This window comes from Jaculus jaculus, chromosome 11 (genome assembly GCF_020740685.1).
Source record: "Jaculus jaculus isolate mJacJac1 chromosome 11, mJacJac1.mat.Y.cur, whole genome shotgun sequence".
In the NCBI taxonomy this organism is placed as follows: Eukaryota; Metazoa; Chordata; class Mammalia; order Rodentia; family Dipodidae; genus Jaculus; species Jaculus jaculus.
The window spans coordinates 101479943-101624121 of record NC_059112.1 but is presented as its reverse complement, the minus strand read 5'-3'; the positions used below and the strand labels follow the sequence as shown (position 1 = coordinate 101624121).

The following is a 144179-nucleotide window of genomic DNA, read 5'->3' as shown; positions in this document are numbered from 1 at the left end:
ACACACATGCACTCCAAACACATCCACACACACACAAAAGATGGTCAAAACCATCGACCAGAGATACCAAAACCACAGTAACATACCACTTCACCTCCATTAGGATAACCACTATCAACAAGACGGGAATGACAACCGTTGTTTAGGGTATGAAGAAACTGTAACCCTTGTGTGAAGAAACCCCATGACAGCTCTTAAAAATAAATTAAACAGAGCAGCTTCAGAACCAAGCAATTTTTACTTTGAGGTATACATCAAAAAGAATTGAAAGCAGGCTCTTGGAAGTATTTGCATACCTGTGTTCATAGCAGCAGTATTCCCGGTGGCTAAAGTGTGGAAGCAAGCCCCATATCTAACAGACCAATGCATAAGCACAGATGAATTACTCAGTCCTGAGAAGGAGGACATTCAACGCGTGCTACAGCGTGGGTAATCCTGGGACGTTGTGCTATGGGAGACAAGCCAGACACTTTCTGCTCAAGCTTGAATACCTGAGTTCAGATCCCCGGAGCCCATGGAAAAAGCCAGAGCCTCTGTAATCTGTGTCTAGACATCAAGCAATGGGTAGGGGACAAGAGAATGTCCCAGAAGCTCATAGACTAGATTACAGTAGTGAACATCAGAAGATCCTGCCTCAAACAAGCTAACAGCTAGCACTACCATTGGCAAGGTGTTCTCCCACCTCTGCACAGACGCACCTGCCCTGGCTCGTGCACCTGTGCTCACACACATGACTATGCACACACATACACATGCACACACACACACACACCAAAAAATATGTTCTTTAGTGTAGCCAAAAATCATAGAGACAGGGCTGGAGAGATGGCTTAGTGGTTAAGGCACTTGCATGCAAAGCTAAAAGACCCAGGTTCGACTACCCAGTACCCATGTTAGCCAGATGCACAAGGTGGTGCATGTGTCTGGAGTTCATTTTCAGTGGCCAGAGGCCTTGGCACACCCATTCTCTCTATATATGCCTCTTTCCCTCACTTAAATAAAATATTTTTAAAAAATCATAGGCAGGAAGTTGAATAGCCATTATCAGGACCAGGAAGAATGGGGATCCATTGTTTAATGAGAATGGAGTCTCAGTTTGACAAGATGAAGAGTTATAAGGACAGAGCCACAGCATTATGAATGTGTGTAATACCACCGAATTGTGCGCTTAGAAATAATTAAGATGAATTTTATGTTACTGATCTCACCCTGATTAATTTTTTATTACTTATAACAAAGCCTCTGTGCTGAAAAACTAAAACTCACTGCTAAGAGAAAGTAACTTGAATAAATGAAATATATCATATTCATAGATTGGAAGGTTTGGTATTGTAAACATATCAATTCTTTCTAAACTTACCCTTAGGCTTAATGTAAACATCAGTAAAATGTTCAGTTTTGGGGGGGCAGAATTTGGTAAAATGTATATAGAAAAACAAAGGATTTAAAATAGCCAGAATAATTATGGGAAAGCAGTATGATTTTGACAAAAAGACTGATAAGTACACCAGTGGACCACAGCAAAGCACTTTGGACAAGTAATCATTTTTTTTTTAAAAGGTACCAGAGCAAACAGAGAAAGGGAAGTCTTTTCAACAAATGGTGCCAGAAAAACTCACTATACAGAGTGAAAAATTGTCTGACTCAACCACCATTTCAGTTACAAAAATTAAAGAGATATCTCAAAGATTCCATGTAACTGTTAAAACTATAGCACTTCAAGAAAACATAGCATGTATCTTAGCAATCTTGGATTGGCAAATTGTCATTGAAAGGCCAACAATTTTAAATGTCAAAATACACTTCATCAACATAAAATCTCTTCACATCAAGACACCATTAAGGACAGGAGAAAGGTCAGGAGAAAAAATGTATGGCACTTAGGTGACAAAGCATTTGAACCTAGAGCAAATCAAAAAGATAAAATAAAAATAGGCAAGAGAGGATAGAACGATGACTCAGCAGCTAAGGCACTTGCCTGCAAAGACTAAGGACCCAGGTTTGATTCTCCAGTACCAATGTGAAACCAGATGCACAAGGTGGCACATGTGTCTGGAGTTTGTTTGCAGTGGCTAGAGGCCCTGGTGTGACCATTCTCTCTCTCTCTTTCATAAATAAATTTAATAATGTTATAAAAAAAATAGGCAAGAGACTTGAAGATCCCTTTGTGAAGAAAGAAATGGTCAAAGCATGAACAAATATTCAAGATAGTTAGTTGTCAGAAGTATGCAATTTAGAAATCAACAAGTTAACATGACACACCCATTAGAAAGGCTAAAATTACTGTCAACAGCACACATTGGTAAGAGTATAAAGCAAGTGAACTCCGAAATATGGAAAATACTAGCCCAGTTTCTCAAAGTTAAACATAAAGCATTCTTATGGGGCTGAAGAGATGGCTTAGCAGTTAAGGTGTTTGCCTACAAAGCCAAAGGACCCAAGTTCAATTCCCCAGAACCCACATAAGCCAGATGCACAAGGTGGCACATGTGTCTGGAGTTTGTTTGCAGTGGCCAGAGGCCCTGGTGCACCCATTCTCTCTCTGTCTTCCTTTCTCTGCCTCTTTCTCTCAAATAAATAAATAAAAATATTTTTTTTTTCAAAAAGCATTCCTATGACCTGGAAACCTTGAAAAAATAATGAAAACAGTTTTTTTTTGCTTTGTTTTTTTGAGGTAGGGTCTCACTCTAGCTCAGGCTGACCTGGAATTCACTCTGTAGTCTCAGGGTGGCCTCGAACTCATGGTGACCCTCCTACCACTGCCTCCTGAATGCTGGGATTAAAGGCACGCACCACCACGCCCAGCTTAAAAACAGGTTTAAAAAAAAGTTTATATGGGAATGTTCCAGCAGGTTTAGTCATAATATTCTCAGCCTAAGAAATACCCACATGTCTAACATCAGGTAAAAAGTGATGGTATGGGCTGGAGAGATGGCTTAGCGGTTAAGCGCTTGCCTGTGAAGCCTATGGACCCCGGTTCAAGGCTCGGTTCCCCAGGTCCCACGTTAGCCAGATGCACAAGGGGGCGCACGCGTCTGGGGTTCGTTTGCAGAGGCTGGAAGCCCTGGCGCGCCCATTCTCTCTCTCTCCCTCTATCTGTCTTTCTCTCTGTGTCTGTCGCTCTCAAATAAATAAATAAATAAATAAATAAAATGTTAAAAAAAAGTTATGGTATATCTATATTATGGAGTACTATACATTAAAAAAAAGAATGGATATATATAACAATGTGTAAAAACCTCACAAACATTCTTGAGAGAAAGGGTGGGCCCACAGGAGACATGTTTTGTGATTCCATTACATGAGGTTTTCGACAAGCAAAATCAGCGTATAGTGGCGACGGGTGCAACTTGAGTGTGGTAAGCTTGGTTGAGGAAGGACAGGAGCCTTCTTCTGAAGAAAATGCTCTGCTCCCTGCCGAGGGGTGACTGTACAGACAGATGTTTATCACCGAGTTGTGCACTTACGATTTACATACGTGAAAACGCCCATTTTATCTTAATTATAAAAAAGTTCCAGGAGCTGGGTAGATGGCTCGACTGGGAAAGCACTGGTTGTACAAGCCTGTCTTCGTTTGAACCCCAGAACCCAACGTGAGGCTCACAGTCCTATTGTCTTGGGCTTTGGAGCGCTGATGTTACAGGTGTGGCCACTGTGCCCAGCTCAGCTCATGTTTTAGTCCTGTTCCTGCCTATAGCAAGTGAGGAGGGAAGGGACGTATGTCAGGAGAACGAAGAAGTTAGGTCGTGAAACGTAAATGGTATTAATGTTTAACGGGCCCTCTCCTGCAAGCCCAGGGGCCTCACGGTCATCAGTCGCAACCCCGAGATTAAGGTGAACAAAGTTTCAGGCACATTTTTTTTTCAGGTAGATAAAGAGGCTCAGACATACTTTGGAAGTCACTGGGGTGACACAATGGAATTTTAGTCAGCTGTGAAGAAAAATAAAAGTATTAAATCCTCAGGGAACTGGATGGATCTGAAAAAGATTATACTAAGTGAGGTAATCCAGGCCCAGACAGTCAAATGCCACATGTTTTCTCGCATAGGTGGATCCTAGATTCAAATGCTTAGATTCATATGTGAGTTGGAATAAGAGCCGGTAGTAGAGGCCAGGAAGCTACAAAAGGGCTGTGGGGGAAGAAAGGGGAGGGGCGAGGGGAGGGGCATCGTAGATATGCAAATAGAGGGGAGGTAGCCTAAGGGGAAAGGATGGAGAGAGTTAAAGAGAGAGTTTGGGCAGAAGTGTCTCGTGGAGGTGGATAATGTTGTGCCCAGAAGCTATGGGTGGTTACTAAAACAATTTCAGTGTGAGGGGTAGGATACCTTCCAGCCAGTTGTTGGCCAGGGAGGTCCCTAATGCCCCCCAAACATTACACAGGCCATTGCCAAGGCTCTTGGTTAGCCACCAGAAGTAGATGGTAGGTTCCTATTGCTGAAGGCTCCACATGCTTGGACGGCTGGATTAATTAATTCATTAATAAAAATCAAGCTGGAGCCGAGCTTGGAAGCCTCTCCTCGATGACTGGCTGTCAGCATGCTGGCAAGATTCACGCAGCCTGTTGATGGAGAAGAGTCGTCAGTGGCTTTCGTAGACCTTTAGTAGACCTTGCGAGCTCTATGGCTGGCCAGCCAGGGCAAATGCACCAAAGGTACAATGGGGGTGTGACTATCATGAGGGAAACTGACTGTTCTCTGATGGGACTTGAGGCCTGCCCCACCGGAAGTAATTCCCATCTATTACTGAAAACCTAATCAAAAGCCTCTGGCTATGTGTGTCTGTGGGGGGGGGAGGTGGTCATAAGTCTTAAGGGGTACATACTATTATTGTCTGGCTAAATGGATATATTATGGTCACCAAAGTGCCCTCTAAATAATTGTTTATGTCCATGTTACTGCGACTCTCACTTTTGGTTAGAGAATCTTCTTTTTTTTCCAGATGGCAGTGACCACTGGAGTGACTCAAAAGTCACCAACGTGCTGACTAGTGACGGAGAAATGCTCAGCGCTGAGACATACATCTCTGCCACACGGTCCAAATCTCAGAGGCCACGTGGATCAGGTGGCAGGAAGAACGTGAGAGCCAAAGGTAGGGGAGGGGCGCTGGCAATGCTGTCCCCCAGACACGCGGCGTCCTTGATATTCATGGCCTCGCGGGGGCTGATGCTGCCTACACAACACCTGCACAGGAGGGTAAAAATGAGGACCGTAAAGCAAAAGAGCAGCTAGTTGAAAGAAGGATTCAATGGAGGGGAACTTGGGAGGGAGAAAATGGAGGGTTGTGGGAAGGGATTACAATCATGGTGTATCACTTATATTTATGGAAGTTGTCAATAAAATTTTATTTATTTATTTATTTATTTATTTATTTATTTATTTATTTATTTATTTGAGAGCGACAGACACAGAGAGAAAGACAGATAAAGGAAGAGAGAGGGAATGGGCGCGCCAGGGCTTCCAGCCTTTGCAAACAAACTCCAGACGTGCCCCCTTGTGCATCTGGCTAACGTGGGACCTGGGGAACCGAGCCTCGAACTGGGGTCCTTAGGCTTCACAGGCAAGTGCTTAACTGTCAAGCCATCTCTCCAGACCAATAAAATTTTTTTAAAAGCTCCCCTTCCCTATACCCAAGCATGGCTCCCCAGTGCTCCTGTGGACCAGGACATTTGGGACCCTATCTGGGTGTTGCTTTTTCTCCAACATCATCAGATACAAAGGAGAAGGGAACCTTCTCCTAGGAACCAGTGTCTGGCAGACACTGCCTGTGCCTTTTCCCTGGACACTCTTTTTGTTGTCGCTGTTTTTTTAAAAAAATTATTTATGTATTTTGAGAGTGACCAAGAAAGAAAGAGGCAGATAGAGATAGACAGAGAATGGGCGCGCCAGGGCCTCCAGCCACTGCAAATGAACCCCAGACGCGTGCGCCCCCTTGTGCATCTGGCTAATGTGGGTCCTGGGGAGTTGAGCCTTGAACCGGGGTCCTTAGACTTCACAGGCAAGCGCTTAACCACTAAGCCATCTCTCCAGCCTGTTGTCGCTATTTTTGAGGTAGGGTCTCACTCTAGCCCAGGCTGACCTGGATCTCACTTTGTAGTTCTAGGCTGGCCTTAAATTCACAGCTTTGCCTCCCACCTCTGCCTCTTGAGTGCTGGGATTAGATGTATATGCCACTGTGTCCCTGGGCACTCTTAATCCTCACAGCAACTTTTGAAACAGGAGCTGTCATTGCTATGGTTTTACAAACAATCATAGACTTGTCCAAGGATCAGTAACTGGGAAGTAACTTGTGATGTGTGGAAATGGCTATGTTTGTATGGCAACATTCCTCAGCCTTGGAAAGAGTAAACAATTATTGTCAGCTTTATTAAGGCAGCTGTGACATCTCACAAGAGGAGGGAGCGAAGGCATGTTTTGCCTCTTGCCTCGATCTCCCCTCAAGATGAGCATAGGTAAGCACCAGGCTATGTATGGTTGTAACAGAGTATACTCACAAAGTCTTTAAACAATTTTTTAAATAATTTTATTTTTATTTATTTGAGAAAGAGAAAAAGAAATAGGCAGGGAGAGAGAGAGAGAGATAAAGAAAGAGAGAGAGAGATTGAGAGAGAGAGAGAAAGATTGAGAGAGAGAGAGAGAGAGAGAGAGAGAGAATGGGTGCGTCAGGGCCTCCAGCCACTACAAATGAACTCCAGATGTATGTGACCCCCCTTGTGCATCTGGCTAACATTGGTCCTGGGGAATTGAATCTGGGTCCTTTGGCTTTGCAGGCAAACGCCTTAACCTCTAAGCCATCTCTCCAGCCCCAGGCACACATTTTTACCCTTCCTGGGCGCTCTGTACATGAGCACCGTTGTAAAGGCCAGAGAATGGGGAGGGTCCCTGAGTGCCCAGCCCTCACTAGCCTTGTGCCAAGCACTCTTTACTTTTACATGGCTTCTAGCCACTCCACAAGCTGGGTGCTACCATTTGTAATTTATTGACTATATGACCGAGGGCACAAAGCATGTCCATTATCTCAGTAGCCAGCAGGAAAGATTAGTCTCTGGGCTCCCTAGAGAACAGACTGAAGGGAGACAGCAGTGACCAGCCCATCTTGTTGAAGTAACTCAAATGGGGACGAGCTGTGAAAGAACAGCCAACTGCCTTCCTGAAGGAAAGTGGAAGGATATGGGTGAAAGGGACAAGCCTAGAATGATGTCTGAGTTTCTGATCTGAGTAACAGGAGAATGGCTCTTAGGTAGCCCAGACTGGCTTTGAACTCGTGACCTTCCCGCCCCAGCCTCCCCACTGCTAGGACTGATTCCAAGTATGCCATGAGAATCCTCCCCTTCTCTACCTGGCCCTGCTTCTAGAACTTCACACAGTTTATGCTGCTGCACCAGCCAGAAAACACCCTTGGTTTCTGCCTCCTCGAGGTGAACTCTGATGTTCCACCACCACAAAAAACAAAACCCAAAACAAAAACAAAACAAAAACAAACAAGAAACCCGGCTGTGTTTGGGCAGTGCCAGCCCTTTGCTCCTGTTGGAGTGACTGTAGCGCTCTCTGCTTGTCCCTAGCTGTCCCTAACGGAGATGCCACTATGACGCTGGGGTCCCAGCCAGCCAGTCACCCAGCTTGCGGTGGATCGCACCCCTTGTCAGGTGCTCCTAGAAGACTCATCAAGGTGACTTTGTGGGGATTCCCAGGTGGGCGCCATGTGCGTTCTCAAGCCTGCCCAGGTGCGGGCAGGGTGCTGCTCACGGATCTAGGGCTCAGGGTGGAATTATTAGATATCTGGGAAGTGGCAGCTGTTCCCAAGCACCACAGTTCCTGGGAGCTGTTTCCTAATTAGGTCACAGCCTGCAAGGGACACAGCGAGGGGTGTCTGTCTCCTAGCACAGCCATCCTCCCTCCAGGAAGAGCTGTACAGAAAATGTGAAGCTTTAACCTTAAAAAAAAAAAAAGCCTCCCTTGGGGCCCTTGCCTCCATCCCACCTTCGTTCATAGAGCCCATCCACTGTTCCTGGAGCCCAGTTTCCCCCTTGCCTCTGTTCTCCCCTGTTTCTGCCTTTGTTCCTTAACATGGGACAATCCCTTCCTTCAAATCGCTAGAATTTGATAGTCACCCGAGTTCCCAGAATTAAGGGAGACCCCAGGGGCCCACTCCAAGACTGTGTCACTAGAGCTATGGGCACAGCCTGCCTGATCTTCCTGCAGAGAGAGGGGCGGACCCCTCACCACTGCCTTCCCTGAACATCCTCCCTGGCTGCGGGGGGGCCCTGGAAAGAGCCTGGTGTGGAGGAGCCTCGAGCCTAATGCCTTCATGGCAGGTTACCTGGTCCCCACCTGACTCAACACCGGCAATCCCCCAGGGTGCCTTGGGGCCCAGAGCAGAGCTTGATTTTCTCTACCTGAGTCTGATTCATCCAGGAGCCTGAGACATACTCGCTCGCATCGCCCAGGCCCACTGAGCCAAGCTGTAACTGCTGGGGCCTGGGGTCTGCACTCCCAACACACACAGGAGGTTCCTGGCCACTGCTCCCGGATCCAGACCCACTTGAGCTTGTTTCTAGATCCTTCCTTACCCAGAGGCTCCACTGTGAAGATTCTCTCCTTGCTGTGGTTGTGTTTACTCACTGTGTGGGAATGAGGGCAGGGTGCAATCACGCTGTCACCCCGAGCCACACACTGCAGTACAAATGGGGTTTCTCCTGCTGGTTCAAGCCTGGCATGCCTATCACAGGAAACTCCAAATACAATCACCTGCGATCCTAACCGCAGACACCAGTACATGTTCACATTTTCACATCTAGCCCAGTTTTTCTCCCCCTATGCTTGCAATCTGGCATTCTACCAAATGCATGTTTAAAAAGTTTATAATTAATGTACCATAAAATAATATACCCTAAAATGTATCTAATGTGTCTGGATGCTGATATATACACATGAAACCTACTGCTGCAATCAAGGTGATGAAATTCCTATCAGCATGTTTATTTTTAGTGGAGCTTTTATTTTGGGATCATTTTTAGCTTTACACAAAAGTTGCAAAGATAATGTAAAAAAATTCTCATATATGTCTTACTCAGATCCACCTAATATTAATATCTTAATATTAATATTAATATCTTACCTATGCTATGGCACAGGTACTAAAAAAAAAAAATCACAAAATAAGTATTAGTGCCCATGAACTAAAACTGCAGGCATTACTAGAACCTTACCAACTCACTAGGCACGGAGACATACCCGGGCATCTCAGCTGGATGATCACAAGTTCAAGGCCTGCCCTGGACTACTAAGTGAGACTGTGTCTAAAGAAGGAGAGGGGCTGGAGAGATGGCTTAGTGGTTAAACGCTTGCCTGTGAAGCCTAAGGACCCCGGTTCGAGGCTCGGTTCCCCAGGTCCCACGTTAGCCAGATGCACAAGGGGGCGCACGCGTCTGGAGTTCGTTTGCAGAGGCTGGAAGCCCTGGCACGCCCATTCTCTCTCTCTCCCTCTATCTGTCTTTCTCTCTGTGTCTGTCACTCTCAAATAAATAAATAAAAATATTAAAAAAAAAAAGAAGGAGAGGAAGAGGAAGAAGAAGGAGAAACAGGAGAAGGAGAAGAATTCACTAGTTTTTTTTTTTTTTTTTTTGACTAATGCCTGTCTCTGACCTGGGATCCCACTGTACAGTTTTAATGTACTCAGAATTCTACGATGAAAATTATGTCAAAAATTCACTGAAATGATTGCCTAGGTAGAGTTTTGTTTCTTTGTTTTTGAGGCAGAGTCTCAGTCTAGCTCGGGCTGATCTAGGACTCACTCTGTAGCCTCGAGCTGCCCTTGAACCCACGGCAATCCTCCCATCTGGGCCTCTTGAGTGCTTGGATTAAAGGTGTGCGCGCCACCACACCTGGCTTGCCTCATATAATTTTAAGATCACCTCAACATGTTTAAATGCAATTATTCCCAGGTGATGATCTTGTAAGTAGTGGTAGGATGAAAATATTTGGACCTAAATCTTTGTCCACATCTGGCCTCGTTTCCTTCAGACACATTTTTTGAAATAAAGCCAATAGGTCAGAGGTGCTCTGACACACACTTGCTTTTAATCTTCCCAGTAAGGTTTTGCAGCCATTCCAATAATACATCGCTTCAGCAGAGTCCTCGGTGGGAGTTAGAATTAAAGGGTGAATGTTTGATGAGAAACAGGACATTTACATGGCCCCAAAATATCTCCTGATCCATTACTCATTGAACAGCGAGGGAAGAGTGGTGATATTACAAGTGGAGAAACCTGGCAGGCGCCACCTTAATTAAGTGATCAAAGTTAACTACAGCTGGAGACAGCCCCAGCCTCCTCCTGCCCGGCAGAGAGACCACATCAGTCTCTGATCTTCCTGCTGAAGATGTGAGACATGAATGTGGTAATGAGAGAACGTCAGGCCGACCCACACTGAGGGATTTGCTGCACAGTAATTGGCTTGTAGCCTTCAAAAATGTCAAGGTCAGGAAAGGCAGAGCAAGACTGAGGAACATTCTAGAGAAAGGGAGAGTAAAGACCAGGGACCTTGAAAAAAAAGGGGAATTTATAGTTCCGGATTGGAGTCTGGCCTTAAAAAGAAATCTTCATTATTTCTGGCATAAGAACTGTTGCTAAGAAAACTGAAAAGCTTGTGATACAATCTATGTCCATGTTAATCTCCTAGCTGATAAATGCTGGTGATTATGCAGGGGGTGACCTTGGCTTTATCTAACATATACTAAGTAATTAAGAAAAACGTGAAGCCAGTGGGCATCTGTGTATGTATGTATACATATACATATACATATACGCACATTTACACATATATAACTTATTTGTACATGTGCAAGTGTGAATGGGCATGCCAGGGTCTCTTGCCCTGGCATGCCCATACTTGAATTCCAGATACATGTCCCACTGTTGGTATCTGGGTTTACGTGGGTACTGGGAAATCAAAATTAAGTTCAGGCCAGCAGGCTATGCATAAGCCATCTCCCCAGCCTAGCTCACTGCAAACAAACTCCAGGTACAAGTGCCCCTTTGTGCATTTGGCTTTATGTGGGGACTGGGGAATCAAACCTGGGCCAGCAGTCTTTGCAAGCAAATGCCTTTAACCACTGAGCCATCTCCCTAGCCCCCATCTTACATTCTTTAAAAAAAATTGTTTATTTTTATTCATTTGGGAGCAACAGACACACACACACACACACACACACACACACAGAGAGAGAGAGAGAGAGAGAGAGAGAGAGAGAGAGAGAGAGAGAGAGAGAGAGAGAATGGGTGCACCAGGGCCTCCAGCCACTGCAAATGAACTCCAGACCTGTGCACCCTGTTGTGCATCTGGCTAATATGGGTCCTGGGAAATCGAGCCTCGAACCGGGGTTCTTAGGCTTCACAAACAAGCGCTTAACTGCTAAGTCATCTCTCCAGGCCCCATCTTATATTCTTAAATGGTTCAGAAAATAAAAGATATACATTCATAAGTCACATATATGTATATATATAGTGTGCATTTACATAAATATATAATTATATATCTGAATCTTTCAGATAAAGCAAACAAGATCTTTAGCTGGGTTGGATCCAAGGGAATTCCTTGAACTATTTTTACTGATGTCTGGAATTATTTCAAAATTAAGGCTAAAAACAATCACAACTCTCAAGTGTTTGGACTTGATTTTTTTTTTTTAAATCATTTTTCCCTGATGAGAAAAATGAGCCTCTACAGGGTGAATTAACTCACCTGTGGTCACTCAAATGGAAAGCAGCTGAGTTTGGCATTCTGCCAGTATTTGCCCACTTAACAGCTTTCCTGGGCTCCTTATATTGACTGAGGGTGGCTGGAGGAGGGGAAAATATTGAAGTTCAGAAGTGTGTGGTGGTATACGTTTGTAGCGCAGGCACTTGGAAGGTGAGGCAGGATGATCATAAATGTGAGGCCAGCTTGGGCGATGGTGTTGGTAGGGTCAGGGAAGAGGGAGCCCTGGCCTTGGCAGAGCTGGGCATAACGTGGGTCTTTGACAGACACGATCTGATAGTAGCCGAATTATGACGGAAACAAGTGCATACCTTTTGACCCAGTTACTCTAGAACTGAGAATTCTTTGAAAAACAAAAACATCAGTTCCACAGTGCTAAAAACGCTGATGACCTTGAGGTAGAAAGTGGGGCAGAGGCCACTGGAGGCTGGAACGCCAGGGGCAAGGGAGGACAGAGGCCCTGGGCACTTAGATGGACTAGTCTCAGGGAGGGGGGAATCGTCCCCAGGTGTGACCGCACAGCAGAGTGACCCTAGTCAACAATGACTTGCTGCTTTTTTTTTTTTTTTTTTGAGCTAGTATCTCACAGATCTAGGCTGGCTGTGTTATGTAGCTAAGGATGACCTTGACTTTCTTTTTTTTTTAAAAAAAATTTAATTTTTATTTATTTGAGAGCAACAGACAGAGAGAGAAACAGGCAGAGAGAGAGAGAGAGAGAGAATGGGCGCACCAGGGCCTCCAGCCACTGCAAACGAACTCCAGACGTGTGCACCCCCTTGTGCATCTGGCTAACGTGGGCCCTGAGGAATGGAGTCTCGAACTGGGGTCCTTAGGCTTCACAGGCTAAGCCCATCTCTCCAGCCCGACCTTGACTTTCTGATACTTCTGTCTATCATCCACAGGCTGGGGCTATAGGTGTGGTGGTACATGCCTGTTCGTGTGGTGCTGGGGATCAAACTCAGGGCCTTGTGCATGCTAGGCAAGCACTTTGCCAACTGAGTTCCATCCAGGCCCATTTTCTGAATTTTTCAGATTAGCTATGGGGGAAGGAATGAAAATGCTCATCAACCTGATTTATCATTACACACAGTGTACAGCTATTGAAATAACACAGCGCCCCATAAACAAGGCACTAGTGTATCAATTAAAAACGGCCCACCAAACTCCACCTAATTGAATGTGTATAATGTCATTGTTTTATGAGGCCTGAACCTACAGAGCAATCTAAGTAGGTCAGACTACCACCTTCAAAGGCCCACCCCTAGTGATCAACTTCTGCAGGCGAGGCCTTGCCCGCTAACACCCCCTGGCATGCCCACCACCGGAGAACAAACACTCAAAACATAAATCTGCAAAGGACACTTCTGGTCCAAACCACAGCACTCCGTGAGCTTGCAAATAATACAGACTTTGATCCTGGCACTGGCTGAAGTTTACTGAGCCAACATCTCTGGAGCTGGGGTTCTAATGATGTATATTTTAAACTTGTCCCCAGGAATGCTGGTGGGCAAAACCAAGATTTAAAATCACTCTGTGCATTCTGTATTTATCACTTAATATAATATCAAAAACATTTCCCTTCATTATCTGGCACTCATTTCAATCACTTTTATGAACATGCATTATTTATATTAGCCGAATGATTTTTTAAAGAATCTTTTGACATCCAACCTCATAATTCTGGTTTATAACTGTGAGTGGAGATCTGCCTTGAGCCGGGCATGCAGTGGAATTAAGGGGATTAGGGAACTCTAAGGGCATACGTTGGGTTCCCAAAACAGGAAATGAAGCAAGGGGGAATCCCACCTTGGAGACTCTTCCACATTGTGGGGGAATGGTAAGTTGGTGACATGTCACTATTGAAAATGACGAGTAACCTAGTGTTTGACCTGTCGAAGGCGTTGGCAGGGACTGGTCTTCTGTGCATTTACTGCACCTAGGGTAAAGCCAGACGCTCTGACGTGCTCGCTGAGATGCAGTGTGTGAGAACGGGCGGGAGGTGCCCAGCAGTGCCCAGTACATCTCATCACATACAGAAAAACCGTGTGCCTGTGTCTTTAAAACAGATTCGGAGCGTGTATTTGCATAACATCTTTCTGGGGGTTGACAAGAGACTGAAAATATTGATGGCTTGTGGGAAGGTGGACCGACCGGGAGGTCTGTGCCACAAGGAGATTTGATTTTTGACAACATATCTTATAGTATATTACTATTTGAGAATTTTACCACGTGGATGTAATATCTATATAATTAAAACCACACCAGCTACAAGTGAAGCTATGTGAAAACTTAGGTGGGGCTGGAAGGCAGAGACATGGAGCATGTAAAGGGGTGTGGCCCCATATGGAATTTGGGGATGATCACGCTAGGTTTTGACAGCTGCACCTAATTAAGGTGGGTAAGCAAGAGTTATGGGTGGGTCCTCGAGATGTACCTGTCACCAGCCCTTGCTGCAGAGGACAGTTTGCACACTGAGCAGGTGTCCTGTGGAGCCCCTGCTCCGCCACTGGGACTCAGGAGTCTCTGACATACAGGTTTCCTGATCAGCTCCAGTCCTGGAGTCTCCTTCCCAGAACAGATGTCTGGCAGGCAGGCGGCTCAGCTTGCTGTTCCTGGGCCGGACCAACTGCCAAGCCAAGAGCTTTTAGCACTGCCAGGGCCTTCTGGACTCATGTAGCAGTTGCTGAGCCTTGAAGGCCGCACATGGCCAGTCTGTGATGCTTTTGCTCTGGAGTCTTGGACTACACAGGGAGATGGCCAGCTGCAAGACCTGCGGCTGCCGCGTGCTGTGTGGCTTCGAGGGACTTGCAAACTTCTCTGAGCCCTTGTCCCTTCATTGCTAAGAGAACGAATACTTACAGAGCTGGGGGAATGGCTCAGTTCTTTAAAAAAACAAAATACTTGTTGCACAAGCATAAGGACCTGAGTTCAGATCCCCAGCCCACACATACAGAAACCAGGCATGAAAGCCACATGTCTGTAATCCCAGTGCTAAGGAGGCAGAGACATGAAGGCTCCCTGGGGCTTGCTAACTACGTAGTCTCGGTCAGTTGGTGAGCTCCAGGCTCAGTGAGAGACCCTGCCTCAAAAAATAAGGTGGAGAAAGCCGGGCGTGGTGGCGCACGCCTTTAATCCCAGCACTTGGGAGGCAGAGGTAGGAGGATTGCCGTGAGTTCGAGGCCACTCTGAGACTACAGGAGTTCTCTGAGACTAGTGAATTCTAGGTCCGCCTGGGCCAGAGTGAGACCCTACCTTGAAAAACCAAAAAATAAAAAAATAAAAAATAAATACGGTGGAGAATGATGAAGGAAGGCATCTGATACTGACCTCTGGTCTCCACAAGCAAGCACACACGTGAACATGCACTTGTCCCACATACATGAGAACAGGAACATCTGACTACCTCAAGGGGCTGAGAGGGTTAAGCAAGGTCATCTATGGCAAGAGCTCATTACATACCAGCTACTTATTTCATTCACATCCTAGTACGGTCCAAATCCTGAGCCAAGCACTATGGATTAAAAATTTTTTTTAAAAATAGTGAAATGGTTTTTGCTTTTAATTCAGTCTACCAAAAAAAAATGGGTGATATATTTAATAGTTTTTTCTATGTTCCCAGATTTATTATCTGATTTAACTTTTATTAGAACCCCATGCAGTAGTTATGATTATTCATATTTTATAGATGAAGAAATTAAGGTCCAGAGAGGAGCAGAGCTATCTACAGGGGTATTTTTAAAAGAGGCTTAAGACTGATGGGCAGACAAAAGAATTTGCTAGATTTTCTAGTACTATCTAGCAGACTTCTTTCAAGGCTCTTTGAAGCTATTTTCAACATAGTTTAAGATTTTATTTCTGTGTGTTTATGTGACTGCATGCACATGCACCAGGGTCGCTTGCCACTGCAAACAAATGCTTGTCTGGGTTTACCAAGGAGAGACTTGAACTTGGGCCAATAGGTTTTACAAACAAACACCTTTATTTGTTAAGCCATATCCCCAGCCCCACTTGAAGCTATTTTAAAAGAGAGTGGATCTGATATAAAGACACAGGGATCATGCAATTGAATGGGATCCAGATGTTCTCAATGTATTTCTGGCTAGTTAAGTGGGTAGAGTGCTTCCCTAGCGTGCCAGACACTCTGGGTTTGATTCCCAATACTACATAAGTCAGGTATGTGGCACATTTCTGATTCCAGCACTAGGGAGGTACAGATAGGAGGATCAAAAGTACTTGGCTGCTTAATGAGTTTGAGATCAGCTTGGATTACATAACACCATGTCTCCCCCGCCCCAAAAAATGTCTGCTATCCTTGGACCCTGATAAATGTTGTCACCATCAGAAGAATAGCCCAGTAAGATTCTGATGTCACCCAAATAAGGAGAATATGATAGGTCCAATTTTGGCTGTGTGTCTACTTCTAGACCAATCAGCTTTGGCCTGACAGACAGAGTCATGTAGTCTGCTCGTGCTTGGTGATGGAAGGCCATTTGTCAAAAGGGAAGGACAGGGTGGCCGTGTTCATCATAGAGCCTGATACAAAAATGAGAAATTTCAAGAGTATGCTAACAATGATGTCCCAAAAGGACTTTCTAAGGAAGGTGAATTTGAAGCTTTCTGTGCTTCCCTAATCCTTGTTCTGTCTGCATTAAATCTGTAATTTCTTTTTTTAAAATTATTTTTATTTATGTGTGTGTGTGTGTGTGTGTGTGTGTGTGTGTGTGTGTGTGTGTGTGTGTCTAAGAGAGAGGGAGGGAGGGAGGGAGTGCCAAGGCCTCTAGCCACTGCAAACAAACTCCAGATGCATCTACCACCATGTGGCTTACGTGAGTACCGGGGAATCAAACCTAGGTCCTTGGGCTTCACAGACAAGCACCTTAACTGCTAAGCCATCTCTCCAGCCCAAATCTGTAATTTATAGCATACCATATATGTTTAGATAAACAACTGTTACCTTGAAAAGTGATATACGTAGAAAGAAAATTAAACAAGAACCCTGGGCACTCCCCAGTCCTTTTTCATCTGAAAGCACAGTAACCCGGCATTGCCGTGGCAAAGTGTGGCTGGTGCTGTTATGTACTGGCTCCAAGTCTGACAACTCTCACCAGTGACAAGTGTCCAAGTCTGGTGATTCTAACCAGTAACGAGTCTCTGGAGTCCCAGTTCTGCTCCTCCTGTTAGGCTACTCACAGTCTGGGAAAACCTCATCTGATGCTGGCAGCTCTCCTCAGCAGCCACGCCATACATAGTCCTGGCATCTCCATTAGGTCTCTGCTGCAACCCACGGTTCATCCTCATGGCTCCATCGGGCCTCCACACAGGTAATCCAGTAAGTCTGCTTCACATTGCCCATGGCCATTTTCAAAAATCAAACCATGTTGAAAATTCAATGACCCTCTCTTTCCCGCATTTGTTATACTCCATAGTAGCATGTGAGCTACTAACTTGTTAATCCAGGGGGGAAGAAAGCCAACTTTGATGAGCAGGGCACTCCTTCAGCATTCAGGCCCCTCACAAAGAGTCTGCATCTTCCTGTTGTTTCAGTGCAAGTCAGCTGGCCCAACTCTGGACAGAATCCATCAAGCTGCACTTACAGCACTGCAAGGTGTCTCTTAGGTCAAAGTTTCAAATCCTTCTACATTCTTCCCTCAAATCAGTTCCAAATGACAAAAGCCACGGTCAGGTTTCTAGCAGCAATGACCCCACTCCTCTGGTACAAATTTTACTGTTGTAGTCAGGTTCACAATGCTGGCAGAAAACACTCAACCAAGAGCAGCTTTTTGGAGGAAAGAGTTTATTTTGGCTTATAGACTCAAGGGGAAGCCCCATGATGGCAGGGGAAAATGATGGCATGAGCAGAGGGTGGACATCACCTGCTTACCATCATCAGATGGACAACAGCAATAGGAGAGTGTTCTGAACACAGGCAAGGGTAAGCTGGCTATATAAGCCCACCCCTAATAATACATCACCTCCAGGAAGAACAATTTCCGGAATTGCCATCAGCTGGAGACCTAGTATTCTGAACATGAGTTTATGGGGGACACCTGAATCAAACCACCACAGGTGTGTTTTTAGCACACATTCCTTTCAGGGGATTGCCAGCCATAATAACACATGAAAGCAGACCCTCATCACAAGGAAAGCAGCCTCTGTCATCATCTTTTTAAAATTATTTTTATTTATTTGAGAGAGGGAAAGAGGCAGACAGAGAGAGAGAGAGCGAGAGAGGCAGACACACAGAGAGAATGGGCACACCAGGGCCTCCAGCCACTGAAAACAAACTCCAGATGTGCGCACCCCCTTATGCATCTGGCTTATGTGGGTCCTAGGGAATTGAACCAGGGTCCTTTGGCTTTGCAGGCAAACGCCTTAACCGCTAGGCCATCTCTCCAGCTCCTGCATCATCTTTGAATGTGTTCCTGTTAACTTTTCTGCTCTACTCACAGCTTTTTGGTCAGAAGTAGGTGTTATATCCAAACAAGCTCACCAAAGATTTCCTTGTGGATTTTTCCAACAGAAAGTAACAGTTCTTCCCCATCTATCAGGTGCCAGAAACTACAAGATGGTAACCCTAAGCACTCAGAAATCCCATCTCAATATCCCCAGACACATAGGGGAGCAGAGTTAGGGTTTCAATGTATATGTATTTTTGGAGAAGAAGCATTTAGTCCAAAGTATGTAATAAGAATGAGTAACACCAACTGCTATAAGTGAAAAAAAAAAATCCCGTCATATTGTGATAGTTACTGTTCTCACTGCTATGGCCAAATACCTGACAAGATGCCACTTTAAGGGAAGGAGAATTTATTTTGGCTCACGGTTTGAGGGGGTTCAGTCCACCATGGTGGCAAGAGGACGAGGCAGCTGGTCACTCTGCATCTGACGCTGGGCAGCAGAGAGAGGATGGTAGTTGGGCGGATCGGTGAAACCTCAAAGCTTCCTGCCCACCCCCTCCTCCATGACCCCTCAATGAGGCTCAGTTTCCTAAAGGTTCCAGAGCCTTTTAAAATAGCTATGCTGCTACCAGCTGGGAGCCAAGGGCTCACATACAGTAGCATATGGGGGGACATTTCACATCCAACCCATAGCACCTGCCAGCGGCTCCCGGCGCAGTTCCACAGGAGTGTTTCTCATGGTGATGCCAGGCCCACGCTCCTTTTGTCCGTGGCTCAGCCCTCCTCTGCCCATCCAGAGTCCACTCCACTCATCAAGAACTGGGAAAATGCGGTTGAAGCATTGTTGGGGGGAGTGTTTAGGAGGCAGGCCTGGAAGTAGTCTAGCCTGTTTCTTTTTTCTGCCATTCCATTTGTTGGAACTATATATCACATGACCAGACTGAATCTAGAGATGAGAAGGGGTTGTCTACGTACCAGGAATAAGCAAATGGGCTCAATGGAAAAAGGGCTGTAATAAAATAGGTTTGGGGAAAGTTGTGCTTAAAAGGGTTAGACAGGATTTAAGACTGTGGGGCATATGTGGGCCTTTAAGAGCCTTTTGTAGGGGTAGGCCCTGTCCTAAATGCACGTGCATATGTCAGCAGTTCCCATGCACAAGGTGCTGTTCTTTTTTTTTAAATTTATTTTATTTTATTTTATTTGGTTTTTGAAGACCAGGATTTTCTTTTTTTTTTTAATTTTTTTTTATTATTTATTTATTTGAGAGCGACAGACACAGAGAGAAAGATAGATAGAGGGAGAGAGAGAGAGAATGGGCGCGCCAGGGCTTCCAGCCTCTGCAAACGAACTCCAGACGCGTGCGCCCCCTTGTGCATCTGGCTAACGTGGGACCTGGGGAACCGAGCCTTGAACCGGGGTCCTTAGGCTTCACAGGCAAGCGCTTAACCGCTAAGCCATCTCTCCAGCCCAAGGTGCTGTTCTTTATTTCACACACATCATCGCCAACCCTCAAAGCCGTGGTTCTCAGCCAGGCCTGACTTTACCTCCCAGTGGACCCTTGGTGGTGTTTACAGACATACTTGGTCATCCCAGCTGTGGGGAGGGTTACTGCTACTGGCCTCCAGTGGGCGGGGTCCAGGGATGGTTCCAAGCACACAGCAGTGCAGACCACCCCAGTGTGGGATGATCCAGGTGAAAGTGTCCAGAGGGCCGAGGCTGGGAAACCCGGACGTACAGGAACTCCCGCGGGTATGGTGGGCACATCTCACCTTTTCCCATTTTTCAGAGATGGGGCAACGGACACTCAGAGAAGTTATTTAAGTGGGCGGTCCCTGTGAAGTGTTTGTTTACATGCTGTATTTGGGAATCTTTTAACTCAAAATCATCATGCTTCTCCTCCTCCACTCTTTCTCCTCTCCTCCCTTCTTTCCTGTCCCTCTCCTTCCTCCTCCTCTTCATCACGGCACCGCTGCCTTCTGCAGGACTTGGTATTTAACGCAGGATCTCTCATACTAGGCAAGCACTCAGCCACTGAGCTACATCCCCAGCCCCTTTGGTACCTTCTTCATGGTCTTGCTAAGTTGCCGAGGGTGGCCTTGAACTTGGAAGCCTCTTACCTCAGTCTCCTAGGGAGCTGGTACTCTAGGTCTGAACAACCAGGCCTGGCTCTCGTGATACCTGATACTTCTGAATCCATGAGAGGGCACTGGTACCAGCAACGGTAGTAGCCACGGTGGGAAAGATGCAGGTTAACAAAAACACTGATGTCATAGTCCTGCCTTTAGGATCCCGAGTCCCTTTGATGTCCAGGACTTCATTCTGGACTCTAGTCATAAAGACCAATAACAGCTGCCAACCTCTCACTTTGTAACAATGTCCATGGCTGTAGTATTGCCCTTACTGCTGTGGTTTATATGTGTTAAAGATTTGGGCCCCAAGGTGCTTTGGGAAGTGTTAAAGTCAGGTTCGTCTTGCTGGCAGAAATCACCCAACCAAGAGCAGTTTGTGGGAAAAAAGAGGTTTATTTTGGCTTACAGGCTTGAGGGGGAAGCTCCATGATGGCAAAGAAAATGACATGAGCAGAGGGTGGATATCGTCCCCTGGCCAACATCAGCTGGGTCATAGCAACAGGAAAGGGTGCTAAACACTGGCATGGGGAAACAGGCTATAACATCCATAAGCCTGACCCCCAAAATACACCAACTTCAGAAGGCATTAATTTCCAATTGCCATCAGCTGGGGAACCTAGCATCCAGAACACCTAAGTTTATGGGGAACACCTGAATCAAACCACCACAGGGGAGATATGAGAACCTTTAAGAGATAGAGCTTAGTGGGAGGTCTTTTCATCCTTGGGGTGATCCTAATTTGGGGGTGTCTCCCCTAAGAGGACATTGAGGCCACTATGTCTGCATACTCTGTCACAATGAGCACAAATCCACAGCCTCCCTGGCACACAGAAGAGACACATACTTCACACCAGCCCTGTGAAGTGAAGGGAGTGGGAATGCCTGCCTTGAGGAGAATAGCTTTGCTCCCCCATACGACCCACCGTCCCCCTTACATGCTGCCTCATTGCCCAAGAGCATCGGGGCCAACAGACAGACCATGGACTGAAACTTCCACAGCTGTGAGCCAAAATGAACCTTTTCTCTTTGTAAGTTGTTCATCTCAGGTGCTTGTTAGAGTAACAGACTGCCACAGCCACTTTATAAGGCAGAACTCTAATGGGAAGGCAAAAGGCTTTACAAGCGCACAATTCCTGGCGACCTTATTTAAGGAACCGATTTCTCCTTTATTTATTCAGCTTTTGGATCCTGAGACACAGCAGTGACAGGCAGGACTGGAATGAGGGTCAGGACACTTATATTGTGATCCTGACTTGGCAGCAAGTGAAGGCTTTGGCAAATCCCTTCTCCCATTTGGCCAGAACCTTCCCACTGGGAAAATGAGCAGCTAAGACTAGACAAGAAATGCAAATGGTTTCCTCTAGGACAAGATTTCCCTTAACGTAGGGTTTGCGCACCAAAGGGGCAGGAATGAAAGGCTTTCTCCGGCATACAGCTGCTTATGGCGCATCTGCATGATGGCAGATCACGTTGAGCTACGCAGTGAAACGTTACCACATTTGAAATTGTTTTTGTTTTGCTTATAACATGAAGAACAAACCTGAGCTGGGTGTTAGTAGGTCTAATACTTTAGCGTTTGGTGGACACTCAGGATAAGTTAGATGAGTTGCTAAAACAAACGAGCCCCCAAATCTCCTGCTCATGCATTGATTTCTTCCCACAGTCACCCAGGCACTCCAAGCTCCAGCTATCTAGTGGCTACAAGAAATCCTATACCATGCACTATTTCTAGTACCTCTGTTTCCAGCTGGCAGGCAAAAGAATGATTTCCCTGGAGGATTGCTTGAAAGGGATTATGGCATGTCTAGAAGTGGGCGGCATCACTTCCTCTCATGGTCTATTGGCTGGAGGTGCCTCAGGGGCACACAGAGAAGCAAAGGGGTAGGAAGTGAGGTCTGCAGTGATACTAGAAGAGAAAGGACATTGATACTAGGAAAGGACACTTGTCAGTCTTTAGTTCAAAATGCTCAGGAAGCAACGATATCCTTCCGGAATTGTCGTTTCACTAGGTTTTAGAATGGTTGTGTCTATATCCCCTTCTTTTTATAGTGAATAATATTGGCCTTTCTACTCCAGTTGGGAGAGTACCTTTCATCTGTTTATTTTCTATTGTTAACCAAAGCATGAAAGTATCAAATGTAAAATTCCAGAAACAAATAATTTCTAAGTTTTAAGTAACTTATATAGCATCTTGTTATAATTGTTTGTGTGTGTGTGTGTGTGTGTGTGTGTGTGTGTGTGTGTGTATATATATATATATGTAAAATTTTGGGGGTATATACATGTCTGCAAGCCAGAGTTCAACTTCCACCACTCTCTACCTGATTGACTGAATCAGGGTCTCTCTTTTTTTTTTTTTTTTTCTTAGGCTTCACAGGCAAGCGCTTAATTGCTAAGCCATCTCTCTAGCCCTTTTATTTTTTTTTTTAGGTAGGGTCTTATTTTTGTTTATTTATTTGAGAGAGACAGAGAGGGACAGAAAGAGGCAGATAGAGAGAGGGAGAGAGAATGGGCGCGCCAGGGCCTCCAACCACTGCAAACGAACTCCAGACGCATGTGCCCCCTTGTGCATCTGGCTAATGTGGGTCCTGAGGAGTCGAGCCTTGAACCTGGGTCAATAGCTCAGGCTGACCTGGAATTCACTCTGTTTTTGTTTTTCAAGGTAAGGTCTCACTCTAGCCCAGTCTGACCTGGAATTCACTATGTAGTCTCAGGGTGACCTTGAACTCACGGTGATCCTCCTCCTACTTCTGCCTCCCGAGTACTGGGATTAAAGGCGTGTGCCACCACGCCCGGCTGAATCAGGGTCTCTTAACTGAACCCAGAGCTCACAGACTCAGCTAGGCTAGCTAGCCAGCTTACCCCAGACAGCCAACTGTCTCTACTTCCCCGGTGCTGGGGCTGCATGTGCATATCATATCACTATCCCTTCCATTTACACGGGCTTGAGAGTGTGAACTCAGGTTCCCCCGCTTGTGCCTCAAGTGCTTTTATCAACTGAACCATTTCCCTAGTCCATTGTTATAGCTGGTTGTTTGTTTGTTTGTTTGATTAGCTATTGTTAACCTCTCACTGTTCCTGGTTTATAGAACAATGTTTAGTATAGTTCTATAAGAATAGGAGAAAAGACAGAATATTTAGGGTTTGGGGGTTTTAGGTATCCATTGAAGAGCTTGGAATAAGAGTGGTTGACGTGGTAAAAAAGTGTAACAATGACATTCGGGTGAGTGACGTGTAGGAAATGTGGTGCTAAGATAGCGCCAGTGGAATTTTCTTTAACCACTGAAATGTTCTCTTCCTTAATAATATAATTGTCATTAGCTAGATTGGGCTACTGTGCATTTGAAAGGTGAGTAGTGTGAGATGCTGAATTTTAAATTTAATTTTGCTATTTAAAAGAATGCAGATCTTGGGTGATAGCCACAACGGACATTGAATGTCTAACATGTAGTTTAGCAAGGTCCCGGGGTGAGAGGTACTGAGATAGATTATTGATGTCTGCTATAGGAATAAAGGCAGAGGTGATGGTGAGAGTGTCACTTCTTAGGCATCAGTAGAGTAGATTTTCCTGGAAGCTCTTCCTAGTTCTAACACTCTAGAAGTCACCAGTGCCCAGTTAATGATCTGTTAATGTGTAGATATTAGTTTCTGGGTTGTGTTCTTGGTTAACCCTCATACCATTTGCTCCTTTCCTGATGAGCACAGAGAATGTGGACAGGATAGACTAACTGTGGAGTGTTTGCCCAGATCTGCATGCGTTTGCCCCAACACTAATGATTTCAGCCTGGTGAGGTGTGAGCCACCATCTCCTTTTCTCAAAGGGAGACACTGAGAAGACATCTCTTGGAAGGCAGGGGATCATTACTCAAGGAAAAGGAAGGCCCCCCTCTGCTTAATGCATGGCTAAAAGAGACTGGAGATGACCTTTCTTCACGTCACTGCAGAGGTGGGACAGGCTTCCAATGGCCCTGGGCTGTTTGGGAGAGGAGTTTGCAGGTTCTGCTGCAGAAAAAGGAGTTGAGACATGACATGGCGTATGACACAGAAGCTGAATGTCAACACGCCGGCTGAGCTTCCCCAGCTCCCTCCCAGCCCAGCATCATCCCTGTCGGGCACGGAGGGACAGGTCACAGAGCTAACGTTGGCTGGTATTTCAGACAGCTTTATAATCATGCTAGCTTTCAGCTTGCTAGTAACCTTTTGGTCTTCTCATTTTGTGTGTGGGCTTCACATGTGGCTTTTATCTTATAGCCCAGTACCCTAACCATCCCCTTTAGTCTCCTCTGGCCCTGCTCAGATTTACACCTCAGCCCCAGACTAGAGGCTAAAAGCTCCCAATGCCCAGACCTCACCCGAGGCCCTCCACAGTCCCGGGGAGGCGAGAAGTCTCGGCATCTGTGTGTTTACATCTCCCCTTTGCAGGCAAGGCTGTGACCCAGTGTCTGAGGTGCTCTTTCCTGTCCCCACCTCTCTTGCTAAGTCATCCCCCAGATGCTGCATCAAAGCCCTCTCTGTGCTTCATCGAGGTGAGACCCTCATGATATTCCCCCATGCAGCTGTGGTCCGCCCTGGAGCGCAGATCTCAGGTTGTGATCATGCGTTCACATGCACGATAGCTGATTTATCTCCCCCCCCACCGGGTACCTAGCCCCCATGGCGGGCCTCGGTGCTTCCCACCTTCTGGTAGTCAAACCCTGTGCAATCTCTTCCCACACTGCGCCAGGGCTGGTTTCTGTGACAATGGTGATATGGCCCTTTAAAATTAGGCTTTGAAAAGCTGTGGCTTCCCAAGTGGGAGTTCTCTCTTGGATCACTTACTTTGGTGACAGCCAGCTACCCTGTCATGAGGACACTCAAGTAGCATGTGGAAAGATCCACATGGCAAGAGCACCTGCCTAGGCCACGTGAGTGACCTTGGAAGTGGATTCTTCAAGTTTTTCCATGATCAGAGCTTCATGAGAGACCCTTGAGCCAGAAACCACTCGGCCAATCCGCTCCTAAATCCTTCACCTTCAGCAGTGCTTGAGATAATAGATGGTTAATACTGTTGGAGGAATTCCTCACAAAGCAACACATAATTAATGTGCCCCAAGCACCTGGCGCATTGAGTAGAAAACATAATTCTTGCTGCCTACCATGGTATCTCCAAAACAAACACACACACACACACACAATAAATATATATAAATATTTTAAAATTTTTCTTTATTTTATTTATTTATTTGAGAGAGAGACAGAGAGAGAATGGGTGCGCCAGGGCCTCCAGCCACTCAAATGAATTCGACACATGTGCCCCCTTGTGCATTTGGCTTATGTGGGATCTGGGGAATCAAACCTGGGTCCTTAAGCTTTGCAGGCACATGCCTTAACCACTAAGCCATCTCTCCAGCCATATATATATGTGTATATATATACATGTAAAATTTTATACTGTACATATAGGTATGGGTAAGCACTGTAGCAGTTGCCTTCTCACTGCTGGGACGAAACACTTGATCAGCAGCAGACTATGGGAGGAAAGGGTTGTTTTGGTTTATAGTTTTTTTTAAAAAAATTTATTTATTTGAGAGCGGCAGACACAGAGAGAAAGACAGATAGAGGGAGAGAGAGAGAATGGGCGCGCCAGGGCTTCCAGCCTCTGCAAACGAACTCCAGACGTGTGCACCCCCTTGTGCATCTGGCTAACGTGGGACCTGGGGAACCGAGGTCCTTAGGCTTCACAGGCAAGCGCTTAACCGCTAAGCCATCTCTCCAGCCCTGGTTTATAGTTTTGAGGGGAAGTTTCGTCATGATGGAGAAAGCATGGTAGAGTAGTGGGCAGGCGGGAAACTGCATTTTTTCACAACAGATTGGAGATTGTCACAGTTACTTACATGAGTGAGCTCCGAACACCCAGCAGACTGAACTAATAACCCTTAAGGCCCGCCCCCAACGACACGCCTCCTCGACCAAGGCCCCACCTCCCCGGAAGGCCCCACCTGCTGGGGACTAGGTAGGCGGCAGAACCACAAACATGAGGCTGTAGAAGACATTTTACATTTAAAGCACCCCCCCCCACACACACACACACAGAAATGTTTTTTGACTTGGCCGATTCACAAACACTTCTTGAGCACCTACTGTGGTCAGTGGTGAGTGGACAGATGAATGGCAAGTGGGGAAAATATGTGGGGCTTGGTGCAGCTGGAGCAAAGACAGAGAAGCAGGAGACACAGAGGCACGGTGAGGCAGAGGCGACGTGGTCATGAGTGAGGACACTTGAGCTCCTGGGGCTCCTGGTTGGGCTTTAGGAAGATGCCAGAGCCACTGGGATCCTGTGGGAGGCTCTGCCCAGGACCTTCTGCGGATGGCGGGATGGTAAGCACAGCGTGTACCTTCTCAGTGTTGGGATGAAACACCCAAGCAGAGCGGCTTATGGGAGGAGAGGGTTTATTTCAGCCGACAGCTTTGAGGGGAAGCTTCGTCGTGGAGAGAAAGCAGGGCACGGGCAAGGCTGCAGGGTGCCACATCTTGCTCATCAGCAGGAAGGAAGTAGTCCACGTGTGGGCTTGGAGCGGGACTATATCATGTAAAGCCCACCCCAGCAACACGTCCTCCAGCAAGGCTCCACCTCCCAAAGGCCCCCCAACCTTCCCAAAGCGCCACCAGCTGAGGACCAGCTATTAGAGACACAGGAGGCTGTGGGGGACATTTCTTACCATCCACCACCACACAAGTGTCACCAGGCTCTCAGAAGGCCCCGGCCTCTGTCTTCAGAGGTGGCCCCTGTTCCCTTTGTCACGGGCGGTAGGACGGGGTGGTAGAGGAACTGACTTTGCATCTGACATAGGCCATCTATGTAGCTGGCCAAGTTGTCATCAGCAGCTCCGTTTCTGCGCTTGTGAACTGAGTCGAGAAGCAATGAGTGCATAAGGTTCTCGTGCAAATTAAACAGGCTGCGAATGTAAAGTTCAGGGTGTGCACCTGCCACTCAGCAAATGCCACCGTGGCTGTCACATTTCTCCACTGGGGTGAAATGATTTCTGAGTCCCGGCGCCTTTTACCTTCACACTTTTAAAATGAAAAACTTCAAATACAGTGGCATATTAAAGATTTTTTTTATGGTGAGTGCTCAGACTCCCCACCTATAATCTGTCATAAACACAGGGCGGTGTGTTTATCAAATCTCTGAACCCGTAATTCTTTTATACATCCCTTCATCCATCTTCTTTTTGTCACATTTCAAAGTCAATTTCAGATATGAAACACTTCAGAAATTTGACCCCTAAGCCCTTCACTATGCAAATTGTTAACTTGATTCCAATGTTTCTCTGCGGCATTGTTTATGTGTATTGTGTGGGCACACACACGTGTTTGCATGTGAACATGTGTGAGCATGCATGTAGAGGCCACAGGACAACATCAGGTGTCATTCCTTAGGCACTGTCTGCTGTTTTTGAGGCAGGGCCTCTCACTGTCCTGCAACTCGCCAAGTAGCTGACTGTGAACCCTAGGGTGGTGAAGGAACTGACTTTGGCATCTCTTACCAGCCACCTGTCTAGCGTCTAGCTGGACAAGTTGTCATCAGGAGCCCCCTGTCTTTACCTCCTTGGCTTCGGGATCATAAGTGTGCACCACCACGCTGGGCTCTTTGGGTGTTCTGAGGACTGTACTCAGATCCTCTTGCCCGCATAGCAAGTACCTTCCAGACTAAGCCACCACTCCATTCCCCAGGCTTGTAGCACCTGCCTTTATAGTTGTTATGCTCTGGGGACTGAATTTGGGGCCTTGTGCATGCTAAGCAAGTGCTCCATGACTTACTTAGCTGCATCAACCCAAAGCTCTCATTTTTATTTTATGTTATTTTTAGTGCTGGCAGTAGAACCTAGGGCCTTGCACATGCTAGGCAATCACTGTACCACGGAGCTATTTGATCTAAGTATGATGAAATGCACAAATCTTTAGTATCCATCTGTTGAATTTTGACACACACACACACACACACATCTGCACATCTGTGTGATACAAAACCTATGAGGACGTAGGGTGTTATCACCCCTCAGAGAGTTCTCACAGCATCCTCCCAGTCAGCTCCTGGTCCTCTTGGGGGACAGCCATTGTTCTGATTTACCAGTCTAGATGAAATCTCATTGTTCTCAAAGTTCATGTAAGTGGAATCATGCATGACACCTACATAGACACACATACACACTTCCCATGTATATGTACATGCATGCATGTTCACTCACATAGACTACTTTTACATGTATGGTTTATCAACTCAAGCCTAATGTTTTTTTTAAAAATTTATTTATTTATTTATTTGAGAGCGACAGACACAGAGAGAAAGACAGATAGAGGGAGAGAGAGAGAATGGGCGCGCCAGGGCCTCCAGCCTCTGCAAACGAACTCCAGACGCGTGCGCCCCCTTGTGCATCTGGCTAACGTGGGACCTGGGGAACCGAGCCTCGAACCAGGGTCCTTAGGCTTCACAGGCAAGCGCTTAACCACTAAGCCATCTCTCCAGCCCAAGCCTAATGCTTTATGGATCCATGTCAACCATTATTTTTGAGACCATAGCATGTGTAAGTCAGCTCAAACCATCATAACAAACTGCAATTGTCTGGGTGGCTTAAACAGAAGTGTATTTTCTCCGAGTTCTGGAAGCTGGGAGCTTGAGGTGAGGATGTGGCTCTGGCGAGGACCCTCTCTCTTGTTTCCACACTGACACCCTCTCTGTTCTTCCATGGGATGGGTGGGAAGGAGGAAGTACTAGTTCCCAATTCATGTTGCCCCATTATCTCCAAAAGACACCATCTCTCAGTTCTGTCACCCTGGGGCCTGGGGCTTCACTTGTGAATCTGGGGGCCCTAGTCATTGTGTACAATACTGTGGGTTTCTGCTGTCCACATACCCCAAACCCCACTGCCTCTGCAAACCCATTGCCAGGTTTACTGACCCAGCTCTTCTAAGATGAAAGATGCCAGTAAAACAGAAACATTGCTATACCAAGTGATAGCTCATCATAAACTGGGCATTGACTCACAAGCTACAAAAGGTCTCAACTTTGAAAAATATCAGAGTGCTGATTCCATTTGACAGACTAAAAGCCCCTCAAGCGGCAATCTCTTTCCATAATAAAAATGGAAGGGGCCTCATCTTTTTTAACATTCAAGTAGGAAGGGCAGGCTCTGTGGTTTTGATAAGACTTACACACAGGAAGCTTAGGTAATAGATGTTCAGAACAGGGAGTTCATTTTTCTTGCTCCAGACTGTTGTATCGCTGGCCCTAGGAGAACTCCTAGTGTATAGTAGATGATTAATAAGTATTTGTAGACCCAGCGGAGCATCGTGAATGTGCCTTGATGAAGCACTAACTTGTCCACTGAGCCAACTGATCCTGAGTCCCAGCATTCCCCCCGTGAGTCCACGCTGCTCAACTAGTGGGCATGCACTGCTTCCACTGCACGGCCAGTCTCCTCACTCAGTGCCCAGCTCTGCTTGTGAGAGTGACTTGCAGAACCAAAATGAACAAGGTGATGGCAGCTGAGGTGGTCATGTCAGATAAGGTATTAGCTGCCCCTCTTTCTTTCTTTTCTTTTCTTTCTTTCTTTCTTTCTTTCTTTCTTTCTTTCTTCCTTTCTTCCTTCCTTCCCTTTCCTTCCTTCCTTCCTTTCTTCCTTCCTTCCCTTTCCTTCCTTCCCTTTCCTTCCTTCCCTTCCCTTTCCTTCCTTCCTTCCTTCCTTCCTTCCTTCCTTCCTTCCTTCCTTCCTTCCTTCCTTCCTTTCCTTCTTTCTTTCTCCCCCCCCCCTTTCTTTCTCTAGCCCTTTTTTGGTTTGAAAAAAAAAAAAACATACAGCTTAAGCAAAGATGAACAGTTGCTGGCTCAGTCCATGGAGTAGCCAGGCAGACACTATCAAGTTTCAGGCATAGCTGGACCCAAGGGCTCATGGCGGTCCCTTGTCTTTTCTTTCTCTCACCCGTTTCTGGCTCTAGTTTCTGCTCCCTCTCCTCTTTCTTCCATTTTACTGTTCTAGTTTTTCTTCCTCTTCTTTTTCTTCCTGTTCCTCTGGTTTTCCTCTATGATGGCTTCATCCATAGCTCCAAACATGCACCATTCTCCCCGCTATCTCCAGGGGGAAGGGGTCTTTCTTTCCTATGCTTTCAGGCAGGGGCCTGGGGCTGTGTATCTGTGGCATGATCACGTGGCCGTCAGCGGCACCACTGCCTATGGCCAGAACAGTGACTCTATGATGCATGGTGTGTATTTCTGCTTCCACTACGACCATATCCAGGATGAGACCAGCCCATCTGAACAAACTCGACTACAGTGGGGTGAGGGAGGGACCCGACATTCGGAGGAAGGGTGGATGTTGCATGGGTGAGCCAGCCCTGCAGGCAGGCCATTTCCATGGAAACCAAGTCATTCCAGATGGAGGTCCAGCTTGGGAGGGACAGGAAGGAAGACCATTGATCAGCTCCGTAAAGAAAGGAAGGATTAAAAGTCATTAGGACACAGGAAGGTGACTTCTAGGAGACTGAGCTGTGGCATGCACTCCTGAACAGGGCATGGGCCAGCATCTGAGGAGTAAGTGGGTCCACGAAGCTAAGCTCTTAAAGAAGTGTGGTCATTTGGAAGACACGGGGGTGGGGGACTGGGAGATCTCCAGCTCATTTTGGGGGACTGCAGGGAAGGCCCAGCAACTACTCAGGTGGGCTGTAAGCAAAGGAAATCCAAAGTGTTCAGCCAAGGCTGGGGCTTCGTCAGGACTCAGAAGAGGCTGACCACGCGGGATCTGCTTCGATAGAAAGTGGAGCTCTGGAGACGTGAGTAGAAAAAACGGAGGCAACAGGCAGGAATCGTGGGAGGGATCCCAGCGCTCCGAAGGTTTAGGCAAGGAGGATCACCAGCTAGGTGTTAGCCTGGCATACATTATGAGGGTTAGCCTGGGCAACTTAGTGAGGCCTTATCCCAAAGAAAAGGAAACAGACCGGGCGCTGGGGGAGAGGTCAGGTAGTCACAGCAGGGACAGGCCGCGAAGAGCAGGTCACGCGGGCGTCCTGCGCCAGAGGAGCCTTGGCTTCACGATGACCCACGCTTCTTTGCCCCTTACTCATGTCCCACACCTGGGGAACGTGGAAGGAGAAGCAGCAGTATTCCCAGCACAACCATCTCAGGCAGTAATTAACTCTGCGAAACATCTTTACCTCTCAGAAGCCCAAAGGAATCCTGCCACAGGGGGATTTAAACGATTCCCTTAACTTCGCCTTCTTAAACAAAGCCCATTATGAAATTTATCCGCATTGGCTCATATTTATATCTGCTGTAATCCCCGTAGGTATTTGAAACTTTTTCTCCTTTCAGCAGGTTCGATTTCATGACAACAAATGGTGCCAGGGCGGGGGCAAGATGGTTGTTTAATCAGAATGATGCTTGGCAAAATCTACCCCAAAGCAAATAATTATCTCCCGAGCCCTTGAAGACGCTCGGGACGGAGGGATGGGGAGACGAATTTCTGATTTTCAGCTCGCCCAGCTCCGGCGCTCTTTGCCTTTTGGGAAGCCCTTCCTGCCCCGTAGGGTGTGAACAATGGCTCTCCCTGTTGGGAAGATGTTGGAGAACTGTCTACACATCAGAAAGCTTGTTTTCCTGCCTGGTAATTAGAGTCTCTCTGTGGGAGAGCCAGCTCATAAAGACGTTCCCTGAGAGATGCTGCGTGGCGCAGGCCAGCCAGACAGCGCGCACGGGGACCGGGAGGGCCGGAGCCTCTGCTAATTAGACATGACATCACCATTTATCCTCGGCTGACCAATTATGTCGGGAGAGGTAAATAAGGCGGATAGAACTTTCCTTTCATCTATGCGAAGTCTCCACAGGTAGATGCTGGCCCAGAAACCCCTCTGCTGGAGATCTTTCAGGGAACTGGTGACTTTGTTGCTAAAATGACTTGCTTGGCAAGAGGAAAAACAAAATTATCCAAAATGCATAATTAAAGAGATAGACGTACTCCAGTTGCGGGAGACTGACTTTAGAAGAATTTGTTTTCCAGTGTGTGACTCTTGCATGGACAGTGACTTCTGAGCCTGGCAGGGGAGAGCCAGGGCCTGTCTGCTGACAGTCACTCTGCTGCGCTGTGGGAAGGCTCCCCGGGGAGGCCGCCGTGCACACCACCAGTGAGGCACCATGGGAGCCGTCACGCTGGACCATGGTGGGTTCTGGAAGCATTCTGCTTGGGTTTGAATCCCACATCTGGCATTTGTGAGCCACGCGACCTCAGACACGTCCCTTTATGTCCCCATACCTCAGCTTTCTCATCTGTAGATATAATAATGGAAAATAATGGAAAAGAGAGGGCTCTTTTCAGAATCTGATGTGTTCACGTGGGTGACGGATTTAGAAGAGCACATGGCCACTTAGATGAATGCTCCCCCATGTTTTTGCTGCCCCCTCTTTTGCTGATGAGAGACGCTTGATTCTTTTTCTGGGGGGTGAATTTGCATGTGTGACGTGCTGGTGTAGTGTGTGCGTGTGTGCACGTACGCCCATGTGCCCCATTCATGCAGAGGCCAGGGGACAACGTTGGTGTCTTCCCCTATCACTCCTATGCGTATTGCCTTGACCTCTGACCCTGGGGCAGCCTCAGCAGCTCTCGAGTCTCTGCTCCCCACAGCATTGGGCTTTCAGGCATGAACGGGTACACGCTGCTGTTTGTGTGGGTGCTGGGGAACAAAGGCAGGGCGAGTCGGGTCCTCTTAGGACTTCGTGCTTACATGGCCAGCACTCTTAGCTGCTGAGCCATCTCCCCAGCTCCAGTTTGATTCTTTTGAGGGTGAATTAGTAAAAAAAAACAAAATAAAACAAAACCATAACTACTATGTTATCCATCATATCTGCCTCTCTGCTCCCTCCTCACTGTGCCCACACTTAGGCCTTTTATAGGTGTCACCAGTGATGTGTGTGTGTGTGTGTGTTAATGGGATGGAGTTGGCCACCCGGATTGAGCCCTGGGCCTGCTACTCTCAATGACCCTATGACCCTTATGAAAGTAGTGACCTGTGATTTGGTTTCATTTTCTTTTTTGACTTCTGTGTGTGTGTGTGTGTTAGCAGCAGCAGGATGCACGGTTGGTATGATATGTGGTGTATGTGCGCCTCTCTGCAGAAGCAGGCATGCGCATTCAGGCCTACTGATACGTTTCTCAGGAGCAATCTGGGAGGCTCAGCTCACGAGGAGGGACTGGCTGCACCGCTGGGCTCTGTGGAGGAGCATCAAGCGTCAACCACATGTTGCTGATGGTGGTTGGCATGGGTGGCACCTGCTGCAGCCCACTGCAGTAACACGAGGCTGAATGCACTAATGAATAGACCCCTGTAAACCGTATGGGCACAGCATTATATTGCTCTCATTTCACAGAACAATAAGGCAGTGGGGACAGGCTGGAGGGATGGTGGGCAAAGAGCATTTGCTATTTAAGTACGAGGGCCCGAGCTTGATCCCTGGCACCCAGGTCAAACGTTGGGCATGAACACACTTGCCTGTAACCCCAGTCTTGTGGGAGGGGCGGGGCGGAGATGAGAGAATCTCTGGGGCTCATTGTTCAGTGAGTCTGACTGAAAAGGCAGCTCTGGACTCAGCGTGGGGCTCCAGCCCAAGGAGACAATACAGAGAAGAAGACACCAGACAGTCTCTCTGGCCTTCACATGCGCATGCCTGCTTCTGCAGAGAGGCGCACATACACCACATATCATACCAACCGTGCATCCTGCTGCTGCTAACACACACACACACACAGAAGTCAAAAAAGAAAATGAAACCAAATCACAGGTTACTACTTTCATAAGGGTCATAGGGTCATTGAGAGTAGCAGGCCCAGGGCTCAATCCGGGTGGCCAACTCCATCCCATTAACACACACAACACACTCTCTCTCTCTCTCTCTCTCTCTCTCTCTCTCTCTCTCTCTCTCTCATTCTTTCCTTCCTTTTCTCCTTTCATTTTAAAATGTGCATTTCAAAATGTTTGCTGTTTAAAAGAGGCCTCTGAGGCTGGGAAATGGCTTAGCAGTTAAGGTGCTTGCCTGCAAAGCCAAAGGACCTAGGTTCAATTCCTCAGGACCCACATAAGACAGCTGTACAAGGTGGCACATGTGTCTGGAGTTTGTTTGCAGTGGCTGGAGGCCCTGATGTGCCCATTCTCTCCCTCTCCTTCTCTCTACTTTTCTCTCAAATAGCTAAATAAAAATAAAAATTAAAAACGAGAGGCCTCCGGTTGCAAGATGCATTTTGGTTTCAGAAACAAATGTGAACAAAAAACATGCATCTTGGAGTTGTGAGAGTGTCCTTGAGGTGACATTCCAAGCATTGTGGGATTGCTGACTCTCTAGCAGAATTGGAACCAAACGGTTGCATGGTGTGGTCTGTGTTTTTTTGGGGGGGAGGCCTGAGCATTGGGAAGGGGATTCTGGAGGGGCAAAATTGGAGTTGGGGCAGGTCCTGAAACTCCAGCTACTCAGGAGGCTGAGGAAGGAGAGAATTGCAGCTTCAAGGTCATCCTGGGTTGTAGACTGAGTTCAAGGCCAGTGTAGACAACTTAGTGAGATTGTCACCAAATAAAAAGTAAAAAGAAGGTTGGGCACCGAGCTTGGCAGCAGGACACTTTCCTAGCGTGTGTGGCGCTAGTTTCAACCCCCAGCCCTATAAAAAACAAAACAAAACAAAACAATATGAAAAAGACCGGCTCTGTAGGAAGAAGACAACATTTGGATGGACCAGTGGGTGGAGGCTGCACTACGCCAGGAAAACAGTGTCTTGCTGTGCTCAGTCCTGCGCCTTGCGTCGCCAGGCCTCTCTCTGTCTGCTGTTCCCTTTGCCTGGAACTCCCTTCTCTGCCTCACTCACCTGGCCAGCCTCACCTTGATTTTCTGGGGTCAAGTTCAGGTACTATCAATTTCTGAAGCTCCAGCCTGGTGACAGGATGAGAAAAGTGTCTGCTTGACGAAGTTGTGGAACAGTAAGACACAGAGGCACGGAACGTGTGTTCTCTCTGAAGACTATGGGGATGACATTCATTGAGTACTGACTACATGCCTGGCCCTATTACCTTGACAGGTACTGCTTCCTTCACCTCCTACAGACACCCCTGTACCCCATGTTACAGAAGAGGGAAGTGAAGGTTTGGAAAGTTTAAATGGCCCAAGGGTCTGGAGCCCAGAAACTGATCGAGGAGCCCCTGCTGTTTACTGCTTGGAGTGAAGGGAGGTGAGGCACTCAAGAGAGAGAGGCCTGGGATTCTTCTTTAAGGTGTTTAGTGGGGGACACCATCACATGTCAAGAGAGAGGAAAATAAGGGCTAAGAGATGGCTTAATGGTTAAGGCATTTGTTTCCAAAGCCAAAGGACCCAGGTTTGATTCCCCAGGACCCATGTAAGCCAGATGCACAAGGGGCACATGCATCTGGAGTTCGTTTGCAGTGGCTGAAGGCCCTAATGCACCCATTCTCTCTCTGTCTTTCTTCTCTCTATCTCTCTCTCCCTCTGCTTGCAAATAAATGAATAAAAATTTAAGAGAGAGAGAGAAATAAAAAAACAAGAGAGGGAGTGCTTTGGGAAGGGAGGTGAGTGGCACTTTGGAAATGGCATGTGTGTTACACTTACCGCGTGGTTGGCCGAAGTTCATGTTGACCTAGATGAAATGGTTCACATGGGGACAGTCATCCCTGTAGTCAAGATGCCAGATGCGTGCTCGCGGCGAGGAAGCAGCTTCTTGCGCCTTGAAGAAGGCACTCAGGGCTGCCCAGGGCACTGGGACATCAACATTTAAGTTGTTCCCTGTAGTCAGAGAAGCTCTGTTCACTGGTTCCCAGAGCATGCACTGGCTCAGAGGCCATCTTTCGGGTCAGTGAATAATGCATGGGGAAGTTCCTGGTGAGGGAGGGTCACTGAGTGACTTCCTCTGAACAGGGAGTCAGCAAGTCCTGGGGTGGGGAATGGGCAGGTGAGCGAAGCGTAGTGATGTGTAAGATGCCGTCCCCATCCTTGGCTCACAGTTCTCGCCCAACAGCAGACACAACCATTTCTCTCTAATTGCTTTTTTAGGAAACTGGTGGCAGCCAAAATATGTGGCTTAAGGGTCTGAGGTCCTAGTTTGCTAGTTTTTAAAAGAGAACATTCAGAGCATCTTTTAAAGGCTCTGAGATTAAAAAACAAAAAACATTTATTCTCTCTGTGACGTCTAAAAGAATGGCTTGGGGCTGGAGAGATGGCGGTTAAGGCACTTGCCTGTAAAGACCCAGGACCCACGTTCGACTCTGCAGATCCCATAAACTAGAAAAACAAAGGTGAGGCAAGTGCAAGGCTGCTCATGCCCACTAGGTGGTACAAGTGTCTGGAATTTGATGGCAGTGGCTGAGGCCCTGGTGTGCCAATTCTCTCTCTCTCATAAATACATACATACATGCATACATAAAAAATAAAAATTGGACAGCTTTGGGAGACCAAGGACTAGATGTGTTGGTAACAGATGTGGTCCTGGATTTTTTTCCTCTTTCAATGTTCAGATACAACCTCATAGTCTGTGTGGAGGTTAGGACATAGGGAAGGCAGATGTTGCCAGTTCTGTACAGGCGGTGAAGTGTGCCTAAAGCCAGAGTCCACCTGCTTTCCACGGAGAACCACCTGCTTTTCAGTGGAGCACAGATGGGGCACCCCTAGGAGACGCCCATGCAGTCTCTCAGACAACGGCTGCCTTGTCTGACTCGTGTCTTCCTTCACACGCGGTGCCAGCACCCTTCCCAGCTGCCTTGCTCTGGCTTGCAAAGGGACAGAAGTTTTCCCACCATCATGGCTGCTCTCCCAAACCCATTTTTTTGTTCTTCGATGGTCTTGGTTCTCTCAATGGTTTCCTACGTCCATCGTTACCTTCACTCATTCAGCTGCTTCCTCTTTTCTCACCCTCCTGAACACATTCCTTCCAAGGAGGGGCTCCGTCCATGTGCTTGTAAGGTCCCTGGTACAACGTCTCCAGCTGTTCCCTTCGCTTTCTCCCTATTCAGTATTTCAGCACCTGCCTTGGGACTCATGTCCTCGGTGACGAGTGTGCTCATAGATGACCGTGGTCTTCAGCCCTTGTCCTGTGAGGTTTTACTACCATCTGTGAGGAATGCTGAGGTGCATCCCTGGCATCTTTGATTCTGGTTGATGGGACCCAAGGGAAAGTGTGTTAGGGGTCCTGGGAGAGAACGACCCCTTAGGTGGAAAGGGGACTTGTGAGGTTCAGCACACCTGACCACTCATCTTGCTGTCTCTGAACATGGCTCTATAAGGACGTGGGGCTCACAACTGGGCAGATATCTTGTGGATGGAGACATACCTTAGGAATATTACACGTAGAGCTGCTGAAACATTCCAGAACCACCAGTGTTGTCTACAAGAAAAGTTATACTTGTGTTGACAACATCAGAGAGAAGCATTCTGTGCTCTTATTGACTGACTGGGGAAGCTGAGGTACAGGGAGCCCAGAGCTGGCCAGGACCAGGGTGGGTGGGGGGTGGTGGTGAGGTACAGGGAGCCCAAAGCTGGCCAGGATCAGGGTGGCTTCACACCCTGTTGTGTAGCCTGAGCCCCAGGAGCCCTGGCACAGCGCACGTGACAAAACTCGGGCCAATGCTGGTGTTCCTTGCTCTTTCCCAGGCTGGACAAAGTCCTTTTACTTTGTATTAAGTAATTTTATCAGATACAATTTATGTACAATAAGTCACTCAGCTGAACTTATTTAAAATGTACACTCTAAAAAGCTGTGGCAAATCAAACACCTATAAATCAGCTACACAGAATGATCTAGAATACTTCTATCACCCTAATCTCTCCCTTTCCCCTTCTAAGGTCATCTTTCTCTCTTACTCTGTTTCCAAGCAACCATGCATTGATTTCCAATCTCCATAAATTTGTATTTTCTAGACTTTCATATAAATGGAACTGACTTAGATATGTCTGACTTTGGCTCAGCATGATGTTGATACATAATGTTATTATATGTAGAATATACCATGTTTACTTATTTATTCAGTTACTGGTGGTAGGCATTTGGATTATTTCAGGTTTGGGAGTTTTATTAAAAATTGAGTTGGGGCTGGAGAGATGGTTTAGTTTGTAGTGCTTGTTGTCCAAACAGGATCTGAGTTCAATCCCCGGTACCCACATACAAAGGGGGAGACAGAAGGATCCCTGGGGCTTGCTAGTTTAGCCTACTTGACAAACTCTAGACCAATGAGATATCTCCTCTCAAAAATGGTGGACAGCTACTAAGAATGACACCCGAGGATGTCCTCTGGCCTTCACATGTGTGTACACATGTATACACACACACACACACACACACACACACACACACACACACACACACACGCACAAACTAGTTACCAAAACAAACGAACCATAAATAACCAATGTATAAGATTTGTGTGAGCATGTTTTTATTTTTTTCTTGGGTAAACTAGAAGGATAGAATTAACTGGGCTACTGAGTATCTTCACCAGGAATATATAGGAGTTTAGGTTGGACCTAGTTCTTTGCAACACTTGGCATTTCAATCTTTTCCTTTTAGTCATTCTAGCAAATGCCAGTGCCACATATTTTGGAGTTCTGGGGATTAAACTCGGAGCCTTGTGCCTGCCAGTCAGGGCCTGTAACACCGAGTTATTTCCCTGGCTCACCTGGCTTTTCACTTGCATTTCCACGTTGGTTGTGATGTTATCCTTCATGCGCTTTCACACACACACACACGCACACACACACACGTTTGTATGTTGCACCTTACACACAGGGTGTTGCCAGGCAGAGGAAGGAGGTCACAGGGTCAGGCCTTTGAGGGTCATACCTCACACCCTTTCCTCTCAGCTTCTACCCACTGGGAGGTGGACAGTTGCTGTGACATCACCATGACGCTCTGCCTCCGAACTATCTGAAAGCACCAGCTGAAGTTAATCTTCTCTCTTTTGAAGTTGTTTTAGGTATTGTGGTCACAGTGATGGAAAGTGCTCTCTCTTTCTCTCTCTCTCTCTCTCTCTCTCTCTCTCTCTCACACACACACACACACACACACAGTTACTATAATGGAATAAATGAACCTGTCCAACCCCACAGTTGCCCCTTTCCCCCTTGTGGTAAGAACACTATAAACTACTTATTTAGCAAAGAATCATCAACACAACACACTGCCATCAACCACAGTCCTCACATTTTACATTAGATTCTGACCTGTCCATTCTATATATTTGTAACACGGTATCCCTTGATATCCCCATTTTCATATATTTTACCTTTTCATGTTTAGATTTCACATATGAGATCACATGGTATTTTTTCTGTGCATTCCCACTGAGGTGATAGTAAGATTTCATTCCTGTAAAGACTGAACAATATTTCATGATAACTTTGTCTTTATCCATCTGTCCACAGACACCTGGGTTGTCACAGCATCATGAAAGCATTGGCACTGCCATGTTCATGGCACAATTCCTCTCTGGTTTTTCTATTTTTTTTTTTTTTTTTTTTTTGGTGCCCGCAGGAGGCCTGGTCATTTCTGCTCAGCAGGCAATGTGAGTTTTCAGATTTCTCCTCAGTCCTCTTAAGATTTCCACCCATCTCCTCTGTAATGTCAGCACAAGGCTTGCTGAGGCCTCACCCCAAGGCTCTGCTCCTGGGTCTCTTGAGAACTGTTGACCTCCTTAGTCCTGCGAGTTGCCTTGCTGGGCAGCACCCTAACTGGAGACCTCACTTTCTCCTGAGTTTCCTGCCTGGGACCTTCAGGCTGGGCTCAGCCACCTGCTTTGGTGATTGTACCATATCATCTCTGGGCAGGCCACCTGGTTCAGAAGTCCCTGGAGTCAAGGGATATTTATGTCATTTCCCCAGTTTCCTCACTGGACGGAGGGAATCAAACACTAACATGCTGCTAGTCATTCACCGACTTATTAACATTTAACTCTGAGGGCAGACCGACCTAGTGCTACAGGCTGAACATCTCTATTCTGAAAATGCAAAATCCAAAATATTTTAGCATTGCAAGTGTCCAAGTTTGGAACTTTGGATTAGGGCTGCTATTCTAAAAGAGCACAAGGAAACAAATGAAATCTCAAACACCTGTGGTCCCCAACATTTCAGGTAAGGGGTATTCAACCTGTACCACATGGCTTAGAATGTGGGATCCCTTTGAAACTTCCTCGAGACACTGTGGGTTCATGTTGCTGGCATCTGAAGGCCATTGGGGAGTCCGCAGCTGACACCCAGTGTTCTTCCAGCAGCCAAGCTCTATCCTCAAACACAGCCCCAGGCACCGGGAATAGAGCAGTGGATGGCAGAGAGTTCCCAGTGTCCTGGAGCTTGCATGGTGGCAGATCACCTTTAATAACCAATCACTAAGCAAGCACAATTATTAGCATGCTCCAAAGAAACAGGGATGGCTGGAGAGATGGCTTAGCAGTTAAGTGCTTGCCTGTGAAGCCTAAGGACCCTACTTCGAGGCTGAATTTTCCAGGGTCCATGTAGGCTAGATGCACAAGGTGGCACATGCATCTAAAGTTTGTTTGCAGTGGCTGGAGGCCCTGGTGCGCCCATTTTTCTCTCTCTTTCTGTCGCTCTCAAACACACACACACACACATACACGGTATACCAATGGCACAAAGTGGTGTTTTATGGACATAAAAATTTTGCCTGTCAAATACTATCTGTTGTATGTGCAACCAAACTGGTAAGGTTATCTGAGTAAGACATCCCTGGTGTAATTACAGAAAGCTTTTAATAGAACCTACCTTGATGATATATTTTTAACTATTCCTTTTTTTTTCCTCCCCAGCCCAGTATAGTATTGTCCTTAATTTTGTGACTGCAGAGCTATGTGAGGTGCCGCTTAGGTAATTAAGTACAAAGAGTTCAAGTAAATGCAAATGACACATCTCCTCCTTTCCTCTGAAGACTGCTAGCAAACGAGCTATCACGTTCAAGTACGTCGTGTGTGCGTTTCTATCACGTTCAAATGCATTGTATGTGTGTTTCTATCATGTTCAAGTGTGTCGTGTGTGTTTCTATCATGTTCAAGTGTGTCGTGTGTGTTTCTATCATGTTCAAGTGTGTCGTGTGTGTCTCTATCACGATCAACTGCGTCGTGTGTGCATTTCTGTCACGTTCAAGTGCGTCGTGTGTGCGTTTCTATCACGTTCAAATGCGTTGTATGTGTGTTTCTATCATGTTCAAGTGTGTCATGTGTGTCTCTATCATGTTCAAATGTGTCGTGTGTCTCTATCACGTTCAAGTGCGTCGTGTGTGCGTTTCTGTCACGTTCAACTGCGTCGTGTGTGCGTTTCTATCACGTGCAACTGTATCGTGTGTACATTTCTATCACGCTCAACTGTGTTGTGTGTACATTTCTAACAGCTGCAGACAAGTAGATGTCTCTTACAGGGAGGTAAGGTCCTGTGCATTCATTCAGGTTTACAATGAGTGGTGCCTTGGAACTCCCTGACAACCACATAATGCTTAAAACCCAAGGATGAAATGTTCTGTTTGCTAGTTACATAGTTGACTGGCTTCCCACAACTGCCCCTATTCATCCCCAACCTTAAAAAAAGCATGATTAAAAATTCAAGATAAACTTATTTTGTTAAAAGTAAATGCAGTTAGATGATCAGCACTCTATCCTCAGTCACAAACTCACTCTTGTGACTTGACAACCCTAGACTATTTTAAAGAACTTTTAGTATTTTTTCTAGTATAATGAAATACATGAGGTTGGGTGCTTTATAAAGAATAGAGGGGCTGGGGAAATGGCTTAGTGGTTAAGGCATTTGCCTACAAAGCCAAAGGACCCAGGTTTGATTCCCTAGGACCCAAGTAAGCCAGATGCACAAGGGGGCGCATGCATCTGAAGTTCGTTTGCAGCAGCTGGAAGCCCTGGCATGCCCATTCTCTCTCTCTCTCCCTGCCTATTTCTCTCTTTCTCAAATAAAGAAAAAATTTAAAAAAAAGGAAAAGAAAAGATTATTTATCTTACAGTTCTGGGGCTCCAAGGGCACCTGTGATGCAGGTGTTCTCTGAGCGTTTTTTGAAGGTTTCATGGATGGCATCATGATGGCCAGAGTTCACCTTATGAGACAGAACGGCAGAGGGAGGCTGGGGTCTGTAAGGAGAATGCGATTCCCTTCTTTCCAAGTGCACATCCTCATGGACCTACGGGCCTCCCACGAGACGACCGCCTGCTCACATCAGCACGCTGGGGACCAAGCTTGATGGAGCAGCTACTGCCTGAGACACAGCTGTGTCCTGTGACCCGTTATGGTTCTTGCTACTTCTAAATCTCTTCCAGCAAAAATACTGTGCCCAGACCACTGGCTCCCGATACAGACTTCACTATGCCAGGTCTGGAAGAGTGAGGAAAAGGGCTCCGGGGCCTTGTAGACATCTCTACAGCTCACAGGATGGTCACTTGGCTGGTGCTGGGTGCTTGCCCAAGACAGCTGGCCAGAGGGGCTGAACACTGTGCTGTGTGGCTGCAGCTGAGCCAGTACTAGGTGGCTGTCAGCTTTGACGAACAACTGCTCACATCCCCTCTGATGAACTGGCCGTCTTGACCTCGTGACCCTGACCTCTCTGAGACAAAGCACTTGAAAATATATTCACAGCTGTATCACTTGTGCTCAGTATAAAACACTTGTTTTCTTTTAGTCCCAATCTTTTTTCATGTTATGGGAAAAGGAACGAGGCAGTGGACTGATGATGGGACAGTCACTCACCTATATAGCAGCACTTCCTACCTTCACCGTGAGTCTCCCACCACAGTGGGAAAATTGGGGCTGGGGCTGGGGAGATGGCTCAGTTGGGAAAGTGCTTGCTCTGTGAGCATGAGGACCTGAGTTTGATCCTTAGTACCCTGGCATGATGTGGGGTGTGGTGGTGAATGCCTGTCATCTCAGAGCTGGGAGGGGGAAGATCCCTAGGACTCACTGGCTAGCTCCAGGCCAATGAGAAACCCTGTCTCCAGGGGAAGATGGACAGAATTCCTGAAGGCGACACCTGAGGTTGTCCTCTGGCCTCCCTGTGCACCCACACACATGCACATGCATATACATGTGTATCATTAATGAAAGAAAAACGATCTGGCAACGTCATTGCTTTCCTCAGCATACTGTTGGGGGTATTTTGAATCACTTCTTTTATTTGTAAGGAATTTTAAGATAGCGACGGACTTAGCTTCATTTCCACGGAGTTCTCATATCCTTCCCCAAAGCCAAAGGTCACAACAGAGAGCATGACCCAGAGAGCGTCTTTAGCCCATGACCCCCCTCCTCACCTCCCCCGCTAGACTTCCCCATTGCGGAGTTGAGGCCACCCGCGTGTTTGGGTCCAAATGCCACAGCCTGCTATGACTCAAACAAGTGACTAGTTAGTCATGTCCCTTATTGAGTTCATCTTCTGACCTGTTCACATCCGTGCATGTGGCAAGGAGAAATGAACAGGAAAGAAGAACACGGCAAACAGTACAAGAGCCTTCTGGTTCTGAAAAACTTTAGTTTTCTCCGTCAACCTGACAGTGAGCTCCAGTGTCACCAGTGTGCAGTAGAATTCGCTTCTTGTGTCTTCTGTACTTTAGAAACTTACACATCCAATTATCTGTCTAGTTAATTTTTCATGGTTTTTCTATGTTGCCTAAAACTTTTTTTAGTAAGATTTTTTTTTTTTTTAATCTTATGGGGGCTGTAACTAGTTGGTTTGGGATTCCTGGATGCTACTGCTCAGTACCGTTAAGCACTGCTCCAGAAGGATCAGGACCTGGTCACGCGTTCACCAGGACAACGGCTGACGTGGCGGGCAGTCCGTGGTGGTCGGAGCTGCTAAAAAGGTAAGGCAGAATGGACGCCATGATGAAAACAAAGTGACATGAAATAAGCCACGCTCTCATCAAGGACATGCACTGGGCACTGGCGGCACCTGTGCCAATGAAGGCAGCGTACGTTTGCCCTCCAAAGTGCTTGCTTTGCCTCTCTTGAGAAGTTCACATTGGTCCCACTTTTCCCACCAAAGCAGATGCAGTTAAGAGGCTTGTAAGTGGGGTGGCACTATGGCTTCATAATAACTCCCATCCCGGCCTGAGGCAGCAGAGTGTGCACGGGGACAGACATGTGAGCTGTGCACTGACTTCACAGGATGCTGTCTCACTTTGGTCTTTTGCGTGAGACTGTAATGAACAACCTATGTATGTACCAAGGTGATTTTTGTCACCAAGGAAGGTAATCTCAAGTTCTGATGTGGATCGCCTGCATTCTATGCTAGCCTTAACCGCAATAGGGGCTTCAGAACTCACTGTAAATAGTGGCTACTCAGCTTCTTGCTAAAACCAGCCTATGTGGCCCTGGGAAAGAAAGGAAGGGAGCAAGCTTTGCCTAGCATACTGGGAGTCATGGCTACAATTTAACAAAATCAGATGCAGTTTGCTCAAGCATTACTAAAGGTCACACTTGGGTGTCAAGTTGGGATTGAGATGAATAGCTGGACATTGATCATACCCTGTCAGAAACAATGGACTTGAGCTGAAAACTACCATTCAGATAATTTGCTCAAGCATTATGCTGAGCCTCACATCATAATAATTAAAATAGATATTCACTGCCTCCCTCTCTGACCTTTAGAAAGGCAGTTCTTTCTTGAACGTAGTTTAGGACAGGACCCAGCATTTTGATCTATTCACAAACCTGCCTGTTCTACTTGTGTGCTTCAGCAAGGGGCTGCACACAGCTGCTGCTTTTGGCCAAATGAGAAGTCGTGGATGTGAAAACTGGGCGGATCACGTGCAGAATCAGTTTTCTTTCATCAGCTCCAAGAGATCGTCCCCAATTCCGTTCTCACTCAGCTCATCTAAGCCGTAGTACCGGTGAACGATGTTCTCAGCAGTGACCACCACAACACGGAGCCCATGGCTGTCTCTGCCCAGCTGACACCCGATGGCGGACGACACCACCATATCCAGGTTCTGGTAAGTGCCTCCGGCATTCCTGTGGTAGTGGCCTGAGAACACAGCTCTGATACCTGCGGGGAAGGGAAAAATGCATCAGGAGCCAGGCCGAGGATTTCCATCCTGTGAGCAGTGGTCACAAAAAATACACAGCATTGTGTGCAATAAGTCAAGCAGCATTTGTGGCATGTGGAATCTCTGCGGTGATGGTTCATGTACACAGTGGATCATCAAAGGGCTGGTTATAAGTACCACAACACAGAGCTAGGGATCAATATGTGAACTGGCTGCTTAACAACCATCATTAAAAATTAAATTGTATAAATTCTCTATTAAATTACAGCTAATTTTTCACACTCAATCAACTGGCAATCAAATAATATTTTTGGAAACTGCATCTATTCTAAACATATAAAATAAAAAAAATCATTATCCCCCCAGAATATACTATTTTTATTATTATTAAATACCAACTACTTGCATAGGATTTACACTGTATTAGGTACATGTATTGAACATGCTCTGTAATCTTGATTTGGCCACTACAAATATACACATATACATACATAAATACGTACATACATACATGTTGATGTGTGTGTATGTGGATATGTGTGTTCATGTGTATGAACATGGGTCCATCACAGCTTTTAGCTTTTTATGTGGTCCTGGAGATCCAGGTTCAGGCACGTTTTAGTCCAGTGAGCTATCTCTCCAGGTCACAGATGTATTTTTTTATTTATGGTATTGAGGATTGGGCCTGGTATGTGCTAGGCAAGCACTCTACCACTGAATAACACACTTGATCCATAATCATAATTTTCTATATATATGTATATATATATATATATATATATATATATATATATATATATATATATATATATGGTCTATCATATGGATGCCTATAAAGGCCTCAAAATGTTTTCTTTGTTTTCCTTGTTCTCTTCTCAATCACTGTACTTTTCTTCTCAAAATTCCTTAAAATCAGTCACTGCATGCCTTTAATCCCAGCACTCAGGAGGCAGAGGTAGGAGGATCGCCAAGAGATTGAGGCCACCCTGAGACTACACAGTGAATTCCAGGTCAGCCTGAGCTAGACTGAGACCCTACCTTGAAAAAAACAACAAAAAAATTCCTTAAAATCTAACAATCATCGAGCTCTTAGGGGTGCTTATTAGTACATATGAGAACCAAGTTTAGTAATTCCAACATGTGCACACACACACACACACACACACACACACACACACTTAACAACTGGTTCTAATGAGCTGGCAGGAGGTGTTTCCAGCACACCATTGAGATGTGGCTCCAACACCTTCAGGTTCTAGAAAGGACAGAGACAGGTTGTCAACTAGGAGTTGACACATTTCCCTAACAATACTGAGGTACTCTCGATTACCATTACAAGTCCTGGTTATGGATGAGGATGGGGTAACCAAACCTGTAGACAAGAACAGATTAGTCAGGAGGGAATGGGGCAAGGACAATAGCAATAATACAAAACCAAAAAAAACCCCTGCTAGAACATAAAGAAATTTCATGTTAAATGAGCAAGTGCAGAAACTTTTTAAACAGGAAAATGAATTCATGTAAGACGTAATGAACTGTATGAAGCCATCGGTCAAATACTTAGGTGCATGTTTAGGAGAGTGCAGCCCTTCATAAAGGACTAGCATCTGTGAGGAGAAACTGCTTTAGAAGAAGACAGTAATGAACTGAATGGGAGGAAACATGAGGAAACCAACGGTGGTCATAAAAGATGTGTCCCCTGAAAGTTAAAAAATAAGCCTCAATAATTGGGGTCAATTCTAGACTGGACAATAATCAAAGAGGAAATTAATGAACTGGAGGGTTGAGTCAAGGAAATGAAGCAGAAGACAAAGAGACTCAGTCACAAGCAATGAACTTGTAGCCTAGACAGGAGGGGAAGAGGTATAAGCTGGAAAAAATAGTGAAAAGAATTTGAAGGAATCATAGCTAGATATTTTCTAGAAGGGAAGACAGAATGGGTCCTAAAATCAAAAGTAGAGCCCAGTAAGACTGTGGTACATCACAGAGCAAGGGAAGCAGCTCTAGAAAGAGCGTAGGGTGAAACTGTCACAACGGAACAGCAGAGTGACAGGTGACAGGTGCCTCCACAGTGACAGTGCCGTGTCAAGGAGCCAAGGAATCTCAAATTCTACACCTGAGGCCAAAACAACAACACTTACAGGAATTTAAATTAAAGAATCACTTCCAAAATCTTCACTGAAAGAACTGAGAGAAAGATTCTGTAAAGGATGGGCTAGAACATTTAGGAAATATTGATGTACTAATATTGATAAAAATATCTTGGCAAATCTACTACTTGGTTTGAAAAAAAAGACCCACAAATCCACACCAGTCTTTACTGCTAAAAGTGATACTAAGTCACCCCGCGCTCACTGAGATGCCTGTGGTAAGAAAAAGACAGAAAACAGGCAGTGCTCGACGGCTTTGAGAAATCAGAGCCCCCGTATGTGTGGTGATGCGCCTGTGAGTGTCAAGTGGGACAGCTGTTTGGGAAAACCCTTTGGCAGCTCCGCAAAATGTCAAACATATAGCTAAACACAGCCCAGAATCTTCACTTCTAGTATGTTCCCAAGAAATGAAAGCACAGTTATGCAGAAACTCGTGCCTGGGCATATCCAGTAGCAGGGCTTACAAGGTCCTAACACTTGGGAATATACTGTAGGTCCACTAGCCGGCGATGGCTAAACAAATGCGATCTATCGGTTCTGTGGAATAGTATCCAGCCATGAGCAGATACTAGGCAAGGCACCTGCGATAATGTGGATAAACCTTGCAAACATTACAGCAAGTGAAAGAAGCCAGACTCCAAAGACCACAAGGTATTCCACTTACATGAAAAGTCTAGATATAAGCCCATCTGGAGACAGTGTTGTTCCTGACAAGTAGTGGGAAGCAGGGACTGACTGCTAAAGGATTCAGGTGTCCTCAGGATATGTCCTGTGGTTAGATGATAACAGTGGTTGCATAACCATGTGAATGTATTAGAACCACTAAATTTCACAGTTCAAAAAAGAAAACTGGGGCTGGAGAGATGGCTTAGCAGTTAAGGCGCTTGCCTGCAAAGCCTAAGGACTCATGTTCTACTCTTCAGGTCCCACATAAATCAGATGCAGCGAGGCAAGTGTGCAAGGTTACTTATGCACACAAGTCTGGAGTTCAAGTGCAGTGGCTGGAGGCCCTGGTGTGCAAATTCTCTGTCTCTCTCTTTCTTGCATTAAAAAAAAAAAAGGCAGTCTCTGTTGGGATTATGTCAAAAAACAAAAAAAGAAAAAGAAAATTCTATGGCATGTGGATAATCATTGCTCAGTTAAAAATGCAAAAATAATTTATGAAAAGAGGAGGCTTAAGTGACACATGTAGGGGTTAAAGGTGGGAGTCGGTGACAGTTTGGATGGCTGTGCACAGGAAGGTTTACACATGCGCACCCATGTAGACTACTGCAGCCCAGAGCACCTGCCAGCAGAGACAGACTAGCAGTGAGCACGCCCTGCACTCCCATCTCAGTTCCTCATAACCATTCTCTAGTAAAAGGACCTGTGGGCGCCTGGAGAGATGGCTGACAGTAGAACTGCGACAGGAAACAAATGAGGTGAGCTAGGTATCTTATATGTGCCCCACGCAACCCCCTCCAGTGCCAGGGTGTGGCCGGACACAGGAATCAGAACAGGTACTCCCGACAGCCCACACTTAGCACTCTGAGCAACAAAAACCCTAGTGTTCAATGACAGCCTGGAGCACATGAGATCCCACAGGTCCACACTGACACAAAGGATGGCATGTATACAGAAGTGGGAGGGGAAAAAAAAGTCTCTCCTGGAGAACAAGTTACTTACGCAGATGCTCCACCTCTAAGGCAGAGTGTGGCTCCTCGCTGCTCAGGTGTGTGTGCGCACCGTGGCTTCTCAGAGAGGACAGTGGAAAGAAGAGGTGAAAGCTGGGCATGGTGATGGCACACACCTTTAAGCCCAGAACTCAGGAGGCACAGGTAGGAGGATCCCTGTGAGTTGAGGCCAGCCTGGGACTACAGAGTGAGTGCCAGGTCCACCTGGGCTAGCGTGAGACCCCACCTCGAAAACAACAACAGCAGCAGCTGCTTAAAAGAAGAGGTGGGAAATGAGAAGGAATTACAATGTAGGGAAATTGGGCAAACATCAACAGGCGTGTCATGCTGGTAGTGTACTGTTTTTCTTCTTCTTAGACAAGATCTTGCTCTGTAATCCAGGCTGGCCTTGAGCTCCTAATCCTCCTGCCTCAGACTCCTGACGGCTGGGATTACAGGTGTGTGCTTCCACGCCTGATTCAGTATATACTGTTAACATGATGAATTCAATGAAGTTCTACTTTAGTAGTTTTCCTTCTAAACTTCTAATTCCAGTCTAGTCATGAGAAAAACATCAGACATATTCCAACAGTGACATCCTATAAAATACCTGATCTTCTCAAAACTATCAAGGACATCAAAGGAAAGTAATTTGGGAACAGCCAAAAGGAGTCCAAGAGGATATGACAACTGAACTTAATGTATCTATATTTCATTACTTAAGTTATAGAAATTTTAGATTTATAGAAAAATATGAATATAGAAAATCCCCCATATCCACACCCTGTGTACTCTAGATCCAAACATCTACATTAGGATGGCAGATTTTTTTTTCTTTTTTCTTTTTTAAATTATTTATTTATTTATTTGAGAGCGACAGGCACAGAGAGAAAGACAGGTAGAGGGAGAGAGAGAGAATGGGTGCGCCAGGGCTTCCAGCCTCTGCAAACGAACTCCAGATGCGTGCGCCCCCTTGTGCATCTGGCTAACGTGGGACCTGGGGAACTGAGCCTCGAACTAGGGTCCTTAGGCTTCACAGGCAAGCGCTTAACCGCTAAGCCATCTCTCCAGCCCAGATTTTTTTTTTTTTTACCAAGTGTACGTTGATACTGACACATTAATATTAATTCTAGGTCATAAAATGCCCTTTTTCTATTCCAGGATCTGAAGAATTTGCACCAGCTTCTTTATGGGGAACAAAGGAGAAAACTGAAGAGATTGAGAATGGTAGTCAAGGAAGATGAGAGAAAAAGCAAAATACAAAGAATGAGATGAGAAGGAAAAAGGCATTGAGGAACTATGTTCAGATGTCCAGCTGTGACCGTGGCTGCTGCTCTGCAGGGTTCTGGGAGACTGTCAGAGCTCTGAACACTGCACCCACCATGCAGGCAGGCAGGGAGGCTCACCTGTGGGCAGGTGTGCATCTTTATAAGCAGAGGTGCACTGGTGGGGTGACTCCATTTTGCTATTCTTAAAGCAGCCAAAGTTGGGGAGAAGAGGTGGCTTTCATTATTAGAATGTTATTAGAATGCAAACATATAATTCATTTCTTTTGGTTTTGCTGTACTTTTGTGTTTATAAACAGAGTTTAAGTTTAGACAGGGGGTATCATTCTTCCTTTCTTATTACTGTAGATCCATGCTTACAGTGATCATGAATTGATCTGGTGATCAGGGATAATATATCAAGGGATGTGAACAGGAGAGCGGTGGCCAGATGGACCCAGGGTAGGGCAGAAGGGATGCACCAGAGACTGAGCTGTGTGATTCCAAATCTACAGCTGGATCCATTGGGCTGGGAGCCCACGAAGTGCTCACCACACATGGGCAATTTTCTGCTTCTTCCTCAGCTCAGCAAACCTGGGTGGGCTGGCGCCTCCTCAATCAGCCACTTGAGTCCACAGACCTATCAGATCGCCCCCCTACACGCCCGAGTCTGATGACAAAGGCTCATCCTAACTGGATTCCTGCCCTGTGTACAAACAAGCCCCCTCTCCTTCCTGTGGCCTTCCCTGAACACCAGCATGTAAGTGTGGGCGCTTCCTTAGGCTTGGGTCTTTACCTGCTTGCCTCCTACATGTGTCTTATTTTGGGGTGCCTTTTCACTTTGTTTCATGTATGAGTATTCTTTAATTTCTTCAGCCATTCACTATTTCTTTTTTTTAAAAAAAATGTTTTATTTATTTATTTGCAACCAGAAAGATACAGGGGAGAGGGGGCAAGGGCAAACCAGGGCCTCTGGATACTGCAAACTGGAGCTGTATGCCACCTTGTGCATCTGGCTCAAGTGGGCACTGGGGAACCAGACCCGGGTCATCAGGCTGTGCAGGCAAGCTCTTTGACAGCTGAGACTTATCCCAGCCCTCTTCACTATTTCTTAGTCTCTGGGCGTTTATGTCAAGGGGAGCTTTTGGTTCGCATGCTTTGCCTTCGGCGAGTGGGTGTGGGCGCCTCCTCCATAGCCTTTTACTCCCTAAGGTTTCTCTCTGCCAACGAGTCTCCCCGCGCCTCCCTTTTCAGCTGGACAGGGAGAATTCTCTCACTGGAGTCTTTCAGCTAGCCTCCTCGCTGGATCTTAAGACCTCATAAGCCACAACTTACACTTCTTGGAGTCCATTCTACCAATTCTTTGCTAAAATAGGATAAAGGTCCAAAAGTTGGGATTCACAGGCCCACCTTGAACCCCCAAAATTTTCGCCCAGATCTCAGGGCCCTTCTTCCTCACCAGCTTTGCAGACTCAACTCAGGTTACATTCTAATTGGGGCTTTGGTCATATTTATGACTTGTAAAAATATTTTATTTTTATTTATTTATTGGAGGAAGACAGAGAGGGGAGAGAGAGAGAGAGAGAGAGAGAGAGAGGGAGGGAGGGAGGGAGGCAGATAGAGAGAAAATGAGAATGGGCGTGCCAGGGCCTCTAGCCACTGCAAATAAACTCCAGATCATGTGCCACCATGTGCATCTGGCTTACGTGGAATCTGGAGAATCAAACCTGGCTCATTAGGCTTTGCAGGCAAGTGCCTTAACCTCTAAGCCATCTCTCCAGCCCTAAACGTCTGACTTTTAAGTGGCCAGGACTGAGGTCTGGAGAGGAGGCAGGAATGTGCTAACAATTTCCCCGCCCTCAGGCACACTTTCTCTAAAGTAGGACCAGATGCTCACTGCTGACCTGGGATCCAGCCCAGGCTGGGATCTGAGCTCCAGGATGAACAGACTCCTGTCTAAAGGGCCATCCCATCATGCCTATAGGTTGATAAGACCTGGAAGAGGTGTGATCCATCTTGACTTTCTATCGGCCTCTGCTAGAGAAGTGCTGGCTCACAACTGGCTGAGGTGAAGGATGCATTATTAATCAAGGTTTCCTGACGGTGGGCTGACTTTAGTGGAGTTTCCAGGAATAGGGTAGAGTTTGCATTCCAGCTGTTCCTCTGTCATCCATGGTCAGCATGCCTGCCTGGTTCCTTAATTGAGTACTATGAATAGATTATGTTTGAATTATGAGTTACTGCATGAAGATGACAAACATCTTTTTAAATTACTACCAGGGAAGGCAAGGATTCCCAGAAGTTACAGCCACTGTGACCACAGGGTGCATCTGGGACCTTAGCTGTGTGATTATTTCTCCATAGTATTAAGTCATGGAGAGGCAAAAAAAAAACAAACCCCCAAAAAACCACCAAAACCCAAAAAACCTGTTTATAAGCTGCCTTGATTCAAGATCATTTCAAATCAATCAGAGGATTGGGAAACAAACAAACTCCATATAAGTTAATATCAGAAACTTGCAGCAGGGCTGGAGAGATGGCGTAGCGGTTAAGCGCTTGCCTGTGAAGCCTAAGGACCCCGGTTCGAGGCACGGATCCCCAGGTCCCACGTTAGCCAGATGCACAAGGGGGCGCACGCGTCTGGAGTTCGTTTGCAGAGGCTGGAAGCCCTGGCGTGCCCATTCTCTCTCTCTCCCTCTATCTGTCTTTCTCTCTGTGTCTGTCGCTCTTAAATAAAAAATTAAAAAAAAAAAAAAAAAGAAACTTGCATCAAACCAACCAGAAACCGGATGCAGCTAGTACAATTCTGCCATGAAGGAACACCATTCTCAAAGCCCCAGAGTTTCTGCCTCAGGCCTGGAGTGCAGGTGAACTCTGAGTGGACGGCTTTCACTGTAACCTGTGTGAGAACATAGTTAGCAAAACGCTGTGCATCTCTATGTTGCTAGCTTAACAGTCAACATTGTGCCATGAATATTTAATTTATTCTGCCTTTGGCAGTTTGGAAAAATGTGACTCATAAAAAAAGAGAGAGGGCTGGAGAGATGGTTTAGTGGTTAAGGCACTTGCCTGTGAAGCCTAAGGACCCAATTTCAACTCCCCAGGACCCATGATGTGAGCCAGATGCTCAAGGTGGCACATGCATCTGGAGTTTGTGTATAGTAGCTAGATGCCCTGGCGTGCCCGTTCTCTCTCTTGCTCTAATAATTAAATAAAAATAAGACTTTTTATAAAGAGAGGGAGAAACAGGGATGAAAGGAAGGGGAGAATGGGCGTGGCCTGCAGACAGCAGGTGATGTCATCTATCAAGGTGCTGTACTTCCTTGACAGGCGGTCAAGATGCCAGGGAGGAGAGAGCTTGCACCCAGTGGCCAGCAATGGCCTTGAGGCAGAAGACAGGGCAGGTGTTTCTCAGGTCACTTAAAAGGACCCTGCAATCAACAGCTCAAGGTTCACATACAGCAGCAGTAATGGACAGCTCTTCATAAGCCAGGAAGTGGCAACACGACGGAGCAATGTCGGGTTTACTGACCCTTGCCTGTGGGCTGAGCATTTGGCATATGTGTGATCTTCCATTACCCCAATTCGGATCCCGCAGGAAGAAATTATCCATTATCCATTACCCAATTTGCACGCATGACGCAGAGAGGTTAGGTGACTTGCTTGGGGACACACAGCTAGGATATGTATCTGACTTTGACTGACTCAGAAACACATGCTGTGAACACATCAAAATGCTAAAGGTGGGCTGGAGAGATGGCTTAGCGGTTAAGCGCTTGCCTGTGAAGCCTAAGGGCCCCGGTTCGAGGCTCGGTTCCCCAGGTCCCATGTTAGCCAGATGCACAAGGGGGCGCACGCGTCTGGAGTTCGTTTGCAGAGGCTGGAAGCCCTGGCGCGCCCATTCTCTCTCTCTCCCTCTATCTGTCTTTCTCTCTGTGTCTGTTGCTCTCAAATAAATAAATAAAAAAATAAAAATAAATGCTAAAGGTTGCAGGTCAGTAAGCCCTGTGAAGCTTCCTTGGGCGCCCTCGTTTCTTCTGGTTCTCTGCTTCTGTCTGACTGTGGTGTGAAAGTGGATCATGATTACGGTAGCAATAAAAATATGCAGTGTTCATGACCTACCAGGCACTTTTCTGGACACTTAACGTGTTCTTATCTCACGTGTCCTCCACTATTTCTCTAGGAAGGAGGCACAGCTATTAAGCAGTTCTACCTGGGAGGAAAGGAAGGCTTAAGAACACCTGGTACTTGCCTAATTAAGTTTGTGAGCAGCATGGCCGGACAGAACCCAGGATCTGGTGCAGGGCCAGGCTCTGAACTAGAACTGCTCGGGGGAGACAAACAGACATATGAGGCCTGGGAGCACCAGGAGCCAAGGCAAAGGGTCAAGGTGGACTTTGGAACCCATAGGCTCCAACATGAACATAGGCTCCTGCTGTGACTTCTGAATTTACTCTGCAGCACTTGAAATCCTGCTGACACTGAACTCGGGAGAGCTCTTCTGAGCACTTTCCAGTTGGGGAATGGAGATACAGGGCTCCAATTCCATTTGGCTATGCTGGGGAGACCAGAGACCAAGGGAAGTCAGGGCTGTAGGGGGCTGGCAACTGGCAGAAAAGACTCAAGAACAGTGCCTTCTCATGTCCCTTCTTATCCTAAGTGCTGAACCATCACAGCACTTAGTCTCAGACTTTCAAACCCTCCTACCCCCAGACCTTTCACTTGAGTGGGGTCTTACAGACGTCTCCATGGGATCTGAGGGTTCCCCCCTAACTGCATTGACCTGAAGCAAATATATTCCAGAAAGCATGTGTATCGCAGCCTTTCTGGACGCTGTGGTCACTGTCTTGCCACTCAATTCTTCTTTTTGTAGCATTTTATAGTGTGAAAGAAGCCAGAGGAAGAGGAAGGAAGTGAGCCTGGGGTCATGGCTGTGAGCCAATAAAATTGTACAGACAAAGCCAAGAAGAGGGCAACCCCAGTAATGTAGGAAAATACACTATTAAAAATACACTTTGTCCGTCAAAGTTTGGCCAAGATTTCCAGATTCTGAAAATCTGGAAATTACTCATTCTCAAAATAAAAGAAACACAAACAAACAGTAATACGTTGTTTAGTGTATGAAAGATGGGCTCCATTCTACCAGGTCCGTCAAGTGTATGTGCTCAGCAAGGACCCCTGCTTCCGTGCCAGGCGTAGGAGGGAGGTCATCTACTCCACAGGAGCACCTGTGCAAGGCCAGTCTGCCGACTGCCCGCTTCTTACATCTTAAAGACCTGGATACAAATCAATCTTAGGGTACTTGTTTAGCAAGATGGAGGCCTTCAGTTTGAACCTTAGCACTGCAAAAAACAAAAACAAAAACAAGGTAATCTAATTTGACTATTTTGGCCATTGTAGGCATGTGTATAGAACTCAGCTTGTAAATTTCTTTTCTTTATCCCTCCCTTCCCTCCCTTTCTTTTTTGAGATAGGGTCTTGGAATTCCAGCCTTATCTTGAATTTAATATGTAGTTGAGATTGACCTTGAACTTCTGATCCTCCTGTCTCTACCTCCTCAATGCTGGGATTGAATTTGGGGCTTTGTGTGTTGTGTGCTAAACAAGAACTCTATCCATTGATCCACATCCCCAGCTTATAATTTTTTTTTTTTTTTTTTTGAGGTAGGGTCTCACTCTAGCTCAGGTTGACCAGAATTCACCATGTGGTCTCAGGGTGGACTTGAACTAATGGTGATCTTCCTACCTCTGCCTCCCAAGTGTTAGGATTAAAGGCATGCACCACCACGCCCAGCCCCACTTATACATTTCTATACAAAATTAAAACTGCTAGAATTTTGTTTAATCTTGGTAACAGTTTGGAGAAAATGTCATAGTAACAGTGTTCTTATCCATGCACATTCTTTAATTGCTTTCAGCAGTGTTTTTTTTTTTTTTGTATTTTCAGAGGGAGGTAAAATGTTATTCCTAAAGTTTTTTTTTAATTAAAAATAATTTTTGCAAAGATTATAGTCTTACAGTCTTATATACCCTCTCCTCTGGTACCACTTTCCCCGAGGGCTCTCTTCAGTGGGGTTATTTGTGTTCTCTGTTGGATAATTGAAACCTCAGTCAGTCTCTGGGGGTGGGGGTGGGGCTGTGCCTCAGGATATCTTTATCTATCCCGTGGCTCTTACAATCTTCTCACCCCTCTTTTGCAACTGTCCCTGAGCACTGGAGGGTCTGTTAGCAGTCTGGTTTAGTGTTGCATTTTCTGTAGCCTGCGGATTTTTGATTCGATGTGTTTTGATTGCCCATACTGTCTGCTGCTGTTCTCCTGGACCTGGTTGTCAGGCTAGCAGTGGGAGCAGTGCTCATGTTGCTGTTTCCTCTCTCGTTATTCATGGACCCTGGCAGATTTGGTGCTAGTGGAGATGTCACTGAATTGTTTGCTGACTATGATTGACTTTTGTCTATTAACAAAATAGACAAAATTATTACTATTAACTATTAATAAAATAACAACAATTTTGTCTTGAGAGTTTGTTCAATAATTCAGTAGTTCTAGTCATTGTTTTGTGGACTTTTGGAATTTCCCAAATTAAAAAAATATCCTGGGCTGGAGAGATGGCGTAGCGGTTAAGGCGTTTGCCTGCAAAGTCAAAGGATCCCGGTTCGATTCTCCAGGACCCACGTAAGCCAGATGCACAAGGGGTGCATGCATCTGATATTCATTTGCAGTGGCTGGATGCCCTGACACGCCCATTCTCTCTCTTGCTTGTTATCTCTCTCCCTCAAATAAATAAATAAAATATATTTTAAAAAATCCTGTCATTTGCAAATAAGTAGTTTTACTTTCTATCTTTATGCCTTTTCTTTTTCTTGCTTTTTTATAATAGTTAGCATGTTTAATAGAAAATCAAATAGGAGTGTGAGTTGCAAATAGGTATCCCTTCCTTAATGGGGACAATTTTGCCTTCTTATTCCGATTATTTTACATTATTTTTATGATTCAAATTATCTTCCAGAAAAAGATTAGTCAACTAAAATTCCTACCAAGGTGATGAGAGTTTGGTCAGACATCTCACTCCTTGGTGACTTCACAGGAAGACATAAAATAAGTTCTGAGTACCTGCAGCTGCCCTGTTCCCCTTGCACTGTGCTGGATGGCTCATGCCTTCCTTCTCTTCCTCTCCCTTTTTCTCTTTCACTTTCCTTTTCCTCTTTCTGTCTTTGTCTCCCTCCTTCATACCCCCCTCTCTCTTTTCTTCTTTGCCTTGTCTAAGATTCCTAGTATAGCCTCCTTATGCCTCATTCTTTAGCTCTCATCTGGGGTAGGAAGCAGTGACCTTCACTTCAGGCCATGTCATCATGGGTAACTCACAGAAATTCCTTCTCTTTCAGAATTTCCTCCCCTAAAAATTAGCTCTGTAAATTACACTCCTCTTACCTCACTTGGACGTTAATCGACAAGTTATATTTTACTTGCAGCTAGAGGGTGATGACATGTGATTCTCTGTGGCAGAGAAGTGGCCAAAAGAAGACCCAGACCAAACCACGTGCAGCTTTCCCAGGACAGAGGTGCTCCAGGTTTAGAAGCTTCCAGAAAAGAGTGGATGGAAGAAACTTATGGTCAGCATCATCATACCAACTCCTGGAGTGGCCAAGAAGGGCCCACATTCCTGTTTACAACATCCATCTTTCCATGTCAGGCTGCGTGCTCACACCTGACAATGCAGAGAGACAGTCTCTTCTGCCCTCTGTAGCCCTCAAGCTTCGGCTTCAGGGGAGAGTGGTGCTGGGAAATAATTACTCTCCAGGGCCCAGCGGTGCCTGGCAGCCCTTGTGCGTCACAGTTCGGTGTCAAAACGCAGCCCTGGACTTCAGGGTTAATTACAGTCCGGCAGCCCTGCTGCCCCTCATTCCTTTCTCCGTGGCACACCACGCTGAACTCGACTTTCCTTCCTGAGGATGGAGCACTCAAAACAAGTGCGGAATATTCAAGACGTCTGTTATCTCATTAATATTAATATTTGGTTGTCAGACAAACAGTGGTAGCTTTGGATGGCAGCCAGGTGCCAGGGAGGCAAGTTTAAGCCTCACTTCTGCGGTTGCCAAGCCGAGTGAGCACTGTAGGGCTTCAATGCCTCCGTCTCCTCATTTGGAAGGCAGCCCCAGTGTAAACCAAAGACCAAGTGAGAATTTGTGGCACGCCAGGGCCACCAGGCAGGAAGCTACGTGTCACACTCTTGGGCAGTACTCAATAATTACACTTTCTTCTCGTCCTCCTCCAACTATCTGATCAGGAGAGCTTTTTTATTCCCTTTCATTTGCGCAAATTACATCTTTCTCGCTATTCATAACTTCCTTTTTATTTTTAAAAGCAGATAGCAGGCTTGGAGGAGAGAGTGAGCGTGGGGCGTGAATTAAGGTTTCAATCCAGAATGGACAATTTTCTAGACTTCCATTCGCGCTTCCCATGCCCTGTCTTAAACACAGCTGTCAGGACAAGAGGCTCATTAAAAAGATTGTTTTGACTGACGGAATGCTCATGTATCAAATTGGAAATCCATCCAAAAATACTTGGGGGAGGTAGACAGAGGTGGCTGCGAGCCACGAAGGGAGCAGTTTTGCAGAATGTTAAAGTGTATGTGCCGGGAGAAAGTGCCTCTGCCTGGAGCCAGAGAAGGCAGGGATGGAGGACCACAGCGACAAAACGTGAGCACCCTCCATACGGCCATTTCCATCTGAAGCCTGGGGAAAGTAAAACTCCCACGAGGCAATGACCCCTTAGAGAACATGGGAAAGCTCCTACCCAGGCTTCTGGACCTGTCTGCTGCCTTGCTGAGCAATCCCCTGCCTCTGTGAGGTCTTTGTTTTCACAGTGGCCTCCCCTGGGTTCCAGCTACGCCCTTCTCTTCCTGCCTCTCCTTTCACTGGTCACCGCAGCTCTCCTGTCGCTTGGGCTACCCCATCTGTAGCTGACTCCAGATTGGCTGGAGCGCCCCTCTGGTGGCCATCCCTAAAACACCACAAACTGCTCCCTTCTGCTCTCTATGGCTGACCCTCCTGTGCATTCAAATACACAACGCAGTGACCAAGGGACAAGGGAGTCACCCTAAAGTCCCTTCCTTCTTCTGGTCCATTTGTGTGGTTCCACTGGCTTTTCAGTGTGAGCCATTTGACACTTTATCCTCTCCGTCCTCAGGTCTGTCTTCGTGTTTTCCTGGACTTCTGTCCCCACCTGTTTCAGCCTGCTGTCCTCCCTGCTCTCAGATGGGTCAGCATGACCTGCAGTGGACAGTAGATAGGGTGGTTTAGAGAGCAAAGGATGCCATCTGGGTTTTGCACTGCTCTGTCTATCTTGTCAAAGGACAGGAGATCGCTGGTCCAGGGGGTGGACGCAGATGTGTGAGGGTGCATTCAGGATCTAGGCTCATTCTAGATGACAAACTCACTACGGGACTTCTGGAAATTGCATACAAATTCTAGATAGGACAAAGAGGAAAGAGCAGACAAACACAGCCTTTCTGGAAGCTTCACTTGCTAAGTTCCAGAGCCAGGTCATGAGGGCTCACTGAGAGGTCATGCTGATGACCTAAACAAAGTCAGACCCAAAAGCAAGGCTTTATGAGGAAGGACCTATCTGAACAAGGCACTGCCCTGGCAGGTCACAAGGCTTTCTCTTCAGAGACGGGATCAAGGCAACAGTGGTAGTTCTCCTCCCGCGGCCACTGAGAATTTGGGAAGGGCCTGGCAACCCAGGTCTGGGTATGGAGACACGGGAAGACACTGCTGGGGGTCCCTGGGACTTCATTTACCTAAAGCAAACAAATAAACAGCTTTTCTACTGGCAAGGGCTGTCCTCCCAGGACATGCAGAGTAGCAGCCTTCTGAGAAGACCGGCCTCGGTAAAGAGCCACGCTGGCGAGGACAGAGCAGAGGTCTGCTGAGATTTTCGTCACCACGGATCACACATGGCCTCTGCTCATGTGACAGAGCGAATTCTCCTGTTCCCTGGTCTGGACAACTTCCTGTTTCCTAGACATAGCCCAATGGAAATTTGGCGTTCTGTCAATGACCCTGAGATTGATTTTCCTGCCTTCGCAAGTGCCTTACATTCAACAGGACCCAGATGCTGATCTGAGGTAGTGCCAAGGGAGTTCTCAATTGGAACACGGAGGGCAGAGACAGGGTGGTTTGGCTACCTGAGGCCATGTCACTTAGACAACTTGGAAGCGGTTTGGAATTGAGAGAATGACAACACACGTTGGAGGCAGAGTGTAAGCTATCAAAACCTCCAACAGGAACTAGAGAGATGGCTCAGCAGTTAAAGGCACTTGATTCCAAAGCCTGCTGGCCCAGGCGCGATTCTCCAGTATGCACAGGAAGCCAGGTGCACAAAGTAACACATGCATTTGAAGTTTGCTGGCAGAGGCAAGAGGCCCTGACATGCCTATTCTCTCTCTCTGCTTCCAAATAAAGCATATTTTTAAAAACTACATCAGAAAATAAAGATTTCTTCCTCTCATTTAGATGGTGGCCTTGTCCTGTGGTAGAAGACACCAAGTAGATAGTGTGCTGGGTATAATTTCTGTGAAGTATCAATGGTCACCAAGCTAACATACACTGTTTTCTTCTGTGGCCTCTCAGTGAAGAACACCTCTTAACATGGTGGTTAAGTATCTATGTAATGACCCCGAGTTTGCTTTTTGTGCCACAAAACTTAAGATCTTCACTATTTGGTTCTTTATAGAAACAGCTTGCCAACCCCTGATCTAGAGACTTTTTAGGAGGATTCTTTTATTATCCTGCTTGTCATATTTTACAAGGTTTAAAAGATATAGATGAGTACAGAAAATAATGTAACATTCATATTGCCACCACCCACACACATAACATGTTGCAAGAGCTATTTCCCATGTTTGTAAAAAAGAAATACTACAATTATAGCAAATACCCTTTCATAGTCACGCTCTTAGCTTTACCTTCAAAGCCTGGCTACCAGAGGTTATGCTAAGGGCTCAGTGAGCTCAGCGAGGCTGGCAAGGATGTGGGGGAAGAGGGAACACACATGCACTGCAGGAAAGCACAAAAGTATTCCTGCAGCCCCTGTGGTTATCAGCACGAGAAAGAGAACTATCACACGATCTAACTACACCACCCCTGGGTGTACATACAAAGGGATTCAAGTCAAGATAGACATTCCTCCAGAGCCAAGGTTATCAACACACTGTTCACAGTTGCTGGGTTTTAGAATCTGCCTACCAAATGGATGACTGGATAACAAAACGGGGTACATACACAAAGCAGGGATTTACTCAGCAACAAAAGCACATTTGCAGGAAAACAGAAGTGAAGACCATCGCGTTAAGTGAAAGAGGCCAGTCCCAGGAAGACAAGTACTGTATGTCTTCTCTACTATATGGAATCTTGCGGGGAGGGAGCAGGACATGAAAGTTATCACAGAGACGATTGGGAGCATGGTAGCAAACGGGAGGGAGAAGGAGTAAGAAAGGGTGATACAGGCATAAATATGCACATGTAGAAATGTCATAATTAATAGTTGCACTTGACGAAAACCATGTCATCCTCAGATACATAAATTAATTGGACATTATAATGACCCATGGGATAAGATGACTTCACAAGGAAGCTGGTTACCCTTGGAACTTCATGACTTGGGATACTGCGGGGACAGGTAACCCCAGCGCGGTAGGCAGAGGAGCAGTACCCACACCGTCAGAGGGACGGGGGGCCTAACTGCCACTGGTACTCGGCAGCAGTCCCAGCTCAGAGTGCCAAAAAGAAAGTGTGTCCTCTAATCAACGCTGAATTGTCAATCACCTAAAATACTGCTCGGTAGCAGCAATGCCAATATTGACGAGGATGGAAAGGAAGGTGTTGCCGGGCGTGGTGGCGCACGCCTTTAATCCCAGCACTTGGGAGGCAGAGGTAGGAGAAGGGTGGCAGAAAGTTTGAGGTCAGCCTGAGACTGCGTAGTTAATTCCATGTCAGCCTGAGGGAAGATCTTACCTCAGAAAGCCAAAAAATAAATGAATAAATAAAAATAAAAATAAAATAAAATAAATAAAAAAGAGAAAATGCTAACAACATTCCTGAACACCTGCCAGCAGCAGACACCAGCCAGGACGCTGGGACTTGTCACCAACGCGAGGCCAGCATCCTGCTGCAGGGCTCTGCCGCCTCCGTGAGAACTTGGCTCTGGAACCTGGGCGTGCATGTCCCTGCGGTGGGTGGACACAAACACCTCAGGGATGGCATCCGAGGTGTGACAAGTCACAGTTCACATGAGTAATGACCAAACTGTCATTCCCATGGCTCTCAGAATGTGTGTTCACCCCTTGCAATTTTGGGGTGGAAAGGTTGCTTTTTAGGGTTCTATAATTTGTAGCGTGGAGCAGCACGGTTGGGAAGGAGATAGAAGCTCCGGCAAGGGCTCCACTCCAGCAAGAGGTTTGCACTGCCATGCATCACACCTGCTCTCTGACATGGCCCCTTCCACTTGCAAGGCCGTTTTGGGGTGCTCCTCACCCAGATTCCTGTGCAGGAGACTGCCCTACATCAGGAAGCATGGAGAAAATCATTTCCCTTTCTTTACTTTAGCTGTGGAATCACAAGTGGACACAAGACTGGAGAGCCCTCCTCTTCACTTTACCGATGAGGGGAGTGGAGGATGCGTGTGACCTCGTGGGCATTACCCAAATGTGCCACTCAGTGCCAGGTCAGCACTGATACCCAAATGGTTTTACATAAAATAAAAAGGCAGTGGCCATGAAGTGGTTTGCAGCTTCCATTACCCAGCAATTTCTAGACATAGGGGTTACGGCTAACAGTGTCTCTCATCTTTTAAATGTGTATGTGCATGTGTACTCACGTTTACCTGTGCACATGTGGGGGCCACAAGTTGATACTGGGAGTCTTCCTCAATCACTCTCCACCTTATTTTTTGAGAAAGAGTCTGGCACTGAACCTGGATCTAATTCAGCTGGACTAGCTAGTCAACAAACCCCAGGGGTCCTCCTGTTTCCACGTACACAGGGCTGGGATTACAGGTGTGCACCACTCTGCCCAGCTTTTGAGTGGGTGCCAGGGATCCGAGCTTGGGTCCTCATGATTGCGGCAGCACTTGACTGACTAAGCCATCTCCCCAGTCCTATTTCAAATGTCTTTCAAATGCGGGTTAGTCTAGTAGATGAAAATTAACTTGAAGTAGTACAGGAAGTAAGAGCACTTTGTTCAGACTGGTGCTGTGGGTTGGATGTGCCCACAAGACTCGTGCATTACATCATTACATCCTCAGTGAGGGTTATGAAGAGGCTGGGAACATAATCCAACTATGTTACTTGGAAACAGGACCTTAGACGGTCATTAAGGTTAAATGAGGTCTTGGTAGTGGGGCCCTGATCCAACGGATCTGTGGCTTTGTCAGAGGAGAGACTAAGGAAAGGATGTCTTACCATGCGATGTCTTGGGACCACAGAAAATTCTTGCCACAAAGACCTTGTCAGATGTGGCCACCTGATCCTAAACTCCCTGCCTTCAGAGCAAACTGTGAGTCAAACAAGCCTTTACTCCTTATAATTGACTTAGCCTATGGTATTCAGTTATAGCAACAGAAAACAGACTAAGACACTAGGGAATATCAGGATTTTACAAATGACTCTCACTGCTCATTTTAGGATGAAATTAATAGCTATTTTTAAAACATGACCTAAAAAGCATAGATGTAATAACTTTGACTTCATAAACTATAGATACTACTCTTTTTTTTTTTTCAGGCCTGGAAACTCCTTTTCTGAAATGTTGTGATGGGATTTTTCACCAACACTTTAAGGATGGCCTGCTGCCCGAGGGGGAACACCCTGGGTGCTCTGCTTGCTCCTGTGGCCTCTGTGCCGAGCACAGGTCTGTGCTGCTCACAGAACAAGTACAGACTGGCTTCACTTCAGGAACCAGCAGCACACATTCACACATGCCAGATTCTTGATTTATAAATATTTACCCTCAGGACTTGATTTCAACTTTAATTAGCCCAACTGTTGAGGATACCTCCAAAGTGAGAGATATAACCCATCACTTCACACCAGATGCAGCTTCAGTGGTTGGTCTTTTCTCTTTTATGATCGAGATGCGGACATCAAATGACTGGGGTGTGATGTTTTATGGTGAATGGATCAAAAGATAAAGCCAGCCAGACCTGAGGAAATGCTAGGAGCTACAGTAAAGAGGTATATTCCTCAAGTTGTTATGCCACCAGAAACTGGGCTCTGTAGATGCTTACAGAAGGGTGGCTTGCTGGTTCTAATTAGGAAGTGGGCTGAAGAAAGAGCCTGCCAGACACACTTATACAAGTGCTGAAAACAGAGGACGCTAGCTAAAATGATGACCACTGTCCTGGGGACAGATTCACTTTGTTTGGAAAAGTTTGTATATGAAATTGTGCGCCCAAGCGTTGTTTACTAACACATAAAGGGGTGAGGCTTGAGCCTTAAAAACTAGTCAAATTCTACCCCTACATCCAAAATCATTCCCATCTAGTCTACTAGTTCCTGCCCTTTGAAACCTGTGGCCCCTTTGCATGAAGCTAAAAATGACACACATTTATTTCTATTGTTCATCAGGAATGTTCTCTGCTCTTTTGGACACAGCATTTTACTGAGGGGGAAATTGCCAAGTAGGCTAGACTGGATGGCCACTAAGCCCTAAATATCCACCCGCCTTCATCTCCCCATCACTGGGATGACAGGTACATGGCACCATGCCCAAGCTTCTTCATGTGGACTCTGAGGATTAAACTCGGGTCTTGTGCTTGCATCGCAAGCATTTTACTGACTGAGCTATCTCCCCAGCCCCAATTCCTTCCTTTTCTGATTTGCAAAGCCATGTTATCAAACTGTAAGCCAGTCCTCAAAGCACACCTGCCTCTCTTTTCCTGGAGAACCTCATGCACACTCTGCAAGAAGGAAGCCAGCATGCTCGGGCAGAAAAGCAGCCATCTAGTTAGTGGACTGTGGAGTCTTATCCTAGTTCAGGGTCATATAACAACACAGGATCCCTTACTGAGAGCTCAGTACATGCCAGGCATGGTGCCAAGTGCCTCTATAAACACACCTCACTTCATTTGCTTCACACTCTAACCCTACCAGGTCAGGATGAGAACCCTCATTTTTTAAGAGTGGACAAAGCAAGGCAGCAGCACATCCTGTCACTGGCAAAGGACACAGCTACAGGGCTGCACAGAGCCATGGCCTGGGGGCTCAGCTCGCACAGCAGCCTCTCCCATCTCACCTGCCCCCAACCATCATGCCGTATCGCTTTTGTAAGTTTTCCCTTCTCCGCATCCTATCTGTATTGTTACTTAATTGCCTCCTATCTTAAAATTTAAGGTAGTTATGTGTTAAAATAAGCATGTAAGTAGCGGACATTTTAAGTACCCCATGGGACTTCCGACCCACATCAACCCCTAGGTGCACTGGGAGCCTCAGGTGCAGCACGGGGCTCCCCCAGGCCCATCCTCTACTGAGAACCAGGGGAAGCTCAGATGCCACATGGCCACAATGGGGTCACCAGAAGCACACTGTGACTAGACCTATACATCATCTACACCAGGTTCCAGGGAGTAAGAGTGCCAGGCTGTGATGGGGCCATTTCTGGAAGCTTAGACAGGCCCACCACCTGTTTCTGTAAATAAAGTTTTTTAAAAAAAAATATTTTATTTACTTATTTATTCATTTGTGTGAGAGAAAGAAAGAGAGAGAGAGAGAGAGAGAGAAGGGTAAAGGTATACAGGGTATAAAATAAGTATTAAGCATTTATTTATAGTAAATGGTAGAGTATTTAAAACCTATTTTGGCATATATATGACTTTACTATTTATTAAAAATGAAAGTAGGGTTACAGAGATGGCTTAGTGATTAAGAGCTTACCTGTGAAGCCTAAGGACCCAGGTTCGAGTCTCGATTCCCCAGTACCCATGTAAGCCAGATGTATTAGGTGGTGCATGCATCTGGAGTTCGTTTGCAATGGCTGGAGGCCCTGGTGTGCCCATTCTCTTTCTCTCTGTCTCTCTCAAATAAATAAATAAATTAATTAAATAAACAAAAAAATTTAAAAAAGAAAGTAAATTTGCATACTAGTGAGATACATGTATTAGTTTATTTTTTTACATAAATAATTCAACCTTGGGCTGAATGAAGCTGTAACACCACATCCTGAGGTATCAGGGTTGGGACAACCTCAGTACAACTCAGTCACACATTAGAGAAGGATCTAGTGTTTTACATATATGTTTTCTATAAAATGTACCCTGGGAACTAGCCTTTATGTTCTTCAAAACTTTGAAATTCTAACACCATAACCATGGGCTAAGATCTCACTTTCTCTTTCTTTCTTTTTAAAAAAGCGTAAACGCTAGAGCTGAAAGTCTGATTCTGTGAAATTACTCATTAACTTTTGAAGGAAAGATCAACTTGTTAGAATTTTTTATAATTGCCAAATGTGCCCCTGGCTCTTTAAGACATAGTTCTAAGCTCTGTGCTGAGAATGCAAAAAGGGAAAGGTATCAAGTCATCAAGGAGAAACACGGCCAGTTAAAGAGCCAGACTTTCATTTCTATTTTCCGACTTTCATTTCTTAAGATCGAGCTTTCAAATTGCAATCCATATTAACTTGGTCACATATTAACCTTCTGCAGAAAGAGGCCTGAGGGATGGAGATGGTGTCTAGCTTCCACTGAGATTTCATTATCTACTATCTGTCTTTACAACTCCAATGAGGTATCAGGTGAATTAAAGGAAAACCAATTTCTACATCCTTTGGATGTGCTGAAATTGATTATCCTCAGCCAGTGCAGAAGTCTTAGAATAACAGGTGCCACCTCACATCTGTGTACCAGTCCTGCCCTGTGTATTTCTACCAGTTACTGACAATATTTTTGTGCCATACAAAGATGACTTTTTTTCCCCCATTGAACTTTAAAAGTAGAAACAGGAAGCACCTGTTTCTAGGGAAACCTGAGGTTGGAAGCTCTGGGTTTTCAGATCACAGAGCTCATTCCTCCACATGTGGTGGTCTATTGCATGGTGACAAGCCCTTCCTCCTCATTTACCTCATCCCATTTACAAAAATTAATGCAACAATGGGAGAGGATTGTTGATGCTCATTATTAAATCATTATTCATCCCACACAATGACTCAGAAGTATTCATTAAGCTGGAAGAAGCAGGGTTTTACCTCCTCAGTGGCTTGGGGAGGGATGTGTTCTTTAAAAGGATATTTTATAACAACATGATTACCACAATTAAAAGCTACCCAATCGTCTGATGAGCTGCTGACATATTTTTGAGGACTGGCATTTCAGCACCAGAAGAGAAAGAAAGGAACTCAAGTAGGAATAAAGCTGCTGTGGGGGACAGAGCTGGAGGGAATATTAAATACCATCTGACATCGTCACCCCAGTTTTATCAAAGTCTTTATGTTAATGAATTTTACAAAATATCACTTGAACTTCTGGCTTTCCAAAAATGAGTTCGCATTCTATTCCTGTGGCCTCAGCCACTGTCTGCACCCTGAGCCATCTGTGTGCACCTCCATCACAGGGTCCCCAACCCCCAGCCCTTTGCATCCTGAGCCATCAGTGTGCCTCTCCCTCACAGGCTCCCCAACCCCCAGCAACCCCCAGCTGCTGTCTGCGTCCTGAGCCATCAGTGTGACTTTCCATATGGGGTCCCTCACGCCCAACCACTGTCTGCACCCCAGCCATCAATGTGCACCAGTCTCACATGCCCCCACCCCCGCCACTGTTTGTGTCCTCATCACTGCCAGTGTGCACCTCCGTTGTGGGGCTCATCAAGCCCCTTCCTACCCCAACAGGTCATGCCACCCAAGACAGCTGTGTTCACGTCTGAATGGGAGCTTTGGACGCTGCCTCAGGTCGTTAGACAAGGGGTCTGGCTTGGAATGCTCCTGGAACTGACGGGGGACTGCAGGAAACCTTCCAGCTCTGTTCTCCCCTGGTGAAACGAGTTTAGCTGAGGAGCCTAAGGGCAGTGGCCAAGAAGAGGCACTGCCTTGCTTCAGAAGGTGGTGCCTAGGGGTAAGAGGCACTAGGGAGAAAGAAACTTACTGGTGAGTAGTCGTGGGAGCATGGGGGCAGCACGTAGATGAGGGCAGAGACATGGCCGTGGTGCCACGTGATGGGGACAGGCACTGCGGGATGGCCAGGCTGAACATGCCACGGAAAAGGCAAGAAGGCTGAGCCAGCTGCTTCCCAGAAGCCCGGCCCGGGGCGGGGGGGGGGGGGTGATGACTCTGAGGCCAGCGCTGGGGACAGCGGTGCGACTCGAAGACTCTTCTTCCTGTGCTTTGTCACCATGTGCCTGAAGCCTCACTGTGAACTGCAGCCTGAGCCCGGCCTCCCGAGGACAGGACACACACACGGACAGACACTGTCCCTGCCTTTCAGGGAGCTGTTGCTCAGCAGGAGATCTGGACATGGACAAGTGCTAGGAGGAGGAACTTGGGGTGGGGAAGGAGCTTCCTACCAAGGGGGTCCAAGCCGAGCGCGTCGGTCAGGTGACTCAGGGGAGAAAAGAGCAAGGCAAGGAGCTGGGCCTTGTTTTGGGGATAAGAAGGCGCCCAGGAAGGCCTGGCCATGGAGCCGCTGCTGGGACCCAGATGAGAAGGCATGGCCGGAAGAAATGGCTGGCTGGAGAGACACGAAGGAAGGAGGCACAACTACAGGCACAAAGTGATCAGCTTCCTGCCAGGCAAGGAGGCCTGCTGGACACGGGGCTCTCAGGATGCCAGGGCCCCATGCCATTGTGAGTAGAAACAGGAAATGACTCCTCTGCTCTGCTCACACTAACCAAGCAAACCTGTGGTTATGACTGGACTTCCTGCTTATGGGAAGAGGCTGCCGCACGGCGGAGGGGGGGTGACTCCTGATCCAAGTGGTCACTCTGCCACATGACTGCACGTGTCAAACCTCCGTGAGCTGAGATCATGGGAGTTCACCTCCGAGACAAATACAGCTCTAGGTGCGCAGATAAGCCTGCTCTCTCCCCCGCCGCCCCATGCTTGCAAGACTGCTGTATCCTGCACACAGTGACCTCTGGGCTATGGAGAGTAGTCAACATACCTTTTCCAAGTGTGCCCTGTAGACAAGGTGGGCCTTCTCAGTGTCCTGGGTGCTTGTGAGCAGTTCATACTGTGCCCTACATGCTACTTGAGAAAGCAGAGAAGAACAGAGGACACAGGAAAGTCAGGGGACAGCATCACCTGCCATTTTGCTGAAAGGAGTTATTCGGTGGCATTAGACATTCTTCTGGTTTGATTCTCTGTTGCAAAACAGTCTCCGTGGGGTAGCTGATGCCATTCTGACACTTGGCTTCCTTGGCATCAGAAAGGCTTTATGCATCAACTCAGGTGCGGCATAAAATTTTAAAAGCCTTTAATAGAAGTTTTCCAACTTTTGTCTCCATGGAACAGTTGGAAAATGCCTCCAATTATGAGATCCTTTTAAAAAATATCTCTAAGGTACAGAAGGGCCTATTGTACTTTTCACAAGTAAGTGCAAACACATGTAATACTTGAAGATGAATAAAAGAGGAGCAGAATTTAAAAATATTTTTTATGAGGGGGGGGTAGGGAGAGAACCACACCAGGAACTCCAGCCATTGCAATTGAACTCCAGATGCGTGTGCCATCTTGTGTGCATGTGCGACCTTGTACACTTCTGTCACTTCGTGTATGTGGCTTACATGGGATCTGGAGAGTCAAACATGAGTCCTTATGCTTTACAGGCAGGTACCCTAACTGCTAAGCCATCTCTCCAGCCCAGAGTATTTTTTGTATTTTTAAATTTTATTTATTTATTTATTTGTAAGCAGAGATAGGTAGAGAGGGAGGGAGGGAGATAGATAGGTAGAGAGATAGAAAGAATAAGAATGAGTATGTGTGTACCAGGGCCTCCAGCCATGGCAAAGTTCATCCAGATGCCTGTGTCACTGTGCATCTGGCTTCACAGGGGCACTGGGGAATCAAACCCAGGTTGTTATGTTTTACTGGGAAGTGCCTTAACTGCTCAGCCATCTGTTCAGCCCCAGATTTTTATCCTTTTAATTTAACAAATGCTGGATCCTGGGTTAGCTACCTCTAAGCCTTTCTCTTCCTCAATAACAAATGAATGGGGTTGATATGTTAAAGTAAACCCTAGAATCATGTAAGGGAGAAATCAGGACTGTTGCAGTCGGGTTCTCATTGCTGGTGGAAATCACCCAACCAAGAGCAGCTTCTGGGGAAAAGAGATTTATTTTGGCTTGTAGGCTTGAGGGGAAGCTCCACGATGGCAGGGGGAAATGATGGCATGAGCAGAGGGTGGACATCACCCCCTGGCCAACATAAGGTGGACAATAGCAACAGGAGAGTGTGCCAAACACTGGCACGGGGAAGCTGTCTATAACACCCATAAGCCCACCCCCAACAATACACCGCCTCCAGGAGGTGTTAATTTCCAATTGCCATCAGCTGGGGAACCTAGCATCCAGAGAACCTAAGTTTATGGGGGACACCTGAATCAAACCACCACAGGGACTAAGACAAGACACACAACCGCTGTCAAAGCTGGAGTCCTGCCAAGCCACTGGGCACTTGGGAAAGCAGCCTGGTACATGCCATTTCTTTGGAGAGAGCCCTCCAGAAGGAGATGCCGGCAGAAGAGAAGAAATGTGGGCTAGAGAGCATGCCACTTGAAGCCGAGTCTTACCTCAAAAAGTAGGGTATAAACTGATTGAGAAATAAAATTTTAAAGAATCTGAGGACGTTCCTCACGCAGATGTGGTAAAGCTTCTCTGAATGAGAAGCCCAGTGCCAAGTGTGGTGCCACGCTATGAGCTGTCAGTCCAGAAGGTCCCAGTGGCCCTCAAAATAATGCAAGATATTGCCACTGCTGCTGGTTGCCCACCAGAGCTAGATGAGAAGCTCCTACTGCTGAAGATGCCACACACGTTGGTGGCCAGACAAGACACTAAGCTGGATCTGGGCTGGAAGCTTCCTCCCTGATGCCTAGCTTTCACGGTGCTGGGAGGTGCTATGAAGGCTGCTGGGGGAAGAAGTCGTTAACAATCTTACTCTGCTGTGGGCCCTCTGTGCTGGGCTACTGACCTGCTAGGCAGGGAGTGCCCACTGGTACAATAGTGGCATGACTATTATGGTACTGACAACGTGCTCAAAAGTCTGTGGACAGCAGATGCACAGAGCGGTGCATGCAAGTGGAGTTTATCTGCAGTGGCAAGAAGCCCTGGCACACCCATTGTTTCTCTCTGCTCGCAAGGCAGTAAGTATTGCTTAGGAAGTCCATGGCTGGGGACGTCACAGGCCTCAGCGAGGAAGCTACTGCTGTGGCTTTGCTAACTGGACATAATGTGCCCACCCGTCAAGCTGCCTCCTAGGTCGTTCTGTTTATGTCCATTGATTAGAACTTCTACTAGTCTTGGTGAAAGAAGCTTCTTTCTTCAGTATGTTGTGATTACTGCAGAGGCTCGTAACTGGCCAAGGGGCTGAGAATAAGTCACTTTTGAATGCTGACTCCTAAATGGACAATTCTATTGCCTCATCCAATACTCAGGGAGCAATGTGGAAGAGAGGGCATGAGAAATTTAAGACCTGGAGAAAGGGATGGGAATGCCTATGGAAGGCCATCTTTTAGGCATGAAGTGGCCATTGCATTAATAAACCTACAGCAGCTGTCATTACCTGCAAAAGGCTGGACCTGTCAACATTCTGTCAAGGAGGGGCTCCCAAGGCCTCACCCCTCCCTGACAATCTGCTGGCAGTTAAGGGTTGCTGGGAGAGGGAGAGAAATTGTCTTTAGAAGTGGACCATTGGTAAGTTGCTCTGCCCTGATGAAGAATCCCCCACCTATGATCCTGTAAGCAATCCTAATTAAACTTACTGAGTTGCTGATAATAACAGTAACAATAATAATAATAAATAAAAATAAAAATGAGGACTAGTTAAAAACAGGAAGGGAATCAGTGGGAGGAAGGGGACAACAGAGAGTAATAAATAATCAATACATTCAAAAGACGTAATATACATATACAAAAACTGTCATAATATGGGGTGGAGAAATGGCTTAATAGTTTAGATGCTTCCATGCAAAACCAAAGGACCCAGGTTTAATTCCCCACAGCCATGTAAGCCAGAGGCACAAGGTGGCACATGTGTCTGGAGTTCATTGGCAGTGGCTGGAAGCCCTGGCATGCCAATTCTCTCTACATTCCAGCCCACCCCCAGGACCCCTGCCTCGGGGACCTATCTTCAGCTGTGGGCAGGTGCCCCAAATGCTTCCCAGGCCTTTCCTTTCCTACTCCTCACAGCCATCCTGGGTCTACTACCACTGTTCTTATCTACAGGGGAGGAAACTGAGGCAGGAAGGACACGGCAGCTTGTCCCTGGCAAGACTCTAGCGAGTAATGAAGCTGAGGTGGGAACAGTTCCATGCGAAGCCCTCCCCAGTCTAGCCTTTGCGAAAGCTGCAGAGGCTGGGCCTCTTGTCCAGATGACCTGCCGCGTGCAGAGCCCAGGCGCTACCTGCTCTGGTGAACTTGTCTGCCAGCTCCTTCCGCACAGCCTTGGTGAGGTTGAAGTAGTCGTCGTCCTCGTCGATGCTCTGCAGGAACAGCGGGATGTGCTGGAAGACGATGGCATGCTGGCACCTCCGCTGCTCCGCGATGCTCAGCTGCTGGTCCAGCCAACGGTCCTGAGCCTGCTTCAGCATGGGGCACTGGGAGGCGTCAAACAAGAACTGGGAGTTGAGCACCAGGAACAGGACTCCCCCAACCCAGAAACTGAAGTAGTCGTCCCCCCACATCTGGCGGAACTCCTCCACAGTCTCAGCCGTGGGGGCGTTGCCCAGGTCATGGTTTCCGCTGACGAAGACCAGCGGGATGTCCCTGTTGACAGCCGTCAGCACCCTCCGCAGATCCTCGGTTTGCTCTTTCCGCCAGGGCATCCCTGGAAGAGACAGAGTGACATCCTGAGTGGGCCAGCTTCCATTTCAGTGTTTACTACCATGAAATTAAGACAGAGAAGTCTCTAGAAGACCAGCCATGAAAGCAGATGGACATGGACAGGTAAACGGGGACCCTCTATTTACTCCTGTCCTTCTCAGGATACCTGGGAGGTTCAGGGTCCACGTGGCCACCTTGTGTATGTTTCAGAGTGGGGGGATGTGTGGAGCCGAGGTGGATGTTAGGTATCAGGGATGCTTGATGTCTACCTTTAATTCTTTTTTTAATTTAATTTTTTTGTCTATTTTTATTTATTTATTTGAGAACGACAGACAGAGGCAGATAGAGAGAATGGGCGCGCCAGGGCCTCCAGCCACTGCAAACGAACTCCAGATGCGTGCGCCCCCTTGTGCATCTGGCTAACGTGGGTCCTGGGGCATCGAGCCTCGAACAGGGGTCCTTAGGCTTCACAGGCAAGCGCTTAACCGCTAAACCATCTCTCCAGCCCCTACCTTTAGTTCTTATGGACACTGAACAGATGGCTGCAACTTATCCCACATCTCAGTGGTGTGTTCTGGGCCTCCCTGGGAAGTGTGGACCTGCCTGTGAATTTGATAGCACGTTACTTACAGCTATTTAGGTGTTTCTTACCACCCACGGGGCCATACAGAATGCACTGTTACCTTTAAGGAGAAAACAACCCTTAGAAACTAAGCGGCTAGGTCAACCTGCTAAGTGCCCCCGACAGAGGAAGAGGGAGTTTGCACTTGCCAACAGCGTACCAGGCACAAGGGCTCAGCATCTCTGTACTCAGCATTTCCTTTCCCCTGCTCTGGCATGCAGGACTCGGAATGGAAATGACAATTTGGATAGAGAGCCGGAAAATGCATGGGTAACCAGACCCCTCCTCTGTCAGAGGGCCAGTTTCCACGGTTCCTGCAATAACATGTTAAAGCTTGAAGAGGTGAATTTTGAAAGAATCAGTTCAAGTCCACATCTGTTCTTTGAAGCCTGTGTGAATTTATCAACAAACTGAGTGTAGACTATGTGTGAGGCCCTGGCTACTGACTGCAGTAAAGCCAGGAGTCAAGGCGACACAAATCCTTTCGTCCAGACCCCGGAGTCTGATCAGGGGTCAAGTATGCATCCACCAGCTTCCAACGTCACCAAGCCCTACTGAGAAAGCAGAGCAGCATGAGGGTGTCACTTCACGCCTGCTCATCCCAAGGAGTACTCGGGCTAGCAGAGACGCCGTTAAGAAAGTGGTGGGAAAGCATGGTCTGACTTCCAAGAGCCTACATGCTGCATCATGAAGTTAAAAGAAAGCTGAGGACAGTGTAGTTGGGAATATTATTTTTTATTTCAAAATAACTAGAAGGGAGGGTTTTGAACTAATAAACGTTGGAGTGGTCATTATAAACTGTGCACATGAATCAAAATATCAGTGTATTCCATGAACGTGTACATCCATTATGTTGATTAAAAATATTAAAAATGCAAAGGAAAGTCCTTCAGAAGCAATTAGAGCTAAGAGAGACCATAATGCAGAAATAAAGGACCTGAGTACTGACGACTGGAACGTAGCAGATGTGCAACCAGAGCTGGAGGCAGACCGCAACTTGAGAGACAGGCACGTGCCGGCCAGGTGCTCCGAAGACCCGAGCGAGCACACGGAGACGGTGCTCTACCCGGCTATGGAGCACCGAGCCCCTTGCATTTCCACTCCATCAAACTCCTTAATGGTGTGGCTCGAATACCCTGTGTCATTATTCTTTTCTTTTGGCTTGTTGGTGTTTATTAGTTTCTGAGAGGCTTTGTTAAGTCGCCACTGAGACTGCGGATCGATCCATTCCTCCCCGCTATTCTGCTGAGTCTCACGCCATTTGCTTTCAGTTACATTGTTAGCTGTGTAAGAGTTCAGAATTCCAATGTCGCACTGAAATGATTTTATTTATAGCGCTAATGAAATAAATAAAAAGAAAAGATAGAGTAAGGCTTTATGGATGTCCCAGGAAAATATTTAATCCATAGTAAGTTAAAAACATAAGACACAGAAGAATAAAATAACATAAAAATTTTAAAAGGCTTATAGATAATTCATGTGTTATAGACAAAATGTTTCCAGAGATTCAAAGAATCTAACCCTGGTTGATTATGGGAAACAGATGTGGGTCTGGAGAGCACTTGCATCTCTCATTTCTTCCTCCTTCCCTGTTTCCCTTCTTTCTTCTTTCAGACAAAGGATATGGTACAGACAGAGGGGAGAAAAATAAGGGAAGGAGAGAGAGAGTTTTTTTTTTTTTCTTTTAAGAGGTGTTTTTCACTCTAGGATCCAAGAGCTTAAAGAAGCTTCAGAGGAGGTCACTCGGCGTCACATTCCAGCCACTGGATCTCCAGGACTAGATGACCTTGTCTAGGGTAGGCTGGAGGTCACACACAGCAGGGCTAGGCCTGTAGACCTATGCGCATGGCCAGGCGACCTCAGGGAGAAGCTGGCCCTACCTGTAGACCTATGTGCACAGCCAGGTGGCCTCAGGAAGAAGTTGGCCCTACCTGGCATACAGGACCAGAAGGTATCTCTAGGGTGGTTTTGGAATTTTGGTGACTCTGTCTCATGTCTGGTCTGGGCTGGCCTTGGGTCCCGGTTCACAAGACCATTGGCTGATGTGGCCTTTTTTAGCCAAATCTAGAGGACATGAATCTTTGTTGGCCTACAGGGCCTTCTCTGTGAACAACCTGCTAGCTCAGTCCTGGGACACAGTGAGCCACCACAAAGGCCCTTCACAGACCAAGGCTAATTTGTCACCACTGTCCTTACCAGAGTTTCTAGAAGACCCCCAAAGTCAGCCAGCTTTTCCTCTTCCCATGTATATTGATGGGGGTGTGTGTTGTGATGCCCAATAAGGCAACTCCTTCCCTAGCGCTCCCCCAGCCCAGGCACTGTTCCTAGACTTGGCCCACTCCAAATGCAGCAGCTCGCCTCAGCCGGAAGGATGTCAGGGTTTGAAAGGTTCATCCAGCTCAGAGTACCACCTTTGACTACAGAGTCCTGGCATGAGTGAAGGTCCCAACTCCAAGGTGAATTCTCTCAGCCACTCGGATCTGCAGATGAGAACTTTATGATACTCTGCGGTGTACAACATCTTCCATTCGCCAGTACCCTGAACAGACTCACTGACGCAGACGCACAGAACAGAGCCCAAGTTAATGAGAGTTAAGAATGAGCGCTCCAGAGGAAGACTTACTGAAAACTCAGGAAGAAGACCCGACTACAAGGTCACCTACAATGTCCAACAGTCATGGGATGTGTGTTTCCAAAGTTCACAAGAATGCTGGTTTTGGGGAGATCACAAATGTCTCCCAATAACCTATTAATAAACATGAAGCCCATCTTCCCTGAATCTCTTCAATTAGGATTGCCTCTGATAGTAATGGAGTTGCAGCTGGTGAAGTGTGTGACCTTGGATCAGTTCACTGGGTAGTCTGACCCTCAGTCTCACTGTGTATGAAAGGGGAGTAACAATTCCCAAACCTCTGGAGCAGCCACAAGAATTCATATCAAGATAATGAGCTCACAGTCTGATGCAAACATATCTATAAAGATGTTCACGGTCATTCCTCTATCTCTCTACCCAAACTTAATGAATTCTTCCTTTCTTTGTCAGTGACCTATGTGCACATAATAATCAATAAACCATTTCTAAAAGGGATGAAAACACTCCCCAGGGATATAAATGATTTTTACTTGAGGTTACAAATAAGAGAGTAAATTGTAGATTACAAAAACCAATTTGAATGAAAAAATATTTCCACAATGTTTAACAAGCTCATATTTGTGTATATGGGAATCTCCCTAGGGTCTGAAACTCAATAAAACTTTAGCATCAACATAGCTCAGGGCACATCTCAGCACAGGCCTGGTATGGCAAATACATGAGAAAAAGTCCTGAAGCCAACTTCCACCTCCATCATAAACAGGACATATGGAGCCTAGCCTAGAGTATGTGTTTCTTATGTTTAAAGAAGGCTCTGATCACCACAGAAAGGACACATATAAATAAAGGATAGGGAGGTAGGCAAGGAAGAGAAGACTGAACAATTGTACAGGATTGCTTAGAAAAAGGTCAGGTGTTTGTGTATGAGGGAGTCGTCAGGGTAGATGAGAGCTGTAGGGTGAGAACATGACTCCAAGGTCAGCACATACCTGCTGCCAGAGGAAGGGAAGACTAAGTGGACTGATGAAAGGCTGCAAGTGTCAACTGAAACATCTTTGCAAATAGTGCAAATGCTATAAAACCAGAAGGGAAAATGCATCACAATTATAAACTATTTATTTGCATCAGTCACTGATTGATACAATAGGATGTAGGATAAAGAAATTGTCACTATACATATTTTATTTTAAATTTATTTTTATTGACAATTTCCATAATTATAGACAGTAACCCATGGTAATTCCCTCCCTCCCCCCACTTTCCCCTTTGACACTCTACTCTCCATCATACCCCTCCCCATCTGGTCTCTTCAGTCTCTCTTTTACTTTGGTTTCATCATCTTTTCTTCCTATTATGACGGTCTGGAGTAGGTACTGTCAAACACTGAGAGGTCACAGATATCCAAGCCATTTTGTGTCTGGAGGAGCACGCTGTAAGGAGTCCTACCTTTCCTTTGGCTCTTTTCTTACATTAAGCCAACACAACACCAAGCCATTAATAACAGTAAGATGCAATCAATGTATGAGTAATCATACAGGAGGCAATGGGCTAGAAAAAGGGAACTTAGGTGGCTTTCAGTAATGGATGCAAGTCGTAAGTACTCTTCCTTACAAAGATATTTTCCTTTTAAAGTGGGAAGCGTTTGTGAATTGATAGGAGAGTAACTAACGGCACCGGCTACAGTCGTGGGAACACAAAGACACAAGGAAAGAGCTGGACACAGACAGGAGCTATAGCTCCCATTAATTATAATTTTATAATTACAAGCTCTTAATGGACAAGACAAATATATAGACATAAGAAAAAGAAAAGCCCATTAAGAGGAGATACATATATGGAAGAAATAGGAAAAGACAAAAGGTCCTATTGTGGAATACTTAGGGACACCAGCATGCAGTCAATAAACATACTGATTTTTCTTGTTGAATTTGTGGGAAAATCAGAAATAAAGAATATTTTCTGACAGATCTGGCTAAATGTATATCTTATTCTCACCAAACTTCCCAGTAAGCATTTCCCTTAATGTTCACACCCAGATATTAACGCTACTGTCATTTTTGTTAGAGAAGCTCCTCTTTTCAGATGGTGGGGACCTTTGGATGACTCAGAAGGCACCATAGTGCTGAGAAGAAGTGACCGAGGAGTACTCAGCAATGAAACATCTCTATCACACCTTCTAAGGACCAGGGCCCATTGTGGAAGAGGTGGCAGAAAGAAAACATAAACAATTTTCTTTAATTAAAAGAAAAAAGGATATGCATGATTGATTTCTGTCCATATCCATTAAGTGATCTATTATCTTGGTTATGTTACAAATAGCCTTAAAATATTATTTAATGAAATCTCTTAGCATACTAGAAAAACAAGTCTGCATCCTTAGCCTGATGAAGAGAATCTATGAGAAAGATAGAGCCAGCATTGTACTGAATGGTCAGACCACCCCCCCAAAAAAAAAATCAGGCACAAGACAGGATCCACTCTCAGCACTCTTTGTCATCACTGAAGGAGTATTCGCCAGTACAATATGACAAGAAAAATGGAAAGGAAGAAATAAATCTATTTTCAGAAGACATGACTGTCTGAATAAAAATCCTAAAGTAAATCTCCAAACTAAAAAAAAAGCTCCTAGAACTCATAAGGAGAATTAACTTGAATAGAAAGTCAGCATACAAAAGTTGACTGTATTTCTTCATCTTAAGAGTATAACTAGAAGGAAGGCAGAGAGATTTGGAAGGCCAGCATGATTGTAATCCTTGTTATACTGGTTACAGGTAGTGAGAAAACGCAATAAGAATTATCAGGGGCTGGAGAGATTGCTTAGTGGTTAAGGCGCTTGCATGCAAGCCAAAGGACCCAGGTTTGATTCCTCAGGACCCACGTAAGCCAGATGCACAAGGTGGCACATGCATCTAGAGTTCATTTGCAGTGGCTGGAGGTCCTGACATGCCAATTTTCTCTCAAATAAATAAATAAATAAAATAATTTAAAAACTAAACAACAACAACAAAAAGAATTGTCAGGCATCTGACCAACTGGAAAGGTTGGTTAAGCTGTTTCATAGACAAGTAAAAGATGGAGGGCACTGGGTTCGAAGTAGGTATGTTGACCTCCTTTGGTTGTGTGTATGCGTATGCATGTGCATATTCCTGTGTGTGAGTGAGGACACCACATATCATGGAGTGCCAGTGGAGGTCAGAGGACCATTGTGTGTGTTGGTCTTTGCCTTCCATTTTGCTTAAGGCAGTTTCTTTTTGTTCACCACTGTGTTTGCCAGGTTAGCTGACCTGTGACGTTTCAGGGAAATTTTCCTGCCTATACCTCTCTTCTCACCTTAGGTGCGCTGGGCTTACAGAGCCCCCGCCCCCAGCATCTGGCTTTCACATGGGTTCTGGGGATTCTAACTGTTACACTCACACTTGTGCGGTAAGAACCTCAGTCACTTAGCTATCTCAACAGCCCCAATGCATTCCTTTAAACTTAAAATATCATGCATTGGCACAGGGAACAATATAAAACGAGATCAACTGTACCTCATGAAAATTTACAATTTTTAGACATCAAAAAACTATTAGTAGGAAAAAGGCAACCACAGAATACATATAGAACCCCTATCCTCAATATCCCCAAATTCATAAAAAATGGACAAAGAACTTGAAGAAACATTTCTCTGAAAAAGATACATAAATTGGCAAGAAATACATGAAAAGATAGCTACTATTAGTCATTAGAGAGAGAAAAATTAAACCCACAATGCAATGCCATTTCACACCTATGAGGATGACTACCAAAGACTAAGAGGGGGCTGGAGAGATGGCTTAGTGGTTAAATGCTTGCCTGTGAAGCCTAAGGACCCTGGTTCGAGGCTCGGTTCCCCAGGTCCCACGTTATCCAGATGCACAAGGGGGCGCACGCATCTGGAGTTCATTTGCAGAGGCTGGAAGCCCTGGCGCGCCCATTCTCTCTCTCTCCCTCTATCTGTCTTTCTCTCTGTGTCTGTCGCTCTCAAATAAATAAATTTAAAAAAAATAAAAAAAAAAAGACTAAGAGGGATGCTGGTGAGGAGGTAGTGAAACCTTGTACAAGGGAACCTTGTATGCTGTTGGCAGGAATATAAAATTGTGTAGTTGATGTGGAAAGCAATGGCAATTCCTCATATAATTAAAAATAAAATGACTGTATGACCCAAAAATTCCCCTTCTGGTTATATGCTCAAAAAATGAAAGCAGGGTCTAAAGAAGGGTTTGTACACTTATGCCCACAGCAGCCTTATTCAACATAGCTAAAATATGTACAGAAGCCAAACATCACAAATAAGCAGAACAGTGTGTGTGTGTGTGTGTGTGTGTGTATGTGTGTGTGAGAGAGAGAGAGAGAGAGGGAAGGCGAGAAAGAGAGAGAACAGGTGGGATGGGGGAGAGAATATTAGTATTTAAAAGGAGGAAAATTTTGGCATGCTACAACGTGGACAAACCTTAGAACGCTATGCTAGGTGAAGGTAAGTATTGCATAATTCCACTTATAGGAGGTATAGAGTGTTAAATTCATATAGAGTGGTGATTGCCATAGGCTGCAGGAAGAAGGGAATGGGAAGTCACTGTTCTATAGGGACAGAGCTTCAGTTTTGCAAGAAAAAAGAAGCTATGGAGGTGGATATGGGATGATGGCTACAAAGCAATGTGAAGGTACACAAAACCACTGACTGCACGCTGAACCCATCCCAGCTGGACGCAGTTTAGGGAAGTGGATGGATGCAACCGCACTCACCACTAGTTCTTAGGTAGGCCCCACAGCAGTGCCCGTGAGGTTTGCCTTATCAGAGGGAGTAGGGGCAGGGAAACTGCAGATTCGGAGAACTCAAGCAACCTTTTGAGTATACTACTCTTAGCTTTGGGATTCTAGTTAAGTCTCTAGCACCTCCTCTATGGAAACTCACGAAGATGAATGGGACCTGTCCAGAAGTCCTCAACGTGCTGGATGTACTGTTTCCTTTTCCTCTCTAGCCTACAATCCCCAGTAAGAAGGCCATGTGAAAAGGGACAGACCTTATGCCATCAGAGAACTCCTCTCCATTTCTTTGATTTTCGGGGAGCCTGGCTCCAGTGCTGCCACCTCTGAGCTGTGTAGGAAAGCACAACACACACACGGGCATTGACGTCAGAGCGCAGAGCTGGGATGAGGGCCAGCAGGCATCTACCTGCCAATTTGTCTGCGATGGTGCTTGGAAACCACATCTGTTCTGCCAACAGCCAGATAAATAAGAACTCTGAATGGAGGAGGGGACACACCAGAGAAAAGAATGTCTAGCACCAGCCCGAAGAGATCCCTGGGAAAGAGGCCAGTGGTGTGTTCCTTATTCAATGTAGACCAGAAACAGAAAGGCCAGGTAAGGAACCAGTTCATGAAAAACTTTATGTTAGGGCTGGAGAGATGACTTTGCAGTTAAGGCACTTGCCTGCAAAGCCAAAGGACCCAGGTTTGATTCCCCAGGAACCCGTATCAGCTAGATGTACAAGGTGGCACATGCATCTGGAGCTGGTTTCCAGCAGCTGGAGTCCCTGGTGCACCCATTCTCTTTCTCTACCTCCCTCTCTCAAATAAATAAATAAATAAATAAATAAATAAATAAATAAATAAATACATAAATAAATAATAAAAATGTTTAAAAAACTGTCTGTTAGAAACCAGAGTCATCATTAAAACTCTCTGCAAGGGTCTGCTACAAAATATCAGTTCAAATTTTCTATTAAGGAACCCACCAAGTCCATCGACAAAATTTTAGCCCAGGTGCTGGGGAGACAGCTGTGTGGATGAAGCACTTGCTGTACAATCACAAGGATGGGAGCCTGTGCCTTCAGCATCCACGTATGTGCAGGTAGACATAGCAGCCATGTGTAATCCCAGTCCTCAGGAGGTAGAGACAGGGTCTCTAGGCAAGCTGGCTAGCTATACTAACTAGCTGAATCAGTGAGCTCTGGGTTCAAATGAGAGACCCTGCATTAGTAGATGAGGAGGAAAGTGATCAAGGAAGGACCCCCCCACATCAACCTCTAGCTCCCACATGCACACACTTGTGCACCCACAACACGTGTATTCAAATACGTGCAAATATAAACACACACCACACATATATATGTGAAAAAAAAAAACAAACTAGAAACACTAGCCTAAGGAAACACTCACAAGAGTGTACAACATGACTCTTCCCTGAGAAAATAAAACCTTAACTGGAATGATGCTGTGTTCTTGCTATGGAATAATGAGTAGATATTAGTAAGAATGGAGTAGGTTCATCTGGTGACATAGGAACGAAACTAAGCTCTCCCTGGAGGTTTTGATGAGGTGGGTACAAATGGGAGATGATAGTAGTCAATAGGCACGGCAGCCTTTCATTGAAGGTGGATCAATAAGCGTATCTAGTGGTAGAGACAGATCAATAATGGCAAAGCTGTTAGTAACTATTGGTGGGGGGAAAGAAGGACAGAAAGCAGTTCAGTTACTTGTATCTTTGAATGTTTTATGAGCATAAATTACTTTTATAATAAGAAAAATAATCAAGACAACTAAAAACTCACAAATGGGCTGAAATCAGTTCTTGTTAGGTAAACAAGTATAAATACAATTTAATGGGAATCGATACAAAGTGAATGTCAACGCCAGTACATAATTCCAGTTCTTTACTCCCAGAGAAAGAAAAATGGGGAGAAGAGAATGCAACAGAAAAGCATTAAAAAACTCTAAACAAAAAACATCAGGGCTGGAGAGATGGCTTAGCGGTTAAGCGCTTGCCTGTGAAGCCTAAGGACCCCGGTTCGAGGCTTGGTACCCCAGGTCCCACGTTAGCCAGATGCACAAGGGGGCGCACGTGTCTGGAGTTCGTTTGCAGTGGCTGGAAGCCCTGGCGCGCCCATCCTTTTTCTCTCCCTCTATCTGTCTTTCTCCTTGTGTCTGTCACTCTCAAATAAATAAATAAATAATGAACAAAAATTAAAAAAAAAAAACAAACACCATGAGTAACTTCAAAAAAGAAAAAAGAAAAAAAAACTGAATGAAGATCACAACAAAGGCAGTGCTGGTCCTGGCTTGGTGTGTTTCGTTTGTTATCCCAGGCTCACATGCAATGTGTGCTATTCAGCTATTATTACTACTAGCCATTATTCCTCAGAGGAATCAAGAAAATTATTTTTCTCCTAACCAGTCTCTTATTATAACACCTTACGAGACATACATTCCCACCTCATAAGGTTGACCCCTCCACAGTATGCTGTTCAGTAATACTTATAAGTCAGTTTGGACCATCATCATGATTAATTATAGGACATTACCAACACCCCTCAAAGCTCCCATTACTCATTAGCCCCATTCTCCAATACTCCAAGCCCTGTTACACTAATTCTAGTGGCTAATAATCTCTTTTCTATAGGCCATTTACTTGAGAAATTCACAGAATGAAAAAAATCACATAATATGGTCTTTTGTGACTGATTTTTGCCTTCGATTCGTGTTTTCATGGTTCATCTGTGGTGACCTGTCTTAAGTATTTTGAGCAGTGATATCCTATTGTACAGATGAATCACAGCTTTCTGATCAATGGGTCACCATCACTTGATGGACATTTGGGTGCCTCTACTGGCGACTGTTACAAACTATGCTGCGTGAACATCTGTGCATATGTTTTTGCGTAGACATGTTCCATTTCTCTTGAGTACATACCTAGGAGGGAAACTGCTGGGACAGATGGTAACTGCACATTTAATTGCTTAAAGAACCGGCAGATGGTCTTTCAAAGTACCACTATGCATTCCTACCAACACACACGAAGGTCCCTGTGCCTCTGTATCCTCAGCCACATTTGTTGTTTCTTTTCTTTTGGTTACGGTCAAACTCGCGTGTGAGAGGAGCTATCCCAACGCAGTAACTAACAACAAGTGATGCTTTGCATGCGTGTACTGGCAATTTACAGAGCTTCAGAGAAACTGCTGTTCCAGTCTTTGCCCATTTTTACGTTGGGCTATTCGCTGTTTCATTATTCAGTTGTATGAGTGCTTTAGGCACTCTGGACCCAGACCTTCAGCAGAGATGGATTATAGGTATTTTCCACCATTGTGTATGCTGGCTTTTCACTTTTTTGGGTGTGTATGTGCATGCGCTGGGGGTGTAAGTGCATGTGTGTCCATGTGTGTGTGCATGTGGAGGCCTGAGATGGTCGTTCTCAACCTTTTGAGACAGGGCCTGGTACTGGCGTGAAGCTCATGAAATAGTTTAAACTGGTTGGCTAGCAAGCTTCAGGGATCTTCCTGTCTCTACCTCTCCAGTGCTGGGATTACAAATACATGCCACCACACTCAACATTTACACAGGTACTGGGGATTCAAACTCAGGTCCTTGTACAAGCACTTTACCAACTGAGCTATCTCCTCAACCCCGCTTTACACTCTTTTGATAACACTCTTGGAAGCATTACTAATGTTTTCATGTTCTCTAAAGTACAAACCACCACCTTCTCTTTTGTTACTTGTGCTTTGGGGTGTTACAGTTAAAAGATTATTACTACAAGTCAGGAACATTGGTGCCAAGTTTTCTTCTAAGAATTGTGTAGTTGAAGCTTCTCAGACACATTTTCAGTGCTTTACGCAGCGTGAGGCGAGAATCCCAGTTCACGCTTCCACATGGGCCTCTGGTTGCCCTTACTCCTTGTTAAGACGCTCATTTCCCCACTGCATTATCTTGACACCCTTTCAAAAGTCAGCTGTGTTGATTTTTGAACTGTTAGTCCTGCTCCAATGATCCCTATGTCTACCCTGATAACAATTACATGCTGCTTTCTAGGAAGCTTGAAATCAGGAGTAAGTCTTCCACGTTTGTTCTTTTTGTTCCAGGTTGTTTTGGCTATTCTTCTTTGAATTTCCACATTAAATTCCACTGGTGGTAACTCAGGAATCATGGTGAGCTAAGATGAGGCCCAACACTGGAGAAGCTCACAGATTTTCAGGAAAGATACGCTATCTTCCAGAGCCATTCCTATCAGGCTAGCGGAAAGTGTTATTTGGCATTCTCAAAGTGCTAAACCCCAAGGTTTGGGAGGAAGGTTAGCTCTAAGTTAACACAAGTTCTGAGGAGCAAGGCATCTACGGAGGCTATCCACTCTTCCAGCCTTCGGTCCTGTAGCGGTTCAGGCCTGCATGGTCTCATCTGGTCTGGGGCACCAGCTTCTTAATCACCTGTCTCACTGCTTCCACTCTACCGACTCCTCCAAACAATTCCTCATCTAAAAGCCACGGTGTAATTTCTAGCTCTCAGTCAGCAGTCAGTACAGCAGTGAGATGGTTGATGGGGCTATGACGCAGTGAGTCCCGAAAGCCAACAAGACTGCGCAGCGAGGAGGGGAAAAAAACCCTCCGATTTGCTTGAGCCACAGTGACTTGGGCTTTGGTTCTGGCAGACACATGCGCAGACGACGCCCATTCTTCTGGTCCCGAGCCAGCCGACTTCAGAAAGGAACACCTCACCGGCATGTGCACTTGCACCGCCCTTTAGCACCCTCGTTGCTGGATAGTGGGGGCGGCAGGGAAGGGAGACGGCGAGGAGGCATAAGTCTGGTTGTAGCTCTCTTCATTAGAGGAGAGGAGACCACCGGTCTATGCGCAAGTTTATTGTGTTTGAATGAGAAGCTCGGGGAGAACAGTATATGTGGGCATGAATTATCATGGACTGAACTTGTTGCTGCTGGTCAGGCTCCTGCCTAAGTCCTCCCTTTATCTGTCTTTAGAGCTGACCTGGAGGCTGTGCTGACATGTGAACACACCTAATTGAGAGAATATTCAACTGAACAAAATACTACTGGGCACTTGGTCCGTGTGACACTGCTCAAGGCTAACACCAGACAGTGTAGTGTTTAGGGACAAAGAAATACTAAGGCATCATAGGCAAATCTGCTTCTGGCCTCCAGCAGATGGAAGCAGCACCATTTACTTCTGCCGAGAGCTCCAGACGCGTATGGCCTGAGGAAGCCATGCGGGGAGCAGCGGCCCTCTCCAGTGTGCGGCTCCATCATGCAGACTCAAGTCGAGCTCTGGTGGTCACGCTCTTAAAGCTTTGCCCCATTTTGGAATTTAGGGTTTTAATTTAATTTAAATATTATTTGTAAAGGGGTTTTACTCTGTTGCCCAGGCTGATCTTGAGGCTCAAGTGATCGCGAGTCCCCTGCCTTAGCCTCCTGAGTAGCTGGAACTATAGGCGAGCGTCACTGTGCCTGACTCACCATTTGTGATTGAAAATCTACTACCTAATGAAAAGTCAATACGGAGTTTTACAGTCAAGCTTCAAATACTGCCTTGTGTTCTTCCAAGGCCAGAGGCAAAACTGAAAACTGAAATAACAGCTGGCCATTGCAGGGTTATTAGTCTGGAAAAACAGAAATTAGTTATCACTGATTTATTTGTTCAGCCATACCAATATCAATGTCTTGGCTTCAAAGGGACTCAATGTGCAGAGCAGGACCCAGACATGGAAGCAGGTAATGACTGTGTAGCATTGAGTGAGTTATGAAACTGGTAGGTATGGATCACTGGATACTGTGGGGACTCAGGACAGGGCAATGGCCCTGTGGGTAGGTGTGCACAGGGGTCATCTTGTGGGTGAGCTTGCATAATGCCCTTTTCATTTGCCAGTCTGGAGCCTCTCCTTGGGGGACAGCAATCAGACAGAAGGAACCATGTGAGTTCAGGCTTTTTGCTACCTATGGCTTTGTCCACTGTGGAAATGGAAGCCTTTCTTCTGAAAATGGAAGAAGGACTGACTTTTGTGTGTGCCGGGCTCCTCCCCGGTGGGTAGGTAGTGCTGAGGAGGGACGAGGCCCGCTGGTTACTCCCAAGGGGGTGAGGAAGAAGGGATGAATGTCGGATGACTCAGAACCTCTCCTAGTCACTGGAGAAAAAACACACTGAGTCGGGAGTCTTGTCGAAGCAGGAACTCGCTTTATTGTTACAAGCAGTTGCTTATCTAATGTTGAGAACGAAGGCGGGGATTCTAGGACGAGGGAAGAGGTAAGGGCCAATAGTAAACCGTGACCTTTGAGATGACTGGTCCCAAGTGCGCGCCCGGGAATTCCAATTAGGCATAGCTGGTCCGAGGCAGATCAACAAACTTGAGCTAGGCTCAGGAAGTTCCAATAGGCCTCAAGCCCGGGGCCTCTCAAGGCCCAACATCTGTGTACTTCCCTGTCCCTGGAATCAGACCCCAGCCCCCCACGAGCCCAGCCTCAGCTGCTTCCCTGGGCATTGTGCTCTGTCCCGGGGCCTGTGTGTGACTAGAGATACATTTTGTTTTCTGAACCTTTGATATGAACATGGGCTTCTGTCTTATAGGTTCTAAATAAAATTTCATTTATAGCTCAACACAATCAAACAAAGTATACGTGGTGATTAGGATAAAACTCCCACTCCTGCTACATGCATCCCCTTGCAGGTCACTGTGGTGCGGTGCATGAAAAGGAACCCACATGGGAACCGCAGGGACAGCCTTTCCTAGAATATGGACATAATGGTCAGAAGCGATGACAAACCCCTGGCGGTAAAACTGGAAGATGAACTCTTGGAATACACGATGCTTTCCTGGGGGGTTAATGTATTACAACTTGTTGTTTATTGAGAACCAGGTGGATCACTTCATTTCCAAGCTCATGTGTCCACACTGCAGCCATGTGTCCTCTCTAGACTAGGCCTGTATCTTCCGAGGGGGAATCATCACTGTGCGCCACAGAAGGGGTGCCCAGGCCTGGAAGACAGGCACACTCACCCTCTTTCTCTAAAAGACGGAGTGCACGGAGACCCTCAGGCATGACGTGTCACAAGCACACTTCCGGTGTCCTTCTCTCTGGAGAGGTCAGAAGCTGCTACACACTGCTGGGTAGAGTCACTCTCTTGTAGAAAAGACAAAATGAGATGGGAGCAGTGGGACCCTGGGCTTCTCTTTTCTAGTGACCAGGCCCACGCCAACCAGCAATGTACACGGTACAAAATTCCACTAGCAACTCACTATTAAAAATCCATCCATCTCCGAGACCATCAGAATATGTTCTCTGTCCTACAAAGGCTGTCTAAAGAAGGGAGACACAGCAAGTGGGTTTCAACTGCACTCTGAATCCACGTACTGTTCTGCTGACAACAGCAAGCAACCTAATGTTCTCGATAGCAGGCGGACAGGAAAGGATGCTGCTTCTTCAGGGAAAATAAGACCTCTATAGTCTCTACTCCCTGTGGGCACAGGAACTCAAATGAAAACTGATCATGATACACTTGACCGTTGCTGAAAATTTTAGATTCAAGAGCAGGACAACCTAGTAAGTGGAGGACTATGGCGGGGCGGGGGAGGGGAGTGGCTGGGGGGAGGCAGGGCGAGCTTGCCCGCGTAATACAAACGGCAGGGAAAAAGAACAATGGCATCGATACAGCTTCCAAGGAGCAGACTCCAAGCAGTCACTTGCAAGCTGCGTGGTTTCTCCAGCTGAGACCAATTGCGGGGCGGGCAGCTGCCAGGAAGAGCTTCCAGGTGGCAGGGCCACTGCTGCCCTTTATCCAGGCCTTCCCTACCTGCCCCATCCTCTCGGCAGTCCCAGGGTTCAGGGGCTTCTTTCCATGGGTGATTTCAGACGCCCGAGTTACTACAGTCCCCCGGCAGCGCCATGCGGGAAGGAGTGAACTTCTTACTCAGTAGATGCGCGTGGCTCTGGTCTAATGTGGGATGAGCTGAGGAGAGCAATCAACACAAAGGCTTTGGGAGGCACATATAACACCCATCCCTCGTCCCTTTCACCCTAATTCCACTACCAGGACATCAAATATGCAACCTTAGTACCCTTCCCTCATCCCAGGCTTCCCAATGAGAGCAGCACTCACTCACCCTCTCTTTCTTTCTCTCTCTCTCTCTCACACACACTTGTGTACACACACGACCTCGCCCCTGTGTCTTTGAAACCCTCTTCCTCTAAAAGAACAGCAGCCAAGGCGCAGGCTGTCAAAGGAGACTCAATTCCTTGCTTACTGAAACCTGTGAGGTGACAGAGGGTACGGCATGCCAGCTGAGGGCTGAACTATGCCCTCTGCAGGGCCTGTGTTGAAGCCCAGATCCACAGCACCCTGGTAGACTGTCTTAGGAGACACGTCCTTGTAGAGGGGGTTACGAGTAAATGAGCCCATCTTGAAGGGTGCTAATCCATGGAGGCTGGGTTCTTCTGAGAAGAGAAGCTTAGCACACACGTGGGTAAACGCACAGGGAAGACTATGCTGGGGACCCAGGGTGAAGATGCCATGTACAGGCCAAAAGGTGAGATGCTGTAGGAGGAACCAGATCTGCTGAAACCCTGATCTTCAACTGGCAACCTCCAGGATTCCTGTACTTTTCTTCTGTTTCTGTGGTTCTTTTTTTTTTTTTTTTTTTTTTTTTTTGAGGTAGGGTCTCACTCTGGCCCAGGCTGACCTGGAATTAACTCTGTAGTCTCAGGGCGGCCTTGAACTCACGGTGACCCTCCCACCTCTGCCTCCCGAGTGCTGGGATTAAAGGCGTGCACCACCACGCCCGGCTGTTTCTGTGGCTCTTTATTAAGGAAGCCCTATAGGATATGAATATGTGTCCCACAGGCAAACAGCAGGGTGTGGCCTGAACAGTTAATCTCAATCCTCTGGCTCTGGAGAATGAACTTTGTACAGTATTGGAGGTTAGTTTATGACACGTTCCATCTTTCTTCAGAGGCTTCTGTCCATATATCACTCACCACCGCTTTCAACCTCTCAGGGAAGGTTACTTTACCCCTACCCTGCTGCCAACACAGGGGTCCACAAGAGCACCCTGACCACATTCTTCCCTTGTGCCAATGTTCCGCTACCTATACGCCCTGCTCATTCCCCACCCTATCTCAAAACTATGCACTGAGGATCACCTCCCAAGAGCCATCTTGCCCCAGGCTAGAGCACATTTTCCCAAAGAAGCCCTGCCAGAGCTTACTGCAGAGCAGGACAGAAAGTGACGGTGAGGACGAGCGGGCAAGGAAGGCACAGTACGGTCCACGCAGAGCCGCTCCCAGCACGCGGATCCTGGCGTCGCCCCTTCTTACGAAGGCCCACCCCGGCTCGTCCGCGGTCCTCTGCTTCCGTTCCTCTGCGCTTGACTTCTCCCTCCTGCGCCTTCGGACTGGCCAGACCACACTCAGCTCTTCTGGAGACCAACAGTGGCTCTGTCTGGCCCCTGGCTTCCCTGAGCCCATCTGTCTGCTCTCCCACGGCCACCACCATGAGCCTTCTCGACCCTGTCTGTCCCCAGCAGCCTGCTTCCCCGTCCCAGATCAGCAGCTACTCAAAGCCTTCGGGGCCTCCGTCCGTCTTCATCTCCTCCGGTCCTCGCCTCTTCCCTTGGATGGCGTGTGGATGGCCTCATGGCACCTCAGACAAGACACACCTGAACACTTTGTTTTAAAATGTACGTATTTCAGGCCGGGATGTACCTTAGTGGTGGCGTGACTGCCAAGCAAGTACACGTACAAGGCCCTGGTATGTATCCTCAGTATTGAGAAAAGAAAAGGTTAAAAAAAAACCTTTACATTCACGACTGATTCTGCAACAGAACGGCGCATTTCTGTGATGAGAAGCGCCTCTGCCGCTCTGCAATGGCACAGGGCGCATCTCACCCGCCATCCTTACGCGACCTCGCGCGACAGGACTCTGGACGTGTGTCCGAGGTGAAGGGGTCTGCACTTCTGCAGAGGTAAAACACAGGGAAAGGCCGTTTACATTTGGTTCTAAGTGATACCGAAAAACAAAATCTGTGCATATTGATGGGGTGCCATGTGCTGATATTTTGATGCATGTATCTGTCCCCTTAAACATTTATGGTAAAAAAAAAAAAAAACCCAACTTTCAAATTCTTTCTAGTTTTTTGAAAATCTAGTGTGTTGCTATTTTGTTATCATGCTTTTTGGGGATCCACGGAGTGTCATTCCCATTGTTCTACTGTGGACACTGAGAGAAGACCAAAGTGAGGCTCAGAGGGTCACAATGGAGGGGCTGGCCAGGAGGACGTAGGGCTGAGCTACACAGATTTCTGCCAAAGCTGGTGGGGGGTGGTGGTGGGGGGGCTACTGCTCCATTCTAAGGACTGTCCGCGTGGCACATGCCAAGTTGAGCCATAGAGTAGGGGACCTTCTATGACACACACCTGGACTTTGGGGCTCAGCAGACATAAAATGTGTATGCAACCTTAGGGCGTCTTGAGTTGTCCAGACAGGCATCCCGGTGGGCAACAACACAGCTGCACTGCTGTCAGGCCCTCCCGGGAGGTGACGGAGGTCATCACGATCACAGCAGACTTGGGATGTCGAAATCACTTTCTTCAAGCATGCAAGTTTAGTGGAGTCATATGACGAGGCGCTACACTTTCTGAACTTATGAAATTCTATACTTGAGAACACTCTAACGTGGATTTATTGACTTGCAACAACAGTTCGCCACTTCATAAATTATCCCCTCTCACCCAGCGGCACTAATGGAAAAGGCAGCCACGAGCACACAGAGCTGTGGTATCCTCATCTTGCCGATGTGTACCAGCACACGGTTTGCTTGGAGAGAGATCTGCCGTGGGCCTCAGGACTCGCTCGTGACTGTGGCTGTATCTCCACTAAGTCACCAGGCCCAGCTGATTGACCACACAGAGGCAAGAAGCTACTTCAATGACATAAAGGTCCTCTGAAGCTTGGGGTTGCCTTCCCTAGCTGTGTTGTGTTTCCTGGAAAACTGACATTTCTTACTATGGCCAGGTTTTGTGTCTTTTCCACTGTTCTGCTCTGCCAGCCCAGAAACCTAACCATTAAGTATAACCCAGATAGCAATGCTCACAAGGGATTTTGATATGATAATGCATGTTAGGTATGCCGGGTGTCTTTCTTTAGAGGGCTGGTAAAGACATCATTCTGTGGTTATCTATATGCAAAAGAGTTGTTGCCTTCATAGAAGTAAACTGGTGGATTTAGAGTAACAGGCACTGGATGCCTGAAGAAACAGGGAGATGAAGGCACCCACAGTTCTTCATGCCTTCCCTTCTTCCCCACCAGGCAGAGACGTGGGTCAATCACAATTTGGCTTTGACCAGGTAAAACAAGTAATCTTCCTGGGCTACTTGGGAATTCCCTCTATATGAGGGAATAACAAATATGACTTCAGCTTTCACATATGGAAGGGACCCTTAGCATGTACCAAGCACAGAAGAGAAATCCTCAACTTGCTTTGCTGCCCATGACTGGCCCACGGCTGTACAAAAGGCTACATTCCTGAGACAAGAAGCATGGTTTTACAGGAGTTCAAGCTCAAGAGGGGCTGAAGCAGAGAAAGGAGAGCTCACTGAGTAGGGAATGAGGGTGACAAGGACAATTCCTACACTCAGTGAGCTCAGGGGCATCTTGGCACTGTCTGTCTTGTGGGTAAGGTCCTGACCACTGTGAACAGAGACGGTGTCTGTGACTTCTCCTGGCCATCCCTGCCCAGCCTGCTGCCATCCCTGTGCTGGAGCACCAGGGGAAGCCCAGAGGCCAGACGCATGAAATGTTAATTCATTGGTTCTTTGGGGAAACCTGGCCTCACTTACAATTTCAGATACCAGGCATTCAACTGTGCCTCCTAACCCTCGTGGACCCCAACCAAAATGGCACAGGACCCAAGACACTGAGACACGACAAGACTCAAGGCATTCGGATTTTTCTAGACTTAAAATCTATACAGCAATATTCTCAGAGTTCTGCAAACTTGGAGAGAAATATTTAAGAAAAACAATCCCACAGTCTATGCCTTCAATTTGTGCTGTTTATTAATCATTGCATCTGATAAAGATGTTGGATCAGAATTATCTTGTCATTTTGTTGGCAGTGAAGAATACGGGGACAATCTCTGGAGAAGCAGTAAAAGGCTGCAAGCATTAAAACCTTGTTTCTATAAAGCCATTAAGCAGAACCGACTCAAGGGTAATTATAGCTTGTGAAACTGAGAGCTAAAAGCTACCTGAAACTCCTAGGAGAGGTTTCCAGATGAAGACATAAGACTGAAAAACACATCCATAGCTCTGTTCCTTCCACATGTCCCACTGCAAAGACAGCTGACCCTCAGGGACACAATCAAGAAAGCCAGCCAGAGAATCGGAAGAGCAGAAAGCCACGAGTTTAGCTGATGTCTAGCCGGTAGTGAGAAGACACAAAGTCACTGGCATGATTAAACCACTTCTTGGCAAAATTTAGCAAAGACAACTTCTTGCTTACTCCGGAATTCCAATCCACAGATTAAACCCAAAGAAATAGTCACACAGGTTCCTAGCAGCTTGATTCATGGCAGTTCTGAGGCAGAAATAATAGGTGCCCATCGCCAGTGGAGAGGGGGCGGTCACCTGTGCTTCGTTCATGAGACGGGAAGCCACACAGTGACGGCAAGGGGCTGGCTGCGAATACGGAAAGTCACAGGTGTGAGTCTCAGGTTGTATGTACCAGATGATTCCACTTTACCAAGTTATAAGACAGGCAGACCCAACTAAAAGCGGTGCAATGTTTATCCCAAGACAAAGGCACAGGGAGTCTTCCGGGGACACCAGTGTCTTATGTCTTGATTTCAGTGGGGGGGGGGGAATCTTCGTTTCTGACTAGATCCACTTCCTTACTTGATGTTAAGGAGTCATGAAGCTGAATGGCTACCCCTCTCACCCACAAGGATCTGGAAAGAATAAACAAAGGATCCGCAGCCACCAGGCACTGGTGGGAACGGGATTGAGAGGACAGGCTTGACCATGAGCTTCATAATGCAGCTTTTTATCCTGCACTTGTTCTTTCGGCCTCAGAATGAAAGTAGATGGCTGTGGGCATCCCTTTATGGCGGCCACCACTCTGGGGAATCAGAGAGCAGGCTACTAACAGTTCAAGGCCAGTCTGTGGTACTAACAAATGACCTGAAAGCACTAGGATTTGGGGATGGGAGCCTTGACCACCCAAGGTGAGGATCCAGGCACTCAACCCTACCACATTAGCTTCTGCATGTTCCTGCTAGAGCACCGCACACGTAACCTTGAACAAACATCAACAAGGAGTATGTAATATGAAAAACACTATTTTTAAAGGGAGTATCAATCACAGAGCACTTGGAGATTAAAATTATGACTATAGAAAGAAGAGCTGTGAAGACCCCGGAGTGGAATGGGTGGGAGGGGCAGAGAAAGGACAGAGCCACGTCTTCCTCAGCTGGCAGAGTCAGCAGTCACGGCGAGCAGGGGCAGAGGTGGCAGCGTACCACGGGGGTCCAGCACCAAGCACGCGGGGCACTAAGCTCGGGGCGCACAGTGATGTCTTCCAAGACACGGGACGAAGGCTTGGGCACACACACAGCTCCTGCTTTGCATAATGCCCCGTGCACAAGTGTTTGGCCTGTCAGTCTGCAGTCGCACACAATACTGATCAAGACGGAAAATTAAGTAAGGAAAGCAATTATGTCCACCACATCCCTGCTCTTTCTCTTATAATGCAGCAGTTCTGTGACTAGTGAAAAGCATTATGTGATTTTTTTTTTTTTTTTTTTTTTTTTTTTACAGTGCTTGGGATGAAACTCAGGACCTCACAGTGCTAGGCAAATACTCTAACAATGAGCTATATGCCCAGTCCAAAAAGCTATTCTCTTTAAAAAAATATTTATTTATTTTTTATGAGATGGGGGGGATGAATGAGAATATGGGTATACTAGGGTCTCTAACCATGCAAGCAAACTCCAGATGCATGCGTCCAGACGCATCTGGCTTTATGTGGGTACTGGGGAACCGAACCTAGATCCTTGGGCTTTGCAGACAAGCATCTTAACCGCTGAGCCATCTCTCCAGTTCCTCCTCCCAAAGCTATTCTTATAATTAGCAACTTTCTGTCCTCTAAGTTACTTAAAGGTAGCTCAACTTCCCCAACAGCCTGCAGGGTCCTCTTAAAGTCCTTCACTAGAAAGATGAGGCCAAGAATGGAAGCTAAGTAGGGATGTGTATTGCTAAAAACCTGGTGAAAGGAGGCAGGAGAGATGGCTCAGTGATTCAGGCACTTGACTGCAAAGCCTAACAATGGTTCAATCCAGTGCCCACATAAAGCCAGATGCACAAAGTGGCATATACTCCTGGAATTCAATTGCAGTGGTTGGAGGCCCCGGAGTGCCCATTCTCTCTATACTTTCTCTGTCTGTATATCTCCTTCTGTGCTTGTGAATGAATAAATAAATATTTAAAAAATAAATATTTAAAAAAACACCTGGTGCAAGAAGGAGCGAAAGGCCAGGCACTAGAGGGAACAGAAGGCATGAGGGATGGTCAGGGCCAGGTAATAGAGACTCTGGACTTACCAGGTGTCTGGGCATCTCTTGCAGGCTCACCCACACTTATCAGAGACACCAAAGGCAGAAAAAGTTGGCGCCAAGGAGACAGCGCGAACTCGAACCCTCCCAGAGGGAGACTGGGGTACTATCTAGGTGGTCATCAGTAGGAGAAAGGCAGGAACAACTTGTCACCACTCTGAGTTAACAGGTATGGGCCGACTCTGCACGTGACTCTCCTTTATGAGCATGGCAATCTGCTGTACCTCCATGACAGAGGACAAAGTACTGATGGGTGGGGTGGTCAGTGGCATAACAATGTGCAGGATGTGGGTTCCTCTTCCCCACAGGGGCACCATAAGCGCAGTTGGACCGCTCACCCCGCAGGACATAGGAAGATGAAGCATGAAGCACAGACATCTGTGTAGAGCAGTTAGAACCGTGCGTGGCCTACAGCCAGCCCCGCATAACGCAGTGACTGTACAAGAAAATGGGGAAGCAAGGCTCCAAAGGTGCTCTGAGAAGCTGGGCTTTGACCAGAAAATGCTCACGTGCTGAGCAAATGCTTCCACAAGAGATGAAAAGGGGGCCTGTTCCTCTCAGTTTTCCAGTGAGGACATGAGGTTATATTTATTTTAAAAATATTTTTATTTATTTACTTGAGAGAGAGATACAGTCAGATATGACACACACAGTCTCCCCATGTATGAGTATGGGCACACCAGGGCCTCCTGCCACTGCAAACACACTACAGATGTATGTGCCACCCTGTGTATCTGGCTTTACATGGGTACTAGGGAACTGTACCCAGGCCATCAGGCTTTGCAAGCAAGTGCCTTTAACTACTGTGCCATCTCCCGAGCCCCATAAGGTTATATTTAGACCTAAACCGCCCTCAGCAGGGGGAAGAGAGCCATGCATGAATAAAATTATGGGCTGTTACTTCACCATAGGAGTGAAGTGGACCAGATCCCTGCCCTCAAGGGAACAAGAGTTTTCTGTTTTCATGAGCCCCAGCAATTCTCTCTGCTCCCCACAGGACTGGAGTTACAGGCTGCTTATCCATGTCTAACTATTTAAGTAGATTCTGGAAATCCAACTCAGGCTGGTCTCAGACCATCCCCCCCCCAACGGAAGTACTCGTCACCAAGTAGTGGGGCGGGACAGATGGCTCAGCAGTTAAAGTTGCTTGCTTGCAAAGTCCGAAGGCCTGTGTTCAATTCCCTAGTACCCATATAGAGCCAAATGCACAAAGTGGTACATGCATCTAGAGTTTGCTTGCAGTGGCAAGCAGCCCTGACACACCCATTCTCTTTCTTTCTCTCTTTTCCTTCTCCCTTTATCTGCTTTCAACTAAACAAACAAACAAATAAGTATAAACAGTAGTAGCATCTTGTTCAACCACAGCAAAATTGTAAAGCAGTAATAAAAACTGAAGCCGCCTCACTGACCAATTGCTAATGACGTACTGCTGTGAGATAGTCTCCCTTTGACGTCCAGAATGGTGCAGGTAATGGGCCTGGGAGCACATGTATCTGGATTTGGAGTATGTTTTCTTTAGAAAACTTAGCAGCCAAATCCTTGAGATGATGCAAATGTCCATCACAAAGATAGCCCTGTAAAAGATACCTATTATCAGCGAAAGGACATCACACAGCCGTTCGCAGGGGTGCTTGCAACAACCAAAGGGCTTGTTTGGGTTACCACTACAGCACACAAAATGGCAAAGAGAGTATGAATTCAGCTATGCAAAAATATAACAAAAGATTAGGAAGGAAATATGCCCAAAATGCTAATATTATTGCCTCTGGGTGGTATAGAATTAAAAGCGATTTTTCTCATTCTTTTTTCTTGAATTTCACTCAATTGTGCATCTATTCCTTTTATAATCACATGCACCAAGAACCCCAACAGGTTATTAAAAAAACATGTTACAGGCTGAAATGTCTCTGAATATTTTAGTTCTCAAATACATAACTGTAAGCTGTGGACATGAATATAGATGATTGCCATTTCATCTATTCTAAAACAAGAATGTGGGGATTTTCCAGGAATAATAAAAGGGCAAAACCTCCTGGCAAAGTGCTTCACCTCCTTAAATGAGAAAAGGTTATGCAAATTATTTAGAGCCCTGAGAATTTGAACTAACCCCTGGGTAAATGCTTATTAAGGACACTACCATACAAGGCCCTATGTTACAAATGATAACCTTGCTTATAAAATGAATACCACTTTGTTAGGACTCAAATATAAAAAAAAAAAATCACTCCAAATTATAGTTGCATTACTTTTTATTTTCTGGTTGCAATACTATTAGCAAATTGTTTTGCCAAAACATGTTGAATGCAGGAGCTCCACTGTGGTAGATGAATAATCATTATTCCTGTGGGAAAGGACCCACATGGGCGTTCCATATTCTGGTCCAAGGATAAAAGGGTGGTGCCGCACCCACCCTGGAAGGTGAGCAGGCTCAAGTGGGAGCAAGGGCCATTTGAGGCATGAGTCTTGGTTCACCTTCCAGAGATGCTTAGCCATAGTTAAGTTTTCCAATCTTCCTGAAATGCTATTTCTAATTGTGAAATAAGAATTATAATGTCTCAGGTCTGGAGAGATGGCTCAGTGGTTAAAGGCACTTGGTTGCAAAGCCTGGTGGCCTAGGTTCGATTCCCAAGGACCCATGTAAAGATGGATGCACAAAGTGACACTTGTGTCTAGAGTTCATTTGCAGCAGCAAGAGGCCCTGGTGTGCTCATACTTATTATCTGCCTCTTTCTCTCAGTCTTTATATCTCTCAAATAAATAAATAGCCAGCCAGAGCACATAGGTATATCTTAAAAAAAAAAAAAACAAGAATTACAATATCTCCTTTTCAGAACTGATATGAAAATGAGGAACTGTGTGGGCAGGGGTGCTAAGACAGAGCTGGCTCACATGGGCACTAAATGAGTGCATGATCAGCATAGGCAAGCTCATCATCTCCTATTCAGAGGCTGGGAAAGCTCCCATGTGGTCTAGAGCCTCTTCTGTAGCTGAAAGTGGCCAAAAGACAAGGAGCAGATAGAAGGACTTGGTGGCAACAGGGTGGGGGAGCATTCTGGGGAGATGATTATTATTGTTATTATTTATTAAGAGTCAACTGGTTCTGGTTCCCTGCTTTGCTTCTTCTTTTAAAGTTAACTGATGGCTGGTCCACAGTGGTCATTTCACAACCCTGAGGAACAGAAGAAAATGGCAGAGACCATGATCATGAGAGTGGTTAGGGAACTGAACCCATAGAGGCCGACCCCCGTTAGCCGTGCTGTGTGAGAAGAATAAGCCCTACCCCAGCTCCGTGCCAACCTGCAGGCACAACCACTCCCAGAGCACACCGAGCATCACCATGCCAGGCACAGTCCTTGTCCTAGGGGAGTTGGTTGTCTGCTGAATGTGGGGGCGGCAAGTGGATTTCACAAGGAAATGAACCATGTGGATGAGAACTGTGGAGCTGGGAGAACTTGAAGCTTGAGGGGGTTTTAGCCATCTTTCCTGGGATGCAAGGCTTGTGATTGGCACACATTGAAAACCTGTCATTGGTACACCTGCAAAGCTAAAGACAGGTGGAACTAGGTGTCATGCACACGTGAGGCTCATGACAGGCAGAACTAGAAGCTGTGCGTAAGCATGCCCCGCCTCACTTCTGGTTATATAAGCACAGCAGTTTGAATGCATGTCCCCTAATAGACTCAGGTGTTGTATTAATGCTCCTAACTTTGGTTTCCAGCCACCTGGCTGGAAGAGGTGTCATTGTGGGGTCCATCCCTAAGGTGTGTTTGCAGGTGGATCTGAATTCCCAGCCTAAAGGTAGGCAAAGCAGGCCACAGGATGTGGGCTAGGCCACATTTTTCTGGGTTCTGTGTTTATTCTCACTATTTATTTCCACTCTCTCTCCTCAAAGGCAGGAGGAGCCACGGAATTCAGTTTGACCAAGAAGTGACATGTTCTAATGGGCTGGGATGGCTGTATGATACCAATGTGGGAGTGTGGTATGTGTGTCTGGAGGGAGAGCGATGGTGAGCACACCTCTGCAGCCTATACTGCCAGCTGTGCGCCAGGGCCCTTTCTCTCTTGTGCCTTGCTAAAAGAAATTCACTTTTGTTCAGCGCAGTGATAAGTACGTCATACCCAGAGAAAGGACACCAACCTAACCAAGCCGGTAAGACCCCGTGGAGAGTCTGGGAATGTCCTGTACTTGCCAGACCTGAATGATCAATAGTTAATACAAGTCACCTAGTGGTGAGTGTGGGGCAGGTGCAAGTCTAAGGACATGTTTGCCTTGCAAGTCAAAAGAGAGTCACATAGAGCCCATCCAGCCATCTTGGGACCACAAGGCAGCAAACACGAAGAGGAGAAGCAATGTGTCAAGGGCACTGCTGACCACGGAGTCCTGCTGCTTCAAGGACACAAGTGGCCTGCTGCAGCCACTGTCACAGTTGGAGAGGCACATGGGGTGCTGGCGTGCTACTGAACAGAAGGATGACCACAGACATGTATGGACTTCTATAGCACAAAGCCAAAGGAGAGGATTTTGAATGTCTCCTACCAAAAGAAATCATAGGTACTTGTGGAGACTGAATTAACCTGACTTAAACAGGATGTGATGTATACACACTCAAAATTATCACACGGCACTCCTCTAACATACTCAGCTTGTCTGCATCACTTAGTGAAGAAACAGCGCACTCCAGCAGACTGCACTACCAGCATTTCAGACTGACCAAGAAGAGGACGTGGTCCACGCAATCTCAACATGCGTGGTGAGTCCAGTAACACCGGGGGCCAATGATGCACTATCATTTCCATTCCTAACCCAGGAAGATGGCCTGGCATGGTAACAGAATGGGGGCCCAATTATGACAAACTATGACAACTGCTGCAGGCCAAATGGCCGATGGCACAAGTGACTCGGTGGGCAGGCTGGCGGGGAGGGACAATCACTGGACAGAATGGTTTTTGCCTCACAAATGGCACCAGAGATACTTGGAATGGTTTTCTACCAGGTGTTTAAAAATCAGCAGAAAAAATAAATTCCCTTTTAGCTGCCCTCTTTGTGCAGTAAATGGATGGAGACTGGCCTGTTTATGGCCCCGAGGACAGTCACACATGAGTGAAGAGGGATGTTTGAGTCATTAGAAATGATCAAGAGATTCAGTCTGCTGTGGGTGTGATTTAGGGCACTAGGCTCAATTTTGAGCAGTTTTGGAGATAGCTGTGATCATTTGCCTCCCATCATTAAGGGTAAACTAGCTGGATGCTACCGATCTGCTTGCATGGGCCTCCAGAGAGAAGCAGTGTCAGGGAGTGGGGCAGTGTGTGAACTGCCCACAGAAGACAGCAGCAAATGGGCAAATGGGATGTGGCTGGAGTTTGGAGAGTTTGAGGAGCAGGTTCCACAGCACACACGGCCTGGTGTGAGCTGCCAACCCCTTCAGTCTGTATGCGCGCTCCCTCCTCTCTATGGCTAAAGCAGCAGGATTGAAAACATCACAAAGCAAAGTATGCCTATAAATGTATTAGCGAGGACTCTGGAGATGACCATAATAAAACGCATACATAGCTGTTGGGAATGTAAATTAGTCCTCCACTGTGGAAATCAGAATGGAGGTTTCCTCAAACACATAAAAACTGAACAATCATATGACCCAACTACATCACTGCAGGGTGTGTATCCAAGGGTGTGTACCCGAAGGACTCTGCGGCAGCACTCCACAGAGATACCTACACACCCATGCTTATTACAGCAGTGTTCACAACAGCCAAGACACAGAATCAGCCTAGGTGCCCACCAACAGAGAGTGGACAAGGAAACATGGCACAGGTTCGCAGTGTAGTTTTATTCAGCAATAGAGAGGAATGAAGTAATATTCGCAGGAAAATGGATGGAACTGGAGATCACCATGCTAAGCAAAATAAACCTGCCTCAGAAAGACAAAATATCACATCTTTTCTCTCATTTGTGGAATCTGCATTTTTTAAAGTGTGTGCATCAGCACATATGTACATGCGTGTGTGTACACACACATACAAGAAAGCAGAAGGGGGACTACCTGGGGAGAGGAAGAGGATTAGCAGGGGAGGTGATAAGGGAGGGTCCCCGGGTAAATTCGAACAAAGTACATTATATATATGTATAGGAATGTCATAACAACAGCCATCACTTTGCACAATGAATATATTCTAATTAAAACAAAGAAGAAATGACCATAGTACTTCTAGGGAAAATATTTAAAGTACTTGTAGGACATGTATTTCAAGCATTCCAATTGCATAGCTTGATGAGCCAGAAACTACATGCACAGGCAGGAGTGTGAAGCCTGGTAGGTAGCTGTGGGATTTCAGAGTCTGAGAGAAGACTAGGAAGGTGGGAAGTCCCTAACTAAAACCACTGCACGAACAGTAAATATTCCAAGGTGATAAAAAATGACTACAAGTGTTAAACATATATACAGAAATGTATGTTACTAAGACTGTAACCACATAAAATACTAAGTACATAAAACACAGTTGGAAGACTTGCTTCTGGACGTTTACCATCATCTGGACCTCCCATAGTCAGCAGTTTCAGGTTCCTTTCCTGGGGTTGTCAGTGACCATTTACTAATGACCCAAGGGAAGGGGCTAGCCAAGAAACTAAAGGCTAGAGTAGAACTTGATCTGAGGACCACCTCTCAGGATTACTCCGTTATCAGGAGAAGTCCGTGCACGGAGGTCCCGAACACGACCTCCGATCTGATGGCTCAGGGAAGACTTGTGGGACTCGGCACACGGCCATTCTCGTGGCCATGATGTTTCGGGGCAACAGGACTTGGAACCAAGCAGCAAGGAAGTGAAGTGCACAGGAAACCGGGCTCTGGTTTCCCTGTGTCCTCTTTCCCGGGAGCCACAGAGGATCTGCCGAACTTGTGCAGCAATGCCCCGGGATGACATTATGCCTGCTGGAGAAACCCTGCCCTGTAGAGGGCCAGCGCCTGGTCATGAAAACAACACAGACCAAAACACTCTGGCTTTTCAGAAGGAAAGCGGGGCATCCGCACGAAGCACTGTTTCCACAACTGTGTGGACTTTCTGTGGGACTCAGGCCCCTGACAGGATGAAGTGTGGGCAGAGCGCTCACTGTTTTCTATAGACACCAGCTGAGAAGCAGTGCTGGGGGGGGGGGGCAGAGAAGAAAGAAACAGTGCAAGGGCACCTGGGAACCCACAGCAAAGACAAAGAAACAAGGTCTGGTCAATCCCATTCCTGCCAGGGCCAGAAGGCCAATTCCAGATTTAAAAAAAACCCACATGACTACATGAGCACGCTTGTAGAATATACTAGAAAACCAGATGACCTCAGCACAAAGAATGGCCTCTTAGGGCTGGGGATGGGCTTCATTGGTGAGGGCAAATCCAGCACGCATGAGGTTCTGAGTTCAATCTCCAGCATGGAAGGAGACTAATTTCTTTTTTGTTTGTTTGTTTCTGACGCAGGGTGTCTGCATGCAGCCCCAGCTGGCCTAGAACTCTCCATCTTTCTGTGTCAGCCTCCCCAGTGCTAGGATTACAGGCACGCACCACTGTGCCTGACTATGGATTATCTACTTGACTTCTTGAGCCAAAAACTGCACTGAAGATAACGCAAACTGACACATAAGACTCCATTAAAACATGAAAATCCTACTCATCAAAACAACGTAACTTGAAACACGGAAACAAAAAACAGATTAAAGAAAACTAGCGGCAACCGATATAAGTGGGTCACAGGTTTTTCTGTAAGCACACAGCGGAATACTCCATCTTCTGAAGAACAATCCACACATCTTAGTGGAGCATGCTGGCTGAGGTGAACATAAATTCAGAAAGAGAAGGCATATAAAAAGTCTGGCACAGTGATGCACATCTGCCATCTCAGCACTCAGGATGCGGAGACAGGAGGATCACCATAAGTCTAAGGCCAGTCTGGGCTATATGAGTTCTAGGCCAGCCAAGGCTACATATCAGATTTCAAAAGGCAGAAAAAAAAGTATGATGTAATTCACGATTTCCTTTATCTCCTTTCACCATTAATCTCTTCTTCTCTCTTTCCATTTTGTGTGTAGGGGTATGTGTGTTTCTGTGTATTGCTGGGCGTGGGGCCTGGCGTCTTTAGCATGCTAGGCAAGTGCTCTACCATGGGGCTACATCCTCACCCTAAATTTTTTAACTGCATGCTAACTGTATCTCAGAGAAGCTAAGATCAGAACACAGCACAGTACCAGCTATCTCATACTTCAAGACCAGTGACAGTGAGAAGCTAGCCATTTCAGTGTTGGTGAGCCATGGCCAGTGTACACTCCCATTAGCCCATACACGTGGTGGAGGAGACCAGGATGTCCAGCAACACTGAGGAGCACCGGCACGCCCTCCTCACGGGTGACAGAGACCCTCAAGTTAACATGTACTGGACAGACAAGAGCGGACAGCAGCAAGGCATGGGGCATGTGCAGTGTCGTGGACCTATGCTGGCATCCTCCACAATCACAAATAAATGAACTGTGATAGTCCCTGACAGTGATGGCTCTGACACAGATGAGTGACAGGGAAGCGAGCTACAGAACACACTCGGGATAGGGAATAATTTGTATGTGGTTTCAAAATAACATTAAAATAAGCCTATATGTTTCTGAGCAATATTCATATAATAAAAATATAAAGAAATATATTTTTTAATATTGGGACAAGCATGGGGATGCCCTCAGGGGAGCTACTAGTATAGGATCTAACTGGCCTTTCTGTGTTCACAGCAAATTTAACCTCTGGTAGCAGTTACATTTTCCAGTTTCTGGCTTGGAAGTCATTGGATAACCCTATCTGAAAAGTCCCTTTGTTACTGATATTTCCTTTTTTGTGCACGGTAAAGGTGATGGTTACAGTTTCTGCAACCATTTTCCAATCTTAAAGATGAAGAAACAGAAAACTTTTTAAATTAAAAAGCTGCCTCCAAACTTTTTACTACTTGAGGAGAAAAAAACTTTTATTATATGCCACTATTCTTTGGACTTCCTGTCACCTGTCCTTAATCCTTAACTGAAACGGGCACACAGGAGGGTCAACAGGACTAACGTTTTGTTTCTTAGGCTTGTGGATACATGTGTATTCATCTTTATGGTACTGTAGTGTTCTTTATGCTGTTTAGTTTTCCAATATGCTGAAGCATTTAAAATTATTATGAGTTTAGTCTAATACCTAATCTTCAGTAAGACCTGAAGGATTTAATGACAAAACAGGAGAAACGCATGTGCTGGACAACTCACCATAACAGAAGTGGTGCTGATGCGGCACCAGAACTCAAGTCCCGTCACCTGAGCCCAAGCCGGGCATCTCCTTCCGCCCTTTCCCTAGAACTGAGTTTAAGGGCCCATCTCTGCCCTGGAGACTCGCTCTGAGCGCGGCAGTCCCAGCTTATACAAACAAACAGCACAGCGACGCAGGAGGGTTCCAAAGACTACCTTCATAAAAGAGCTCACTCTTTCTTCAAGAGAGCCTATTATGAGAACATCAGGGACTAGCCAGGTTGTGGTGAGCAGCTTCCTTCAGCTCTAAGAATGTCTCCCTGATGCTAGTTGATAGGGTAACTGCACCTGGCCTGCCTCTAGGTTTATTGAGTCCCAGAGCTTGATAAGGAACCGCCCTGTTATCTGTTACTCTACCTCACAAAACAGGCTTTGTTGAGTCTCCACGGCTCCCACTTCTTCTCTGCTAACTGCTTTCTGTTCACAAAGCTGCCAGCAGACCAGAGGAGAATAAATCAGCCCGTGTCAACTCTGAGCAGACTGAATTTATTAAACTCTGAGAATGAGCTACTTAAGGCCACCCCGCCAGATAAGCAAATGAGGACAAGGACAGGGAGTGCATGGAACGGTGTGTTATCACTTAGACATCTTCCTGCCGGCGTAGCCGTGCTAACTCTGGGGCCCTTCATATCTGTGGGTTTCATATCCACAGATCCAATGAAACATGACAATAACACTCAAAAAAATTGTGTCTGCACCAAACACGTATAGACTTTTTTTCTGTCATTGCCCCCTAAGCCACACAGTAGAGCAAATACTTATGTTGGGTATTTTAAGTTTTCCAGGGCCTCTTGGGAGCACAAGGAGAGGGGCTGGAGACTGGCTCAGTGGCTAAAGGTGCGTGTTAAAGCACATGGAGGATGGGCATGGGGTGTCTGGAAATGACGCTGCTCTTTATTGAAGGCCTTGGGTATCAGTGAGGGAGAGGCAGCAGGCGTGGCCAGGCAAGTGTAGGGCACATCTTCAGCTCCTGAGACCCAAGTCACAGACTCTACTATGGCGCTCTCCAAGATAGGCCCCTATAGCATGCTAAGTATTTATCTTAAATACCTTTATATCAACAATTTTTGTTGCCTCAAAGCTAATTTTTTTTTGGCTCAATTGCATGAAAGATACATATCTTTACAACTCACAGTGGAGATGGGGCACTGCTAGGCACATTGAGGTGGTCAGCTGCCTCAGTGGGCCTGAGTGAGGCCAAGCAGGGCAGGCTGGCTAGTCTCCCCATGTGAAGCAAGACAGAATGACAAGTTCACCTAGGAACTAAGAGGCCACTGTCACGCAGGCAGTCTGCCCGTGGCTCCTCTGCCTGAATCTCACAAAAGACCTCGAGACCCCAGAAGGAGAGCCCATGGCACTGACGGCCTCCGGTGGCTTCCCTCTCATCACAGGGGTTTTATACACAAAGCCTCCGACCCTGGACATTGATATTATACATAGATGCTGCTTAGATATCTCCTATCTGCACTGAGGAGAGCACAGAGGAAGGACAGCTAAGTCACGCATGGGCCCCGGGCGGCCTCTATGGAAGAGGTGCAGCGAGTTCAGTCTGCGTCCGTGATGGGCTGCTCTCCTGCCCCTGATGGCAACCTTTTAAGAAGGCGTGAGGCCCTGTGGCACACTGTCAGATGAAAACACTGTAACTATTTTCAGGAGACTTGTCAGAGCATTTGGCTGAAAGAGACCGTGTTTCCAGATAAAGTTGGGCGATAGCTAGAGGTGCTCTGAAGCAAAGCAAAACACGTAGCGCTGCAAGGCAAAGGAGCAAGTTGTCCGGGGCAGCACACCGTCCGTGCTTCTGTGCATCCTGGTCATACTGCTGTTTCACGCAGCCTTTCTGGATACTTTTCAGTAGGAGCTTGAGAGTTAGAGAAAGACAACCAGGACCCTTTTATCCCCCATGCTTCTATTTCCCACACGAAAAGGGCCGTGGTACAGCACGGCCCAGCAGGGTGTGGAATGAGGCTAAAGGAAAAGCAGAGAGCATCACCCGACGACTGCCACCGTGTCTGTCCCAAGTCCCGTGATGCGCGATGTGGTTGATACTTCTGTGAGTCTAGGGATACAGACAGCATCGCCTTCGTTTGCAGATGAGGAAGGTGATGCTCAATGAAGCCTAGGAACCTGACCACAGCAAATGGGTCCTGAATGACACTTGCTTTAAGCCAAGGTCCATCTATGATGTGTGCAGGGCCTATGTCTCGTCTATGTGAACAGTACTTAGGATACACAGTAACTCATGGAAAGAGCCTATTGCAGAAGCCCCCAGGCTGGGAGGGAGATCAGACTCCCTTCTGCTTTGGCCATTACGGCCTCTGCGTGCTTGTTCCATGACACATATGACGCTGTGCGTCTGCCAGCCGTGCAGTCAGTTAACCCTCCCATTGCCCAGAGATAGGAGAACTCGCTTTCCACGTTTTATTAACTCACCAGCCAGAGTTCAGGGGTGGGGTGGCTACATCTTCTGACTCCAGAACCCAGACTCTCCACCATCAGACACATGCTTGGAGTAAACAGGAGTAGGAGCCAGCTGGGGCACGCGCTGCCTTGCAGACACTGATTATAGTTATCAAGGAGGGGGGGCTGCTAAAAACTAATACCTTTGAAGAGGTTTTTAAGAGGCAGAAGTTAGAGTTGAATCTCGAAAGAAGATTGTAATGATGACAGCAATGGCAAGGAGAGTAACTGGTAAAGATGGAGGGATGAGGAGGGCGTGGTCAGGACACCAAGAATTCAGTCACCGCCTCCTGTGTGCTGGTCTTGTTCATTCACTATGTGGTCTCATCCCGCAGCAGGCCTCTGAAGGAGATGCCATTGTTAGTCATGTTTTACACAGGAGTAGGCTCAAGGTCACGCAGCCATTCATGGAGCGGTCAGTGTACAAAAGTGTGGCTGATGCGCTCAGTCCCCACCTTGTCCTGTCTCTGGAAATGTAACGAGAAAGGCACACTTCGGGGATCCCGGTGGGATGTGCCTGGGTAGAAAGGAAACATGACTTGGGTATGAATCTGTAAGGCTCACGTTCTGGGCTGGGAGGATGGCTCAGTGGTAGAGCACCGGCCTACCATGTGCTAAGAAGGTAGTGTACAGCGAAGATTAAAAGGGTCATGTCTTTGTGATGAAGGAAACAATGCCTGCCACCAAACAAGAGGGGTGTGTCTAAGGGAAGAGAGCATGCTTGGTTCCCACATTTTGAGCCTGAAAGGAGCAGTGCAACAGCAGACAGACGAGGAGCCAGAGCTGGCCTAGAGGGGGAACTGTGGAAGGGATCAGAAAATATGGCTCACAGGGTCCATCAGTCAAGTCTGTATTATTGACTCTGGTGAGTGCAAGCAGAAGAGCAATTTATTATAGGGAAAATAGGTAGCAGTGAGTCTTAAGAAAGCTGGAGAATCAGGTTGGAGGCTCTAAGGACAGAAGCAGTCCCCCTGTCCACCCTTCTGGGCCATACAAGACCAACAGTTTCCAGGGAGAAACATATGCCGAGGCCCACAGCCCACTATGACCCACCCCAGCTGCTCGATGCTGGCTGTGGCCACTGCAGCCTCTGGCAGGTAGATGGCAGTGGCTACCTCCCTTCAGGAGTCAGAGGGACCCAACCTCCTCCTCACAATCCTTCCACAAGTCAAACCTGGTCTGGGTAGGTGTGGCCAAATTATCTCACAGGCCTGAGTCCTGGCTAGGGCATCTAGCTTCCATCCCAGCAGCTATAAGATGAATACAAAGGTGCTACAAGGTCAAGGACAAATGTCTACTGCAAATACCTTTAAAAATAAAAACTGCTGGGCTGGAGAGATGGCTTAGCGGTTAAGCGCTTGCCTGTGAAGCCTAAGGACCCCGGTTCGAGGCTCAGTTCCCCAGGTCCCACGTTAGCCAGATGCACAAGGGGGCGCACGCGTCTGGAGTTCGTTTGCAGAGGCTGGAGGCCCTGGCGCGCCCATTCTCTCTCTCTCCCTCTATCTGTCTTTCTCTCTGTGTCTGTCACTCTCAAATAAATAAATAAAAAATTTAAAAAAATAAAAATAAAAATAAATAAAAATAAAAACTGCTAAGTGTGCCCTTCACAAATAAAAATAATCTTATACATTTCAAAGTGAACAAAGAGTTTCAGATGGTGGTGCTGAGGTTGGGATGGTCACTGGACTCTACGGACTTACATAGTTCCTTAGACTACTGAGGCCGTGGAGGCCCCAGGGCACACCTTCAGCAAGCCTGGGCACTGACCGGGACAATACCGTATTCCTTCCCAAGTGCCTCTCATCCCTGGCACCATATGATCACTGTTTAGAGACCTATAGATCAGGGACTCTGGGGGCTGGTTTTAATTTACCAGTAAGTTTTTAAATGTGCCATCTTTGAGCATTTATGCCCTGGACTATTTAACAAAGAGCAACAACCCCCGTGCTGGCAGCCACTTACTAACCTTAACCCAAGAATGCCGATGTGGCCCGGGACTGGCCGGATGGCCTAGACTGGGCTCTGACTTCTGTTTATATCCGCACAGGGTGGCCTTGTGCTGGTGCACATATACAGAGAGGTCATTTTGCACGTGTTGGTCTAGAGCCAAAAGGCTGTCTCGAGCTGGCTGTTTATCAAACTCAGGCAGGGGACACCGGTCTTGGCCCTCTTTTCCAGTTTTTATGCAGGCTTGGCCCAGTGGAGGGCAGCAAATGAAAGGCTTCGCCCCACGGTGGCTGTACCACACCAAAACGGGCACAGTGACAGCGAGTCTAAGCTGTGGCTGCGGACGCAGTGCCAAGAGCTGCCTGCTGGGTGGTGCTGGGCAAGGTGCGCGGCTTCTATACGTGCCTAGAGGAACAGATATTCCCGCTGGCACAGCTACCCTGGCAGCTCTGCCAGGTCGACTAACTGAGCAGTTGCTGTGGCAGAAACAACTGAAGGGGGATGGCTCATTTGGGTTCCCGATTCAGGGGAGACGGTCCATTCTGGTAGGAAAGGCCTGGTACTGGAGTGGGTCTGTCAAGGCAGCAGAAGCCTGCAGAAGCAGTTTCTCACGTGGCACAGTCAGGAAGCAGAGGGAAGGGACCGGAAAGACCAGAACCCAAAGTGGCTCTTAACCTTTAAGGCTAGCCTGCGGGGATTCACTTCTGCATGCCACTCCATAGTCCCAAAGGTACTACAACCGCCCAGCTGAGGGACCTAGCGTTCAAACACACGAGCCTTGGGGGGGAGGGTGTATTTCACATTCAAACTGTAATACCAGGTACTACTTACATATGACAAGATCTTTCCGATTTCTGGGATGGACAAGGAATCAATCAGGGAAAATTACCCGTTTTGAAGTGACTGGTTAAGATCCATATAAAAACTGTTAAGTATTGGCAACCCAGCTCAGCAAGTTTGCATTCTGGGTGCCAAAGCTTGGGTTTCATCTTTAGACAAAACACCCTTCATTAAAGCTGAGAGAAGAACACTAGAGGCCGAGTCTTGCTGCTGTCAATAGTTCCTCAGCTCGTGGAAGCCGCAGTATGGGGGTTCCCTGAAAGCAAGGACAGGGGCCACTTTTGGATCTTCCTGCTTTGTTCCTTTGGGCATTTTCACATCAAAACACCCTCTTTCCTTTTTTCTTCTTTGGTAGGAGGCACATAACACCAAGAAGATGGAGAATTTCGTGTCTAGGGCCATTTGAGGTATTGTTTAGCAATATCTCCAGTTAAAAAATATAAACTGTAGGAGTTGTACTATATTTCAGGACAAATGAAAAATTTCCATTTCCCTTAATATTCTCATTTGGATCAAGAATCTAGCATGAATTTACCTTACATAATAGTAAAAACTGCAGTTATAGTAGGAAATAAAAGGTAGGAAATTCACAGACTATTGCTTGACAATGGCAACCATACAGGTGAATTGAGAAAACATTGTATTGAGTGAATGAAGCAGGCACAAAGGGCAAACCTAGTATCCAGTTCTATTTTTGTAAGGAATCCACAACGGGCCGCTGTGATGATATACGCCTTTAATCCCAGCACTCGGGAGGCAGAGGTGGGAGGATCGCCATGAGTTTGAGGCCACCCTGAGACTACATAGTGAGTTCCAGGTCAGCCTGGGCCAGAGTAGACCCTACCTCGAAAAAAAATAAAAATAAGAAATCCACAACGGGCAAATTAATAGAAGGAACACAGGAACAGAGAATGCTATGTACAAGAATAGGTGTTGGGGTTTCCTCTGGGCTGATGCAAAGTATGTCAATACTAACTGGAGTGATGGGTGCATGCAAAAAAAAATCAACTGATTTAAATAAATAAAATTGTATGGGAATTAATTCTTTATAAAGCTACTTTAAAAAAATAAAACAGAGGGTGTCAAGTGACAGCCAGGGCTCTAAGTACTTCTGAAACCGATTATCTCATTTAATTCTTACGAGAAAAGAATGGAATTGGTACATTATCCCCTGTCATAAAGAAATTCAGCTACGGAAAAATCAGGTAGCTCACCCAGGGTTGGGTGGCGGGTCAGCAAACCATCCAGGATTTGAGTTCCGGCCTCACGGCCCAGGTTCTCAAGCCCGACACCCGCAGGTACAGGGGAGCGCTCCCTGCATGAGGCCTGCAGCTCTGTCGCGGCAGGACAGGACCCGTGTCTACCCGGCGGGGACCGCCGACGGCCTGCTCAGTGAGAGCTGCGAGGCCCAGCTGTACGTGCTCCCGTAGAGAGACAGCCAACATCAGAGACTAAGTCGACAAATGCTACATCTATTTTGGTCTCCTTTGCCATTGATTGATTGATTGATTGTCAGAGACAGAACGAGAGAGAGAACTGGCGTGCCAGGGCATCCAGTCACTGTGATCAAACTCCAGCCACATACGCCATCTTGAGCACATGTGCGACCTTGTACATTTGTGTCACATTTGCGTGTCAGGCTCGCGTGGGACCTGGACAGTCAAACATGAGTGTTGCGGTCAGGTTCGCATTGCTGGTAGAAATCACCCAACCAAGAGCAGCTTGTGGGAAGAAAGAGGTCTATTTTGGCTTATAGGCTTGAAGGAGAAGCTCCATGATGGCAGGGGAAAACGATGGCATGAGCAGAGGGTGGACATCACTTCCTGGTGCACATAAGATGGACAATAGCCACAGAAGAGTGTGCCAAACACTGGCAAGGGGAAACTGGCTATAACACCCATGAGCCCACCTCCAATAACACAGCCCCTCCAGGAGGCATTAATTCCCAAATCTCCATCAGCTAGAAACCTAGCAGTCAGAACACCTGAGTTTATGGGGGACACCTCAATAAAACCACCACAATGAGTCCCTAGGCTTCACAGGCAAATACCTTAACCACTAAGCCATCTCTCCAGCCCTGCATTTTTAAAAATAAAAAAAAAAGCAAATATATATATTAGCTTGACAGTTTTCTAACATTTTTTTCATGAAAAACCCTGAACTACAATGTAGTTTTCTGAGTAGCTACAGGTCCATGGTGAAAGAAAATTCAATTTTTATTTTTATGGGTGCCCTTTAGTACTGTTACATGTTTTTAAACCATGAGCATGCTAGGAGCTACCCAGTCTTACTCAGTTTCAAGCAAATCTCCTCTGACACACCCACTGGATCAGGGCCGTCCCAGAGGGAATCCCTCACAGTTGCTACCCACCACACTGCTATTACCCACTGGGGGCTGCCATGTCCTTTTAGCCCCGTATCCTCACGCTTGGTGTCTCTGTCCCTGCCGAGCCGGCACACCTCCTAGAACCAGACACTCTGCTTGCTTCCTGCTAACCAATGCTGGCCGCAGGAGCAGACCCCTGATACATGTTTGCTGGTTTTGATTAGAAGGACACTTGAGTAAATGAATTTAGGTCTTGTGACCCGACTTAAATGCCAGCTGCCATGAGCTGGCAGGCAGGGACTGGAGGAACGGGTGCGCCTCTCAGGAAGCAGTGCTCTGTCAATGTGAACTCTGTCCCCACTAGGACTTGAAATAAACCCGGTCCTTTGAACACGTTCCCATCCCATGAGTGGAACTTTCCTTCGACTGGACATATTGCTTTCATCTACTAATGCTGTCATTATCTTCCTCTAATTCCCTGAGGTATGTAAATTCAGTGATCTCAAATCTTGCAGGCACAAACAGCTCTCACGTAGCGATCCGGTGCCACGTGGCTAACAGATCAAGCTTAATCAGGTTCTACCGGTTTTCAAATTATAAGTGTTATTTGACAAGATTCATTTAATTTTGCATCTAAAAGCTACCGCTTGTACTGGTGGCTCCGAGGCACGTACAGAAGCTCACTCCTGAATCTGAACTATTTGCCTATGAAGGACATAATTAACAAAATTTAACTGGGTGGCATAATGAGGGGCTTTGGTATGATATTAAATGTGCTCCAATGTACTTTTGGACAAAAAGATTTAAAAAGGTATATTAGCCAAAGAAATTGCTAACATGGCTGCCTTCCAAGTAAACAAAACAAACAAACACCCCCCCCCCTTGCTACAGGAGAGAGGGAGGCAGCTTTGTTAGGTAGTTTAGGGTGACTGTGCCCCTGGAAATAAACAGCAGGAATATCTTTGGGCCTATCCTTGCAGTTTCCACTTTGCTAGAGATCAAAGTATGATCTGACTTCTCATCTCTTCCCTGGAACTATTTTTCCACAAACAACCTTAGCGCCCCTGGGGGGGAAGGTCCTCTTTCCTGGAAAGTAAATCTAATCCTGACAGTGTGGTTGGTCAAGTTCAGCCCCCAGAACTTGGCATTGTGGCCAGCCTCTTCCTGAGGCAGCCTCCAGCCCAGTCCAATCAGCTGTCTCTTGGGATCACCGGAGTGAAGGGAGGGTCCACCACCACAAGGATATAAATATGCTTACGGAGGGTGGGGGGATGGCACGCTGTCTGGGCTGGCTTCTGAGCAGCGAGGTTCCGGTAGGCTTCCCCTGACTCAGTCTTGCTGGGCGACACAAGGAGAGACACCCCCCTCCCCGATTACTCCCACATGAGTTCTCTACTCCACATGACAGGAGCTCTCTGTACTGTCTCTTTCTCTGTGAATCTCTTCTCGTGTTTCTTTTAGGCCCACAAGGGCTCTCATACTACATAGGTGTATTCGTTTTCCTTCCCTTGGTTTTGTACTTTCCTAAATAAATTTAACAGTTTAATAATTATTCTTCTCAGTTTGGTTTGCCTAATTCTTTGGTTAAATGCAAACATGAACCTAGGGTTTGGGGTTCAAGGACTTTATACCTGAACCCCTAACATCCTATTTCACAGAGATTGGACATAGGGCTTTGAACATGCTAAGCAAGTACTCTAATACTGAGCTATTTCTCTAGCCCTCATTTTACTTTTCATTTTTAATATGTTGTCTAGGCTGGCCTTGAACTTGCTCAGTAGCCTAATGAGGTTCTGAATTTGCATTTCCTCTTGCCTTAGCCTCCTGAGTAGCTGAGATTACAGGCCTGATGGGTCTGGCGTAATACAAAAACTCTTCACAAAAATATTTTTTTTTAAATTTTTTTATTTTTATTTATTTATTTGAGAGCAACAGACACAGAGAGAAAGACAGGTAGAGGGAGAGAGAGAGAATGGGCGCGCCAGGGCTTCCAGCCACTGCAAACGAACTCCAGAAGCGTGCGCCCCCTTGTGCATCTGGCTAACGTGGGACCTGGGGAACCGAGCCTCGAACCAGGGTCCTTAGGCTTCACAGGCAAGCGCTTAACCGCTACGCCATCTCTCCAGCCCTCTTCACAAAAATATTTAAGGAGCCGGGCGTGGTGGCACACGCCTTTAATCCCAGCACTCGGGAGGCAAAGGTAGGAGGATCGCCGTGAGTTCAAGGCCACCCTGAGACTCCATAGTGAATTCCAGGTCAGCCTGGGCTAGAGTGAGACCCTACCTCAAAAAACAAAAAAAAAAACAAAAAAAAAAAAAATTTAAGGAGAGCTGGAGAAGCAGCTTACTGGTTAAGGTGCTTGCCTGCAAAGCCAAAGGACCATGGTTAGATTCCCCATGCCCCATGTTGGCCAGATGCACGAGGGGACACGGGTGTCTGGAGTTCATTTGCAATGGCTAGAGGCCCTGGCACACCCATTCTCTCTCTGTCAAATAAATTTAAAAAAATTAGGACCATAATGCCCTTAAAGGATCTGACAAAAATTAAAAAAAAATTCCCTAATTATTTTCCTACGATGCCTATACAAATACCCTGAACTCAGCCCAGTGTTTCAGGGCTTACTGGATGGCCACGCCCATCTGTGGATGTCACATCCAGGTTAAGAAACCTGGCCCAAAGGATTCCCCTTTTCAGACATTGTTTTAAGTGGTGTCCGAGAGAAAATAATTTTTTCTTGACTTCTTGTGAGACTTGTATTTCCTTTGGTCCTGACATATTTCTACTTTTAGTTTTATATTGTATGCATTGGTTCCCGTTCGGCCTTCTTGAATGTACCATGGAACTTAGATAAGGCAAGACTCTCTCAATCTTCACTTTCTGATCTCAGTGCTAGAAGCTAGAGGGACAGAATATGAAAGAGATTTTCCCATAATCAAAAGGTTCCTGTTAACTAGTTCGTCTTATTCAGTACTAATCATTTCATTGAATTATTGAATGTTTATCTTTCCCTAGCTATAATAAAGAAAAAGCTTTTAATTAAAACTACAGTTTCTGCCCCTAAGTTTGTACCTTGGCCAATTCTAAATTCCACATGTTCACTATGAAGAGGCAGCTCCAGTGTTAAGAGAGTAGGAGACTGCGTGTTAGTACATGGACATTCGGGTTCTTATTCTATTCTGGGGGCATTGGGCATCTGGAATCCATTCTGCGAATGTAGATTGGAGAAAACTAATTTCCTCTAACTCCTAATTGATATTGAGCAGACCCTTATGTTAAGATATTAGCAGCAACTCACAGAGGCAGGAAGGCCTTTGTGAATTTTTCATCAAGAGAAATTACATGAATATTCCTGATTACATTACAGTTGCTACACATGCCAAAGAAAATGGAGTCCACAGCCACTCTGAAACCAGATGGTGAGCAGTTCTGTGCCAAACAATATAGACTAGATCTAATATGTAATACAAAATAGACCAAAGGAGCATGTATTTGTTGGACACAGGCAGGGCCCTGGTTAGAGCAAGCCCAAGCTGTCTGACACGAAGGCCCCGGGCCATGGAGAGGTCGCAGCAGCCTGAACCTCCGGTCATACCTCAGGGTCCCGACCAACAAGGGAGCTCCTGCCCCCATTCTTGGGGGTTGCGGTGAGCCAGGATTCTCCCCTCATTCTTGGGGGTCGCAATGAGCCTGGACCCCTAAACAAAATCTCAGCCTTGAGATCGGCAGGAAGTAAGGCCACTCCCTCTCCAAGCATGGGATACCTGGACATTCAGATAAGACTTAGGCTTTACATATAACCCTGTGACCTTTGGCCAGTTGCTTAGGAAACTCCTTATATGGTTTCAGCTAGCACTTTTGCACAGTTCATCCCCTGGTACCATTGCCTCTGTGGTGGAATGTATGTCTCCATATGCTAATTAGGCATCAGCAAGCAACCTTGTACGTCCAATCCCCTTAGGAGCCTCAACAGCTTATCAACCCCATTTCCCTATTGAGTACAGAGAGCTGTTCACAGAAACTGTCTCCCGAGAGTGATTCTTGTGCGCTCACCACCACAGATGCCTGGATTGCCTTTGGGGGAGCCGCGGCCAGGCTCCGAAGGACCCAGGGACCCACATATATTCATTTTTTTTTAAAAAAAACCAGCTTAACAATATTTCAATATTAATTGGTTTCATTGCATTTTAAAACATTGCCCTGGGCTAGAGAGATTGCTCAGTAGTTAAGGTGCTTGCCTGCAAAGCGTAATGACTCGGGTTGACTCCCCATTAGCCACATAAAACCAGACACACAAAATGACACCTGTGTCTGGAGTCTGTTGGCAGTGCTACAGCCCCTGGTATATGCCCATTCTGTCCCTCCCTCCTTCCCTCCCTCTCTCCCTCTTCCCTCCTTCCCTCCCTCTCGGTCTGTCCTTGCAAATAAATAAAAATATTAAAAAAAAATAAAAATAATCATCCTGTGATGTGGCCCAGGGGCGTCATCAACCTGCCAAAGGGACCCAAGGCACGTCAAGAGTGCTGACACCATTCCAGCAGCCAGTGCTGCCTCTGCCAGGCCATGTCACCATGTGTCAGAAGCTGGCAGGGCTAGAAGGATGATCACACACACCTAATCAGAAGCAACTATGCACGGAATGCTCTGAGTTTCCCTAATTAGTAATATTAGGTAAATTAGCTCAAACCACTTTTAATCAGCCTTAGCAGAAGGGAGGTATTGTCCCTGATTGTGCAGATGCTTCCATGGGGCTCGTAATGGGTAGGAAGGAGTGAGGAGCCGAGGGGCCTGGCTGATTGCCCTTGGTGGCTGATCAGCATAACAGCTGAACAGAGATAGCCCGGCCAATTCCCCATCCCCGAGCCTGGTGATATTTTGACGGAGGCATCACATTCTTGCATACAAATCACTTTGTTTCTGTTTCTGTATATTAAACTGTATGGTAAATTGTCTTTAAATCTCAGTATTTCTTGGAGTAGGCACTTAAAAATAAAAACTCAAGGCTAATTACACAGTGGAGGAAATGAATGTGAATTAATTCAGCTTCTTACAAACAAACAGAAAACTGCACTCTCACATGGACACAAAGGCTTGTGCTCAATGGAAACTTTTTGAGATGTGGCAGGCACTCCTGGAACTTACTGTTTGTATGACAAGGACTAGGGTTACCAGTTGATCACGACCCCCAGGGAACCACAAAACAGAGTGGCTGGCACTGACTCCGTGCAAACGATAGACTAGATGCCAAGCCCAGCTCGTCCCATTGGACTTTGTCCTGATGACAGGCATGGCTGTAGGCACAAGCACAGGTCCGAGGATGCTCGCAACACTGACTCTTCGACTAACACCAACCACGGTTATGTCAGAGATGATCACACCTAGTTATGACTAAAAAGGACTAGCCAACTGTGACGTGACGTTCCCATTGTGAACTTAAGTTTCTAAAAAGCTACATCTACTAGGAACAAGGCTGAGTGGACTGATAGAGCTGTGATCACAGAGAGATGGAATGTTGCAGGATCAGAGCCAAATTGCCTTGGGATACCTTTATCCACTTAAAAGTCATTTACTGTCCACCTCTGTGGTTTGACTTCACATCCTGGTCATTATCAGTTGATCAGGTGTGATGTTTTTGTGAGGTGCAAACAGACCCCAGCTTCCACCAACCCAGGTGCTAAGAATGCCATCAGAAAGCGCCTAAAACCTATGGCGGTGGTCTTCCCCACCACACTGCTCCAACCTGCCTATCTGCCGGTCAGCCAGTACATTTGAAAAGTCCCTTGACTTATGACTTCCTTTTGCTCTGTAGCTATAAAGCCTTCATGAAACTGTTAACACATTGGAACATGGAAACGGGGTAACCTAAAGCTGTGTTCCCAGGGCATGGTCACTCTTTGGGCTCCAGAATAAACTCTTACTTAGCCCCTTTGAGGTGGGAGCTGCGTCTTTTGCATAGACACCATCCATGGAATGAAACACAGTGGTTAAAAGAGACTGCATGCACCAAAATGGACAGATTTTCCAAACGCATGAAAGGGGGAAAGAATAAGTCACAGAACAATGTGCACTGTGTGGCTGTATATTTAAAGACAAAGTTGTTTAGAAACACGAACGCTTTGAACTATGGTGATGAAAAATGAAAGACTTGGGGAGGAGGTCTGTGGTTTACTTAAAGATTTTTAAATCTTTTCAAGGAGAATCTACTCATACATTTCTTGCATAATTTAAACATCTGATAAAATAATAAAATAACCATCTCCATTCTATTTTGACTCCTATAAGAGGTTAGAATGATGAAAAAAAAAAAAAAAACAGTTTCATGTTTCCACACATCCTTATTCTTGGCTCAGCAGTCAGAGGTGCTGGCTTGCACATATCCTTATTTTTTACTTGCAGGTGAAGCACAGATTTTCTCTATTTCATTCAGTGGCATAAAGTAGGCGTTGAGTATATATTTATTAAATGAATCAGTTGACCATTTTATTCACTTATTCCAGAAATTTGTATGGGGGTGCCTACCATGTGCTAGCCATCTGCTGAGGGCCACGGGAAACAATGATTTATCTGGCCGGTGATGACTGAGTGTCTTCCATATGTTCAATCTCTGTGTGTGTGTGTGTGTGACACACACACACACACACGCACACACACACACACACAACTGCCCTCTAGTACCTCAGAACTGGGGTGAACTTGATGGTGAAGGGATGAGATAAGGCCCTTTCCTGGCCAAAGCCTTAATCCTTGCTTTTGGATTTCAAAACCATGCCTCTGAGGCTTTGCTTATCAGAGTGTGTCTTGCACAGAATTGTGTTCACGTGTCTGTGTCCACGTGGGCTGAAAGCGATAAACATTGGCCTCCCTGGGCTCTATGAGCAAGAATGGAGCCACTGGCTCTGCTCTTTGCCTGAAGTTTTACTCAGTGCCTGGGTTTCTGAGTGTCGCCTATTGTTCATAGACTTGCAATCTCTAAGCAGGGAAGGAATCCTGACTTCACATCCTGATAAATCCTCCATTTGGCCATACTCCTCTAATCAGGACTTGAGCTGCACTCTGTACCCAGTGTGAGGGAAAGGCTGCTAACCCACAGCAAACTTTACTTTCCAGGCCTCACTCCCTAAGGGTAAAGCCTATTGGCACTTCTACTCGTTCCCATGGTGCCTCCCATTCATCACCATCTCAGTGTGGGGTGGTTTTACCAGATTTTTGCAGCCATATCTGCAAAAGCCCAGCCCTTCTCCACCTTGAACTTAAGACTTTTACACCTATGTGGATTACTCCTCAGTATCATTGGCAAATACAACTGACTCTTGGCTTGTCAGAGCCATTTTTGGGGTTTAATTCTATTTTTACATTGAGTCCCTTTGGTACCAACAGAAATTGCCCTACAAATTCAACCATAAGAAGTCTGGGACTGTTTAAACCTTTAAATTAATATATGGCTACCATGCAGCACTGTGCAGAAGTTAACTTGGGGACTGTCATGAAGCTAGACTGAGAAAAAGGCTTCCAGTGGTAAAAAGTTTCTTTCATCTATAAATTCCAAAGCATCAATTCTGCAGATCTAGGAATCTTTACCCAAATCCTCTGGTCCAGATCTCATTAGAAATTGGAGTTTTTCAAACTTTAATAAAAAGCAGAAAGAAGGATATACAGTATTAAATAAGCAGGTACTTGGGTAGCAACCCCTAACAAAACTGAGGAATATTATATTAGCAAAACATGAATGTCTCATTGAGCAATAAAGAGTACAAACAGCCTCAGATCCATTCTGGGCAATTTTGCTGCCAATCAAGTCAATTTCAAATTTAAAATAAATGTCTTCATTTTCAGATCTTTCTGAATTTTGGAATGAAGAAAATACCCAGAAAACCACAAAGATAATAACTACAGAGTGAGAAAAACCCGAGTGTCTTAGGTTTGTCCTTTAGGCCTCAGCACCAATGGCTACCTATGCTTCTGTGTTTCCTTTCCAAAACTCAGCTCTGCAGAAGGCCCTGGTCCTTCATTTCTACTATGATACCTACAGCATCTAGTGGTGAAGTTGCTGCTTACTTTGCATTCAATGGGCATTTGTGGATGAACGAATGCTGCAGTGGATATTTATAATGGACAAGCATATTATTACCTTCATATAAAATCACTACTTAGAAAAGCCTTTTGCTTCATTTTAAACTAATATCTACTTGACCCAAGATATTATTTATGAAAGAATTAAAAATATGTTTTCCAATTTTATTTGCCTATTAATATATGCATTTGGTAATTAACAATGTGTTAAGCAGTCAAACCAAATAATTACTTTTCTAGTGTCTGCCCCTCCACATGCACTAAATGAGAAGGAAGCAACTTATTACATATTAAAACATGGTAACTAGTTTTAAACTGTTCTATTTAATCTCAGGCCACCCTATTCAAAACAGTTCCAGTCCTCTCACTGGCTCAACACAGTCCAGATCATCAGAAGAGATTATGAATTCTGCTCCAGCTGCATTGAATATAAAATATATGTTCAGGAGTTTGCCAGATCACATTTACAAGGTCTTTTGACCAGCTGGTAGAACTGATCATAAAAACTGCATCTTTTAATTTACTTGTGCTCAGTATATTCTATTTAAGAAGCAATGTAATTGCATGAAAAACCTTTATTTTAAATCTTATATTGAAATATGACTGAATACATTAACATAACTCAGAACAAATCAGTAAACATCCACAAGAACATGTTATATAATCCCAGTGCGCCTCATAATATTCAGCCTTTAAAGAAAAGAAACAACTGGACAGAAAAAAAAATGCTAAACTTGGAATCTGTGTTTAAGGGTCCAACAGAAGCAGCTGTTTGCTCTCCACGTGGTCCAGAGTGAATGCGGCAGAAACTGAAGGGCAAGCAGGCCTACATCATCCTGAAGAAACAAGCTAACTGCAAACCAAGCTGTCTGGAAGAAGCACTAACATGTTGGTTGGGTCAACAACCCTATCACCTTAGTTCACCTGAGCAAACTCAGTTGTTTTATTTCCACCTCCATCAGAATCTGCAGCCCTAGAGTGATGCCCACACTGCAATCTCCTTGGCACCTGGGCACCTTGGCCACAAGTCATTAAGGGGGGCCCAACTTTATGAGCAGCTACTATTTAACTTCATTACAACAGCAAACTAAAGACCTTCATCACAAGCATGTTTCAGTACAGAGCTGCCAACGTGGTCTCCTGGGCTGCTGTTCCCATGCCATGTAGCCCCAGTCTATGCCGAGTTTCTAATTCTTGCTGTTTCAATGGGTTCTTGACTCAGTGACTAAGAGCCTGACATAAGGGGTTTGTCCACATTCACCTGATCTCTCAGAGGCAGATGGGCCTCCTGGTCCACTCTCCTGGGTTCCAGCTGAAGTCACTGTCAGCTGTTCCCCTCTTCCAGTCACTGCACAGGGTCAGTCTAGGACAGATGTTTCTTCAAGTGATGTCACTGGGCTCTATATGATGGAATTCCTAATGTAGGCTTAATCCCATGCATGGCTTTGCTAGAAACCAGAGTAAGGAGAAGGAAAGCAGGCCAAGGAGTCTCCCTGATGGTTATTTTCCATGGACATTAGAGAGGACAGTCTTAGCTGCTTCTTCCATTATCCCATCTATACTCAGGGTCATGTTTCAGATTGGGGGTGGGGGGTGGGGCGGCAGACAAGTGGATCTTGGATGGGACAAAGAATAGCTCGGTCTCTACAGGGATTAAAAGTCATGGGAGAGGGGCTGGAGGGATGGCTTAGCAGTTAAAGTATTTGCCTGCAAAGCCAAAGAACCCAAGTTCAATTCCCCAGAACCCACGTTAACCAGATGCACAAGGGGGCACATGCATCTAGAGTTTGTTTGCAGTGGCTGGAGGCCCTGGCGTGCCCATTCCCTCCCTCCCTCCCTCCCTCCCTCCCTCCCTCCCTCCCTCCCTCCCTCCCTCCCTCCCTCTCTCTCTCTCTCTCTCTCTCTCTCTCTCTCTCCCCCTCCCTCCCTCCCTCTTTCTCTGTCAAACAAATAAATAAATAAAAATAAAAACAAAAACTCATGTCAGGACTCAGAGTCTAGGCCTACATGTAAAGTCAGCCAAAAATCTACATCTCTACACACTGTTTGTGTCCTGCCCTGGTCTTCAGGTCACCTCTGTTACAATTAGTAGACTCAGGGACACAGCTAGGAACAGAGGTTATGGCAACTAATTCTTCCTCCTTGGTGGAAAGGACCACTTTCAACTTCCTTACACTTTTTCACTGGGCTTCTGGCCTGCCTGGAGAGGAGGCGATCAGAGTGGGATATGGAAGAGGAGAAATCCAGAGTCATCAGCATCTTTTTTTTTCTCCAGTTCACATGGCTGCAGCAGAGCTGACCTCACATCCCAGCTTCAGGGGTCATGCAAGTCAGATGGACATGATCTGTGACCCTGAGTGACCCACCCAAAGTAAGGCACTTTCTTTTTATTGTGACCTCTGTAAAACTGTATATAAAATCAGAGCTCCCATGGGCCACTACCTAGAAAAGGCCTACATGGAAAGGAAGTCAACCTAGAGGAAATCAGAGCTAAACGGCAGAAAGGCCAAGTCCCAGTAACAACTTCTAAGCCTCTGAATGCAACTGTCCCTGAAGTGCTGACCTGCCCCTGGACATTGCAGTCCCATGAGGCAGTAGACATTTTTAAAAACAAACTTAAGTAGGGTTTCTCTAACTTATAAGCAAAAAAGTGCCAACAAATAGAGGAGAAATACATGTTTAAGAAGCAAAAAGAGAAGGGATGTTACATTTATGGATCTGGCATCTGATGTACATGGTCTGTGACTCTGAATGAACTACCCGAAATAGGGTGCATTGTTTCTCCTGTGTCTAGAAATTGTTCAGGTTTGTCTTTGGAAATGCAGAAAGGTGACATGGGGAATCTCTTCCATTTTTCATTCTGAGCTTGGATCATCAGAACAGTGGCTCTGCCTAATTACTGTGATTAATCTCGCCAAATTCTAAATATAAAATGAGTGTATATTTTCTGTTGCTCAAAGACTCTGCAGCAGTCGGCATCCCTACCCAACAGAGATGTCTTTGGAGCCTGCCTCCATCAGGTCATGACGGGCTGAAGGGAAAAAGGTCACAAGTGACAACCCAGGCTTACCTGGCATGGCATGGACGAGGTCTCCGCACAGGACAAAGAACTTGGGTTTGGGGTTCATCTTGTTGATGGCCTCAACAGCTTGCTCGGTGAGACGAACCTCCTGTTCCCACTCATCACCGCCACTGTCACAGTCCCCAGTGGACCAGGCCTTCATCAACCCAAACTGTGGGTCTGCGCCTTGGATGAAGTAGAATGGGCCTTTCCATTCCCTTTCCTTTTCTGAAAAAAAAGAAAGAAAGAAGGAAAGAAAGAAAGAAGGAAAGAAAGAAAGAAAGAGAGAGAGAGAGAGAGAGAGAGAATGATATAAAATCCATCTGCAAAGATATCCAGGTTACCACATAAGTGAATACAATATTTTTCTTAAATTAAGTAGGTCATTTTAATAAGCTACTCTTCAAACATACCATTTTCCTGTCACTGTCTAGAAGATTTTGATTTGTACTAATTATGCCTGGGACCTAGTGATTCCCAAAGGCCACAAGAAATCACATGGGCTGCTACAGCCATGTGCCAAAGCTGTTTGTTTAAAAGCTAGACATCCAAAATGAACCACAGACCACCACAGAGCACAGTAGAGAGGGTATTAATGCTCAATAATAGTGTTCTAATTAGAATTAAAAATACCCCAAATTGAATGCTGCCAGAAGTATTATATTTAAATTACTAGGTGAAATGCTTACAAATCTTTTCTGCCAGGCTTAATGGCACCATTTGCACTGTTTCAGGGTATGCAACAGAATTTTAATTATAAAACTTGGCTCTTGAAGCTCTGGCTATCTGGTGAGAAATGTGGTGCCAGGAATGAAATCTTGAAATCTTGAGATGAGTAAGTCAATGTGAAATTTTTAAAAAAAAAAAAAAAGAATAAGAAAATATCAATGCTAAATTTTCAAAGGCAGCATGAATTAGGTTTGGCACAATGTGAGACTGAACATAGGGAAGATTTATTTTTTCCCAGTTTTATTGCACTGAAACTGACGTGTGTGTGTGTGTGTGTGTGTGTGTGTGTGTGTGTGTATGATGCGCATGTACACATGATCTCTTAACACATGTACAGATGGTGAAATAATTACTATAATCAAACTAACATATCTACCACCTTACCTTTTATGTAAGGGTGGTAAGAAAAATTAGTATCTACAAATTTCAAGCATAAAACACAATATGAATAACAAATTTGGGCTAGAGAGATGGCTTAGCAGTTAAGGCACTTGCCTGTGAAGCCTAAGGACCCAGGTTCGATTCCCCAGAGATCTCATGTAGTGATATCCACATCCTCTGGAACCCTCTAGTGTGAACTGCACCAGCTTCCAGTCAGTAGGCTACAGTACTGAGATGTCCCTTCAGAGAAAGGCTAGGAAAGAACTATGATCTTCCTCTTCCCTTTCTCTCATCCTTGACTGGAGGTCGGAAGTTGTCATATCATGAATAGCCCACGTGGCAGGGAGCAGACAGATGCCTCTGGACAACAGCTGCATGAAACCCACATCCTGCTACTAACCATGTGGCCTGGAAGAGGGCCAGAGCTATCCCTCAGGAGCATTCACATGAGACCAGAGTCCCAGGGATACTTTAAGTGGACCCCCAGGGCACACTGGTATCAGAGCCCAGCCAAGATGTACCCGATTCCAACAGAAACTATGATGAAAATACAGGTTTGCAGCTTCAAGCTGACGTGTTTCAAGGTAATTTAGAATGTGGTGATGGATATGAATTAGGCAAGAGAGATAGAAAGGGCCGAGGAGGAAAAAGAGTTTTAAAGTGTAGAATGCATATCATGGAAAAAAAAAAAAAAACCCTCACGATTCTGCTTTGTGTTTTAAAGTTAATTGTTAATAACTTTTACTTGTTTTATCTGAATAATAACCTTTGTATACCACTGAATGCTTTTAGCAATGTTCCAATTTCTGAGGCCCTTTGTAGAGCTAGTTAAACTGTACAAATTAATCAGAAACATATCTAGGAAGTGACTGGCACCTAAGGTCACAGCATCAATCAACCTTCTACAGCACAGTTTAGAAACAGTTCCCTACAGCAAACATTTTAACAAGTGGTTTCCCATGACAAATAGCCAAGAGTCTCAAAAAAGTCAATAGTCTTTGCAGTTATTAAAATTAATATTTCATTACTTATTTCCTCAGTAAATACTTTGATAGACTGTCAGTTTTGATGTCAAAGCACAAAATACAGCTTCAAGCTAAAGTGAATGGCAGCTCCACATTATCAACACTCAGTCGAGAAGGAAATTTGCTGACTCAGGGCTTTGTACTCACACATGATACTCTTAAGGCCTCAGGCGGGAAACTGGTGTTCTTTAGTCTCATCTTAATTTGAGTCAAGGTCCAACAGTCCAAAAGCCTGATGTCCTCTATCACTCTATCTCCTTTACTCCATGAGGAAGGGTCTCTCACTGAACCTGGAGCTCCATGTTTTTTTGTTAAACTAGTTTACTAGGAATCCCCAAGCATCCTCCTGTTTCCGCTCTCCACAGCACTGGGGGTCCAGACATGGGAAGATGTGTCCAGCTTTTTAGGTGGGGGCAGGGATCGAACTCCACAGGTCCTCATGCTTGCACAGCAAGCGCTCTTCCTCACCGAGCTCTCCCCAGCTCAGGATGGAATGGAATTCTTTTTGTTGTTGTTTGTTTGTTTTGTTTTTCGAGGTAGGGTCTCACTGTGGCCCAGGCTGACCTGGAATTCACTATGCAGTCTCAGGGTAGCCTCAAACTCCAGGCGATACTCCTACCTCTGCCTCCCAAGTGCTGGGATTAAAGGCGTGCGCCACCACGGCCGGCCGGAATGGAATTCTTAACAATATTTGCATTGGATTATTTCACCTAAGTCCAGACTTATCCCTAAGACTGGGGGATGAGGCCTGAGTACCTGCCAGATGACATCTGCAGAATGCTGTGACCGCATCCTTTCCAGGGCAAAGCAAGTGCCTGACCCTCAACTGATAGACCTTCTGGAAGGACGGCCCGGGGCAGTCAAGCCACAGACACTTAGATTAGCCAAGGCACATTTCTAAAGTAGCTGATATACAATCAGAGCATCTGTCATTACTGAGAAACACACCCACTTAGAAATTCCACCTTTCCTCTAACTTTTCCTAAAGCACTGACAGGACACTGCCTGACAACACTAATTAAGAACTGCCTGGAAAAGGAGGCTTGCGAGTGAGCGCACAGGAGGACAGTGGCGAGGACAGGCTCTACAGGAGAAGATGAGGTCGGGGCTGGGCGCCTGGGACTGTGACAGGGACCATAAGTATCGGCAGCCCTGGGAATGGGTCCGAGACACAGAGCCGGCATTGGAAGGCTCCTTGGCTGAGCTGTGTGTCCACCCAACTTTGAGAAGCACCGCCTACAACTGGCCAAGGAGCACTGCGCACTGGAAGTTAGCATGCAAAACAGGTACGGATGGCTTTACTCTCCCTGGACTGTTGTTGCTAGTGGGATACAGTTTTGGTTTGTATCCTTCCTTTCTAATTGTCTTTGAGGTCCCGGCCACGGTTTACATTGGCATTCGGTCCTAGTCATCTTAGTATTGTCCATGATTACCTAATTATCACCTTCTAAATGGCCTTTCAAAACCAAGCCAGGATTCTTTGAATGGTAAGAACTTAATTGAGGAATTCTTTATTAATTAGTGAGTTTTAATACTTTAGATCTTACATGACTTTGTGACATACAATGAAAACACCCATGCGCAAGGATGTGTGGGCATCACACATGCACATCACCATCAGAGAGGGACAGACTTTTCCTACAAAAGCACCCAGTCAGGAGTCCTAACTGATGACTGATGAAACCATGGCCAAACCTTTATGAGGAACTAAGCATGTACAGAATGAGCAAAAGAACACGAGTTAACTGAAATCTCATTTCTGACTCAGATGGCACCAAAACAAGGCTATATTACATATTATATTTTATATATAATATATCCTATATACACTATATTATGTATTACAATCTTTGGAAACACTTGATACAAAGCTCTGGGATGATGCCTATAATGTGTTTCCTATTAGTACGCAATAGCACCCACACTTCTTTCATTCCAACACCTAAGGCAGCTGTGAATGAGAATGTCCACAGTGAATGTAATCTCTTAACAAATTCAGAGAGAGGGTGATCGGGCTCTCCACAACAGCCTAGCAAAACACCACAGATGCAACAACTCAGAATGACACACGCTATTACCTCATTGTCCCTGGAGGTCAGCCTGGCTCTACCTGCCTCTGTTTGCAGCCCCCGCACATTGAAAGCAGAGCACTGAGCAGTGTGGAAGTCTTGGCTGAAAGCTTGCATGGCCAGGGCCTACCTCCAAGCTCACTTCCGTGGTTGTTGGCAGTGTGACTGGAGGGCACCAGTGTCTGTCTGGCTGCACAGCATCCTTGGTTCTCTGGTAGCTCACTGTATTAAGCCATCAAGGCAGAGGATCTGCTGGCCATGGAAGCTATTATCTCAGTTACAAAGATGAGCTTAGTTATAGTCTTACATAGCACAACAATAAAAATGACAACCCATGGCTCCTGTCGGCTCTTCTTTGTCACAATCAAGTCTCTAGGCTAGCCCACACTAAGGGCAGGAATTCCAGGGGAAGGGATCATGGAGCAGAGCTGAACAGGTCACAGATGCTAATATAAAGCCCAGGCCTAGCCAGGTGTGGTAGTGGACACCTATCCCAAGCATGCTAGAGGCAGACAAAGGTAAGAGGATTAAGAGTTCAAGGTCATATTCAGTTACAAAGTGAGTTTGAGGCCAGCATGGGCTACATGAGGCACTATCTCAAAAAAACGAAACCAAACAAACAAAGAGAACAACCCAGGTTTAACTTTAGATACTTAGTTCAGTTCGGTTCAAGTTTGCACCTGTCCTTTTGGGATGGAGCTGAGATAACCTTGTGTATTTTGGTCTGTCTATGGGTGCCCAGAGACCTCAGTTCACAAAGCCCACCTTTTGCCACCAGAGCTTTGGAACCAGTCAGTCCTGAAGGGATTCTCAGAGTTGCCTTAAACAGCTTTGTACTTAACCAAGGGGGAACAAGGCCTAGACAGGAGACTTAGGACTCAAGTCCAAGATCCCATAGTTAAAGATTCTGTCCAAGAGCTCTTCAGGATCTTTCAGCTGGAGAGAAGCACAAAGACAGAATGGGCCCCTGGCTGTCCAAAAGTTGTCCATCTCCACAGAAAACTGTTTCCAAAAAGTTTACTTCGAATGGAATGACTCAGTAAATGAAGTGACTGCATAAAAAATGATGCTGGCAAGGCACAGGGCTTTCTCCCCATAGCCTGTGATGCTCTCAGCCCTGCCAACAGCACAGGGCTGATTCAGTACAGGCTGCTGTCCAGACGCCCAGCTACTGAGGCTGTTAATTGGTGATCTCCTCCAGACATGCCAAACTCAAGGTCTGGCTAGCAGATGTGTTCTATTGGACCCACGCAGTGTTTATAAAATTCAGAATTTGTTGCTAACATTTTAAATTCATGAGTTTCATATATATGCCTGGATTTTTGGATTCTTTTGGAAAAATCTGGCCACACTGTGCCCACATGGAGCACACCAAGGACTGTCTGGGGCTGTGTGGTCCCTTCATGTGGAGTCTGAGTTCCTGAACCACCCCCACAGCCCACACCTGGTCTGATTCACCATCTGGCCCTCATCTATGGTAATTCTTCCATTTTATCCAAGGTGAGGAAGAAGAGACCCAGCAAAGGCACACAGACTGATGGAGATATAACAAAGTGGAGATGTAACCAAGGGTGAGAAGAAGAAACTGGTCCAAACTGCCTTAGTCACCCACAAGCCACAGGGAGATCACACAGAAGTTCTCTGCAACTAGGAGTGCCTGTGTGTATCTAAACAATGAGCCAGAGAAAATAAGCTCAGAGTCCCATATATTTTTTTAAATCAAACTTTTAGTTTAAAGCAAAATTTTAGCTTACAAATCCAGTTTGTTTGTTGTGAATAAGAAGGTCTGGCTTCCTCACATTTGTACTTTCTGATAAGAAACTATCAGAGCAACCATCTTATAAAGTTAAGGGAGAAATAGTGGCTTTGGGGTGATAGTAAACCATGCACAGAAATATCCAGTGAGTTTTCTTTCAACACTCTATTCAGGTGTGATGAAACTGCATGCAGAGGAGACTTAACAGCCCGAAGAATCCACAGACCACCTCACCATGAGTCACTCCTATGAAGTGTTCACAGGCCAAAAATCCTGCCTCAAAGACAGACAATTCCCTTCACAGTGTGCACTTTGATATCATAAACTAAACTTGTTGGTTTTGTTTCTGCTAATACATTTCCTCTCAGTCACCTTTATAATGCCTTTTGGGCGTACTTGTCAATGGTTAATGAAAGTGGGCTTCTCAGTATATAGTGAAAGCTAGAAATTTCGTTGATTCTTTTGCTATTACCAGCTAGTCACTAGCTATAATAAGTATGGCCCCAAAGCAAATCACTCACCATATCTTTTCATCTATGGACCAGGAAAATGCAAAAGGGAGTCACCACACCATTAATACTTAACACGATAATAATTTGGGCTCTCATGATGTGCCAAACTTGCTACTTACATGGAACACCAAATAATTCAAGGTAGAATACAATGACAAATAGCTCTCTTGTTTTTTTCTAAATAAAAATCACACTTTTTCAATCTACTTTAGTTAGACAAAGAAACAAAACCTAAGAGATTGATTGAGCAGACTAATTGACAGGCTCCTGGCATGACCACATCTCATCATTACAGTTTATGCATATTTAAGAATTCAAGGCTTTGGCTCCTGATAATGTACCTAACTCAAAATAATAAACACATGAAATTGGAAGGCTATGCCAGGCGTGGTGGCGCACGCCTTTAATCCCAGCACTTGGAAGGCAGAGGTAGGAGGATCACTGTGAGTTCGAGGCCAACCAGAGACTACATAGTGAATTCCAGGTCAGCCTGAGCCAGAGGAGACCCTACCTCAAAAAAACAAACAAAAAAAAAAAAAAAAAAGAAAGAAAGAAAGAAAGGAAGGAAGGAAGGAAGAAATTGGAAGGCTAGCAACATTTCTCCAGGTGACTTGGAAGCCAAACAATTAATTTAAAAATTAGCAGAACACTATATTCATAGATTTATTTTCCTGGGCATATCCACCCCAGCTTGGACTCAGTACCTTAAATTCAACATTACCAAGAGCAAAGTTCAGCATCTCTCATGTACTTTCCCTGGTTCCTCCTCCAGATGTCTCAAGTTCCAGGACCCCTAGTCCCTCTTGTACAGATCTCAGGATTGATCACAAGTCACTGAGGACACACAGCCAGCCAAGGTACAGCCTTCTGTGCCTATAACTTCCTGTGCCACTGTTTCCTGTCTTTCCAGCTCACTTCCTTGGGATCTGCGCTGTTACCACTAAAGAACAACTCTCTGCAGAACCTCTATTCCTATTCACCCAGGCGGCTGCTGCCAGTGGGCAGTTACCGATATTTCTCCCGGCCACCCCACCGCCACCCCAGTGAGAGCTATTGCCCTCAACTCTTCAAGAGAGCAGACTCACACTGCTTCCTACTCCAGCACACAGTCAGCCTGGCATGAGGTCCTGGCTCAAGGTAGGCATGAAGCAAACACATGGAGTTGGGATAAACAGAGATGTCAATGGGCCCCAGCTTATTCTAACACTAGGGGCTAAAACAAGCCCAAAGCTGTTTCAGCTACCTTTACCACTGCTCCATCACCCTAAGTAGTTCTAGTCTCATCGGACAAGAGGGGATTTTGTCATTTTGACACTCACAATCATGGGGAGATTTTGACATCAATGGTTTAAAGACGTTTCTGAATGTGACACTGGGAAATGGGAAGAGGTACTGGAACCGAGCAGATAAAGGTCAGGGAGCCTGCTGAAAGTCCCATAATGCACACAGCAGAGACCACCCCACCACAAAGAGAGGTCCAGGCAACAGTGACAACGATGCAGAGGGTCATCCTGCTCCAAACATCACAAAATCATTCCACAAAACACTGGCCTCCCCAAACACATCCCCACTTCCCATCACTTCCTCCAGGATTTGTTCTCCATGCTGCCAACTCTGTCATCTGCAAGTCCATCTACCCTAGCCAGCCCAGCTGCGACCTCCATCTCACAGCCTAGCAGCCTGTCCTGCCAGCAGATGCAACTCTGACCGCCTCATTCAAGCATACAGGGCTGGGCATGGTGTCACACACTTGTTCCAGGTCAGCCTGGGGTACGTAGTGAAACCCTGCCCCCCCATATACACGTCTATGGCACCCCTTTGTGATGTGAGCCATGTGCAAAGCTGGACACTCAACAGTGGATAATGCCCACAGGGTTTGTTCTGTAAACTTTATAGACTAGTGGGGGAGACTACAAAACTAGGATATGATTTGGCATCATGCTTCATGTTTGCTAGAATCCCAGAGGTAAACAGGGTGGTTACAAGGCAGACTGGGTGGGGGGGGGGCTGTGTTGGCACATGTTCTAGGCAGGAGGCCAGGCAAGTGCTCAGATGCTGTGTGGCCATAAAGCTAGAGCAGGATGCTAGGACAAGACCACACCATGACAAACAGGCTTGTGTAAAGCTTAAAACCCTTGCCTGACTTTGGGTCTCCATCTCCTAGAATCCTTGTCTAGTTCCAGTGAAGCCCAAATCTCATGTCTACTCTACCAACTGTATGACATGAGTCAAATTCCTTACCATCTCTGGGCTTCGGTTTCCTTGTCTGTAGTGTAAAAATAACAGCACCTCCTTTAAAAGGTTGGTTGTGAAGAATCGGGTGATAATGTAAAGCATTTGACTAGGCACGGTGAGGTGGTCCAGTGTGAGCTACCTGTAGTTACTATGACTACCATTCAGAATTACCTGACTCCTGTCTTAGTTGAAAGAAGGCTACTAGAGTTTGACCCTATCTATGTTCTCAGGGCATACAGTGGAGCTCAGAAATCACACACACACACACACACACACGTAAATACATACATACATATACACACATACATGTGCTTTGTCTTAGCTTGCTTTGGACACTTCACATACTGTGGACACCTTACTGGCAACAAAACAGATGCCTGGAAGCTCCCAAACCAAAGAGCAAATGCCAGCCAAATACAATCTTTGAGTACCTTGCAGCAGCAATGTGCGTGACAAATCACAATCTAAGCCTTCAATACCCTCCATCTTCTCAGGGGACTAATTTATTTTTGTTGCTAAAATAATAGCTAAAAAAAAATGTTCACTACTCTGGGGCTTTTTCAGACTTAATAATCTTTAAAAGTCTCACTGTAAAACTATCTGGCTTAATGCAGATGATTTTGTCCTTCATTAGTGGTTGGTTGGGACTTGAGAGCTGGTGACAGCTATGGGGACAGAGGGTTTCTCTTCAGGGTGATGGAAATCTTCTGAAACTGACTGTGGTGGTGAATGCACAACTCTGAATGCATTAAAATACGGTGAACTGTTCATATGAAGAGTGTATGGTGTATGAAGAGGGGTTTTAAAAAGTGTTCTTCAGAGATCTGTCTCCTCCCCCATAATAATTAAACATGATAGAAATTCTTAGTCTCCAAATTACTCGTACTAGGGAGAATTTACCCAGACTCTATTCGTAGCACAAATGCAGCCCAAAAATGGTTTTGAGATGCACAAAGCTTCTGAGTCATGGCTTGGCTGCCACACTGGCCACCTGAGGGGGAAGGACCTGCCAAAGTCGTTATCTTCAGCCGTTTAGAGAACTAACACAGCAGATGAGGTACGATTTCGTGACCAGGTGGCTTTCAGCATCACTAGTGGGCTTTGGCCAATATTTTTCCAGACCAGTTATAGGAGGATTAAAAAAAAAAAAAAAAGAAAGAAAAAAAAGACACTTCCAGAACCTCTCACACTTTCCAAAAGAAAAAATCCATTTTGAGATTGGCATTTGGGTGGACATCTGTTATAACTTTTGTCTCTTCCCCATATTTCCCTCCCAAGACAGCAGGCAGCTGTGGACCCAACAGAGCTCTGGGGAGAACTGAGTCATGCCTGCTCTAGGCAGATGCAGCCCTATTGGTTTCAGGTTTGGTAAATAAAGGTCCTTGATTCAAAAAGAAGATTACCCTTCCTCTAGCTGGTGCAGCTTCAGCCAACAGCACCTGCCCATAAGCCAAAACTCCTGTAGCAGACCTTTTGACAGTGCATCTACACAGCTGTCTGAGGGGAATCCTACTGCTTGTGTAGGGCCTTGGTCTCATCTTTGTTTTGTCTGGAGAATCCATGGCATTCTAGGCAGATACACTCAAGGCTCCAGGAACAGGAGACTCACTCATATGCATCCATTTACATGTTGTCAAATGGCCACTGAATGTCCATGACTGCCAGCTGCTCTCCTGTTCAGGAATCTGTAGTCCAGATGTCCAGGAAAGGACAGCAAAATCATGTGGACAAACACAACATGATAAATCACTGCAGTTATCTTCACATTGTTGGGACTAAACATCCAACCAAAAGCAACGGTTGGAGGAAAGGGTTTATTTTGGCTTACAGTCTTGGGGAAAAGCTTTGTCACATCAGGGAAAGGATGGTAGAACACAGGTTGGACATCACATCTTGCCACAGCAACTGGCAGGAGGCGGTAAGAGTAAACTGAGCTCCTAGTAGGAAGGGAGAGCTAGCTATATCACCCCAAAGCTGGCTCTCAGCATCGCATTTCCTTCTGCAAGGCCTCATCTGCTCCCCAAACTGCCACCAGCTGGGGACCAGGCATTCAAAACACATGAGGCTATTGGAAACATCTCATTCAAACCACCATAAATGTCATAAGTGTCATTAAAAAAAAAAAGAATAGGTCAAAACAAGTGGCAGGGACCTAATTTAAGAAATAATCAGCTCAGTGGCTCCCCAGAGGACCTGTGTCTGTGTCTTACTTCAACAGTGTGTTTGAATGGAACACACAGGGGGACTTCCTCCTATTTTCATTTTTAAATTTTCAATTGCCTTCCAGTCTCTCCATTCACCATCTCCGGGTTCATCTCCTTGCTCTCTGTACCTTCCAGGACCTTCTAACTCCTTATTGCTGGGCCAGCCATGACCTCCCAGATTTGTCAAAATTATTTCACTTGGAGAGCTTTTTAACTGACTGCCTGTGTTCTGGGGAAAACAAACAATGAGCAATGGAAAAGATTCATTTGTGTGTGGTGGTCATGCAAGAAGAGCTACACACAGTTCCATCTATAAATCCAGGTCAAGACAAGTCCTAGGCTCAACCTCAAAAGATGGGTAAATAAATGTGCATTTGTGGCCCACTTCTAAATGAAATGTTAAAAGTAACAGTATAAGTGTTTATGATTTTTAGTTTTTTCATGAACTATAAAGCTCCCACTGAGGTTACAAAATAAATAACAAGGGGATTTTCTAAAGTAGACCCTTGCTCCACACACACCAATTAACTCAAAATTGTCCTCGGGACTGGTGTTGTAGTTCTGTGACTGAGCCCTTGCCAAGTATGCCTGAATCTCCAGGTTATATCCTCTGCACTACAAATTTAAAAGAAGAAAAAAGGCCTTGATCTAAATATAAGCACTCTAAGTATAAAACTCTTAGAATAAAACACAGAAGTAACTTTTCATGATCTGGGGTTAGGCAAAGTTGTTTTTTTTTTTTTTTTTTTTTAAGATATGACACCAAAAGCACAAATGATAACAGAAAAGGCTCATCAACTGGACTTCAGCAAAGCTGACAACTTTGGCTTTGAAAGCAGTCCACATAAAGGAGGTGGGCACCTGCGCAGTCTACACCGATAAGGACTTATCCTCAGGACTGCTGACAGGACACTCAATCATAATGTAATGAAACAGCTAATAAATGGGGTCATGATCTAAACAAACATTTCTTCAGAGATGTGCCAGTGGCCACTGACCACAATAAAAGAGGTTCAGCATTGTTAGCATGATGGGCCACCTCCATGGTCATCTTCGCGGGATTTAGTATTGCCTCAGAAATACCCCCTGGGTGTGCCTGTGGTCATGTTTTCAGGAATGTTTAAATGAGGAGGGAAGACCCACACTGAGTGTAAGTGGCACCATCTCGAAGGCTGGAGTCCCAGGCTGAATGAAAAGGAGAACATAGGCTGAGCACCAGTGTTTACCTGTCTCTGCTTCTGACTGGGGTGCAAAGTGACTAGATGCCTCAAGCTCCTACTGCCACAGGTGAGGCCTTCTCTCACTACTTTCCTGCCATGATGGACTGCGTTTACTCTCCAACTGTGAGCCACAATAATCCCTTCCCGCCTTAAGATCCCTTGTCATGAGAAAATAACTAAAACAATTGGTCATTACGACAGTACAAATCAAAGCAACAAGGAGATACCACCTTATGTCCATATGGATGGCTAAAACTAAATAGCCTATGTTGGCAAGGATATAGAAAAACTGGACGTTGCTGGGAGGAATATAAAGTGGTGCAAGCGCTTTAGAAAACAGTTTGGCAGTTCCTCAAAATGTTAAGCATAGTTACCATATGACCCAAAACTTCAAATCCTATGCATTATCCCAAAAGAAACAAAAAAATCCATATAAAGTCTGGGATGTGGGATAAAATACTAAAAAAACCAATATCCCAATGATGAATATCCATCAATGAATAAAAAGTTCCGAACAGGTAAAGGAGGTGGATCAGTGGGCAAAGGGCTTAGTGTGCAAGCATGAGTTGCTGACTGATCCCCAGAACCCACATAAGAGCTGGGCATGGTGGCACAAACCTTTAATCCCAAGACTTGAGGAAGCAGAGACAGGAGATCCCTGGACTTGTCAGCCAGCTGGCCTAGTTGCATTAGTGAGCACCAGGCTCAGTAAGAGACCTGTCTCAAGAAACAAGGCTGAGAAAGACACCTGACATTGACCTCTGGACTCCATGCTCACATGCATACGCATGCGCATGTGCACACGCGTGCGCGCGTGCACACACACACACACACACACACACACACCATGCTTAAAAGGTGCAAACATTCATTAATAAGTGGTTGGATAAACAAAATGTGGTTATCCATAAATTGAAATACTGTTCAGTAAGAAAAAAAATACTACTTACTTTGCTACATACATGAACCTCAAATCCATTATGCTAAGGCAAAGCAGCCAGTCCTGAAAGACTACAAATGATCCCATCACAGGACTATCCAGAAAGAACGTAGCTGTGAAGGACTTAGTAGCTGCCTGTGCTGGGGGTGGGATGCTTAGACTGCAGACAGACAGACGCAGTGGCTGCATCACGGGAAAGTCACTAAACTGTTGAGTTGTGGGCTGGGGAGATGACTCAGTGGTTAAGAGCACTTGTCACTTAAGCAGAAGAGACCTCTTGGGCCAGAGACCACCTGCCAAGTCTGATTCCCCAGAACCCATGTAAAAAGTTGGACGTTGGGCTGGAGACATGGCTTGGAGGTTAAGACACTTGCCTTCAAAGCCTAAGGACCCAGGTTTGATTCCCCAGTACCCACGTAAGCCAGATGCACAAGGTGGCACATGTGTCTGGAGTTCATTTGCAGTGGTTAGAGGTCCTGGCGTGCCCATTCTTTCATTCTTTCTCTTTCTCTCTCTCTCTCCTTTCTCTCTCACAAATAAATAAGCAAATAAAATAATAAACAAAAATGTTGGATGTGGCCAAGCATCATACAGGCTGCAACTCCAGTGGGGGGCTGGGAGACGGGAGAATCAGTGGGCCTCAATGACCTGACAACAGCTCTGGGTTGAAGGAGAGTCCTCATCTCACGGAAAGAAACACTTAGGTGAGTGATAACAGAAGGATACCAAACATATTCCTCTGGCCTTCACACACACCACACCACATGCATGTGTGTAAAAAAAATGGTTGAATTGTAAACTTAATGAGTCAATGTTATGAGTTATCTTTCAATAAACTATTGCAACTAAAAAAGGTAGCTGGGTGTGGTGGTACATACCAGTAATTCAGTAACCCTACTGGAAAGGCTGGAGGATTATGGACCAGGCCTACAAAGTGAAACCTTATCTCAAATAAACTATCAAAATAAATACAGAGAATGTATGCAGTCAAAAACAGATTTTATCTTTTGAAAATGTCATGATGTGAGCTTTTTAAGCACACTAATGTGCAGCAGGCACCTTAACTGGTGATTACAATGAGTATGTGACAAATGACCAACATTTCTGTGTAATCACAGCAACTGTCAAGAGGAAAATTCCTTTGGCCAGTTAAATTTAGAGAAAAGATCTGAATGAAGCAAAATGAAATATAAATATTTTGTAAGAAGGCAGCTCCTAGAACATGAGCAGGTTCTGAGAACTCCCAACCCTAAATACGTAGCATGTATGTGGCCATACAATGGGAAACAGAAGTGAGAACAGAGCGATTCCACCGGCCACAGCGCGGTCAGTCCATGACTCACTTGGTGACTTACAGTTTAACTGCTTAGCTGTTTATAGCTCAGTTACAGCTCCAGGGCCTCCCACAGTCAACCAAAGTTCAGACCCTACATTTAAACTTGGCACGGACTTAACCTGTTGAGCCACATTCATGGCTCCCACAAGTTTTATTTTACAGAACCCTCTCTAAATAAACAGATAACCAATTTGGCCTAAAGGACAGGCACAATGGGAGCATTCATTTTATCTCTTGCATCATCGAGTTAGAAGTATGTGAGGCACAGTATGTTCCACCCTGTTCAACCGTGGATACACATTTCCAGTTCTACTATTTCTTAAAGCTCTAGTTTACGGAGAATCTACAGTCCCTCCAGTGAGGTGGTTTCCAGGGAGAATCACGAAATCTTCAAGATTAGCAAAGACAATTGGCTCCTCTGAAATAGTTGTGAAGGTTTAATTGTCCAGGGAAACTTTATCCTTTACAGAAAATGGGCCACAAGCTCTGCTCTTAGAGCTTAGAGGCAGAATATGTTCTGGTAGGAATTTAAATTGGAAAAACAGACCAAGGGCCCAAAAACAATATAACTTTTTTTTTTTTTAAGAGAGACAGAGAGAGAGAGAGGCTTGTGCTACCTAGTAGGCATGTGCGAACTTGTGCTTGCCTCACTTTTGTACGTCTGGCTAACATTGGATCTGGAGAGTAGAACATGGGTCCTTAAGCTTTGCAGGCAAGCACCTTAACCGGTAAGCCATCTCTCTAGCCCTAAATATAACTTTTAAGTCATACTCTATCTTGATACTTCTCCCTTTCAGAATTTCTTCAGAACTGATATAGTAAACCTCTCAAAAGACAGTTATGTGCCAGGAAGAATCCTAATTAGGATATGTGTCAAAGAAATATAATTATCAATTTATCCAATTAAAGTAGGTATCTGAACATGCCTTAGGAATGCAAGCTCCCTCAAGTGAGACATTTACAATTTACTTCTTATTAAGCACCCATCAGCAGAGCCTCGATTACGTTAACAAGGAATGGATGACTGAAACTGAGCTGCGTGTGCCATGGTCCTGGAGGAACAGATGGAATACCGTCACTCGTGCAAGTCACCATGATGGGGGATGGTGTTTTCATTTCACTTGAGAAAAAAAAAAAAAAACTGTCTAATTCTGGAGGGTTTTTCTAGTACATACAAGAGAGTGAGCAGGACTTTGATTTTAAGTACAGTTGCTTAATCTACCTGAAACCCCTTAGACAGGAAGTGTGAGAGTTGGTAAGCGATGAATGGGGAAAAGCCAGTGCCTTCCGTTCTCTTCTAAGTCTGCCCTCGGGACAAGCCTACCAACTTCAGGCTCTACTTCCCAGAGCGGGGTCTGTTCTGGGAATACCTCTAAGTTGACAGCTTGGCTTTCATTCACCTAGAGTTCTAGGACACTTTGATCTCATGTTCCTCCCTGTCTGTCTTCACTCCGTGTTTTTCCAGAATTTCTGGTTGTTTCTCCTCTGTGCCCTTCAGTGTATGCTCTCTTCAACCCTGAACACAGGCAGATACTAACGTTATACGCAGAGATATACAGAAACTGTCCATTGTGTCACTAGTATGCTCTCCTTCTTAGTGACACCTGTCTCCAAAAACACCACCATGTGCTCCTCCTCCTATGACACCCATCCTCACCTCCCTAAATGTGCACCATACCCCAACATCTACTCCTTCTCCCATGGTACCCATACCCACCTCCCTGAATGTGTATTGTACCCCACAATCTACTCCTTCCATGGCACCCATACCCACCTCTCTAAATGTTCACTGTACCCCACAACCTACTTCTCCATCCACGATACCATACCTCCCTCTCTCAATGTGCCCTGTACCCCCAATATGCTACTCCTTCCATGACATCCATACCCGCCTCCCTAAATGTGCACTGTACCCCACAATTTACTCCTTCCACGATACCCATCCACACAACCTGAAATGTGTACTGAATCCACAATCTGCTCCTCCCTCTATGACACCCAAACCTCCCTCCCTAAATGTGCATGGTATCCCACAACCTATTCCTCCATCCATGACACCCAAACCTCCCTCCCTAAATGTGCACGGTATCCCACAACCTATTCCTCCATCCATGACACCCAAACCTCCCTCCCTAAATGTGCATGGTATCCCACAACCTATTCCTCCATCCATGACACCCAAACCTCCCTCCCTAAATGTGTACGGTATCCCACAACCTATTCCTCCATCCATGACACCTATATCTCCCTTCCTAAATGTGAATGGTATCCCACAACCTATTCCTCCCTCCATGACATCCATAGCCACCTCCCTAAATGTGCACTGTACCCCACAATCTAGTCCTCCATGACACCCATACCTCCATCCCTAATGTGCACTGTACCCCACAATCTACTGCTCATTTCATGACACTCATCCTCACCTCTCTAAATATGCACTGTACTCAATATAGAATTCCAGATGGCATCCAAAATCCATTTCATTAAATGTGATCCTACCCCTTATTTTCTGTTTTCAGGTAACAGTTTCACTATCATGCAGGCCCCGTATTGTGTTCCATTACAGAGGCCATTAGTTGCCAAAAATCTTTTTTTTTTCCTGCCAAAGCTCTATTCCTAGATTCTGCACTACTGACAGCTGGTAACTTGCCAACTCTTCCTTTTTCTATTCTTCAGAAGATACTGGAAAATGCAGATGAAACATAAATATTTATTATAGAGCAGAGGATGCAGCAAAGAACTCTCCACTCTACTGGTGAGACTATAAAATGTCACCAACAGTTTTGGAAGGTATCATACCTGGTAAAGTTGGGGATGATTTCACCCTTCAACCCACCACTTTGCTTCCAGATATATGACCTGGGGAAATGCCCCCATGTGTCCATATAAAAGACTTGTGCAAGGTTTATTGGAATACTGTTAACAGGAATAAAAAGCAAACAATTAAATGGCCATTGTATTATTCAGGGCCAAGCAGGAAATACTTGGCATACTCAAATTAGGAATTCTGGGAGAGTTTTGAATGGGATTATTTGGGAAGGTTGAGTGCAAAGAAACTAATTTAGCAGTGCAAAGATAGATGCAGAGCTGCTGTCACTCAGATACCTGGGAGAAAGGAGTTGCCATTCTATGGAAAGTGTGAGTTAAAGAAAAAAAAAGGACCATGTGGAGCAGCAGTGACCTTCAAGGGAGGAAAACTAGCTCAAGACAACTCCATATGTTGCAGTTGCCTTTTCATTGCTGGAACAAACACCCAACCAGAAGCAGCCTATGGGAGGAAAGGGTTTATCTCGGGCTTATAGATTCCAGGGGACACTTCATCGTGGCAGAAAAAGCTGACTCATTTCATCACACATCCATAGCAGAGAGTTCAGAACCAATAGCCAGAGTTCAAGCTACCTCTCTACCCACTCAGTAGGGATGGACTCAAGATTCTCTCCTAGTGTCAAACCTACTCCAGCAGGGTTCCTCCTGCTGAAGACTAAGTAGGAAGCTTATAATCATCATGAGTCTGAGGCCACCCTGAGCCTACACAGTAAATTCCAAGTCAGCCTGGGCTAGAGTGAGACCCTACCACAGGGGGGGTGGGGAAATACTTCAGTGTATGGGGTCACTTACATTCAAACCACCATACCACAGGACATAACGTGCAGAAATTAATGTAATGACTTTGACTTTCTCCCCCTGATCTGCGGTTAGATCTTCCCACTAGCTGAGCTAGAGGGCAATGAATCCACTGATGTGGTCCAGACAGGTCAACCTCCTGAAGCACTATGGGAAAGAGAAATTTGGAAAGGCAAGAAGAGAAAAGGCAAATTTGGAGAAGACATTTAGTATACTCATTAACAAAATATACAGGATGTATACTCACTTAGTGGAATATTGCCCAGTGGGAAAATAAGTAGAACTACTTATAGGAATATGGATGAGTCTTTCAAATATTAGATTGGGTGAAAAGCCAAATCATATTAAAATATGTAGAGAATGACACCCTAGCAGATTGTATTTTCCCAAAACTGCCACAAGTGAATTCCTAGCTGCATAAGCTCTTGCAGAATATTGAATTGCAAAGGAAAGGAACAAAAACCTAGTAGAAAATTAAAGGAGAAATCTATTTTGGGAAGAAGGGGTTCAATGGAAGGGGGGATAGGGTATGGGGGAAGGTACACAGAAAGTACTAGGAGGGGATTATGATGAAAATGCACTATGTGCGTGTATAAAAACGGTCCACAGAAGGTGAAAAATAAAATACAGGTAAAAGCTGGGGCAGGGTGGAGGGGGGGATCTACTTTGTATAGCTAACCAGGGGAGAAAGCCTGAGGAAATGGATGAATTTAAAAACAAGGTGTGCAAGACTGGGGAGTCAGGCTCACGACCCCCACCAGAGCTGTGAAAGCACAGCAGAGCGGGGGGCTAAGACCGTGAAAAAGGGAAAGTACTTGAAAGTTCAAGGGAAACTGGGGGATAGAAGTGGGCAAGGGGCAAGGCCGAACCCAGAAGGGTGGACGCAGAGTGACTTTTCCTGTGGTTCTGAAACTGGTTAAGCGCGTGGAAAGGCTCGACCCCAAACAACCACACAAAGCGCAAAGGGGGACCAATACCGCCCGACTCGTAGCCCCAGGACTAGTCTTTGCTTAGCCCCAAGCACGTGTCTGTCCCATACTGGGTGGCAGAAATACGCTGAATCTCTTTCATGTCAAACCCAACCCCCAAGTACAGCCTTCAGTCTCCGCTGTCCCGGTAGCTGCTGTTCACATTTCGCTGAAGGGCTCACGTTCTGGTTAAGTAGCTTAAATCGTGGAGACCTATATGCACCACAGGGAGCAGCGTTAACTAACTATAAACAGCGGCCTCCGACACGCACCGAGCGCCTATCCCGCGCCTGCCCGTAACGTCGCGGTGGCCCCCGCGGAAAGGATGCCACGGAGGGCGCCGCTCCAAACCGCAGAGCCCACGCTATCACGGGCCGCCCTCGTCTCCTTGGGAAGTGAGGACGAGACCGGCGACAACGCCGACAGGACGCCCGAGGCCAGCTCCCTGCGGCACGCCGTCCCCGCCGACCCCAGGCGCGGGCGGTGCAACCCCGACTGTGGTCCCCCAGCGTCCGGGTGCAGCGCGCCGGGGGCTCCGGCTGGAGTCGTGTGCACGCCAGCCCAGGGTTCCGCGAACGCGCTGTTCCGCAGCGCAGGCGTCGTTCCCCCCTCTCCCCCCGGGGGGGCTGGGGGCGGGGGGCGGCCCAGGGGCCGTGCGGGTACCTTCGGGAAACGCGTCCAGGGTCCTGCCCCGGGCTCTGTGGAAAACACCCCCCGTCTCCGCAGCGCACATGCCGGACGAACTTGCGGCGTCTGCCTGAGCACGCTGTGTGTGACAGGGATCGGGCGGCCCTGACGGGCAGCTGGTGCCTGCTCGGGGAGTTTTGCTGGACTTGGGGCGGGACGGGGCGGGACTTGGCCGCTCGGGGAGCCACTAGTGCTGCCTGCGCGAGGCGAGGGGCACAGGCCCCTCTGGGATCGACCCGTCCTCCTGGGGAGGCCCGGCAGCCGTGGGGTCGGGTGCGGGGGAGGGCGACCCGAGCGGCCGGGGCTGCCTGCGAGCCGAGGCCTCGGGGGCCCGTGTGTCTATAAAGCGTGAGTTGCCGTTTTCTAAAAAGCGAAAGTACACACTCCCCAGTGCTAACGGCAGGCATTTCATTCCAGTTGAAAAACCGTCATAATGAAGATTAGAATAAGTATACTCCTCCATCC

General features: G+C 46.1%; 1 protein-coding gene across 1 annotated transcript; it reads right to left on the bottom strand.

The window, feature by feature from the left end:
- Positions 1-43417: 43417 nt before the first annotated feature.
- Cpped1 (calcineurin like phosphoesterase domain containing 1) lies at positions 43418-143807 on the bottom strand. Its single transcript, XM_004652044.2, has 4 exons — positions 143691-143807; positions 124038-124256; positions 72996-73418; positions 43418-45332 (listed from the first exon to the last, which is right to left on the bottom strand). Exons 1-4 carry the CDS (start codon positions 143758-143760, stop codon positions 45103-45105), a joined length of 942 nt encoding a protein of 313 aa, XP_004652101.2. The 5' UTR covers positions 143761-143807; the 3' UTR covers positions 43418-45102.
- Positions 143808-144179: the final 372 nt, after the last annotated feature.

Excerpts from the sequence above, each read along its gene's own strand:
- Cpped1 (XM_004652044.2), bottom strand. The coding sequence starts at position 143,760 with ATGTGCGCTGCGGAGACGGGGGGTGTTTTCCACAGAGCCCGGGGCAGG. Across the intron at positions 73,419-124,037 it reads CCTCGTCCATGCCATGCCAG|GGATGCCCTGGCGGAAAGAG; the intron begins GTAAGCCTGGGT and ends TGTCTCTTCCAG. Across the intron at positions 45,333-72,995 it reads AGACAAGTTCACCAGAGCAG|GTATCAGAGCTGTGTTCTCA; the intron begins GTAGCGCCTGGG and ends CCTTCCCCGCAG.